This window comes from Macaca nemestrina, chromosome 15, assembly GCF_043159975.1.
Source record: "Macaca nemestrina isolate mMacNem1 chromosome 15, mMacNem.hap1, whole genome shotgun sequence".
Lineage (NCBI taxonomy): Eukaryota > Metazoa > Chordata > Mammalia > Primates > Cercopithecidae > Macaca > Macaca nemestrina.
Window position 1 is genome coordinate 84,265,427 of NC_092139.1, and position 142,437 is coordinate 84,407,863.

Genomic DNA, 142,437 nt, shown 5'->3' on the forward strand with positions numbered 1-142,437 from the left:
CTGAGCCCGCCCCCACGCGCGCACTGCGGAGAGGTAGAGGCAGGAATGTAAGACACGATACAAAATAACTACTCCAGAGAGGGCCGGATGACTAAATCAGCAAATACTTAGGAAACACAACTGTGTCCGCTGCGCGGATCCCGCAGTAGACACAAGGGTGAATGAGCAAAGAATGGACTTCGGTCACTGAGAGAGGAAGCCGACTCCGTCCATGGAGGCCCCTAGCAGAGCTGGATCTGGTAGTCCCCGGTCATGAGGGGAGATTCTGCTGGAGAAAGAGAAGTCTCCATTCCCACCCTTTGAAATGTGTAGGATGCCCTCAGATTCTTTGGCCCGTGCATAGGTATAGCTACACTAAAAACGCGGGAGCCTACAATGTATTTAGGACTAGCAGAGAGGCAGGGAGTTGAGGGTATGGACAGAGACTGCACTACCCCACAAGTTAGCAGGCCAGGGTGCCGTGGCTCACCCCTGTAATCCCAGCACTTTGGAAGGTCAAGGTGGGAGGAACGCTTGAATCCAGGAGTTCCAGATCACCCCTGGGCAACATAGGGAGACCCCTTCTCTATTTTAAAAATAATAAAATAGGGCCAGGCACGGTGGCTCACACCTGTAATCCCAGCACTTTGGGAGGCTGAGGCGGGTGGATCATGATGTCAGGAGTTCAAGACCAGCCTGGCCAACATAGTGAAACCCCGTCTCTACTAAAAATACAAAAAATTGGCCAGGCATGGTGGCTCACGCCTGTAATCCCAGCACTTTGGGAGGCCGGGGCAGGCAGCTCACCTGAGGTCAGGCGTTCGAGACCAGCCTGATCAACGTGGAGAAACCTTGTCTCTACTAAAACTACAAAATTAACCGGGCGTGGTGGCACATGCCTGTAATCCCAGCTATTTGGGAGGCTGAGGCAGGAGAATCGCTGGAGCCCAGGAGGTGAAGATTGCGGTGAGCCGAGATCGCGCTACTGCATGCCAGCATGCCAGCCTGGGTGACAGAGCGGGACTCCGTCTCAAAAAAAAAAAAAAAAAAAATACAGCCGGGCGCAGTGGCTCAAGCCTGTAATCCCAGCACTTTGGGAGGCCCAGGCGGGCGGATCACGAGGTCAGGAGAGCGAGACCATCCTGGCTAACACGGTGAAACCCCGTCTCTACTAAAAATACAAAAAAAATAGCAGGGCGTGGCGGCGGGCGCCCGTAGTCCCAGCTACTCGGGGAGGCTGAGGCAGGAGAACGGCGTGAAGCCGGGAGGCGGAGCTTGCAGTGAGCCGAGCTCGCGCCACTGCACTCCAGCCTGGGCGACAGAGCAAGACTCCGTCTCAAAAAAAAAAAAAAAAAAAAATACAAAAAACTAGCCGGGCGAGGTGGTGGGCGCCTGTAGTCCCAGCTACTCGGGAGGCTGAGGCAGGAGAATGGCGTAAACCCGGGAGGCGGAGCTTGCAGTGAGCTGAGATCCTGCCACTTCACTCACTCCAGCCTGGGCGACAGCGAGACTCCGTCTCAAAAACAAAACAAAACAAAACAAAAAAACAAAAAACTAGCCAAGCGCGGTGGCAGGCACCTTAAATCCCAGCTACTCAGGAGGTTGAAGCAGGAGAATCGCTTGAACCCGGGCAGCAGAAGTTGCAGTGAGCCGAGATGGCGCCAGTGCACTCCAGCCTGGATGACGGAGTGAGACTCCACCTCGAAAAAATAATAATAATAATATAAGAATAAGTTAGTGGTGTCCTTTAGTCCTCAGCTTTGAAGGGCAAGATCTTAATTCAGTTCAACTACAGTTGATCAGAATTTAGAAGACTAACTTAAGTCAGTCAAACTCACAATAGCCCAACCCTTAAATCCTGCCAGGGGACATAGCCCTCTAGGATTGCAATGTTCCTAATCCCTTCCTTCTATTAAACTACCTAGAAACTGATTTAGTCATTAGAAATTTCTTGGTATGATGTCTTTTAAATATGCCCACAGTTTTTTTGACAATCGGCTCCTTAAAAGTTTAGCCAAGCGCGGTGGCTCACACCTGCAATCCCAGCACTTTGGGAGGCCAAGGTAGGTGGATCACCTGAGGTCAGGAGTTCAAGACCAGCCTGGCCAACATGGTGAAACCCTGTCTCTACTAAAAATACAAAAATTAGCTGGTCATGTGCCTGTAATCCCAGCTACTCGGGAGGCTGGGCCGGAGGATTGCTTGAACTTGGGAGGTGAAGGTTGCAGTGAGCTGAGATCGCACCACTGTACTCCAGCCTGGGCAACAGAGTAAGACTCGATCTCAAAAAGAAAGAAAGAAAGAAAAAAAGGCCAGGCACAGTGGCTCATGCCTGTAATGCCGGCACTTTGGGGGGCCAAGGTGGGTGGATCATCTGAGGTCAGGAGTTTGAGACCAGCCTGGCCAACATGGTGAAACTGTTTCTACTAAAAATACAAAAATTAGCCAGGCATGGTGGTGTGTGCCTGTAATCCCAGCTACTCGGGAGGCTAAGGAAGGAGAATCACTTGAACATAGGAGGCAGAGGTTGCAGTGAGCTGAGATTGAGCCACTGCACTGTAGCCTGAGCGACAGAGTGGACTCTGTCTCCAAAAAAAAAAGCTGGAGTTGGGTGGGTGTGGTGGTTCATGCCTGTAATCCCAACAATTGGGAGGCCAACGCAGGTGGATCACTTGAGCCCAGGAATTCCAGACCAGCCTGGGCAACAGGGCAAAACCCTGTCTCCACAAAAAGTATATAGAAAAAAAAAAAAAAAATTAGCCAGTCATGGTGACACACACCTGTAGTCCCAGCTACTCTAGGAGGCTAAGGTGGGAGGATCGCTTGAACTCAGGAGGCAGAGGTTGCAGTGAGCCAAGATTGTGTGCCACTATACTCCAGCCTGAGCAACAGAGTGAGACTCTGTCTCAAAAAAAAAAAAAAAAAAAAAGCTGGAGTCTCATTCTAATTCCCCTCCCATTGAGTGTGGGCTGGGCTTCACTGACTTCTTAATAAATAACATGGGACAGAAGTGAGTGTAGTTGATTTCCAAGGCTAGATCATAAAAGATACGGTGACCTCCACCTTGCCCTCATTTGGATTACTCATTCTAGGAAAGCTAGACGCATGGCAGAGATGTCATGTGGTGAGGCCATTCAAGCAGCCCTGTAGAAAGGCCCACATGGTGAGGATCTGAGGCATCCTACCAGTAGTCAGGAGAGATAAGCTTGGAGGTGGAACCTCCATTCCTGGCAGACCCCTTGACCAAAACCTCATGAACCACCCTGAGGCAAAACCACCCAGCTAAGTCACTCCTGAATTCCTAACCCTCAGAAACAGGGAGATAATGAAGGTTTGTTGTTTTAAGTCATTACACTTTGGGGTAATTCATTACACAGCAAAAGACAACTAATATCTTGGTGATCAGGACTGTGTCATACTTAGCGTTATTAATCTTTAGGAGTTCTCAGCCTAATTCAACAGTGTTCCCCACATGGGCCTGCCTTGCTTTCATCCTTCCTCAGCCTAATTCAACAGTGTTCCCCACATGGGCCTGCCTTGCTTTCATCCTTCCTCCATTGTGGACTGAATGCCATAAGACCATTGCAGCCCATCCAAGGCAAGAACCAGAAATGGGCTGGGTTTTGCTGTTGTTTTAGTTGGTTTGGTTGGTTTGTCTGTTTGTTTCAGAGAAAGATGACAAAAGGTGCACTTCGGGAGATTCCAACATGATTATTGAATCAAAGACTGTGTGTGGATGTGGTAAGTCTATTAGATTCTCTGGGTTCATAAGCCAGAAAAAGGTAAGAACCATCCTCTAAGGAGAAATCTCACAGCTAAGGCTTGCCATGTTAAAGAGTTTGCACTTCCAGAAACAAGGGCACTCATGTCTACCCTGTACTGTTCTAGATGTCTTCCCATCCTGCCAGATGCACGGAGCACATATTCTGCAACCCCAGCTCTATCTTTGGGCAATGCTGAATAAACACTAACAAACTCGGGCTCTGTGGCTTACATTGTAAGCAGACCCCTTGCCCTGCTGTTACTTAACACATCTTTATTTTGTTTCCCAGTCGTGTTACGACACACTCACATTAAGATGTTCTTTCACATTCAAGTTCAGAATATTTGCTCCGTTCACTTGATTGAATTTGGAGACTTCCCAAGTCTTTACATCAGCACGTCTTCTGAGTTTATCCAGATTATGTTTTGTACCCTCTGTACAAATGGACCATGGATGTTAATTAGAAGGGCCTCGCCAGTTTTCAATCACATGTTACTCGTGGAGTTTGTTAAATTAGCTTTTGTCTCAGAGGGAGCTTCGATGCTTGGATTACACTATATTTGGAATTTGTAGCCTTCTGTGCACTGACTTGCCCCGCCTTCCTACCTGGCTTCAGAAGTCCAGGATTCTCTACCTTGAGCATCCATCAGAATCACCTGGAGGTCTCCTAAAAACACAGATTGATGGCGCACCCCTTGGAGTTTGGACGTGCATATCTGATCAGCTCCCCAGGATGCTCATGCTGCTGACCCACTTTAGGAAGTTCTGCATTAGGAGTTAGTATGTCTCTGAGCAGATGCTGGACCAGTATGTTCTGGAGACCATGCACTTCCCATCCCAGAACAGATGCTACTCCCTGTTCTCCATCCCCAGCCCCCAGCCACACCTATATGACCACAATTCTGTTCAACTGGTGCCCCAGCACTCATATCTGTGGGCCCTGCTCATCTCAAACGATCCATATTTTTCTCTCAGGCCTGCTTTGCTTTCAGTCATCCTCTGTTGTGGCCCGAACACCATAAAACAGCAGCCATTCCTGGCAGGAATACGAGGTGAGCCAGTTATTTTCAGGAAAGGTGACAGAACAGAAGATACACTGTGGGAAGTTCCAACCTCATGCATGTACAAGCTCGATGCCCTGGACTCTAAGCTGCTTGAGGGCAGTGTCTCTCTGATTCACCTCTGTCTCCTTCACAGGTCCCGTTATGCATGGTGCCTTGCACATGATGGGTGCTCAGTTAACATTAATAGGCAGGTGAGGCCAGGCGTGGTGGCTCACACCTGTAATCCTAGCACTTTGGGAGGTGGAGGTGGGCAGATCACCTGAGGTCAGGAGTTCAAGACCAGCCGGGCCAACATGGTGAAACCACGTCTCTACTAAAAATACAAAAATTAGCTGGGCATGTTGGCACGCATCTGTAATCCCAGCTACTCAGGAGGCCGAGGCTGGGGAATCACTTGAACCCGGGAGGTGGAGGTTGCAGTGAGCCGAGACTACACCATTGCACTCCAGCCTGGGTGACAGAGTGAGACTCCATCTCAAAAAAAAAAAAAAAAGCAACAGGTAAATGACTGTTCATACTCCTACTTTCTCCACAAACTTGCAAACATGTGTCTGCATCTAGACATCTGTAAACCTGCTATCACCCACACACATTTTCTATTAGTTAGGATTAGGTTTGGCTGCAAGTCACAGAAACCTCCAAAGAGCAGTGGCTTAAATAAGAAAGAAATGTGTTTCTCTCACATAAACGAAGTAGTTGGGAGAGAACAACACAGTCTTGGTATTGTGGTTCCACAAACTTGTTAGGTACCCAGGCTCCTATTTTGCTCCTTCACGGCCTTCACTGCACAGCTGCTACTTCGTGGTCTAAGATAGCTGCTCAGGCTCCAGCCCTTATGTTCACATGCCAGCCACCAGGAAAGAGACAAAAAGGGGTGTGCCATTTCCCTACAGGTGCAGTTCCAGGGGGTCTCTTACACCACTTCTGCTTACACCTCATTGGCCAAAACTTAACCACATGGCCATGCCTAGCAGCAAAGAAGACTAGAAAATATAGCCTTATGCTGGCTAAAAGTCATGGTTGCTTTTCCACATGAGAAGGAATAAAGGATAAAAGGAGGGAAATTGGCATATCCTACCTCACACCAGTAGGAGGCAGACAAAAGAAAAGAGAAGTCGGTTCCCAGCACAGGAATGGCAGGGAAGCTGTGGCTGGAAGAACAGGGGTGGAGGATGGGTAACAGGCCACAGAGAGATGGGCGGGTCCCCCTGGCTGGGGGTCAGGAAGGGCTTGCAGAAGGGTTTACTGCTCACTGTCTCTCTCTCTCTCTCTTTCTGTCTCTCTCTGTCTTTCTGTCTCTCTATCTCTCTCCATCTCTCTGTCTCTCTCTCTCTCTCTCACACACACACACACACACACACACACACACTCTCAGTCTTGCTAAAAGAGAATTCTGAGAAGGTGGAGTTCTCTGTAGGGAAGGAATATGTATTTCCTACTCGTCATGTTTCCCTGAAAATGGGACTTCTATTAATAATACTCCTGGCGGCCGGGCACGGTGGCTCAAGCCTGTAATCCCAGCACTTTGGGAGGCCGAGACGGGCGGATCACGAGGTCAGGAGATCAAGACTATCCTGGCTAATATGGTGAAACCCCGTCTCTACTAAAAAATACAAAAAAACTAGCCGGGAGAGGTGGCAGGCACCTGTAGTCCCAGCTACTCGGGAGGCTGAGGCAGGAGAATGGCGTAAACCCGGGAGGCGGAGCTTGCAGTGAGCTGAGATCCGGCCACTGCACTCCAGCCAGGGCGACAGAGCGAGACTCCGTCTCAAAAAAAAAAAAAATAATAATAATAATAATAATAATACTCCTGGCCTCTCTCTACCTGGGGAAGAGGAAACGTGACTTACCTGAGAGAAGCTGGGAAGGAAGAACCAAGCATATGTGGGTTGGTCCCCTCTCCTCTTTAGAAGCCAGCTGGTCCACCGGAAGTGTGTGTTCTGCCTGTCCCTGCAGTGCTGAGGGCTGGGCTTTATACCTGTGCCAAGGACAGGTAGATACCTGTAATCAAGGGTAGCATCAGCAAGCCCGTGTTGTCTCCCAAATAAGTGGTGTTCTCCAACAAGCTTTTAGCAGTAACAAAGCTGATATTTTTATTTTCATCTGTCCCTTGTCTATTTTTCAATGATTTAGATTTAAGCAGAAAAGCCTGGGTTCCTTTTGTGTGTGTGTGACAGGTTATCTGTCGCTCAGGATGGAGTTCAGTGGCGCGATCAAAGTTCACTGCAGCCTTGACCTCAACCAATCCTCCCACCTCAGCCTCCGAGTAGCTGGGATCACAGGCATGCATCACCATGCCCAGCTAATTTTTTTTTCTAGGCACGGTCTCACTATGTCGCTCAGGCTGGTCTAGAACTCCTGGCCAGTAATTCTCCTGCCTCCACCTCCCAAAGTGCTGGGATTACAGGTGTGAGCCACCATACCTTGTCTTTTTTTTTTTGAGACCGAGTCTGACTCTGTCGCCCAGGCTGGAGTGCAGTGGCACGATCTCGGCTCACTGCAACCTCCACCTTGCCACTGGAGCCCTCCAGCTTGTCACTGGAGCCCTCGGGCCTGTCTCTGCCTGTCGCTTCACCTTGTCATTCTCATAGTGCCTCTTGCTCTTGCCCTCCTTACCACGTGCAGAGTTTACATTCAGGATAGGACCAAGTGTCAGGTATTGATGCCACAGAGGCAATGAGCTCAACCTTTGGCATTCTCTGTTCTCCCTGTGCTTCCTGTCTTCAGAAGGGACCTGGGGAGTTGGGGAGGAATGGTCCCGAGATCGCGTGGGCACCTGAACTCACTACAACAGAGGTGGCCAGTTATTCTGCTTATCTGCGGGGGATGGGAAGGTGCAGTAGGGGTCTCTAGTCTGGGGCTGGTGGGGAAAGAGGCTGTAGGAGTTTTAGGAATAAATCACTTTTGGAGCCTGAGGCGGGAGGATTCTTTAAGGCCAGGAGTTGAGACCAGCCTGGGCAACACAGGGAGACCCCAATTCCAAAAAAAAACTGGCCTGGCACAGTGGCATGTGCCTATAGTCCCAGCTACTCAGGAAACTAATGTGGGAGGACTGCACCACTGCACTCCAGCCTAGGCGACAGAGACCTTGTCTCTTAAAAAAAACAAAAAAAAGGCCAGGTGCAGTGACTCACACCTGTAATCCCAGCACTTTGGGAGGCCAAGGTGGGCGGATCACGAGGTCAGGAGATCGAGACCATCCTGGCTAACATGGTGAAACCCCGTCTCTGCTAAAAATACAAAAAATTAGCCGGGCGAGGTGGCGGGCGCCACCTGTAGTCCCAGCTACTCAGGAGGCTGAGGCAGGAGAATGGCGTGAACCCGGGAGGCGGAGCTTGCAGTGAGCCGAGATAGCGCCACTGCACTCCAGCCTGGGCGAGAGAGCGAGACTCTGTCTCAAAAAAAAATAAAAAGAAAGAAAGAAAGTAACTCAGGGAGCTTCCTAGCCCAACGGACAGCTCTCCTCCGCCCAGTGCTCTTGATGGGGTGCTCCCATCCCAGCCCTGCCCAGCTTCTGCCTTTGCCATGTCCCCCTGTTCCCTTCCTATGTCCGTACTGTCCTCTCCCCACCCATCGTCACTTGCTCCAGGAAACTCTGGCCCAAAGTGCCTGAAATGCTGGCAAGGAACAGAGCCCTTGGCACGATCCCTGTGGAGGGTCAGGCTGGGTCATGGCTCCAAGTGCAGGCAGAGGAGAGAGCCCTAGAGATTCAGGCTCCCAGCTGCCCCTGGGCCAGGTGCGCCAGCCTGACTCCTTCTGCTCAGTCCAGTGTACCACGTTGAAGACAGGCTGGTTTCTTGTGGGAAAGGGACAATAAAAAGAAAAGGAGAGGAGGGAATGGAAGAAAGGAGAAGCTAGAGAGAAAGAGAGAGAAAAGGAAGGGCAAGAGAAGCTTGATCAAGGAAATTTTAAAACCTAACAGAGATGAAGAGGAGGGAGGAAGGAAACACTAGTAGACAGAGTTCTTTTTTTCTTTTCTTTTCTTTTCTTTTTTTTTTTTTTAGAGGCAGGGTCTCCCTCCATTGCCCAGGCTGGAGTGCAGTGACTGAGTCTCGACTCACTGTAGCCTCAACCTCCTGGGCTCAAGCAATACTCCTACCTCAGCCTCCCCACCACACTCAGCTAAATTTTGTATTTTTTGGCAGATACGGGGTTTCGACATGTTGCCCAAGCTGGTCTCAAACTCCTGAGCTCAAGCGATCCACCTGCCTTGGCCTCCCAAAGTGCTGGGATTACAAGCATATGAACCTCTGCCTGATTCTTTGGTTCTGATCACAGTCAGAACCAAAGAACTGACAGAGTTCTTTTTTTGTTTGTTTGTTTGTTTTTTTTTTGAGATGGAGTCTCACTCTGTTGCCCAGGCTGGAGTACAATGGCACGATCTCGCCTCAGTGCAAGCTCCGCCTCCCGGTTCAAGCGATTCTCGCCCCTCAGCCTCCGGAGTAGCTGGGATTACAGTCTCCCACCATCATGCCTGGCTAATTTTTGTAGAGATGGGGTTTCACCAAGTTGTCCAGGCTGGTCTTGAACTCCTGACCTCAAGTGATCTGCCTGCCTTGGCCTCCCAAAGTGCCAGGATTACAGCCCTGAGTCACTGCGCCCCACCTGGATCTCAAGTCTTGATAAGATTTAGGATTGATTCTTTCAGCAGGACTATTTAACAGGTGGTGTCCCTTCCAATTTGCATTCTAACGGTATTAGGGTTCTCCAGAGATACAGAGCCTGTAGCATGCAGATAGATAGATATATAGATAGACAGACAGACAGACAGACAGACAGATAGATAGATAGATAGATAGATAGATAGATAGATAGATAGATAGATAGAGATAGGAGACAGACAGATACATGAGGAGGGATTTATTAGGTGAATTGGCTCACATGATTATGGAGGCCTGAGAAGTCCTACGACAGGCCGCCTGGAGACCTGGGGCTGCTGGGAGCATGGCTCAGTTCAAGTCTGAAAGCCTCTGAACCAGGGAAGCTAAAGGCGTGACTCAGTCTGAGGCTGAAGGCCTGAGAACCTGGGGGGCTGCTGGTGCAAGTCCCAGCTCTAAAGGTCAAGACCCTTAGACTTCTGATGTCCCAGCTCCAGAAGAGAGACAGCAAATTTCCTCTTCCTCTGCCTTTTTGTCCTATCGGGGCTCCCAGCTGATTGGATGGTACCCTCCCATATTGACAGGGTGCCTTCCCCACTCAGCCCACCACCAACTCATACGCCAGTCTTCTCTGGAAGCAGCCTCACAAGACGCTGCTTTACCAGCTATCTAGGTGTCCCTTGATGCAGTTAAGTTGACACCGAAAATTAACCATCACCCCAATGAAGTACAGCCAGTCAAAGGCTGGGACCCATCCATGGCTGGAGCCACAGGGGCAGCAGTCAGTGGGGTCACTTGGAGTCAGGGCATGGGGAAACAGCACTGGGCAGTAGCTCCATCTGCTCAACCCACCCGTAAGCCTGGGCTCTGGAGGGCAACTGACTCCCCAGGAGCCTTCCCTCTGCCTGTCCCTGGAATCCCCTCCCCTCCTATGGGAGTCTGGGGGCCTTCAGGAGCTGAGCCCCTTGCCTGCATGCCAGTCTCCCTAGGAAGGACTTTGCAGGATGAGCCCAGGTTCAGCTCAGAGACTCTCTGGTGCCAGCTGCCCCTTCTCAGGGTCAGTGGCAGGAGAGTGTGAGGGCTGAGCTAAGTGCATCAACGCCCCGTTTGCCCCTGGGATTTGGGAGAGGCCGTGGCAGGAGCTGTATTTGGAGGGTCCAGGCACTGCCCTGACTGGGAAGTGCAGTGCAGCCTAGGGATGGGCCAGGGAGCTCACAATGCCAAGAGGGCAGATAGCTGGGAGTCTATCTGCCCTCCTGGGGAACAGCCACCAGGTACCCAGCAGGGAGGCTAGCAGCCTAGCCCAGGGACTTGCGTGGACTTCGCATGCTTCCTACATGCTTAGAACTCTGTCGGGCCAGGCGTGGTGGCTCCAGCCTGTAATCCCAGCAGTTTGGAAGGCCAAAGCGGGCGGATCAGCTGAGGTCAGGAGTTCCAAGTACTAAAATACAAAAATTTGCTGGGCACGTTGGCTCACACCTGTAATCCCAGCACTTTGGGAGGTGGCTGGATCACCTGAGGTCAGGAATTCGAGACCAGCCTGGCCTACTAAAAATACAAAAATTAGCCAGGCGTGGTGGTGTGCATTTGTAATCCCAGTTACTCAAGAGGCTAAGGCAAGAGAATTGCCTGAACCTGGGAGGTGGAGATTGCAGTGAGCCGAGATGGTGCCATTGCACGCCAGCCTGGGAGACAAGAGCAAAGACTTCATTTCAAAAAAAATAAAAATAAAAATAAAAATACAAAAACTAGGCGGGGTGTGGTGGCTCATGCCTGTAATCCCAGTACTTTGGGAGGCTGAGGTGGGCAGATCATGAGGTCAGGAGTTCAAGACCAGCCTAGTCAACATGGTGAAACCCCATCTCTACTAAAAATACAAAAATTAGCCAGGTGTGGTGGCGCACCCCTGTAATCCCAGCTACTCAGGAGGCTGAGGCAGGAGAATTGCTTGAACCTGGGAGGTCGAGGTTGCAGTGAGCCGAGATCGTGCCATTGCACTCCAGCTGTGGGCAACCGAGCAAGCCTCCATCTTGAAAAAAATAATAATACAAAATTAGCCGGGCATGGTGGTGTGTGCCTGTGGTCCAGATGAAGCAGGAGAATCGCCTGAAACCAGGAGGTGGAGGCTACAGTGAGTTGAGATTGTGCCACTGCACTCCCGTATGGGCAGCAGAGTGAAACCCTGTCTCAAAAAAAAAAAAAAAAAAAAAAAAAAGAGTTCAGAACAGTGTGGATACCGTGCTGCCTTTTGCATCGGAGTGGGAAAAACAATATATATTTGCTTTTGTTTATTTTGCATAAAGAAACACAAGAAACTAAGCCTGGTGGGAGAATGGGTGGGATGGGAAAGAGGACGGTGGAAAAGAGAGGTGGACACAAGCCTTTCGAATGTGTTCCTTTTCACACTTTTTGAATTTTTGAAATGTGATTCTATATAGATTCACATTTTAATTTTAAATGCAATTAAAATGTAAAATTCATTAAGGCGCTACTCTATCATCCTGTACTATGGGCTCTACTCTTTTTTTGTTTTTGTATTGCTTTGTTTTGAAGAGACAGAGTCTCGCTGTGTTCCCCAGGTTGGTCTAGAACTCCTGGGCTCGAGCGCCCCTCCTGGGCCTCCCAGAATGCTGGCCTACAGGCGCCGCCACCACCCGGCCTCTACTCTAAAAGCATAGAGGCCAGGATGACCCAAGGTCACCAGCGGCCCATGCTGCCTGGCAGCGGGTTGAGGCCGGGAGGGGACCCTGCGAACAGGCAAGGCCGTGTGTGATCTGTGGGAAGCAACTAAACCAGCGTATTCGCGGCGGGGGAGCTCTGTGCCGTCCCGCGGCCCCACCCCACTCCGCCAAAGGAAGCCATAGCTTGGCGCTGCCCACAGTGACGCGAGGGACCCCGAGGGCACCCGGGCCGGGGTGGACACGGGGGTGGGACCCGGTGCGGCCGGCAGGGGGCAGCAGCGCCGCGCCGCCCGCGCAGTTCCACAGGTGCGCGGAGCCTGGGGCCATCGCCTCCCGCCGGCCGCCGGCCCCAGCGAATCGCCGCCTGCGTTCTGCCGTTTCCCCGCCACCGCAGCCACCCGGAGCTCGGGCGGCCGCAGCCATCCGCAAGCTGCGGGGCGGCGGGGCAGGGCGCGCCGCTAGGGACGCCGGACAAAGGGAGCTCGCGGGCGGGGCCTGGGCGCCTACATCTTTGCTCCCGGGCAGGGAAGGGACAGGAAACTGAGGCTGTTTCCGGGGCTGACCCCTGGCCAGAGAGAGCAGGGCTCGGGAGGGTCGGCGCGGCCCGGAGGCGGCGCCCCCTGGAGGCCGGTGCGCTCTGGCTCTGCAGCTGGGGAGAACAGGGATGGAGGCCGACCGACCCCAGTCAGCTAGGAGTGAGGGGCGCCGAGAGCTCACTGGGATGCAGGTGCCGACCCCCGAAATCCACTCCAGACCAGCGAAGAAAACAGCTCTGTGTCCCAGGACGAGCACATACCTGCTGTCACCCACTGTGCGACCTGGAGGAGTTACTGACCCTCTCTGGGCCTTAATCAGTCATCAGAAACACAAACGCGTGGATAAGATGGTCTTTAGGCCTCTCCCAGCTCTGCTATTCTGTGAATCTAAGAAACTCTAGTCCCTCCATCAGTCCCCACCCCGGGCTGGCTTAGCCTCAGGGAGGCCTGGCTGAGCTGGGGCCCTCATCCAAGGTGCATGGTTCCTCAGCAAAGGCGTTTTGGAAGGCTGGGTCCCACCCTGGAAGGTGGCGGAGGAAGAGGCTATTGGCTAAAAAGTCTGGACAAATTCAAAACCAGCAGCTCCGCCCTGTTTTTTTCAGAGCACAGCCAAACCCAAATCACACCTCTGCACCCACCTTGCTCCAGAGATCTCGGCAGCATTTACAGCCCCCAAATGTTATTTTTACACCCTTTCCACGAAGGGAAGGACAGAGGAGGGTAAGCTATTTTTAGGATGACTGCTATTTAAAGTAACATACTGGGCTGGCAAGGTGGCTCAGGCCTGTAATCCCAGAGCCTTGGGAGGTCCAGGCAGGAGAATCACTTGATGCCGGGAGTTCCATACCAGCCTGGGCAACAAAAGGAGACCCCATCTCTATTAAATAAACAGCCGGGGTGGTGGTGCGCGCCTGTCGTCCCAACAACTTGAGAGGCTGAGGCAGGAGGTCAAGATCATAGTGAGCTATGATCACACCACTGCACTCCAGGCTGGGCAGTGAGACCCTGTCTCAAAACAATAAATTAGGTAACCTAGATTATGTATGTAAAAATAATATTTCCAACCCTGAGCTTACAGATGCATTTTCATACCGTCCTCCCGAAGAGATCAATTCCTGTGAGAACCAAGGATGGCACCAGTCATTGAAATCCTGACCATGGGAAACAGCCATTTGGGATTCGGGGATGGGTGGCTGAGACAGTTTACAGAATCTCATTCTGGTGAGCTTTAAGAATGGAACAGGCAGGCCGGGCGCGGTGGCTCAAGCCTGTAATCCCAGTACTTTGGGAGGCCGAGGCGGGTGGATCACGAAGTCAGGAGATCGAGACCATCCTGGCTAACATGGTGAAACCCCGTCTCTACTAAAAATACAAAAAACTAGCCGGGCGTGGTGGCGGGCGCCTGTAGTCCCAGCTACTCGGAGGCTGAGGCAGGAGAATGGCGTAAACCCGGGAGGCGGAGCTTGCAGTGAGCCGAGATTGCGCCACTGCACTCCAGCCTGGGTGACACAGCGAGACTCCGTCTCAAAAAAAAAAAAAAAAAAAAAAAGAATGGAACAGGCACCGGGTGCGGTGACTCACGCCTGTAATCCCAGCACTTTGGGAGGCTGAGGCAGCCAGATCACTTGAGGTCAGGAGGTCGAGATCAGCCTGGCCAACATGGTGAAGCCCCAACTCCACTAAAAATACAAAAATTAGCCGGGTGTGGTGGCGTGCGCCTGTAGTCCCAGCTACTCGGGAGGCTGAGACAGGAGAATCACTTGAACTCGGATGGCGAGGTTGCAGTGAGCTGAGATTGCACCACTGCACTCCAGCCTGGGTGACAGAGCGAGACTCCGTCTCAAAAAAAAAGAAAAAGAAACAGGGACATCTTCCTGAGGAAGGCTTGGGCTGCTCTCCTTGAAGGTGAGGCTGGTTGCAGTCTTTCAGGGCCCCTCGCAGGCTGAGGCTCCTGTAAGTTTTCTCTTTTCAGCTAGTCTTTTTTTTTTTTTTTTTTTTTTTTTTTTTTGTGACGGAGTCTGGGTCTGTCACCCAGGCTGGAGCGCAGTGGTGCGATCTCGGCTCACTGCAAGCTCCGCCTTCCGGGTTCACGCCATTCTCCTGCCTCAGCCTCCCGAGTAGCTGGGACTACAGACGCCTGCCACCTCGCGCAGCTAGTTTTTTGTATTTTTAGTAGAGACGGGGTTTCACCGTGTAAGCCAGGATGGTCTGGATCTCCTGACCTCGTGATCCGCCCTTCTTGGCCTCCCAAAGTGCTGGGATTACAGGTGTGAGCCACCACGCCCGGCCTCAGCTAGTCTTTTCAAACGAACACACCTCCACCTCGCTTTCCTCCTTCCAAATGAAGAGCTGATCTAGAGCAGGCACAGATCCAGATTTTGGGGCAGTCCTGAGGTTTATACATATTTGAAGGGTCTTCTTAAGGAAAAAAGAATAAAATCTGACTAACACACATTTCCTCTGAAATGGCAGCTTCAGTAGTGCTGCTAAGGTAGCCTAGCCCTCCATTCCAGAGGTCACTTCCAGTCTAACAATTCCATCGTTTTCTCTTCTTTTTTCAACTCTTTCCCTCTTCCTGCCCATTTTTTTGTTTTGTTTTGTTTTGGATTTTTGTTTGTTTGTTTGTTTTTGAGACGGAGTCTCCCCCAGGCTGGAGTGCGGTGGCATGATCTTGGCTCACTGCAACCTCCCCCTCCTGTGTTCAAGCGATTCTCCTGCCTCAGCCTCTCGAGTAGCTGGGATTACAGGTGCCCACCAACATGCCTGGCTAATTTTTTTGTATTTTTAGTAGGAATGGGGTTTTACCATGTTGGCCAGGCTGGTTTCAAACTCCTGACCTCAAGTGATCCACCCACCTCAGTCTCCCAAAGTGATAGGATTACAGGGATGAGCTACCACACCTGGCCATATATTTCCATTTTAATATGCATAACTTGTATTTATGTGTCTATACACACACACAAACATACTCCAGTACCAATGAGCACATCTGGTGCCTAGATCAGGGCTGCTAAATATTATTCTCTACTGAAAGGAACAGAGCTCCCTGAGAAATGGCTGAGCTCAGGCATGACACAGGGAAAGTACAAAATGAACCTACAACATTTTATTGCGTAAGAAAATAAGGAAGTCTGGCCAGACACAGTGGTCCACACCCATAATCGCAGCACTTTGGGAGGCTGAAGTGGGCAAATTGCTTGAGCCCAGGAGTTTCAGACCAGACTGGACAATATGGCAAGACCCTGTCTCTACAAAAAATACAAAAATTAGCCAGACGTGATGGTATGTGCTTGTCGTCCCAACTTCTAGGGAGGGTGAGGTAGGAGGATCGCTTGAGCCTATGGGGTCAAGGCTGCAATAAGCTGTAATGGCACCACTGTACTCCAGCCTGGGGGATGGAGCAAGACCCTATCACAAAAAAAAAAAAAAAAAAAAAAAAAGAGAAGAAAAAGTAAGAAAGTTCTCAAAAAATTATAGAACTTTATCATCAGCCAACTTAACAGGACTCCCATGGCCAGATGTGGAATAGTATAGGCATCACAATAAATAATGCTAGTAATGGATTATAGCCCATTGAACACAACCTGAATCCCTGAGTCGTACTGGTAGAAGGAAAAAAGGGGCCGGGCATAGTGGTTCATGCCTGTAATCCCAGCACTTTGGGAGGCCCAGGCGTGCGGATTGCCTGAGGTCAGCAGTTCGAGACCAGCCTGGCCAACATGGTGAAACCCTGTCTCTACTAAAAATACAAAAATTAGCCAGGCGTGGTGGCAGGCGCCTGAAGTCTCAGCTACTTGGGAGGCTGAGGCAGGAGAATTGCTTGAAGCCAGGAGGTGGAGGTTGCAGTGAGCCGAGACTGCACCATTGCACTCCAGCTTGGGCAACAAGAGTGAAACTCTGTCTCAAACAAAAAAAAAAAAAAAAAAAAAAGGAAAAAAGGAAAAAAGGAAGGCGAGAGGGAAGGAATTGTTCTTCCTTGCAGCAAAATGGCAACTAACAAATATGGAAGAAATGGTAGAATTAGAAAATCACCATTTTGGCCAGGCACAGTGGATTACACCTGTAATCCCAGAGCTTGGGAGGCTGGTGAGAGGATTGCTTGAACCCAGGAGTTTGAGCCATATTGGGCAACATAGTGAGACTTTGTTTGTACCAAAAAGTTGTTTTAATTAGCTGGCTGCAGTGATGCACACCTGTAGTCCCAGCTACTTAAGAGGCTGAGGCTGGAGGGTTACCTGAACCCAAAAAGTCAAAATGCAGTGAGTCATGCTCATACCACTGCACTCCAACCTGGGTGACAGAGGGAGACCCAGAAAAAGAAAAAAGAAAAAAGAAAAGAAGGAACGAAGGAAGGAGGGAGGGAAGGAAGGAAGGAAGGAAGGAGGGAGGGAGGGAGGGAGGGAAGGAAGGAAGGAAGGAAGGAAGGAAGGAAGGAAGGAAGGAAAGAAGGAAGGAAGGAAGGAAGGAAAAAAATCACCATTTGATGGTTGTATTTTCTGAAATATTTTCCAACAACTTCTGTTATCCTATATATTCTTTTTTATAATGTGACTTTGACAATCTTCTATCAAAAGTTGGGATCTCTGTCTCCTCCTCTTAAAACCAGGAGGTGTTTTTTGTTACTGTTGGGAAATGATGCCATGTGACTTCCAGAATCTTCCATTTATTCCCTGGAATGCTTACCCCAGAAGTTGAGGCCAATGGGAAGAAGCCCAAGCTAGCCATAGGAAAGCAGCAGCTGAGCCCTGGGGCTGTATAGAGAGGTGACTCCGGCGGCCCGTCAGCTCCAGCTCTGCCTCCACTGTGACAAGGACCTCATGAGAGACCCCGAGCAGAACTTCCCAGCTGGGGTCTGCCCAAACCCCTGACCCACAGACACTGGGAGAGCTCATAAATATTTTTGTTTGTTTGTTTGTTTGTTTTTGGTTTGGTTTTGAAACGGAGTTTCGCTCTTGTTGCCCAGGCTGGAGTGCAGTGGTGCCATGTCGGCTCACCGCAACCTCTGCCTCCTGGGTTCAAGCTATTCTCCTGCCTCAGCCTTCCAAGTAGCTAGGATTAGAGGCATGTGCCACCACGCCTGGCTAATTTTGTGTTTTTAGTAGAGATGGGGTTTCCCCATTTTGGTCAGGCTGGTCTTGAACTTCTGACCTCAGGTGATCCACCCGCCTTGGCCTCCCAAAGTGCTGGGATTACAAGCATGAACCACCATGCCTGGCCCCACAAATTTTTATTTTTGTTTCAAGCCACTATATTTTGGGATAATTTTCTGCACAGCAATAAATGGAACAGCAACCATGATAGTAATAGCAGATTTAGACAAAAGTCCTCAGTGGATGCAAGCAGTAATGGGTAAAGTTTTAAGGAGGAGTGAAGACTTTTACATAAAGTGTCTTCTCTCCAAATATTTAATTACTGAGGGAAAAATGGTAACTTCACAGTGGCAGATTCTGGCAGAAATCAATTTAAGTGATCAAAGTCGGCATCATATTGAAACAAATTAACATTGTACGCATCAGTATGCTGGCAAATGTGTAACAGCTGGCTGGTGGGGACATGGATTTGTAACATTTGCTGATTTTTGTGGCACAAAACCTCCCACAAGCCTGGTGGCATGGCTCATGCCTGTAATCCTAGCACTTTGGGAAGCCAAGGCGGGAGGATGGCTTGAGGCCAGGAGTTTGAGACAGGCTAGACAGTATAGCCTGATCCCATCTCTACAAAAAGTAAAAAGATAAAGAAAACTTAGCCGAGGTGGCGGTGCACCCCTGTAGTCCCAAGTACTTTGGATGCTGGGCAGGAGGATTGCTTGAGCCCAGGAGGTAGTGGCTGCAGTGAGCAGCGATCCTGCCACTGCACTCTAGCCTAGGCAACGGAGTGAGACCCCTGTCTCAAAAAATATACATATATATATCCCATCAAGACCAATTTCAGACTCCTAAAAGTTTAACAACAAGCTGGAAGTGTAACACTTGGCCCCATTCATGTGCCCCTGGTGTGTACACTGAGAAGGACAAAACCTTGTTGCTAAGGTGCTCCTCTCAAAAGTGTATCCCCTGAGCCTCTTCCCAGGGAAACGTTAGAGGAACCTGAAATGAGGGATAGTCTGTGAAATAACTGGCCTGTACTCTTCAAAAATGAGGTTCCAAAACACAAAGGAAGACTAAGAAACTGTTTCAGACTGAAAGAGACAAGAGATTTGACAACTAAATGTAGCTTGTGATCCTGGATTGGGTTCTGGACCAAAACCAAAACAGAACAAAACAAAGCTCAGCGGGGCCAGAGCCAGATACTAGCATTTTTTCAATGTTAATAATTTTCTGATTGGGATGGATGTGCTGTGGCTCCGTAGGAGAATATCATTGTCTTTAGGAAAGGCACACTGGAGAATCTAGGGATAAAAGGCATAATACCTGCTACTTAGTAGTTAGAAAAAAATAGGATATATATAGAGAGAGCAATTAGATAGAGACAGAGAAAGAATGATATATCGAATCAAATGTTGTAAATGTTAATAACTGGGGGGACCTGGGCAAAGAGAATGTTAGAGGTTTGTGTTGTTGTTGTTATTTTTGTTTGTTTTTTGAGACAGGGTCTCCCTTCATTGGCCAGACTGGAGTGGAGTGGTGCAATCTCAGTTCACTACAACCTCCGCTTCCTGCGCTCAAGTGATCCTCCCACCTCAGCCTTCTGAGTAGCTAGGACCACAGGCACACCCCACCATGCCCAGCTAATTTTTGTATTTTTAGTAGAGATGAAATCTGGCCATGTTGCCCAAGCTGGTCTCAAACTCCTGGCTCAAGCAATCCACTCGCCTCGGCCTCCCAAAGTGCTGGGATTACAGACGTGACCCCCTGTGCTTGGCCTGGTAAGAGTTTTTTGTACTATTCTTGCAACTTGTTTGAAATTATTTCAAAATGATCAGATAAATGCTCCGTGGACATTTAGTTCAATAGGATTGGCCTATGCAATGAGGAATAAAGTCAAGAAGAAAGAACTGGGGCCGGGGATGGTGGCTCACGCCTGTAATCCCAGCACTTTGGGAGGCCAAGGTGGGCAGATCATGAGGTCAAGACCAGCCTCGCCAACATGGTGAAACCCCATCTCTACTAAAAATACAAAAATTAGCCAGGTGTGATGGCATGCGCCTGTAAACCCAGCTACTCGAGAGACTGAGACAGGAGAATCACTTGAACCCGGGAGGCAGAGGTTGCAGTGAGCCAAGTCCAGGCCAGAGGCTGTCTGTGTCTGCCTGTGCTGGAGGTCCCCTGCAGCCATGGCAACTTGCTACAGAAGTCCATTCTGCTAAAGTCCATCTTTACTAACTATTAAATGTAAGTTAGTGGAGTTGGGACCTAAAAGAGATCTTCAGGGATTGGGTAAGGCACTGAATCACCTGCAGAGTTAGACAGGACTCTAGAGGTTGTCTTCTTCCACCCAGGCACAGCTTGTGGTTGCTGACTCCTGGTCGCAAGGCTTTTACCAGTTCCCGGAACCAAATGGTGATAAACTAGGAATGGAGAGAGGGCTCGCCGCTGCCTGAGAGCTCCATACAGGTCATGGAAGATGGCTGAGAAGACATTCGCATCCACCTGGGGCTTTTTTTTTTTTCTTTTTTTTTGAGACGGAGTCTGGCTCTGTCACCCAGGCTGGAGTGCAGTGGCCGGATCTCAGCTCACTGCAAGCTCCGCCTCCCGGGTTTACACCATTCTCCTGCCTCAGCCTCCCGAGTAGCTGGGACTACAGGCGCCCGCCACCTCGCCCGGCTAGTTTTTTGTATTTTTTTAGTAGAGAGGGGGTTTCACCATGTTAGCGAGGATGGTCTCGATCTCCTGACCTCGTGATCTGCCCGTCTCGGCCTCCCAAAGTGCTGGGATTACAGGCTTGAGCCACCGTGCCCGGCTGCCGCCTGGGGCTTTTAAGGAATTCTTTGATTCCCTGCCATCCTTGAGTTGGGTGAGGACAGGGCTGGTTTCTTGCATCCTTCTTCCAAGGCCAGGTGAGGAGCTGGACTCTGATCTCTGATCACACCAGGTCTTTTATTTGGGGCGGCTCTGCTCTACTCCCCACTGCCTCGGCTGCTGGCTGAACAGACACAGTGACAGCCACTCATTCAATGCATTGTTTATTGAGCCCTAACTAGCTTTGGGCCCAGGCTCTGGGTTCGCAGCAGGCGTGAAACAATCAGAAACAATCATGAGTGCCTGCCCACATGGGGCTTACAGTCTCGCAGGGCGAGACTGTAGACACAGAAATAAATATCTGATTATAAATTGTGATTCGAGGCATGACAGAAAAGAGCAAGGCTCCCTGAGAGAAACAGGACGGGCATAGGAAAACTTCTCTGAGACAGTGACATGAACCTGAAACTTGAAGGGTAAAGAGGAGTGGGCAAGACAAAAGGGGAAAGAAGGAATGTTCCAGGCAGAGAGAAGGAGAAGAGACCCAGGCACAGTATAGAGCCGAGGACATTTGAGGAAGAACGGGCCGCCGGGGTCAGGGCCCTCAAGGTGACTGGGAGAGGAAGGCGCTGGAATGGATCCAGATTAAATCAGATGCTGTATGCCCTGTGGAGACATGGGGTGTTCCTCTAAATGCACTGGGTTGTAAGCAAAGGAGTGACCTGATTTAATTTGATATTTTAAGTCATTCTAGGCCAGGCGGGTGGCTCACGCCTGTAATCCCAGCACTTTGCGAGGCCAAGGCAGGCGAATCACGAGGTCAGGTGTTCGAGACCAGCCTGGCCAACATGGTGAAACCCTGTCTCCACTAAAAATACAAAAATTAGCCAGACATGGTGGCGCATGCCTGTAATCCCAGCTACTTGGGAGGCTGAGGCAGGAGAATGGCGTGAGCCCAGGAGGCGGAGCTCGCAGTGAGCCGAGATGGTGCCGCTGCACTCCAGCCTGGGCGACACAGTGAGACTCCGTCTCAAACAAAACAAAACAAACAAACAAAATGCCATTCTACTCTGTGAAAAATGAGCTGGAGGAGGCAAAGGGAAGAAAGGGGAGATCAGTGAGGAGGTGTTGTCATAGCTCGGGCAGGAGCATGGTGGCTTGGACTCGGCAGCAGCGTGCAGGTAGAGTGCCACTATTGGAGTCCGGATGCGGGATGCGTTCTAATGTAGGGAGTGGGGGACAGAGCAGCATCAAGACTTGCACTGAAAATTTCTGCTTTGAGTAACTGGGTGGAACAGATGGAGGTGTCCTTCACCAGCTATGGGAAAGGCCAGGGAAAGGTTTAAAGGGCTGAGTGTGGTGGCTCATGTCAGTAATCCAGCACTTCAGGAGACTGCGGCAGGAGGATCACTTGAGGCCAGGAGATGGAGACCAGCCTGGGCAACGTAGCAAGACACTCTTTAGAAAAATTAAGATAGAGAAAAAGAAAGGTTTAAAGGGAAGAGACCTGGCCGGGCACGGTGGCTCAAGCCTGTAATCCCAGCACTTTGGGAGGCCGAGACGGGCAGATCACGAGGTCAGGAGATCGAGACCATCCTGGCTAACACGGTGAAACCCTGTCTCTACTAAAAAATACAAAAAACTAGCTGGGCGAGGTGGCGGGCGCCTGTAGTCCCAGCTACTCAAGAGGCTGAGGCAGGAGAATGGCGTAAACCCGGGAGGTGGAGCTTGGAGTGAGTTGAGATCCGGCCACTGCACTCCAGCCTGGGCGACAGAGTGAGACTCCGTCTCAAAAATTAAAAAATAAATTTAAAAAAAAAAGGGAAGAGACTGAGGGTCCAGAATTGTACCTTGTCAGTTTCTGAGATTCCTGTGAGCTCTCCAAGTGCATAAATCAATGTGGGAATCATTAACAAATAAATGGTATGAGAAAGCAAAGGAATGGATGAGACCACCCAGGAAAAGAGTACAGAGAGAGAAGAGAAATAAAGAGGAGAGAGTTAAAGAGACCAGAAGAGGCCAGGCATGGTGGCTCAGCCTGTAATTCCAGCACTTTGGGAGGCAGAGGTGGGCAGATCACGAATTCAAGAGATCGAGATCATCCTGACCAACATGGTGAAAACCTGTCTCTACTAAAAATGCAAAAATCAGCTGGGTGTGGTGGCACATGCCTGTAATCCCAGCTACTCAGGAGGCTGAGGCAGGAGAATTGCCTGAACCCGGGAGGCGGAGGTTGCACTGAGCCGAGATCGTGCCACTGCACTCCAGCCTGGGCAACAAGAGCAAAACTCCATCTCAAAAAAATTTAAAAAATAAAAAAGTAAAGAGACCAGAATAGAAGAGAGCCCAGGACTGAGTCCTGAGGAAACAGCACAGAGATCAGAGAGAGGAGGAGACTCTGAAATAGGGAAACTGGAAGAAATGGCCAGAGAGAGGAGAAAACCAAGAGGGTCAATGTCACTGTGATTGAGAGAGAATATTTCCAGAGGATGACTTTGGTCAGCCAGCCAAGTGCTTCTGACAGCGTCGCTCCACACAGAGGCCGTTGATTTGGTGGGGACATGGAGCTGATTCAAGAACGAGTGAGAGGCAGTGACAGCTGGTGTGAGAAGACAGCTTGTGGAGGGCTGGCTAGCTTCTCCTCACTTTGTAGCCACATCCGCTATGAACTTATCCCATCTCTTCTTCCAGATTTCCATGAAAGTATTTTTCTCCGTCTCCAACAGGGTGCTGTACCTGCAGGAAGAGGAGAGGCCCAGGTCAGCCTCAGGGCAGGGGCTGGAGACCCGGGCAGGGAGCCTGAGGGGACATTAGAGCCTTGCAGAGCACCCTCCCCAGGCCAGCAGCAAGGACTAAACAGCCATGATGATAAGGAACCCACAGGAACCATCAAGGCATCTGTCTCAAGCCTCCAGAGAGGCAAACACAAGCCTCAGGCTACAAGGAGGTGGGCCTGGGAGGACACGGGACACTCACCTGATAGAGTTCATGGCCAGCTGTTTGAGGGTCCTCAGGTCAGCCTTCATCCCCCCAATGCCCATGAAGGCTTCATAGAAATCGTACGACAAGCCTTTGGCACCAAACATGGCTGGATCATCAGAGCTGATTACCATGGGGTGCCCAATGGCCATCAGAGCGGCTACAGGGTGGTTCCTCAAGTCAGACACCAGTTTTAGCACCTGCCCAATAGAAGGCAAGGGAGAAAGATGAGCTCTGATCCCTGAAAGGAGTAGTCACAAGTGAGGTGAGACCTTGAGCCCCATCAGCTCCCTCTGTCTTCCCATCACTATCTCCCCAGTATGGGGATGACTTCTGGGCAGAGTCACAAGGAGACACAAGGAACACAGCCAGTCCTCATGCTCCTCCTCTGGTCCTGCTCAGAGAAGCGCTAACTGAACGCAGACACAGAGGACCCCAAGAAACCGTGGGGAGCAGCATCCCATGGCCCATCCCACTTCACTGGCCTCCCCCCATGTCCTTTTGCTTTGTCTACAGTTTTGCCCAAAATCCCACCCCACTGGGAACCCTCCCTGCTGTCTCATTCTTATTGGTGGCTTAGGCAAAAGGCCCCAATAACTTTACCAACAGGGGTGGGAGAGTGGAGGGATGTAGGTAACAAGAGACTTAAGGAGAGAGAAGTTATACAGGGAAAAGTTTGAGACAGCAGAGGTAGTGGTTAGGGGAGATCATATGGGATTAGCCGCATGGGTCACACGTACCTGGTTAGAGATGGGACAGACTTCTATGGGGATGTCCTTTTCCCAGGAGTAAGCCCTGGCTGCGGGGTGTTTACTCAAAGCAAATCCATGGCCGATTCTGGTAGTGTTCAGCATCAGAGCATCCAGAATGTTCTTGTCTATGGAAGTGCCCTGCCAATCTGAAGACAGGTGAATGGTCTTCCATGGGCGATGGATGGGTCTGACCCACCCGCCCCCACCGACCGTCCTCAAGTAAACAGCCCCCCATGCACAAAAATGAAGAAAAATTAACATTAACACAAATACACACACCGTTTCCTTTTAACAATGCTAAAGAGAGGTATGATATGGCTTTATTAAATTAATCATCTAATTTATTAATTTATCATTCTAATGAGAAAGTTGAAACTTAATAGCTTTTATAAATTGACCAAAGAAGTTCACATAGTAAATAGCAAACCCGGGGGTTTTTTTTGGTTTTTTTTGAGACGGAGTCTCACTTTGTCGCCCAGGCTGGAGTGCAGTGGCACGATCTCGGCTCACTGCAAGCTCTGCCTCCCGGGTTCATGCCATTCTCCTGCCTCAGCCTCCCGAGTAGCTGGGACTACGGGCACCTGCCACCATGCCCAGCTAAGTTTTTGTATTTTTAGTAGAGATGGGGTTTCACCATGTTAACCAGGATGGTCTTGATCTCCTGACCTCATGATCCGCCCACCTCGGCCTCCCAGAGTGCTGGGATTACAGGCATGAGCCACCGCACCCGATCACAAAACTGAGTTTTAAACCTCGGTCTCTCTGACCCCACAGTCCGCTTTCCTTCTTCCTCTTTTGTGGGACTTTTTTTTTTTTTTTCCAAGATGGAGTCTTGCTCTGTTGCCCAGGCTAGAGTGCAATGGTGTGATCTCGGCTCACTGCAACCTCCGCCTCTGGGATTCAAGCGGATTCTCCTGCCTCAGCCTCCTGAGTAGCTGGGATTACAGGTGCCCACCACCACACCCGGCTATTTTTTGTATTTTTAGTAAAGACAGGGTTTCACCATGTTGGCCAGGCTGGTCTCAAACTCCTGACCTCAGGTAATCCACCCGCCTGGGCCGCCCAAAGTGCTGTGATTACAGGCGTGAGCCACCGCACCCGGCTCTGGGACTCTTACGCTTATAATCTTTACAACAATGAGTCACAGGTTCTCTTATTTACAACATCAGTATAACTACCTGTATGTGCTCACTTTAATTTATATATGTAATAGTACTGTCAAGATGTTATCACTTGCCAGGTGACTGCAAACATTCTTGTGGCCTCCCTTCTCCCCTGCCATCCCCATCACACCTTTCTTGCAGCTAGGGCCCTCGGTAGAGGATGAAAGGTCAGATGTGCCTTTCTCAGTCTCCCTTACAGCTAAAATAGCCTTAACGCTGGCCTGGGAGGGGAGCTGTGGGGAATTCCTCCCTGATAAAAGGAGATCCACTGGGAGGCTGTCTCCTATTTTGCTTCACTAGATGTGGTCACCCCAAAAGTGATTTACCATCTGACAGCCAAGTGGGGCAGAGTCACCCACACAATGGGCATAGCAGAGATTGCTTCTCATATGAGATAACAAATGTCCTTATTGTAAAATCTGTGGGATGCATGTACTCTATTCTTGCAGCCATAAGCATTCTAATGGATCTACATATAAAATATGAACATCCGGCTGGGTGTGGTGGCTCACACCTGTAATCCCAGCACTTTGGGAGGCTGAGGCAGGAGGATCGCTTGAGCCCAGGAGTTTAAGGCCAGCCCTGGGCAACATAGAGACACCCTGTCTCTACAAAAAAATACAAAAATTAGCCAGGCATGGTGGCATATACCTGCAGTCCCAGCTACTTGGGAGGCTGAGGTGGAAGGATAACCTGAACCCAGGAGGTGGAGGCTGTAGTGAGCTGTGATCATGCCACTGCACTCTAGCTTGGGTGACAGAGTGAGAGTCCGTGTCAAAAATATGTATATATATGAAAACTCCACTTTTCTGATAGAAATAAAACTCAAGAATTTTCATTCGTACCTAGCACATGTATTTTGGTGGATTGTCACTGGTTTTTAAAGATTTCTTCTTCTTTTTAAAAATAAGGACACTACTTTTAAGTATTAGATACCCAAGTCCTGGCAAAATCATCTCCAAGGAACATACATCTTGGAATTGTTAGGTCCTGTGCTGCAATGTTTTGTACTGCCAGAATTATTTCACACATAAGTACGATTTTCCCCAACCAGACCACACACTCTTCAAGGTTAACAACACCCTCACCCAACCCCCTCCCCCTCAAACAATTCTTCTGCTCTCCTAGAGCAGACTTTGATCTAAATTGGATCTAAATTGACTCGAAATGTCAGGAAAAAGAGATTAATGCACAAGGTCCCTTCCTCTGAGAGATGGTGTGATAAAGCAGAGCTTAAGCCTGGGCGGGAAATAAAGCTGCCCACCAGTCTCTCCACCCCTCCTTGGTCTTCTGAGGGTGACAGGTGGGATGCTGCAGAGAGCTGCCCTCCTGGTTCCGGCCTCCATGGGAACAGCCTCCTCCCAAATCTTCCTTTGGATCTGAAATTGCAGCCATGATCTTGCTTAGTTAGGGTTTCCACATTTTAAGGACTGGAATACGGGAGGGGCTGAGATGACTGAGCGAGCCCAAGGATGGAGTTCTGGGGAAGAAAGATGTGGCTGGGCTAATGGCATTTCAGGAGGAACAGCAGCCAGGGCCTGCATGCGGCAGGGCAGGGTTTCCTCTCCTACGATAATGAGGGACAGAACATCCTAAAGACAGGGAGCAGACCTGGTTCTCCTCCCTCTTCCGCCAATTTCCGGCTGCGTGGCTTTAGGCAGATCAGTGAACCTCTCTCAAGCACAATTCACTTGGAGGATGGAGAGCGTCAGAAAAGGTTCCAATTCATACACATTATATACATGCATCAAAATATCACATGAGGCCGGGTAATCCCAGCACTTTGGGAGGCTGAGGCAGGCAGATTGTTTGAGGTCGGGAGTTCAAGACCAGCCTGGTCAACATGGTGAAACCCCATCTCTACTAAAAATACAAAAATTAGCCAGGTGTGGTGGCAGGTGACTGTACTCCCAGCTACTCCGGAGGCTGAGGCACAAGAATCACTCGAACCCGGCAGCCAGAGGTTGCAGTAAGCCAAGATCGCACCACTGCACTCCAGCCTGGGCGATACAGCGAGACTCAGTCTCAAAAGAATTTTTTTCCATGGCTCACGCCTGTAATCCCAGCACTTTGGGAGGCCGAGGTGGGTGGATCACTTGAGGTCAGGAGTTCAAGACCAGCCTGACCAACATGTTGAAACCCCATCTCTACCCATCTCTACTAACAATAAAAAAGTTAGCCAGGCATGGTGGTGCCTAAAACACATTTTTATAGCCAAAATAGGATGATGTGAGTTTGCAGGATTATGCCTGCACCATGAAAAATTAAAAAAAAAAAAAAAAGAGAAGAAGGATGCAAATTCAGACTCCACCGCATACCAGCTCTTTAACCCTGGACCACTAACACTGTGTTTGGAGCCTTGCGCTCTTCATCTATCATATGGAGATTAAAACATGAGCAGGACTGGGGAAACAATTAGAAATAAATTAGAAAAAGCCGGGCGTGGTGGCTCACACTTGTAAACTCCAGCACTTTGGGAGGCCGAGGCATGCAGACCACTAAGTTAGGAGATCGAGGCCATCGAGGCTAACACGGTGAAACCCCACCTCTACTGAAAATACAAAAAATTAGCCAGGCATGGTGGTGGGCGCCTGTAGTCCCAGCTACTCCGGAGGCTGAGGCATGAGAATCTTTTATTTTTTATTTTTTATTTGAGACGGAGTCTTGCTCTGTTGCCCAGGCTGGAGTGCAGTGGCGAGATCTTGGCTCACTGCCAGCTCCACCTCCCACGTTCAGGCCATTCTCCTGCCTCAGCCTCCCGAGTAGCTGGGACTACAGGCGCCCGGACCATGCCTGACTAATTTTTTTGTATTGTTAGTAGAGATGGGGTTTCACCATGTTAGCCTGGATGGTCTAGATCTCCTGACCTCGTGATCCGCCTGCCTCAGCCTGCCAAACTGCTGGGATTACAGGCGTGAACCACCGCGCCCAGCCAGAGAATCCCTTGAACCTGGGAGGGAGAGGTTGCAGTGAGCTGAGATGGTGCCACTGCACTCCAGCCTGGACGACAGAGCGAGACTCCATCAAAAAAAGGAAGGAAGGAAGGAAGGAAGGAAGGAAGGAAGGAAGGAAGGAAGGAAGGAAGGAAGGAAGGAAGGAAGGAAGGAAGGAAGGAAGGAAGGAAGGAAGGAAGGAAGGAAGGAAGGAAGGAAGGAAGGAAGGAAGGAAGGAAGGAAGGAAGGAAGGAAGGAAGGAAGGAAGGAAGGAAGGAAGGAAGGAAGGAAGGAAGGAAGGAAGGAAGGAAGGAAGGAAGGAAGGAAGGAAGGAAGGAAGGAAGGAAGGAAGGAAGGAAGGAAGGAAGGAAGGAAGGAAGGAAGGAGACATGTAAAGTGGCTGATTCTATTATCCTGTTATTCCTTCTCCATGGGGCTGTTGTCAGTATTAAATGAGATAGAGCACAGAAAAGGGCTCTGGAAACACCTATAGGCTCTAACCCTGAGGCATGGGCACTGCTGTCCTGTCTCCTGGCAGCAGGCTGGAGTCCTGCCCAGGGCCACTCCCACTGACCACCTCCACTGCCCCTGCGCTCGCATCCCGCAGGCTCACCTGTCTCGCCGGCGTGGAAGAAGTAAGGCAGCTTACTGCCATCCCTGGCGGGGATCATCAGAGCTTCCTTGTAGTAGTGCAAGGAGTGGCCAGTGTCCTCATGCCCCACCTGCAGGACAGAGAAGGACAGGGAGGAGTCTGCAGGGCGCGTGCCTCACTTGCTGATGGCGCGCCCTGCAGCCTGTGCACACCCTTCCTTGTACCCTGCCGCCACTGCCGAGACCTTTGTCTCGCGGCCTTTTAAGTATGACCAGGAGCAGGCTGGGCGCGGTGGCTCACGCCTGTAATCCCAGCACTTTCGGAAGCCGAGGCAGGCGGATCACGAGGTCAGGAGATCGAGACCATCCTGGCTAACACGGTGAAACCCCATCTCTACTAAAAATACAAAAAATTAGCCGGGCGTGGTGGCGGGCGCCTGTAGTCCCAGTTACTCGGGAGGCTGAGGCAGGAGAATGGCGTGAACCCGGGAGGCGGAGCTTGCAGTGAGCCCAGATCCAGCCACTTCTCTCCAGCCTGGGCGACAGAGCGAGACTCCGTCTCAGAAAAAAAAAAAAAAAAAAAAAAAAAAAAAGACCAGGAGCAGAGTTGAGAAAGAAAAGAGAGCTCATTTGTTCCCTGAAATAGTTCCCCTCATTTTCAGAGGCTGTGTCTTATATCCCCCAAGCCCCTTCCACCCTGGCTCCTCACAGCACCTCCCAGGTCCAGGTGCTTCAGCCCTGAGCTCCTGAGGTGGGCCGGGAAGAAGAACTACCGGTGTACCACCATGCTTGGCTTATTTCCTTTTAATATTTTGTAGAGGTCGGGCACAGTGGCTCACATCTGTAATCCCAGCACTTTGGGAGGCCAAGGTGAGTGGATCACCTGAGGTCAGGAGTTTAAGACCAGCCGGCCAGCATGGTGAAACGCTATGTCTACTAAAAATACAAAAAATTAGCCGGGCATGGTGGCAGGTGCCTGTAGTCCCAGCTACTCGGGAGGCTTAGGCAGGAGAATCGCTTGAACCGGGAGGTGGAGGTTGCAGTGAGCTGAGATCACACCAATGCACTACAGCCTGGGTAACAAGAGCAAGAAAAAAAAAAAAAAAAAAAAATATATATATATATATATATGTATATATATTTGTAGAGACAGGGTCTCACTGATTTGCTCAGGCTGGTCTAGAACTCCTGGGCTCAGGCAACCCTCCCACCTTGGCCCCACAAGGTGCAAGGGTTACAGGCCTGAGCCACTGCCCTGGCCTAATCTAGATTCTTTTTTTTTTTTTTTTAGATGGAGTCTCGCTCTGTCACCCAGGCTGGAGTGCAGTGGCGCAATCTTGGCTCACTGCAGCCTCTGTCTGCTGAGTTCAAGCAATTCTGTCTCAGCCTCCCAAGTAGCTGGGATTACAAGTACGGGCCACCATGCCTGGCTAATTTTTGTATTTTTAGTAAAGGTGGGGTTTCTCCATGTTGGCCAGGCTGGTCTTGAACCCCAAACCTCTGGTGATCCACCTGTCTCGCCCTCCCAAACTGCTGGGATTACAGGCATGAGCCACGGCCCCTGGCCTAGATTCTTAATGAGATTGCTGAGCTGTCACCTAAGAAATGTCCTGGTTGTGCTTTGATTTGGTGGGGGGTGTGGGACGATGACAACGCCTATGAATGCGCAGCTTCAAAAACCGGTGTGGCCAGGCATGATGGCTCACGCCTGGAATCCCAGCACTTTGGGAGGCTGAGGCGGGTGGATCATGAGGTCAGGAGTTGGAGACCAGCCTGACCAACACGGTGAAACCCCATCTATACTAAAAATACAAAAATCAGCTGGGCGTGGTGGTGGGCACCTGTAATCCCAGCTACTCAGGAGGCTGAGGCAGGAGAATTACTTGAACCCAGGAGGTGGAGGTTGCAGTGAGCCAAGATTGCACCACTGCACTCCAGCCTGGGTGACAGAGTGAGACTCTGTCTCAAAAAAAAAACAAGCGGGGAAGAAAATGGGATAGAGGAGAGGGAGGGACAAATATCACTACCTTGAGGATTTGCAAAGGGCTGGCTCCGTCCTGGACTCTTTTTCCAGACATTACCCCCCAACCCCCATCCCGCATGCTACAGGGGTTGGTGAGGGTTTTAAGAGCCACATCTAGGTGAGCAGTGTGGGACAGAAAAAAGGGCACGAGCAGGGCCATGGGGAATGAGCCCATAACTGTGGTCCAAATGCCCTGAATGCCATCCTTATTCTGGAACTTTCCTTGTTAGCCAACTGGCTGTCTGCTCTCCCTTCTCCAGTGATGACCGTCCCCTTCAGGCCTCTGAGAGGGTCAGCGCTGAGCAGCCCTGCTGGGTCAGCAGCCTGAGCCTGGCCCTGGGATTTCAGGGGTACCACAGGCACACTGCGCTCCCTTCACAGGGAAATGCTGCTCTGCCCACACAGGCATCCTTGCGTGCCCCCTTAACAGGCAGCCCTTCTGTTCACAGCATGGGTTACCAGATCAAACCCTGCCACCACCGTGGGGAACTTGGTTCGGAGCCCCATGGCCGTTCGGATGGATTCTGCGATGACAGTCACGTCTTTGGATCTGTGAGAGACAGAGAAGCCGGGAGACAGTGCCCAAAACCAACAGAGCACAAACCCCAGAGCACTCCCTCCGTGCAGGGCTGGGCCGGCCCCGAGTGTGCAGGAGCCGTTTCCCAAACCTGAGGCACCCCTGCCCTCCTAACCCCACCCGGACCAAGCCATTGTGACCCTTGAGAGATATTTAGCCCAAATCCATTCTTATTCAGAGATCCTTTCTGGCTCTGGGGGCACCTGTAGTCTCTGAAAAATAGGTGGGGTCAGAGGACCCACAGGAACAGTTTCATTTGTCTGCATTTAGAGGAGGCCAAGTGGCCTCGTTCCCGACTCTCCCCGCATCTCTGTCGGGGACTCAGACATGGATGCAGTTCAGGGGCAGCTGTCTGTCCACTGGACGCCTGCAAAGGGCCACAGGCCACCCAAGTCCCTGATGGGTCGGCTGGACCCAGTAACCATCTGGCCTCTTGCTGATTAAGTCAGCAAGACTCTGGGCACTGCAGAACCCTACAGGGGCAAGGCAGGCAGCATGACAACAAAAGCCCCAGAACACAGGCTCTGGCGCAAGCCCACAACGGGCTCAAGGTCTTTGCCCTGCCACTAGCTGGCTGTCCCGCTCCAATCCTCCACTCTGTGGGGACAAAGCCTTCCTGGCCCGCCCCTCCATGGCCTCTCCCCAGAGTCTAGGTGAACCTGGGGACATTGATACACTCAGCTCAGCCCTCACACCCTCCTGCCACTGGCCCTGGGAAGGGACACCTGGCACCAGGGAGCCTCTGAGCAGAACGTGGGCCCATCCTGCAAGCTCCCTCCTAGGGGGACGGGCACAATCCCTCCTAGGGGGACCGGCGCAAAGCCAGAGCTCAGCTCCTCCAGGCCCCAGGCCCCACGGAAGGGGGGGGCACTCAGGAAGACTGGGCACAGGAGGAGGCTCCTGGGGAGTCAATGCCCTCCAGAGCCCAGGCTCGTGGTGGGCTAGGCAGATGGAGCCGCTGCCGGATCCCTCCGGTGCCCACCCCATGCCTGACTCCGAGTGATCCCACTGGCTGCTGCCCTTGCGGCTGAGACCATGGACAGGTCCCAGCCTTAGACTGGCTGCTCTTGAAATTGAGGGGAGGGGTCTTGTCTGGTAAAGTCGGAAGGACAATTAAGCTGCAAAGCTTTCTGTGCTTCCCTGGGAAAAAGAGTGGGTCTTTCACCCACGTGCCAGGCCACGCACACGGCACTACTGGAGGTCCCCACATGCAGACCTGAGCCAGTGCCCTCAGGGCATCTCCCTGATCAAGGATTCACATGCAACCACACACAGAACCCAGAGGCGAATTGAAACCAAAAAATGGGCCGATTATCCAAACATTCATGCGAAACCATTATGCTCATAACTGAGTCACCAGGCCAATGTGGGGTCACAGCCGAGAATCATCTGGGAAATTCACACATTCTTCATTTCAGTTTGGGGGTGAAGACCCGAACTAGAAGTGGCTTCAGGGAGCAATTCATTGCTGGGTCACCGCACTTCCCTACTACTGTGCTCACACACAGAGGTACAGCGCAGCTCCTTGGCACCAGCGCTGGGCCTCTCCTGGCCTCCCAGCCCCGCTTCTCACCCCTCCCCTCCCAGTCCAGCAGCTCTGCCTGCATCCCAGTCTCCCAACCCGAGCTCTTCGGCAATATTCTCTCTTACCTGTCATCTGAATAAATGATTTTGATTCCAATAAACTCAGGGTGAGTTTCCACAAACTTCTGAGCTACTTCCTGGTAAGTCTTCACTGACCACTCTTCGTCGTGGTGCTCTCCACTGAGCTCATACACCTGGGAAGAAAGCACAACCAGGAGCCGTCAGGTGAGCAGAGAGAGACACCCTTCCCAGCCACCTCCTTCCCAGCCACCCCTGCCCAGCCACCCCCTTCCCAGCCACCCCTGCCCAGCCACCCCCTTCCCAGCCACCCCTGCCCAGCCACCTCCTTCCTAACCACTGTCAGCTACCTCCTTCCCAACCAACTCCTTCCCAGCCGTCAGCAAGCTCTGGGAAAAGTAGATGGGGTCAGGGGACTCACAAAACAGTTTTATTTGTGTTTGGATGAGACCAAGTGGCCTTGTTCCCAAAAGTCCAGCCAGGCTGGACTTGTGCTTCCCTTGTTCAGGTCCTCCACGGCCTCGGACATTATCTCTGCTGCTGCATGGGGAATTCCTAGCTGGCTCTGGGATAACCCTGATGCCCGCCTGTCTCCTTCACTGCTGGGTCACTGCACTTGAAACGGCGCCTAGCACCTGCGAGGGTAGGTGGCCATTAAGCATCTGCATAATGGTTGAAGAACAGGTCACGGAGGGACAGGATGAAAGCCAGAAAGAGTGATCTGAGAATGACGTCATTCCCCACTACCTGCTCACCTCCGCACTGCTTCCCTAACTCCAGGTGCAGCAGCTGCAAGGCGGCCAGTGCCACCAGGGACAGCAAGGGGACACAGTGAGAGCAGAGTGGGGACAGCTGGGAGTGGGCAGGTGACAAGGAAGCTAAGGGAAGGGAGGTGTGTAATGGGGAAAGGACATCAACGATATCCCTCGAGGCCCGGTGTGGTGGCTCACACCTGTAATCCTAGCACTTTGGGAGGCCGAGGCAGGCGGATCACTTGAGGTCAGGAGTTCAAGACCAGCCTGGCCAACATGGTGAAACCCCCATCTCTACTAAAAATACAAGATTAGCTGGGCATGGTGACATGCGCCTGTTAATCCCAGCTACTGGGGAGGCTGAGGCAGGAGAATCGCTTGAACCCGGGAGGCAGAGGTTGCAGTGAGCCAAGATCACGCCACTATACTCCAGCCTGGGTGACAAAGCAAGACTCTGTCTCAAAAAAAAAAAAAAAGGGCCCTCTCTCTTCCTTGGCGCTGCCTATAGAGGTGGCAGCCATCTCCTCCTCAGCATCATGGCCGCCCCCAGACCCCTTGTGAAGCCTGATGGTCAAAAAGACAACCAAAAAGTTCATCTGGCACCAGTCTGACTGATACGTCAAAAATTAAGCGTAACTGGCGGAAACCCACAGGTACTGACAACGGGGTTCGTAGAAGGTTCAAGGGCCACATCTTGACAACCAACATTGGTTATGGGAGCAACAAAAAAACAAAGCACATGCTGCCTGGTGGCTTCCGGAAGTTGCTGGTCCACAACATCAAGGAGCTGGAAGTGCTGCTGATGTGCAACAAATCTCCCTGTGCCGACATTGCCCACGTTTCCTCCAAGAACCGCAAAGCCATCACGGGAAGAGCTACCCAGCTGGCCATCAGAGTCACCAACCCCAACGCCAGGCTGCGCAGCAAAGAAAATGAGTAGACAGCTCATGTGCACGTTTTGTGTTTAAATAAAACTGTAAAAACTGAAGGGAAAAAAAAAAAAAGGGGCCGGGCATGGTGGCTCACACCTGTAATCCCAGCACTTTGGGAGGCTGAGGCAGGTGGATCACGAGGTCAGGAGTTCGAGACCAACCTGGCCAATATGGTGAAACCCCGTCTCTACTAAAAATACAAAAATTAGCCGGGTGTGGTGGTGCATGCCTGTAGTCCCAGCTACTCGGAGGCTGAGGCAGGAGAATGGCATAAACCCGGGAGGCAGAGGTTGCAGTGAGTCGAGATCACGCCATTGCATTCCAGCCTGGGCGACACAGCAAGACTCCACCTCAAAAAAAGAAAAAAGAAAAAAAAGATGTGGGAATTTCTGCAGAGACTGTGGGGTGAAGGAGATAGAGAGCAATAATATGGAGGTGTCGATTACTTCCATGGCCATCAATGAAGCCCTTATGATGTAAAAGGAACAGGGCTAGGCACTGGAAGGGATGAAAAGTGCTAATAGACAAGATAGCTGCCCTCACGAGGGACAACATAGTCAGAGAGATAGATTTGACCCACTGAAAAGAACTCACGCCTGTAATCCCAGCACTTGGGAGGCCGAGGCAGGAGGATCACTTGAGTCCAGGAGGTCAAGACCAGCCTGGGTAATGAGTGAGTTCCTGTCTGTAAAAAGGAATGAAAAAAATAATAGAATACGTGCTAAAGAGAAGCACATGGACTCCCAGAAGAAGAAGAAGTTTGTTGTGACTGGATGGGTCAGAGAAGGTTGCTAGTCCTGACCAAGGGAACGGTGGCTCCACACAGAGCCAAGAGCTGCCTGGGGGGTGGGGGGTTCAAGGAGCCGAGGTTGAGACCTGCAGTGGGAGCCAGGAGCTGTCCCCTCACTAAGGAATAAACACCCTTCCTCCTCCTGGGACTCGGCTCCTGCCTCTGTGGCATCTCAGGAACTGGGTCCTTGGGAGTCCACCTCCTCTGCTCATTCCCACCAGCCCCTTGCTTCACTCCTGTCTCCCAGCCTAGGGGCCTCCCACACCCCTCCAGGCTGCGGCCACTATGTGTCCTTTGCCTCTGGGCAGTCCCTCAGATCCCCGCTTTCCCCCAGGCCCACAGAGCAGCACTACTGCTCTCTGATCGCCAGGGTGCCGCCCTGCTGCCTAGGCAGGGGCAGTGGGAGAGCAGGCAGCAAGGCGCTCTGCTGGTCTTTGCTCTTCTGTTTCCTCTGCTGCCCCCATGAAGCGCGGCACATCACACAGCCCCCCATACCCTCCACCTGGCCAGGCCACACATTCTGCTCAGGCAGTTTCCCTGACTGCCTGACCCAGCACAGACACTAAAGTTCAGGGCTACTGAACTTTAAGGCTGCCAGAGTGTGCCAGAGGGGAGAACCTTAGGTACTGTTCATTCAGGATCTGGTATTGTCCATTATTATTATTATTATTATTATTATTATTATTATTTACTGAAGGGGGTCAGAATACATCACCCCAAATAGGCCACTTTAGCAGAAGAAATATTTTTAGCTGAAGGCAATTAAGAAGCAGTAAATGGGTCGGGCGCAGTGGCTCAAGCCTGTAATCCCAGCACTTTGGGAGGCCGAGGCGGGCGGATCACGAGGTCGGGAGGTCGAGACCATCCTGGTTAACACGGTGAAACCCCATCTCTACTAAATAATACAAAAAACTAGCCGGGCGAGGTGGTGGGCACCTGTAGTCCCAGCTACTTGGGAGGCTGAGGCAGGAGAATGGCATAAACCCGGGAGGCGGAGCTTGCAGTGAGCTGAGATCCGGCCACTGCACTCCAGCCTGGGCGACAGAGCGAGACTCCGTCTCAAAAAATAAATAAATAAATAAATAGAAGCAGTAAATGAAGAAAGAGCTCTTTGCCCACCTCATCCGCCTAAATTTCCCTTTGTGAAGGTGTCGCCCTCCCCTCTCCCGTACCAGAACAATCACCCTTACCACTGGAAACAGAAATTTGCTACCAAGATGGGTCTGCACAAACCAGCCTTATAAAATTGACCTTATCTTCCATTAGTTTTCTCCATATGTTTACCTGCCCACAAAGTACTGTCCCTAGAAGCCCAAACCCCTTTTCCTTCATCTTGTCACTTCTTCACAATTTACTACCAGTTGTTAAAATGGAATATAAGCCCCCAGTCTAACTTCTTTGGTGCTTCACATCTTTTTAAGGAAGGCCTCCATCTATCTGTGCACATAGCAAATTTTTAGGCTGGACGCAGTGGCTCACGCCTGTAATCCCAGCACTTTGGGAGGCAGAGGCAGATCACCTCAGGCAAATCACCTGAGGACAGGAGTTGGAGACTATCCCGGCCAACATGGTGAAACCCCATCTCTATTAAAAATACAAAAAAAAAAAATTTTTTTTAACTTTTTTTTTTGCAACCGTCTTGCTGTATTGTCCAGGCTGGAGTGCAGTGGCACCAATGTTGGCTTACTGTCCGTTTCACTCTTATTCTGTCATGGATATACAGTAGAATTTTCCTGAAGTTGCATCATGTGTGATATCATTGTGACCGGTAATGCCAATAATGGATTATGTGCTTGTATTTAGAATTTTTTTTTTTTTTTTTTTTTTTTTTTGAGACAGAGTCTTGCTCTGTCGCCCAGGCTGGAGTGCAGTGGAGCGATCTTGGCTCACTGTGACCTCCGCCTCCTGGATTCAAGTAAGTCTCCTGCCTCAGACTCCTGAGTAGCTGGGATTACAGGCACATGCCACCACACTTGGCTATTTTTTGGTATTTTTGATAGAGACGGGGTTTCACCATGTTGGTCAGGCTGGTCTTGAACTCCTGACCTCATGATCTGCTTGCCTTGGCCTCCCAAAGTGCTGGGATGACAGATGTGAGCCACTGCGCCCGGCTAGAAAATTTCTTAATTTTGGCCGGGCATGGTGGCTTACACCTGTCATCCCAGTATGTTGGGGGGCCAAGGCAAGTGGATCACTTGAGGTCAAGAATTCAAGACCAGCCTGGCCAACACGGTGAAACCCCCCTCTACTAAAAATACAAAAACTTGCTGTAATCCCAGCTACTTGGGAGGCTGATGCAGGAGAATCACTTGAACCCAGGAGGTGGAGGTTGCAGGGAGCCAAGATCTCATGCCATTGTACTCCAGCCTGGGCGACAAAAGCAAAACTCCATCTCAAAAAAAAAAAAAAAAATTTCTTAATTTTAACAGCGAATACAGGATAGATCAATAGACATAATCCACATAAATAAAAGGTGCTCGAAATTATCAAAACTTTTTTAAAATATAAAGAGGTTCTGGGACCAGAAAGTTGGAGAACCATTGTATAAACCCAACCCAGCATTGTTACCTGCAGTTGTCTTGGACTCCTCTGGCTGGTTCACAGCAGGGAAGAACAGGGTTCTGTCCTGGCCTTGACCACCCTGTCATTACTGAGCCTCCTGCCCACACCCCACCTAGACTGGAGGCCCCTCCAGGGTAGAATCCTTACAGTTCCACTCTCCTCACCTCCTCTCCTACGGCACCAGAGCAGGAGCTCCATAAATAAATATGAATTCAAGGAGAGTGCTGTCCACAGGAGTTTTAAAAGTACTAAGGACCAGGCAGCAAGGGCAAATAGATGTTGGAGGAGTGGTGGGTGGAGCCATGCTACCAGAATAGAAGGGAGACAAAAGAAATAAACTTTAAAAAAAATTTTTTTTTTTTTTTTTTTGAGACAGAGTCTCGCTCTGTTGCCCAGGCTGGAGTACGGTGGCCGGATCTCAGCTCACTGCAAGCTCTGACTCCCGGGTTTACGCCATTCTCCTGCCTCAGCCTCCCGAGTAGCTGGGACTACAGGTGCCCGCCACCTCGCCCGGCTAGCTTTTTGTATTTTTTAGTAGAGACGGGGTTTCACCATATTAGCCAGGATGGTCTCCATTTCCTGACCTCGTGATCCACCCGTCTCAGCCTCCCAAAGTGCGGGGATTACAGGCTTGATCCACCGCGCCCGGCCAACTTTAAAAAATATTAACGAGCCGGGTGCGGTGGCTCACGCCTGTCATCCCAGCACTTTGGGAGGCCGAGGCGGGCGGATCACGAGGTCAGGAGATCGAGACCATCCTGGATAACACGGTGAAACCCCATCTCTACTAAAAATACAAAAAATTAGCCAGGTGTGGTGGCAGGCGCCTGTAGTCCCAGCTACTCGGGAGGCTGAGGCAGGAGAATGGTGTGAACCCAGGAGGCGGAGCTTGCAGTGAGCCAAGATTGTGTCACTGCACTCCAGCCTGGGCAATAGTGCAAGACTCTGTCTCAAAAAAAAAAAAAAAAAAAGGCCGGGCGCGGTGGCTCAAGCCTGTAATCCCAGCACTTTGGGAGGCCGAGACGGGCGGATCACTAGGTCAGGAGATCGAGACTATCCTGGCGAACACGGTGAAACCCCGTCTCTACTAAAAAATACAAAAAACTAGCCGGGCGAGGCGGCAGGCGCCTGTAGTCCCAGCTACTCGGGAGGCTGAGGCAGGAGAATGGCGTAAACCCGGGGGCGGAGCTTGCAGTGAGCTGAGATCCGGCCACTGCACTCCAGCCCGGGCAACAGAGCCAGACTCCGTCTCAAAAAAAAAAAAAAAAAAAAAAAAATTAACAAATGACAACTCTGCTTAAAAGAGGATCTTTGAGGCCTGGCACAGTGGCTCACGCCTGTAATCTCAGCACTTTAGCAGGCCGAGGCAGGTGAATCACCTGAGGTCAGGAGTTCAAGACCAGTCTGGCCAACACGGCGAAATCCTGTCTCTACTAAAAATACAAAAATTGGGCCGAGCGCGACGGCTCATGCCTGTAATCCCAGCACTTTGGGAGGCCAAGGCAGGTGGATCACGAGGTCAAGAGATGGAGACCATCCTGGCTAACACGATGAAATCCCGTCTCTAATAAAAATACAGGCCAGGCGAGGTGGCTCAAGCCTGTAATCCCAGCACTTTGGGAGGCCGAGACGGGCGGATCACGAGGTCAGGAGATCGAGACCATCCTGGCTAACACAGTGAAACCCCGTGTCTACTAAAAATACAAAAACTTAGCCGGGCGAGGTGGCAGGCGCCTGTAGTCCCAGCTACTCGGGAGGCTGAGGCAGGAGAATGGCGTGAACCCGGGAGGCGGAGCTTGCAGTGAGCTGAGATCCGGCCACTGCACTCCAGCCTGGGTGACAGAGGCGAGACTCCGTCTCAAAAAAAAAAAAAAAAAAAAAAATACAATAAAATTAGCGGGGCATGGTGGCAGGTACCTGTAGTCCCGGCTACTCAGGAGGTTGAGGCAGGAGAATGGCATGAACCCAGGAGGCAGAGCTTGCAGTGAGCCAAGATCACACCACTGTACTCCAGCCTGTGCAACAGAGCGACACTCTGTCTCAAAAATAAATAAATAAATAAATAAATAAACAAACAAAAATTAGCCGGGCGTGGAGGTGGGCACCTGTAATCCCTACTACTCAGGAGGCTGAGGCAGGAGAATCACTTGAACCCGGGAGGCAGAGGTTGCATTGAGCTGACATCGCACCACTGCACTCCAGCCTGGACAACAGAGTGAGACTCTGTCTCAAAAAAATCCAAACAAACAAAAAAGAGAAGATCTCTGGCAGATTAATCAAGTATGCAGAGATACACAAGTGATGCAACCAGAGCAGAGGGCGGTGGTTCAACACCCTCAATCTCAGAGTCCTGTGCTTATCACTGGAGAAGCCGGGAGCTTTGCCTTCCAAGGTCGCACCCACACTGCTGATGTCATAGCATGGAACACCTGGAGAACAGGATCTGGCTCCCAGGACTGCCAACACCAAAGCCCATTCAGAGCACCTTCCTAATCTCCTGGTGCCCTGTAAACCACCACCGAGGCTGCCCATGAAGGAAGGGTGCAGGATGGGATCTGATCATCAACAGCACTCCAATTCAAAGAGAGGGAGGCCCTCTCAGGGTGAGGGAGACCTGCAGCTCCTCAGGGCCTCACAGCTAGTGTGGGCAGACACTCCTAAGGAAGTCAAGCTCCCTAGTGAGGGCTCAGCTGGCTTGGGGGTTCTGGTCAGCCTTCCAGATTCAGGCTCCCAGTGGAGACATAGTCTGTCCCAAATCAGTCATCCCTCAGAAGATTATTGCAAGGATCAAATGAATTAATATTTGTAATACATTCAGAAATGATAACCACTAATAATAATGTTATTATTACAAATCTATCACCAGATCTAGAAAAACAACTCAAAACCTGCAGTTGCCTCAGGAACATTGAATTAATGTCTAAGAATCTAACAATTTGTAAGTATAAGTAACTTGGTGCTAGCCATTCATCTAAGACTAAGTGATATAAAAAGTTGCTATACACTGAACTCGCTTTAGATTAGCTTAATTATTAACTATAGTTTAATAAAGAACTATACATTTTTAAGGAAGTTATTTAAAATACATGTGATTTACATAAAGCGATATAAAATTTTACTGTCTATAATATCATAGACATGTAAAATTTTGAAGCTGGGAGGAACCATAGGGAAATTTGGGAGCAGAGTGCTGTAAAGGTCATACAACTGGTTGTTTTTTTCTGTTTTTTTTTTTTTTTTTTTTGAGACGGAGTCTCACTCTGTCACCCAGGCTGGAGTGCAGTGGCACCATCTCGGCTCACTGCAAGCTCCGCCTCCCGGGTTCACGCCATTCTCCTGCCTCAACCTCCTGAGTAACTGGGACTACAGGTGCCTGATATCACGCCTGGCTAATTTTTTGTATTTTTAGTAGAGACAGGGTTTCACCGTGTTATCCAGGATGGTCTTGATCTCTTGACCTCATGATCCGCTCGCCTCAGCCTCCCAAAATGCTGGGATTACAGGTGTGAGCCACCGCACCCAGCCTCATACAACTGGTTTCTATCAGAACATAAACGAGGACTCAGAATTTCTTTTTTTCTTTTTTTTTTGGGGGGGGGGACAGGGTCTCACTCTGCCGCCCAAGTGGCAGTGCAGTGGCATGATCTTGAACAGCCTTGAACTCCCAGTCTCAGATTATCCTCCCACCTCAGCCTCCTGAGTAGCTGGGACCACAGGTGCATACCACCATACCCGGCTAATTACTTTGTTTTGTCTTGTTTTGTAGAGACAAGGGTTTTGCCATGTTGCCTAGGCTGGTCTTGAACTCCTGAGCTCAAGGGATTCACCTGCCACCATCTCCCAAAGTGCTGGGACTACAGGCATGAGCCACTGCACTTGGCCAGTACTAGCAGTTTTACTCAACTTTCACTACCAGATTATCATTCACTTAAGAAGTGTTGAGCTTCTACTATATGCCAGGCATATGCAGGGGGCTTTATGCCATAATCTCATTTAACCCTCAAAACTACACTGTGAGGTAGGTCTCATTTTACAGATAAGGATTTTGAGGCTTTAAAAGTTTGATAAAGCTAAGCACAGTGGCTCATGCCTGTAATCCCAGCACTTTGGAAGGCTGAGGCAGGCGGTTCACCTGAGCTCATGAGTTCGAGACCAGCCGGACCAACACGGAGAAGCCCCGTCTCTACTAAAAATACAAAATTAGCTGGGTGTGGTGGCACATGCCTGTATGCCCAGCTACTTGGGAGACAGAGGCAGGAGAATCGCTTGAACCCGGAAGGTGGGGCTTGTGGTGAGCCGAGATTGTGCCACTGCACTCCAGTCTAGGCAACAAGAGCGAAACTCCGTCTCAAAAAAAAAAAATTTTTTTTTGAGAAACTCAGCCCCCCTGCATAATTAGTGGGGCTGGAGGCCGGCCACATTTCAGAATTTTGCTTGCCCTGAGGTGTCTCCTGTCATCAGGAGGCCCCTGCCCCCTCCTGTAGAAAGGTGACAGTCACTAGAGTGACATCTCAGCCTCGGCTGCACATTGGCATCACTCAAGGAGAGGAAAAATGCCTGTGTCCCACCCCAGAGCAACCAAATCAGAATCTGTGGGGTAGAAGCTTGGTGTTTGTAACCTCCCAGGTGGTTGCAGGGCTGGGGTGAAGATCTGCCACTGTTCCAATGTGACAGGCAAGTAAATAGCACAATGACAGCAGAGTCAGACGAGTCCTGTCAAAAAGGGAGCAGTTAAGAGGGTGCGTGTTCTCGTAAAGCGACACCAGCAACATGACACAGGGGACGCTTCATTCAGCAAGGAACCAAATGGAATTTTGAATGAAGGGTCTGCTAAGAATCCAGGCAAACGCATGCGGGCTGGGGAGCACGGGTACGGGGAGCACTAGAAATGCTTATTATATGAATGACAACGTCTTAGAAAACGTCTGGGAATGACTGTCACAGGTTCTCTGCCACCGACGTGTCTCCCGTAAGCTCTCCCCTCCACAAGCGCCAGCAGGGCCATCCCCTGCGGATAACCCTCTGGGGTCTTGGAAGAGCCCCATGCTAAAGACTCAGGGGACCCAGTCTGGGCCTCAGACTCTGCCGTGGGGGAAGGGGCCAGAGCCCAGGAGATAAGACCCGCCTAGCGACTGTTGCTACCGGAGAGCAGCCTTTGTTACTGAGTATTAGGAACACAATGGGAGGCTCAGCGGCCAGGATAGTCAGTCCACAGCAGCCCCCGCCGGAATTAGCCTGCCACCAGGCAGGCGGAGGCGAGGCGGCTCAGCAAAAGGATTCCAGTGAAGACTGTTTTTAGTTGTTAATGTGTTGATGGGCCCCCACTCTGGCTAATGGGGGGCATTAAGACCTAGACTCTCCGTGGCAAAAGCCTTTGTTCCAGGGCCAGACCCGAACAAATGGTCACATCCCCTCCCCCTCCCCCTCCCCCTCCACCAGAATCCCAAATCCTAGCAGCCCTGCACCTTCTCCAAAGGCTGGCTGGGGGACGACAGAGGCGGGCAGAGTGAGGACAGAGGACTGGAGCTGGACAGGCTCCCAAGTCTCTCCACCTCGGGCTCTGGAAGGAGAAAATGGCCACCTGCAGAACAAGGGGGAAGATGGAACAGGAAGCCAGTGCTCTGGCCCTTCTCTTCCTCCCTCCGATCCAACCGCTCAGCAACTTCTCCCACATGCCTCCCCACCAGGCTCCAGATGAAAGTCTCTGCTCAGCGTCTCCTCCCTCCCCTCCTCTATCCTCTTCCCCTCCACCCACGGAAGATCCCAGGGTTCTGCAAGGGTCGGGGTTCCCTATGTACTCCCACACCAAGACAGTTGTCAGGATTTGCCCAACAGGAAGTTCTCCCCTACCAGGGCCTAGTTCCATTCCAGGGAATCCATCTCCCCTCCGCAAAAAGGAAAATTGAAGCCAGATGCCCTCTGGGATCTCCATTTGAGGCGGGCGTGGCTATTAAGACGCTCAGAGAGCCCAGCGTGGTGGGGAAAGCGACGAATTTAGGAGCCCTGGTCTGGGTCCAGTCACCCCTTACTACTTGTGTGACCTTCATCAAGCTCTTTGACCTTTCCAAGCTTTAGTTTCGACATCAATAAGATGAATTAATAGCTGGGCATGGCTCACATCTGTAATCCGAGCACTTTGGGAGGCCGACCTGGGTGTATTTCCTGAGCTCAGGAGTTCAGACCAGCCTGGGCAATATGGTAAAACCCCATTTCTCCAGGCGTGGTGGCTCACGCCTGTAATCCCAGCACTTTGGGAGGCTGAGGCAGGCAGATCATCTGAGGTCGGGAGTTCGAGACTAGCCTGACCAACATGGAGAAACCCTGTCTCTACTAAAAATACAAGATTGGCCAGGCATGGTGGTGCATGCCTGTAATCCCAGCTACTCGGAAGGCTGACGCAGGAGAATTGTTTGAACCCAGGAGGCAGAGGTTGCAGTGAGCCGAGATCACGCCATTGCACTCCAGCCTGGACAACAAGAGTGAAACTCTGTCTCAAAAAAAAAAAAAAAAAAAAATGTCGCCGAGCGCGGTGGCTCATGCCTGTAATCCCAGCACTTTGGGAAGCCAAGGCGGGCAGATCACGAGGTCAGGAGATCGAGACCATCCTGGCTAACATGGTGAAACCCCGTCTCTACTAAAAATACAAAAAATTTTATTTGTATTGGCGTGGTGGTGGGCGCCTGTAGTCCCAGTTACTCGGGAGGCTGAGGCAGGAGAATGGCGTGAACCTGGGAGGCGGAGCTTGCAGTGAGCTGAGATAGAGCCACTGCACTCCAGCCTGGGCGACCAAGTGAGACTCCGTCTCAAAAAAAAAAAAAAAAAAGTCAAGGTGAAGCAGGAATCCTCAAAGCGTGGTCTGGGTCAGGCCAACTGCATTAGAATCCATAGGAAGGGGGCTGGGAGAGGGGTGCTAGTTATTTTTACAGCTTTCTGACCCTACCAGACAGCACAGAATTCGAACCTGGGAGGTCAGCATCCAATACCTGATTTTATTTATTTATTTATTTTTTTGAGACGGAGTTTCACTCTTGTTGCCCAGGCTGGAGTGCAATGGCACGATCTCAGCTCACAGCAACCTCCGCTTCCTCAGCTCAAGCGATTCTCCTGCCTCAGCCTCCCAAGTAGCTGGGATTACAGGCATGCACCACCATGCCCGGCTAATTTTGTATTTTTTTAGTAGAGACAGGGTTTCTCCATGTTGGTCAGGCTGGTCTCGAACTCCTGACCTCAGGTGATCCACCCGCCTCGGCCTCCCAAAGTGCTGGGATTACAGGCATGAGCCACCACGCCCGGCGGCCAATACCTGATTTTAAACGGCACCTCCAAATTCTTCATATGCACCCCAATATTTGAGAACCCCCATCCACATGCCTGATGACCACTACTGGGGCCTACTGGGATACCAGGCTATGTAAGATCTGGGTTGGTCTGAAGTCACAATTTAGCTGGAAAATCAAGGCTTATACATTATGGCATAAATAACACAAAGCAATGCATTCAGGCTACCGAAAAGAAACATTATAGGGAACAAAGGAAGGAGGGAACTGGAAAGCCATGGTCCCAGAAAGCACGAAGGAAGGGGCTGCTGGGCAGGGCTGAAACTGCTCAGGAAAGAAGGGTGAGCCTCGGTGGACTGGAGTCCAGCCCTGGAGAGAGGCTTCCAAATAGAAATTAGCCAGGCACAGTGGCTCACGCCTGTAATCCCAGCACTTTGGGAGGCCAAGGCGGGTGGATCCCTTGAGGTCGGGAGTTCGAAACCAGCCTGGCCAACATGGTGAAATCCCATCTCTACTAAAAATAGAAAAATTAGCTGGGTGTGGTGGTGTACACCTGTAATCCCAGCTACTCGGGAGGCTGAGGCAGGAGAATCACTTGAACCTGGGAGGCAGAGGTTACAGTGAGCTAAGATCACGTCACTTCACTCCAGCCTGGGCAACAGAGAATCCCTCTCAAAAACAAACAAACAAACAAACACAAGAATCGCCTGCTCTGGGAAGTGCAGTTTCTTTCAGCCTACCTAGGCCAGGAGCAAAGTTAGGTCATCAATTTTTGCCAGCGCCTCCCTTTTCAGAAGTTCTTTTCTCAATAAAAGATGAGATCCTCTCTTTTCTTTTAAAAGGATGATTTGTGTACTGTGTCTTATCTGTCTGCTCTGTCCACAAAACTGATGAAAGCTCCGCTGAGAGGGAAAGGTAATGTTCCCCTCCCACTTCTAAAGAACTCAGAAATGGAAATATAACTGCACTCAGTTAAAATAGAAAACAGGCAACAGATCCTAGTGGAGACATGCAGACCACACAAGAGATCAGACTCTCTCCAGGATAGAGCCCTGCCGCTAAACTCACCAAGGGTATTAACATACCTAAGGAAAAGGCCAGGAATGGTGGCTCACGCCTGTCATTTTTGGGAGGCCGAGGTGGGTGGATCGCCTGAGGTCAGGTGTGCAGGACCAGCCTGGCCAACATGGTAAAACCCCATCTCTACTAACAATACAAAAATTAGCTGCGCATGGTGGCGCATGCCTGTAATCCCAGCTACTCCAGAGGCTGAGGCAGGAGAATCCCTTGAACCCAGGAGCCAGAAGTTGCAGTGAGCCAAGATGGTGCCATTGCACTCCAGCCTGGGCAACAAGAGCAAAACTCTACCTCAAAAAAATAAATAAATAAATAAAAATCTAAGGAAAAAGGTGGGTCAGTCCAGGATGCCAAGCAAAGGGAGAGTTGAGACACACAAACTGGAATAACTGGAATAACAAGTGGATCAGCTGAGGTCAGGAGCTCAAGACCAACCTGGCCAACATGGTGAAACCCCGTCTATTAAAAATACAAACAATTAGCCAGGCATAAAGGCTGGGCACAGTGGCTCACGCCTGTAATCCCAGCACTTTGGGAGGCCGAGGCGGGCGGATCACAAGGTCAGGAGATCGATACCATCCTGACTAACACAGTAAAACCCCGTCTCTACTAAAAATACGAAAAAAATTAGCCAGGCGTGGTAGCGGGCGCCTGTAGTCCCAGCTACACAGGAGGCTGAGGCAGGTGAATGGGGTGAACCTGGGAGGAGGAGCTTGCAGTGAGCTGAGACCACACCACTGCACTCCAGCCTGGGCAACAGAGCGAGACTCTGTCTCAAAAAAAAAAAAAAAATTATCCAGGCATGGTGGTGCACACCTGTAGTCCCAGCTACACGGGAGGCTGAGGCATGAGAATCGCTTGAACCTGGGAAGTGGAGGTTGCAGTGAGCCAAGATCATGCCACTGCACTCCAGTCTGGGCAACAGAGAGAAACTCTGTCAAAAAAATAGAGGAAGAAAGAAAAGAAAAGAGGAGAATTTCCTGATGAAGCATAAGTGTCTGGTCCGAATGATAACAGCATTCTGACTTTCTTGTTTACACATCTATCCCTTATGAATTTGTTCAGTGTGTGTTGATCCTGCGGTGCCCTATCACGTCTGGGTCTACAAACGATAAACTTTGGAGCCTATAAATGACTACAGAATATGCTAACAAAACTAAAATACTGCCACTGAGTGGATCTTTCCACAAGCTTAACAGCCAGTCCCAAAGGCATTCATGTACCCGATCAATATGTAAACGAACGAGCAGACTATCTTGGATACAATGTGGAGAAGACTCCACCAGAGGTCACTTTCTCCAAGCCACCGAAAACCTTTAACCAGTTCAAACCCTTATAAGCTCACCACATAGAACACCCAGGGATCCTGCCCACTCCCACAAAACCCCATCTCCCTCAGCCCAGCAAAAACATCCTCAGGAAAGTTCTCTCCAGGAAACTCACTGAAATAAATCTCTAGCAGTATTTGAGCACCTAGGACTGCTGTCCTCGAAACGTCCCTCCCCACCAACATGGAACCTGGGGTCAGTCCATCTCAGAGTACCTGACCTCAGTTATCGTTTGCTTCTGGCCAAAATGCAAGACCCAAAAATCAGATATTTTTTGATGATGCTCCTTTCTTTTGGACTCTTTCTACTCCTTTCCATTTCGCTCTCTCCAAACTTCCTTCCCTAAAATAAAAATATTTTTCCATTTCTTTTCTCTTTTTCTTTTTCTGAGACGGTGTCTCGTTCTGTCATCCAGGCTGAAGAGCAATGGCAGGATCTCTGCTCACTGCAAGCTCCTCCCCTGTTCAGGTGATTCTCCCGCCTCAGTCTCCCGAGTAGCTGGTATTACAGGCGCACACCACCGTGCCAGGTAATTTTTTTTTTTTTTTTTTTTTTTGAGACGGAGTCTCGCTCTGTCGCCCGGGCTGGAGTGCAGTGGCCGGACCTCAGCTCACTGCAAGCTCCGCCTCCCGGGTTCCCGCCATTCTCCTGCCTCAGCCTCCCGAGTAGCTGGGACTACAGGCGCCCGCCACCTCGCCCGGCTAGTTTTTTGTATTTTTAGTAGAGACGGGGTTTCACCATATTAGCCAGGATGGTCTCGATCTCCTGACCTCGTGATCCGCCCGTCTCGGCCTCCCAAAGTGCTGGGATTACAGGCTTGAGCCACCGCGCCCGGCCTTTTTTTTTTTTTTTTTTTTTGAGGCAGAGTCTCAATCTGTCGACCAGGCTGGAGTGCAATGGCGTGATCTCGGCTCACTGCAACCTCCACCTCCCAGGTTCAAGTGATTCTTCTGCCTCAGCCTCCCAAGTAGCTAGAACTAAAGGCACCCGCCACCACGCCCAGCTAATTTTTGTATTTTCAGTAGAGACAAGGTTTCACCATGTTGGCCAGGATGGTCTCGATCTCTTGACCTCGTGATCCACTTGCCTCAGCCTCCCAAAGTGCTGAGATTACAGGTGTGAGCCACCTTGCCCAGCCACCAGTTAATTTTTGTATTTTTAGTAGAGATGGAATTTCACCATGTCGGCCAGGCTGGTTTCAAACTCCTGGCCTCAAGTGATCCACCAGCCTTAGCCTCCCAAAGTGCTGGGATTACAGGCGTGAGCCAGTGCGCCTGGCCTCCCCTCTCTTTTTAACCTCTCCACACTTCCTTCTGTGTGCAAAACAAGTCTCTCCATCCTAAAAAGAAACCTGTGGCCCCTGTGGTTCCTTCCAGTTATCTCAATGTTCTTTCTCTCAAATCACTGTCAGAGCCTTTAATCAGCCAAACCTGGCTCCAATTCATCACCTGTATTTCATTTTTTTTTTCTTTTCTTTTCTTTTTTTTTTTTTTTGAGACAGAGTCTCACTCTGTTACCCAGGCTGGAGTGCAGTGGCGCGATTTTGGCTCACTGCAACCTCTGCTTCCCAGGTTCAAGCGATTCTCCTGCCTCAGCCTCCTGAGTACCTGGGACTACAGGTTCCTGCTACCACACCCAGCTAATTTTTTGTATTTTTAGTAGAGATGGGGTTTCACCATGTTGGCCAGGCTGGTCTCAAACTCCTAACCTTGTGATCTGCCCACCTCGGCCTCCCAAAGTGCTAGATTACAGGTGTGAGCCACCACGCCCAGCCATGTATTTCATTTTTCTACTCCCAGAAATGGGGTTTCTCTTCTCAGCATATTACTGAGACTGCTCAAAGGTGACCTTGTAATTTTCAAATCTCATGGGTGATTATCCATCTGCATGTTTCTTGCCCTCACCCTGCCATGTGGCTCCCTTTATTTTTGAAACCCCTTCTTTTGGCCCCTAAGATGGCTCTATCCCAGTTCTCCTCCTTCTCAGCTCGTGTCACAAGGCCCTGGGTATCACGGCAGAGGGGAGAATGGGGAACCATGAGAAACAGGGGGCAAAGGGCAACACGGGATGTGTTCCCGGTGTTACTGGAGGCTGCCTAGTCCATTTCAGGTCTCCTTGCTCATGGTGGCCCCTGGAAAGGCACATGACCCCTTGCACCAGAGACCTGGGTGGTCAATTCATGAGCATTCAGTCTTCTACCAGCTAAGATCTGAGTCAGGCCAGAGCAAAGGAGGTGGGAGGAGCGGAGCGGAGAGCTGGGCTCACCGGCAGCAGCCTGGCTCTGATCTCCATGTAGAGCACGTTGTCCTCGTAGAACTCCTGCATGCTCCGGAAGACATAGTCTCTGAACACTGGTGCATAACGGATGAGACCAGAGATGGTGAAGAAGATGGTTTGAAATTTCGACCAGACAACATTTTGGTTTGTGTAAATCACCTCCGGGTGCTGGGTCACCAGAGTGAAATTCCTCAGCAAGCTGTCCAAGACACAAAGTGGGGAGTGGTGGAGGCATGATCCAGGGCACTGCCCCCAGGCACCCATAGGACTGCTACCCACCTTGCATATGCCAGCTAGCAGCACACCAGGATGCACCCTAGAGTGGAGATAAGGAAGGGGCAGGCCGGGCGCGGTGGCTCAAGCCTGTAATCCCAGCACTTTGGGAGGCCGAGATGGGCGGATCACGAGGTCAGGAGATCGAGACCATCCTGGCTAACACGGTGAAACCCCGTCTCTACTAAAAAATACAAAAAGTTAGCCGGGCGCGGTGGTGGGCGCCTGTAGTCCCAGCTACTCGGGAGGCTGAGGCAGGAGAATGGCGTAAACCCGGGAGGCGGAGCTTGCAGTGAGCTGAGATCCGGCCACTGCACTCCAGCCTGGGCTACAGAGCAAGACTCCGTCTCAAAAAAAAAAAAAAAAAAAAAAGGAAGGGGTAAAGGGGAGTATTCCCAGGCTCTCCCATATAAGTGTGGGTCCTGTGGCCAGGCAGCCCACTGCCTGCTTAAACCCTAACCCCAGCCCCAGGAGACTGCTCGAGAGGAGAGCTCTCCAGCTAGGCTCTCCTGGCTCCTGTCCTCCCTCTGTATGCTTGGCCAATCTGATCCCACTGTACTTTCTAGACCAAAAAGCTCTCTCTCTCTCTTTTTTTTTTCCTATACCCACTGACAGGAAAATAGACCAAACTCTTTTTGGGGGATGTTATGGACTAAATTGTATCCCCAAGTCCCCAAATTAAAATGTTGAAGCCCTAGCCCTCATTTGGAGAAGGGAATTTTAAAGAGATGATTAAGATTAAATGAGGTTGGCCGGGCGCGGTGGCTCAAGCCTGTAATCCCAGCACTTTGGGAGGCTGAGACGGGTGGATCACGAGGTCAGGAGATCGAGACTTTCCTGGCTAACACGGTGAAACCCCGTCTCTATTAAAAAATACAAAAAACTAGCCGGGCGAGGTGGCGGGCGCCTGTAGTCCCAGCTACTCGGGAGGCTGAGGCAGGAGAATGGCGTGAACCCGGGAGGCGGAGCTTGCAGTGAGCTGAGATCCGGCCACTGCACTCCAGCCTGGGCGACAGAGCGAGACTCCGTCTCAAAAAAAAAAAAAAAAAAAAAAAAAAGATTAAATGAGGTTATGTCCGGGCTTGGTGGCTCTCGCCTGTAATCCCAGCACTTTGGGAGGCTGAGGCGGATGGGTCATTTGAGGTTAAGAGTTCAAGACTAGCCTGGCGAACATGGTGAAACTCCGTCTCTACTAAAAATACAAAAAATTAGCCAGGCATGGGCGGGGCACAGTGGCTCATGCCTGTAATCCCAGCACTTTGGGAGGCCGAGACGGGCGGATCACGAGGTCAGGAGATCGAGACCATCCTGGCTAACACGGTGAAACCCTGTCTCTACTGAAAACACAAAAAATTAGCTGGGCGTGGTGGCATGCACCTGTAGTCCCAGCTACTCAGGAGGCTGAGGCAGGAGAATGACCAGAACCCGGGAGGCAGAGCTTACAGTGAGCCGAGATGGTGCCTGGGCAACAGAGTGAGGGTGACGGGTGTCCTTGTAAGAAGAGGAGGCCAGGCGCGGTGGCTCACGCCTGTAATCCCAGCACTTTGGGAGGCCGAGATGGGTGGATCATTTCAGGTCAGGAGTTCGAGATCAGCCTGGCCAACATAGTGAAAACCCGTCTCTACTAAAATACAAAAATTAGCCAGGCGTGGTGGTTCGTGCCTGTAATCCCAGTTACCAGGGAGGCAAGAGAATCGCTTGAACCCTGGAAATGGAGGTTGCAGTGAGCTGAGATCGCACCACTGCACTCCAGCCTGGACGACACAGTGAGACTCATCTCAAGGTAAAAAAGAAGAAGAAGAGACAGCAGGAGTGCACACACAGAGGAAAGGCCATGTGAGGACACAGCCAGAGGCAGCCTTCTGCACGCCAAGGAGAGAGGTCTCAGGAGGAATCCACCCTGCCCTGGCACCTTGATGTTGGACTTCCAGCCTCCAGAACCATGAGAAAATCAATTCCTTTTTTTTTTTTTTTTTTTTTTTGGAAACAGGGTCTCAGGCTGGAGTGTAGGCTGGAGTGCAGTGTCACAATCACAGCTCACTGCAGCCTCAATCTCCCAGGCTCAAGCAGCCTCAATCTCCCAGGCTCAAGCAATCCTCTTATGTCAGCCTTATGGGGTAGCTGAGACTATAGGTGTGCACCACCACATCTGGTGGATTTTTTATTTTTTGTTGAGATGAGGGTCTCACTGTGTTGCCCAGACTGGTCTGTCTGTCTGCCTTCCTTCCTTCCTTCCTTCTTTCCTTCCTTCCTTCCTTTCTTGTCTTGCTCTGTCACCCAGGCTGGAGTGCAGTGGCACAATCTTGGCTCGCTGCAACCTCCACCTCCCAGGTTCAAGTGATCCTCCTGCCTCGGCCTCCCAAGTAGCTGGGATTACAGGTGCCTGCCGGCACCCATGGCTAATTTTTTTTTTTGTATTTTTAGTAGAGACAGGGTTTCACCATGTTGGCCAGGCTGGTTTTGAACTCCTGAACCACCCACCTCGGTCTCCCAAAGTGTTAGGATTACAAGCGTGAGCCATCGCACCTGGCCACCAGGCTGGTCTTGAACCCCTGGGTACAAGTGATCCTCCCACCTCAGCCTCCCGAAGTGCTAGGATTACAGGCATGACCCAGTGTGCCCAGCTTGAGACAATCAATTCCTGTTGTTTAAGCCCCCCAGCCTGGGGTGTTCTGTTATGGCAGCTCAAGCAGGTTAATGAAGGGAGTGGAATGGAAATAACTCCAATCAGCACCCAGGTGTGTATCCCAGATTGGCCATTTACCAGCTGTGTGTCCTTGCATAAGCTAGTTAACCTTGCTGAGCTTCATGTTTTTCATTTCATAAAGGGAAATAACCTCAGGGGAGCACTCTCTAGACATCTGTGTGACCAAACTAATTGTCACTTATAATATTACTATACAAGGCCAGGCACAACGGCTCGTGCCTGTAGTCCTAGCACTTTGGGAGGCCAAGGCGACAGGATGGCTTGAGCCCCAGAGTTCAAGACCAGCCTGGGCAACATGGCAACACCCCATCTCTACAAAAAATACAAAAATTAGCTGGGCGTGATGGTGCGTACCTCTAGCGTGCTGACACACAGGAGGATTGCTTCAGCCTGGGAGGTTGAGTCTGCAGTGAGCCGAGATTGTGCCACTGCACTCCAGCCTAGATGGTAGAATGAGACCCTGTCTTAAATAGTAATAATAATAATAATAATACTATACAAGTCTGTTAGGAAGTTGCTCCAACAGGTTTTCAAGAAGATTTATCTTCCAGCTAGATTGTCATCACTTCAGAGCTAGGAACTTTTATTCTCTCTGGTTTTATTGAGCATCAGACAAATCTCATTTGCTACAGCAACAGTGTTGCTGGCGAGGCGCGGTCACTCACGCCTGTAATCCCAGCACTTTCGGAGGCCGAGATGCACAGATCACCTGAGGTCAGGAGTTCAAGACCAGCCTGGCCAACATGGTGAAACCCTGTTTCTACTAAAAATACAAAGGCGTGGTGGCACATGTCTGTAACCCCAGCTACTCAGAAGGCTGAGGCAGGAAAATCGCTTGAACCCAGCAGACAGAGGCTGCCGTGAGCCAAGATTGCGCTACTGCACTCCAGCCTGGGTGATAGAGCAAAACCATGTCTCAAATAATAATAATAATGGCTGGGCGTGGTGGCTCACGCCTGTAATCCCAGCACTTTGGGAGGCCAAGATGGGCAGATCACAAGGTCAGGAGATCAAGACCATCCTGGCTAACACGGTGAAACCCCGTCTCTACTAAAAATACAAAAATTAGCCGGGCGTGGTGGTGGGTACCTGTAGTCCCAGCTACTCGGGAGGCTGAGGCAGGAGAATGGTGTGAACCTGGGAGGCGGAGCTTGCAGTGAGTGGAGATCGCATCACTGCACTCCAGCCTGGGTGACAGAGTGAGACCATCTCAAACAAACAAACAAACAAACAATAATAATAATAACAACAAACAAAAATAGTGTTGCTGATAATGCTTTTTGTAGATTTTAAATGCACCAGAAAACTACTATGGATAGAAAAGGTGTTGAATGCTTTTGTGGGGCAGAGTATCCGGTAAGGTTAAAAGAAAAAGGTGCTCATGGTTTTTTCTTTCTTTTTTTCTTTTTGAGATAGGGTTTTATTTTGTCACTCAGGCTGGAGTGCAGTGGCTCCATCTCAGTTCACTGCGGCCTCAACCTCCTGGGTTCAAGTGATCCTCCTGCCCCAGCCTCCCAAGTAACTAGGACCACAGGCACAGCACCACGCCCGGCTAATTTTTTGTATTTTTGGTAGAGATGGGGTTTCACCATGTTGCCCAGACTGGCAACTCCTGGGCTCAAGTGATCCACTCGCCTTGGCCTCACAAGGTGCTGGGATTACAGATGTGAGCCACCATGTTCAGCCTTGCCTCGTTCTTTTTTAAAGCCAGATTTTTATCTATAGGTTTGTACCAAGGGAGACACCTACCCACTGCCACCCCATGACAGACCTGGGACATGTGCTTGCTGAACTAATACTCACCTGTCGTCAAACTCAGTGACGTTCTGCACCCGCTTCCGATAATCCTCCAGCAGGATCCACTTGGAACATTTTTCTGATGTACGGGGAGTTGGGTGAGCAAATCTAAACTGCATGATCCCCTTCGAGGTGAAACAGATGTGGCAGTGAGGCCTGTAGGTGACATTCCTCACCAGCCAGTCCATAGTCACGATGCCAGTGTCATGGAGGTGTAAGGCAGCCCCTGGAAAGGGAAGAAGAATGGTGGAGACAAAGGGGTGAAGTCCCATGTCAGGGCTCCGGGGCTTGGGGACAAAGGGGTGAAGTCCCATCCCAGGACTCTGGGGCTTGGGGACAAAGGGGTGAAGTCCCATCCCAGGACTCTGGGGCTTGGGGACAGTGTGGATCACAAGAAGACGTGCGAGCAGAAGGATTTCTGTCCAGACATGTTTCTCAGAACTTGTCTAAGGCTCTAGTTTAAGGATGGGGCTTCCATGTCTCACTAATCAGGAGCCAGGGGTGATCTTGTCCAAGAGGGGCAGCAGAGGAGAGTGAGAGGGCATCAGGTTTGGAACCACAGAACTGAAGTTCAACTCGGGGCTCCACTGGCTTCTAGTTCTCCATTGGGAGCCCAAGCCTTTCAATGAGGCCACCCAACACTTCATGACGGGATACACTGGGATGAGCCCCAGGGCCGCAGTCCTGTTCACACACTTGTCCTCCATCCTCTCATCCTGCCCCTCAACTCCTCTCCCACTGGTTTTTCATCCCCTGGGCTGAGCCCGTGTCTGTACAGCTTCTGCTGTTGAGTCCCCATGCTTGTCCTCCCGACCAGACACCAGCTGTGTCCCTTGCTCCCCCAGGCACAGTGCATGCTGTCCCTCTGCCCTTCTTGTGCCCATCCAGCCCCTGGCCCTGACACGAGCCCCTAGACAGCTGTCCCGGCTGCATGAGCTATAGTGTGTCACCCTCTTATGCCTCCCAGCAACTGGGGATGCTACTTTACTGACCTCATGATTATTATTATTTTTTAATCTCTATTTATAACATGAAAAGAAAGAAAACAGCCAGGCATGGTGGCTCGCTCCTGTAACCCCAGCACTTTGGGAGACCGAGGCAGGCAGATCACGAGGTCAGGAGTTCGAGACCAGCCTGGCTTACATGGTGAAACCCCATCTCTACTAAAAATACAAAAATTAGCCGGGCGTGGTGGCAGGCGCCTGTAACCCCAGCTACTCGGGAGGCTGAGGTGGGAGAATCGCTTGAATCTGGAAAGAGGATGTTGCAGTGAACTGAGATCACGCCACTGCACTCCAGCCTGGGCGACAGAACAAGACTCCATCTCAAAAAAAAAACAAAAACAAAAACAAAAAAAACAGGTGTTGAAAAGTCTTTGTAAACTGCAAGTTGCTATTATTTTTATATTTTAAATTAACATTTTTGGCCGGGCGCAGTGGCTCACACCTGTAATCCCAGCACTTTGGGAAGCCGAGGCGGGTGGATTGCCTGAGCTCAGGAGTTTGAGACCAGCCTGGCCAACATGGTGGAACCCCATCTCTACTAAAAGTACAAAAATCACCTAGGTGTGATGGTGCATGCCTGTAATCCCAGCTACTCAGGAGACTGAGGCAGGAGAATCACTTGAACCCAAGAGGCAGAGGTTGCAGTGAGCCGAGATAGCACCAGTGCACTCCAGCCTGGGCGACAGAGTGAGACTCTGTCTCAAAAAAAATGTTTTTTAATTAAAAAAAAAAAAACAACATTTTCTGGGGGACAGGGTCTTGCTCTGTCATCCAGACTGGAATGCAGTGGTGCCATCATAGGTCCCTGCAAACTCCACCTGGGCTCAAGCAATACTCTCCACTCAGCCTCCAGAGTAGCTTGGATTACAGGTGCACCACCGCTCCTGGCTATTTATATGTGCAGGATGCTGATTATTTCATGTTTCATGGAGGTGTGTTTATACTACTCCAGGATGCTATATCGTATTGTATCCTATGCGGTAGCTTAGCCCCTGGGAAAACTATGAAGGGAATAGCAAAGTCTCAGGGTTGGATGCTTTTCCAACTTTTCCAGGGAAGACCAGGAATATTCAGGCCAATCATGACTGTCTGCGAGTCCCCCAGGAAGCAGGGGTTCTGGTTTCCAACACCCTTTTCCTAGTCTACCTAAAAGGACAGAGGAGCAGAGCAGCCGAGTGAGACTTTCTCTGCTCCACCTAGAATAGCAACAGCCGCAAGCACAGTAGTAGCCCCAAGATGAGTCCCTCTACCTTCCCAGCACCCCAAGCCACCCCTTTCCAAACCTTACCTTTTGGCATCATCCTTAGAATATTAAACACTTGACTCCTCTCAATGAGATGCTTAGCCTGGAAAAAGTGCATGCTGGGTGGGAATATCAGGGTCTTCATGGCCTCCTTCATCTCAGCGATTTTGAGCGTCATGAGCCTCTTGTTGGCCTGCTCCTCCTTGGTGGTCAGCACCAGCGGCCCCCCGAGTCGCATCATTTTTTCTTTCAACAACAGATGCGCCTCATCTATGGATACAGCTGAGCGGAAGAAAGACATTGCTACAGCCAACAGCAAGAAGCGCAGGGCTGGCCACTCAGATGGGCCATCCACCAACATCGGGATGCCTGGACGACAAAATGGCTCCAATGGAGACTCCACGGGACTGCAAAGGAGGGGAGGGGAGTGAAAACCTACAGATTTAAGGGTCGAACTCTGATCTTCCTTTTCTCGCCCAGCTCTCAGATTACCAGAAGGTAGGATATTGAAGGATTCTTCTTCCAGACCCCAGAGAAAAGACCTACTGGTAGAGACAGGTAGGGGTTTCTCAATTTTTTTTTTTTTTTTTTTGAGATGGAGTTTCACTCTGCTGCCCAGGCTGGAGTGCGGTGGTGTGATCTTGGCTCACTGCAAGCTGCGCCTCCCGGGTTCACGCCATTCTCCTGCCTCAGCCTCCTGAGAAGCTAGGACTATAGGCGCCCGCCACCATGCCAGGCTAATTTTTTGCATTTTTAGTAGAGATGGGGTTTCACCATATTCACCAGGATGGTCACAATCTCCTGACCTCGTGATCCACCTGCCTCGGCCTCCCAAAGTGCTGGGATTACAGGCATTAGCCACTGCACCTGGCCATTTTTTGTTCTTTGAGATGGAGTTTCACTCTTGTTGCCCAGGCTGGAGTGCAATGGCATGATCTTGGCTCACTGCAACCTCTGCCTCCCAGGTTCAAGTGCTTCTCCTGCCTCAGCCTCCCAAATAGCTGGGATTACAGGCATGCACCACCATGCCTGGCTAATTTTGTATTTTTAGTAGGGATGGGGTTTCTCCATGTTGGTCAGGCTGGTCTCGAACTCCTGACCTCAGGTGATCTGCCAGCCTCAGTCTCCCAAAGTGCTGGGATTACAGGCATGAGCCACCGTGCCTGGCAAGTTTTCCCAAATTAAAGGTCACCATGAGGCCTTCTGATACTGGAGCTTTAAGGTCCAACAAGCCCTGGCTCATGCATAAAGACACCGCAATCTGATTTTTAGTGGTTCACTTTTATTTCATTTTATTGTAGTTATTTAAAAAAAATTTTCTTTTTTAAAACAGAGTCTCGCTCTGTTGCCCAGGCTGGACTGCAGTGACGTGATCTTGGCTTTCTGCAACCTCCGCCTCCAGGGTTTAAGCGATTCTCGTACCTCAGCCTCCCAAGTGACTGGGACTACAGGCATGTGCCACCACGCCCAGCTAATTTTTGTATTTTTAGTAGAGCCTATATTGGCCAGGCTGGTCTTGCACTCCTAGCCTCAACTGATCTGCTCATCTCAGCCTCCCAAAGTGCTAGGACTACAGGCATGAGCCACCGTGCCCGGCCAGTGTTTCACTTTTAAATATAACCAGCATGCCTGTGGTCCTAGCTATTCAGGAGGCTGAAGCGGGAGCATCGCTTGAGCTCAGTACTTTGAGGCTGCAGCGAGCTTCGATCTCACCACTGCACTCCAGCCTTGGCAACAGATCAAGACATTGTCTTTAAAAAAAAATTTTTTTTATTAAAAAATAAAAATACTGCTGGGTGCGGTGGCTTATGCCTGTAATCCCAGCAGTTTGGGAGGCTGAGGCGGGTGGATCACAAGGTCAGGAGTTTGAGACCAGCCTGGCCAATATGGTGAAAACCCGTCTCTACTAAAAATACAAAAATTAGCTGGGCATGGTGATGCGTGCCTGTAGTCTCAGCTGCTTGGGAGGCTGAGGCAGGAGAATCGCTTGAATTGCTTGGGAGGCAGAGGTTAGAGTAAGCTGAGATCACCCCACTGCACTCCAGCCTGGGTGACAGAACAAGACTCAATGTCAAAAAAATAAATTAATTAATTAATTAAAAATAAGACCAGGTGCTGGCACAGCAGGTGGATTGCTTAAGCCCAGGGGTTCAAGACCATTCTCAGCAACATGTTGAAACTCCATCTCTACAAAAGATACAAAAATTAGCTGGGCATGGTGGTGCGCACCTGTAGTCCCAGCTACTGGGGAGGCTGATGTGGGAAGTTCACCTGAGCCTGGGAGATCGAGGATGCAATGAGCCAAGATTGCGCCACTGCAATCCAACCTGGGTAACGTAGTGATATCCTCTGCAATAAATAAATGAATTGGCCAGGCGCGGTGGCTCACTCCTGTAATCCCAGCACTTTGAGAGGCCAAGGCGAGTGGATCACGAGGTCAAGAGATCGAGACCATCCTGGCCAACATGGTGAAACCCCGTCTCTACTGAAAATACAAAAATTAGCCGGGCATGGTGGCGGGTGCCTGTAGTCCCAGCTACTTGGGAGGCTGAGGCAGGAGAAGTGCTTGAATCCGGGTCGCAGAGCTTGCAGTGAGCTGAGATCGCGCCACTGTACTCCAGCCTGCCAACAGAGTGAGACTCTGTCTCAAAAAAAAGAAAATTAATTAATTAATTAATTAAATAGCAAAGAAACAATTAACAGAATGAAGAGACAACCTATCTTTTTCTTTTCTTTTCTTTTCTTTTCCTTTTTTGTGGGGGGACAGAGTTTCACACTTGTCACCCAGGCTGGAGTACAGTGGTGTGATCTCGGCTCACCATAACCTCCCCCTCCCAGGTTCAAGTGATTCTCCTGCCTCAGCCTCCTGAGTAGCCTCAGACTCCTAAAGTACTGTCATTACTGACGTGAGCCACCGTGCCCAGCCTTTTCTTGGCTCACTGCAACCTCCGTCTCCTGGGTCCAAGCAATTCGTCTGCCTGAGCCTCCCAAGTAGCTGGGACTACAGGCATGTGCCACCAGGCCCAGCTAATTTTTTTGTATTTTTAGTAGAGACGGAGTTTCACCATGTTGGGCAGGCTGGTCTTGAACTCCTGACCGCAGGTGATCCACCTGCCTCGGCCTCCCAAAGTGCTGGGATTACAGGCGTGAGCCACCATGCCCAGCCAATCTCTTGAATAGGAGAAAATATTTAAAAATTAGTTATCTGATGGGGAGCTAATATCCAGACTATATAAGGAAATCAAACAACTCAACAAGAAAAGAACAAATTATCTCACTTAAAAAATGGCCAAAGACATACAAAATGGCCAATAGGTCTATGCATAAATGCCCCCACTTTTTTCTCTGCTTTGCTTTCTTTTTTTTTTTTTTCCCTGGAGACAGGTTCTTACTCTGTTGCCCAGGCTGGAGTGCAGTAGCGTGAGTCCACCTGGTTGGCGTTCACAGCTCACAGCAGCCACGACCCCCCGGTTTCAAGGAATCCTCCTACCCTGGCCTCCTAAGTGTGGTACCGCTACACCCAGCTAATTTTTTTTTCTTTTCTGTAGAGACAGGCTCTCACTATGCTGCTGGAGCTGGTCTCAAACTCCTGGGTTCAAGCGATCCTCCTGCCTCCACGTCCTGATATTAAGGGATTACAGGTCTGAGCCACCAGGCCCAGCCAACATTTTTTCTAATCATTGGGGAAATGCAAATCAAAACTACAATGAGATAATCTCAACCCATCTCGAAAAATGACTATTACTTAAAAGACAAAAAATAACAGATGCTGGTGAGGATGTAGAGAAAAGGAGGTCCTATACACCTCTGGTGGGAGCGTAAACTAGTACAGCCACTATGGAAGACAGTATGGATATTTCTCGAAAAACTAAAAATAGAACTACCACACGATCAGCCGGGCATGGTGGCTCACACCTGTAATCCCAGCACTTTGGAAGGCTGAGGTGGGTGGATCACCCAAGGTCGGGAGTTCGAGACCAGCCTGACCAACAAGGTGAAACCCCGTCTCTACTAAAAATACAAAAAAATTAGCCATGCATGGTGGCCGGCACCTGTAGTCCCAGCTACTTGGGAGGCTGAGGCAGGAGAATTGCTTGAACCTGGGAGGCAGAGGTTGCAGTAAGCTGAAATCGCGCCACTGTACTCTAGCCTGGGCTGGACAGAGCAAGACTCTGTCTCAAAAAAAAAAGAAAAAAAGAACTACCATAACATCCAGCAATCCCATTACTGGGTATCTATCCAAAGGAAAGGAAATCAGTATGTCAAAGGGATACCTGTACTCGGAGGTTTATTGCAGCACTATTCACAATAGCAAAGATATGGAAATAACTCAAGTGTCCACCAAGACAATGGATAAAGAAAACGTGGCAAGTCCATCTGCCAAAGCACCGGGGAGTGTCATGGAGGCCTACGAGCTGGTCCAAAAAGGACTCCTAAAGCCAAAAGGCGTTGCAGAGCTCAGAGTGACCAAGCGGAAGAAGAAAAAGCAGGACAAAGACAAAGCAAAACTCCTGGAAGCAATGGGAATGAGCACAAAGAACGAGGAGGAGAAGCGGCACGGCCTGGACAAGCGGACCCTGGCCTGGGTGGCCTTTGAGAAAATGCAGGAGAAGCGGCAACAGAAAGGATCCTCAAGAAAGCATCCAGGCCAAGCGCGGTTGCTCACATCTGTAATCCCAGCACTTCAGGAGGCCAAGGCAGGCAGATCACCTGGGGTCAGGAGTTCAAGACCAGTCTGGCCAACATGGTGAAACCCCGTCTCTACTAAAAATGCAAAAATTTAGCTGGGCGTGGTGGCGTGTGCCTGTAATTCCAGCTACTCAGGAGGCTGAGGCAGGAGAATCACTTGAATCCAGGAGGCAGAGATTGCAGTGAGCCAAGATTGTTCCATTGCACTCCAGCCTGAGCAACAAGAGCGAAACTCCGTCTCAAAAAAAGAAGGAAGGGAGGAAGGAAGGAAGGAAGGAAGGAAAGAAGAGAGAAAGAGAGAAAGAGAGGGAGAAAGAAAAGAAAGAAAAGAAAGAAAGACGGCCGGGCGCGGTGGCTCAAGCCTGTAATCCCAGCACTTTGGGAGGCCGAGACGGGCGGATCACGAGGCCAGGAGATCGAGAGACGATCCCAGCTAACACGGTGAAACCCCATCTCTACTAAAAAATACAAAAAAAAAACTAGCCGGGCGAGGTGGCGGGCGCCTGTAGTCCCAGCTACTCGGGAGGCTGAGGCAGGAGAACGGCATAAACCCGGGAGGCGGAGCTTGCAGTGAGCTGAGATCCGGCCACTGCACTCCAGCCTGGGTGACAGAGCAAGACTCCGTCTCAAAAAAAGAAAAAAGAAAAGAAAGAAAGAAAGGAAAGAAAGAAAGAAAAGAAAGAAAGAAAGAAAGAAAGAAAGAAAGAAAGAAAGAAAGAAAGAAAGAAAGAAAGAAAGAAAGAAAGAAAGAAAGAAAGAAAGAAAGAAAGAAAGAAAGAAGAAAGAAAAGAGAAAGAATCCAAAACGCCAACAGACACCTGGACACACTCACCGAGCATTACATTCCTGAGTCAGCTGGACGAAGTAGCCGCCTGCCCCCAGTAGAGAGCAGCATCGAGGGCTGGCAAAAGGCCACGCAGGGGTTGTGTGTGTTTTCCTTTGGTATATTCTAGAAACATGGCTTCACACACACCCTCGCATCTTCTGCTACAAACTACTTTTCGAAGCTGAGTACCCTCATTCTGGAACTTGATTAAAGTAAAATTGTCCTTGTACTCAGTTTAGGTTTCTTGGCAACATATAGAAGATACACCCTTTTAGTTCGGATGGAAAGTTTCTAAGTTTATCTGGAGGTAAAGCCCATTTCTGTGTCCGTACCATGTAAAAATGTTTTTCTCCCTGAGTTGCCTCTAACGCTCTGAGGCCAGCCAGCTGTCTTCTCCTGGATGAGATGGACTCCAGAGGATAAGGAGCTAATGCCATGATGGCCCGCAGTATGCAGAGCCCCACAGGACCCATTGTGGGTGCCCCTCCAAGCTTCCTCTAGCTTGGGGCCTATGCTGTTCCTGCAGGCCCCAGGGAAGCCACTTGCAACTCTGTGGCCTTCAGACTTCCTCCTCAGCCACCTGGCCACTGAGACAGCACAGCCTGGGTGGCAGAACAGCCACCTAAGGCAAGAATGGAACGGACACACCTTGTTCCTTTCTGAGCCCATTCCTCAAAACCCTCCTTCCAGGTACTTCTAATGGGTATTCCCATGGCAGACATTGCTAATGGATCACAGCATTCTTTGAAACGGAGCCCAGATACAGCCTGTCTCTCAATCCTCAGCTGGGGGCTCCTAGCGGCCTCTTGTATTTATTCAGAGCTGACACATCACACGGAGCCTGTTTGGCATTCGTACCCTAAGGACGCCTCAGGGGTGACAGGACCAGGGCAGAGCCCCCGTACAAACAGACATGGGTGCGGTCAAATGGGAGGGCCCAGGCATCCGTCTTGGAGGGTTGGAATTTTGTAGGGCCTGTGTGTCCTGGTTGAGGATCAAACTGCATATGCTATTGGGAGAAACGATCTCTGTTGACATACATATTGAAAGAATAACGAAGGCAGAAGAGAAAAACCAAGTGTGGAACTTGGGATTCTCCCCTGTAAATTACACAATAAAGCAAAAGCCAGTTTTTTTAAAAAAGAAAGAAAATGTGGCATATATACACAATGGAATACTACTCAGCCGTTAAAAATGAAATCACGTCATTTCCACCAACATGCACGGAACTAGAAGACATAATGTTAAATGAAATAAGCCAGACACAGAAGGACAAACACCATATGTTCCCACTCATATGTGAGAGCTAAGAAAGTTGATCCCATAGACATAGAGAATAGAAAGATAGACACCGGAGACTATGAAGGGTTGAGGTAGATGCAGGGGATGAAGAGAAGTTGGTTATGGGTACAAATAGACAGGAACTTCAAGAGGCCGAGGCAGGAGGATCACTTGAGCCTAGAAGTTGAAGACTGGCCTGGGCAATGAAGCAAGACCCCATCTCTACAAAAACTTTAAATATTATCGGCCAGTCGCAGTGGCTCACACCTGTAATCCCAGCACTTTGGGAGGCCGAGGCAGGCAGATCACGAGGTCAGGAGTTTAAGACCAGCCTGACCAACATGATGAAACCCCGTCTCTACTAAAAATACAAAAATTAGCCAGGCATAGTGGCGTGAACCTGTAATCCCAGCAACTCAGGAGGCTGAGGCAGGAGAATCGCTTGAACTCGGGAGGCAGAGGTTGCAGTGAGCTGAGATCACACCACTGCACTCCAACCTGGGTGAAAAGGCGAGACTTCATCTCAAAATAAATAAATAAATAAATAAAATAATAATAATAAAAATTACCCATGTGTGGTGGTGCACACCTGTACTCCCAGCTACTCAGCAGGCTGAGGTGGGAGGATCGCTTGAGTCTGGGAGGTCAAGGCTACAGTAAGCGGTGGTGGTGCCATTGCACTCCTGCCTGGGTGACAGAGTGAGACCTATCTGCCCCACTCCCAGGAAAAAAAAAACAAAAACCTACAGTTAGATAGAAGAAATGACTTCGAATGTTTTGTAGTAGACTAGGGTGACTATACTTAGTGACAATATTATGTATATTTCAAAGTAACTAAGACCGGGCATGGTGGCTCATGCCTGCAATCCCAGCACTTTGGGAGGCCGAGGCAGGTGGATCACGAGGTCAGGAGTTCAAGACCAGCCTGGCCAACATGGAGAAACCCTGTCTCTACTAAAAACACAAAAACTAGCCAGGCATAGTGGCGTGTGCCTGTAATCCCAGCTACTCGGGAGGCTGAGGCAGGAGACTTGCTTGAACCCAGGAGGCAGAGGTTGCAGTGAGCCAGGATTACGCCACTGTGCTCCAGCCTGGCAACAGAGTGAGACTCCATCTCAAAACAAAACAAAACAAAACAAAACAAAATATATATATAGAGAGAGAGAGACAGAGAGAGAGAGACTCATATAAAATGGATTAAAGTTAAAATAAATAAATAAATAAATAACAAATATAACCAGAGAGCACAAGAGCATAAGACATTTGAAGAAAGGCTTCAACCTGAGAAAGAAACCAAAAGAAAACGCACAGAGATAAGGAACCGAGAGGAAATAAAGCAACACGGGAACTAAAAGAAAAATCTGAAAGAACTGTAATTAACATCCTTAAACACATAAAACATTGTGTGTGTAAAACAGGAATAGGAGGTGATAAAAAAATAGAGAATTAGAAAGAACTTTCAGAAATTAAAAATAGGAAAGCCGAATGTTTAAAAATTTACTAGCAACATTAAAAATGAAGTTAAAGAAAATATTTTTAAAAATAAAGCAAAATAGGAGAAAAGAAAATGAGATGATTATTGGTTGAGGAAATCCAACACCCAAATAACAGACATTTCAGAAGGAAAAAAATAATAATAATAACAGGTGAAGGAAATAAGCAAATAAAGAATACAAGAAATTGCCCCAGAACCGACAGTCTCTATTGAGTACCTTGCACACACAGTCAGTCATTCAGTGGCCACACCAAGGTACAGCATCTTGGTATTTCAGAGCATTAGCATTAGAAAGGATTATCAGGGCCGGGTGTGGTGGCTCAAGCCTGTAATCCCAGCACTTTGGGAGGCCGAGACGGGTGGATCACGAGGTCAGGAGATCAAGACCATCCTGGCTAACAGGGTGAAACCCCGTCTCTACTAAAAAATACAAAAAACTAGCCGGGCAAGGTGGCGGGCGCCTGTAGTCCCAGCTACTCGGGAGGCTGAGGCAGGAGAATGGCGTAAACCCAGGAGGTGGAGCTTGCAGTGAGCTGAGATCCGGCCACTGCACTCCAGCCTGGGCGACAGAGCGAGACCCCGTCTCAAAAAAAAAAAAAAAAAAAAAAAAAAAAAAAAAAAAAAAAAAAAAGAAAGGATTATCAAAACTTCCAGAGAGCAGCCAGTGCAGGGCGGCAAAGAGCAGGGACTGAAGGAAGGAAACGTATTCAGCGTCTCCCTACAAAAGGCTCTATGCTGCTCCTTTACCTGGGTTATCTATTTGAATTACATTTAAGAAGGGGCAGTGGCTTACACCTATAATCACAGCACTATGGGAGGCTGAAGTGGGCAGATCACTGGTGCCCAGGAGTTCGATACCAGCCTGGGCAACATAGCAAAACCAAAATACAAAAATCAGTTAGGCGTGGTAGATTGAACCTGTAGTCCCAGCTACTCATGAGGCTGAGGCATGAGAAGGTCCTGAACCTGGGAGGTGGAGGTTTCAGTGAGCCTAGACTGCACCATTGCACTCCAGCCTGGGCAACAGAGCAAGACTGTCTCGAAAATAAATACTTAAATAAAATTTTTAAAATGAAAATAAAAGAATTGTTTCTATAAGGAGTAAGGAAAGGATCCAGTTTCGGCTTTCTACTTATGGCTAGCCAATTTTCCCAGCACCATTTATTAAATAGGGAATCCTTTCCCCATTTCTTGTTTCTCTCAGGTTTGTCGAAGATCAGATGGCTGTAGATGTGTGGTATTATTTCTGAGGATTCTGTTCTGTTCCATTGGTCTATATCTCTGTTTTGGTACCAGTACCATGCTGTTTTGGTTACTGTAGCCTTGTAGTATAGTTTGAAGTCAGGTAGCGTGATGCCTCCAGCTTTGTTCTTTTGACTTAGGATTGTCTTGGAGATACGGGCTCTTTTTTTCCTTACTCCTTATACGAAAATTAATTCAAGATGGATTAGAGACTTAAATGTTAGACCTAATACCATAAAAACCCTAGAAGAAAACCTAGGTAGTACCATTCAGGACATAGGCATGGGCAAAGACTTCATGTCTAAAACACCAAAAGCAATGGCAGCAAAAGCCAAAATTGACAAATGGGATCTAATTAAACTCAAGAGCTTCTGCACAGCAAAAGAAACTACCATCAGAGTGAACAGGCAACCTACAGAATGGGAGAAAATTTTTGCAATCTACTCATCTGACAAAGGGCTAATATCCAGAACCTACAAAGAACTCAAACAAATTTACAAGAAAAAAACAAACAACCCCATCAAAAAGTGGGCAAAGGATATGAACAGACATTTCTCAAAAGAAGACATTCATACAGCCAACAGACACATGAAAAAATGCTCATCATCACTGGCCATCAGAGAAATGCAAATCAAAACCACAATGAGATACCATCTCACACCAGTTAAAATGGCGATCATTAAAAAGTCAGGAAACAACAGGTGCTGGAGAGGATGTGGAGAAATAGGAACACTTTTACACTGTTGGTGGGATTGTAAACTAGTTCAACCATTATGGAAAACAGTATGGCGATTCCTCAAGGATCTAGAACTAGATGTACCATATGACCCAGCCATCCCATTACTGGGTATATACCCAAAGGATTATAAATCATGCTGCTATAAAGACACATGCACACGTATGTTTATTGCGGCACTATTCACAATAGCAAAGACTTGGAATCAACCCAAATGTCCATCAGTGACAGACTGGATTAAGAAAATGTGGCACATATACACCATGGAATACTATGCAGCCATAAAAAAGGATGAGTTTGTGTCCTTTGTAGGGACATGGATGCAGCTGGAAATCATCATTCTTTTTTTTTTTTTTTTTTTTGAGACGGAGTCTCGCTCTGTCGCCCAGGCTGGAGTGCAGTGGCCAGATCTCAGCTCACTGCAAGCTCCGCCTCCCGGGTTTACGCCATTCTCCTGCCTCAGCCTCCCGAGTAGCTGGACTACAGACGCCCGCCACCTTGCCCGGCTAGTTTTTTGTATTTTTTAGTAGAGACGGGGTTTCACCCTGTTAGCCAGGATGGTCTCGATCTCCTGACCTCGTGATCCGCCCGTCTTGGCCTCCCAAAGTGCTGGGATTACAGGCTTGAGCCACCGCGCCCGGCGGAAACCATCATTCTTTGCAAACTATCACAAGAACAGAAAACCAAACACCGCATGTTCTCACTCATAGGTGGGAGCTGAACAATGAGATCACTTGGTCTCGGGAAGGGGAACATCACACACCGGAGCCTATCATGGGGAGCGGGGCTGGGGGAGGGATTGCATTGGGAGTTATACCTGATGTAAATGACGAGTTGATGGGTGCTGACAAGTTGATGGGTGCAGCACACCAACATGGCACAAGTATACATATGTAACAAACCTGCACGTTATGCACATGTGCCCTATAACTTAAAGTATAATAATAATAATAAATAAATAAATAAATAAACGTAAAAAAAAAAAAAGAATTGTTTCTATACACTTGAAAGTATGATACAGCATACTGGAACATGTCAAGACTATAAATTAGGAGACCTCAGGAACAGCCTCAAATTAGTGTCAGTCTAACTGTGCAACCTTGGGCAAATCACTAATGTCTCCGGATCTCAGTGTCCTCGCCTACAAAAAAGGTAACTTGGACAAGATCAGTAGTTTTCAAAGTGCAATGTGCATATTATCAGTGGCACAAGATACAATCTTAGGTGGCTCACAAATGGATAGGGGTTATTTTGACAGATATGCAATTTTAAAACATTTATTAGCACATGAAACCCATGATATCATAAGTGTTATTGTTTTTGTTGAAAATTTTTTAAGTTAAAGAAAAATACGGCCAGGCGTGGTGGCTCACGCCTGTAATCCCAGCACTTTGGGAGGCTGAGATGGGCGGATCACAAGGTCAGGAGATCAAGACCATCCTGGCTAACACGGTGAAACCCCGTCTCTACTAAAAATGCAAAAAATTAGCCGGGCGTGGTGGTGGGCACCTGTAGTCCCAGCTACTCGGGAGGCTGAGGCAGAAGAATGGCGTGCACCCGGGAGGCGGAGCTTGTAGTGAGCCGAGATCGCGCCACTGCACTCCAGCCTGGGTGACAGAGCAAAGACTCCATCTCAAAAAAAAAAAAAAAAAAAAATTAAGTAAATAGAGGTGCTGAAAGGATATGACAAAAATGGAAAGTTTGCTGCTCATTAAATCGTTTTAATATCCAAGACTCTTTCCAGCTCAGTTATTCTTTTTTTTTTTTTTTTTTTTTTTTTTTTGAGACGGAGTCTCACTCTGTCGCCCAGGCTGGAGTGCAGTGGCCGGATCTCAGCTCACTGCAAGCTCCGCCTCCCGGGTTCACGCCATTCTCCTGCCTCAGCCTCCCGAGTAGCTGGGACTACAGGCGCCCGCCGCCTCGCCCGGCTAATTTTTTGTATTTTTTAGTAGAGACGGGGTTTCACCGTGTTAGCCAGGATGGTCTCGATCTCCTGACCTCGTGATCCGCCCGTCTCGGCCTCCCAAAGTGCTGGGATTACAGGCTTGAGCCACCGCGCCCGGCCTCCAGCTCAGTTATTCTATAGTATATCAGATAGCAAAGAAAATTTTAAGAATGAACTAGGATCAGCAATATGCAGTTATGGTAGAAGCTGTACCCCCAAAATCAGAGTGCTGGACTTCAGAAGAATACCTTTAACTTCATTAAGTCCTTGACTCTCTTTTTTGACCACAGCGTTTGCCTGCTACTGAAATCTCTAGGGCAGGAGCATGGTGACTTCTACGTCACCATCCAACCTACCCCATGCAGCATTCTCCATCGACAGCCCTGCCCCTTGTCCCTGTCTCCCTGGTGACACATAACAAAGGCCATCAAGCTCCCAAATCTTCAACTCCATCCTCTCCAAGAAGGACCCCAAAAGCATTTGTGTCCCAGCAACTGTGAACTTTTCCAGGTTGCCAGACAGAAATTTATCTAATGCTGGTCAAGACCCACCTGGTTGAATACTAGAAAAAACAATCCCTGTTCACAATTTATTGCTATATCTACTTCATCTATCTTCTCTCCTCCACAAATTTCTCCTTTTTCTTTCTTTTTTTTTTTTTTTTTTTGGAGATGGAGTCTTGCTCTGTTGCCCAGGCTGGAGTGCAATGGCAGGATCTCAGCTCACTGCAACCTCTGCCTTGTGGGTTCAAACGATTCTCCTGCTTCAGCCTCCTGAGTAGCTAGGATTACAGGCGCCCGCCACCACACCTGGCTAATTTTTGTATTTTTGGTAGAGACGGGGTTTCACCATGCTGGCCAGCCTTTCTTTTACTTTTAAAAGAGGAGGCATGAAAACTTCACAAAGTAGTTTGCTTCCAGACTAAGAAGAAGGGAGGCTGGGCGTGGTGGCTTATGCCTATAATCCCAACACTTTGGGAGGCTGAGGCGGGCAGATCACCTGAGGTCAGTAGTTCAAGACCAGCCTGGCCAACATGGTGAAACCCCGTCTCTACTAAAAATACAAGAATTAGCCGGGCGTGGTGGCACACGCCTATAATCACAGCTATTAGGGAGGCTGAGGCACAAGGATCGCTTGAACTCAAGAGGCAGAAGTTGCAGTGAACCGAGACCGTGTCCCTGCACTCTAGCCTGGGTGACAGAGTGGAGGCCACATGCATCTGTGGTCCTGAGAAAACGCCCTTGGGCCCATTTTCAAAAGCCTGCTGGGGAGAAAGCCTGTTACTCCTCCACTGAGAGTCTCAGACCCATCTCAGATGGGGACAGGGAAAGGCGCAGGTGAACCAAGCCCAAATCCCAGACTTCCCAGCTACCTCCTGAACCTCATCAGCCCAGAGCTCCCAAAGGACCCCAGTTACCTCAGAACAGCTCCAGAAACTGACGGCTGTTTGCTTAGTGCCCCAGCATCTGTGCAGAGCACCAGAAAAGCTCACCAACTGCTTCACTTCCTGTCTGGGTAGGTTTTACTTCCCTCCAGTGTGCACCCGGGATCCGAGGACAGGCAGGGGAGAGGGGCTCTGCAGCGCTGAGGCAGCCAGAGTGGCAAGTGTGTGGTTTACATGCATGCTTGCTGTGTGCATTTGAGTTTGATGTGGGGGACTTGTGTGCATGCTCATGCGGGTGTTTGTGTGTTCGTGTGTGTTTCAGTTTATGTGCATGTGGTTTTTTTTTTTTTTTGTAGACAGAGTTTCACTCTTGTTGCCCAAGCTGGAGTGCAATGGCGCAATCTCAGTTTACTGCAACCTCCGCCTCCCGGATTCAAGCAATTCTCCTGCCTCAGCATCCTGAGTAGCTGGGATTGCAGGTGTGTGCCACCATGCCCCACTGATTTTTTTGTATTTTTTTTTTTTTTTTTTTTTTTTTTGAGACGGAGTCTCGCTCTGTCGCCCAGGCTGGAGTGCAGTGGCGCGATCTCAGCTCACTGCAAGCTCCGCCTCCCGGGTTCCCGCCATTCTCCTGCCTCAGCCTCCCGAGTAGCTGGGACCACAGGCGCCGCCACCTCGCCCGGCTAATTTTTTGTGTTTTTAGTAGAGACGGGGTTTCGCCGTGTTAGCCAGGATGGTCTCGATCTCCTGACCTTGTGATCCGCCCGTCTCGGCCTCCCAAAGTGCTGGGATTACAGGCTTGAGCCACCGCGCCCGGCCGATTTTTTTGTATTTTTAATAGAAATAGGGTTTCACCATGTTGGCCAGGCTGGTCTCGAACTCCTGACCTCAGGTGATCCGCCCACCTCGGCCTCCCAAAGTGCTGGGATTACAGGCGTGAGCCACCATGCCCAGTGCCATGTGGGTTTGTGTTAGAAGGAGGGTGTGTGTGTGTGTTTGTGTGTGCTGTGTCTTTGAAAGGTCCACAACATATTAGTTTTAGAAACAAGCACTGCAAGAGGCACTCGAAAATCTGTTCCTGAACTCTGGGAAGTTCTCCTTCTTCAAAATGTGATTGTGGACTGTCGGGCAACCCACTAGACAGAGGATAAAAAGTAGCTATCATAAAATACATGTTTTAGTGGGGGAATCAGGGATGTGACAGGACAGTAGAGGGGGTAGTACGTGGGAGACAAGAGCTGGGTCGTGAAAAGGACCAGCAAGAGCAACGCTCCGAGGGACAAGTGGAGCAGACAAGGCTCCTGTGCCCAGGACGGTCAGAATCAGACCTTGCTTTGTACCTAGCCTTAGCACTCTAGCAGTGGGGCCTTGACCAAGTTGTTTCAACTCTCTATACTTCAGTTTCCTCATCTGAAAATGTGGATAATATCGTCAGAGGGTCCATTGTGAGAATTAAAGGAAGAACACATGCAAAGTACCTGCCACATAGTAAGCTCTTGATAAATATTAGCCGTGACTATTCTTAGAAGTAACTATTGGGATGCGTCATCCAGGCCAATTAGAAATGCAGACGTGGGAGGCTACACCAGGGACTTCCGTGATACACGCATGGTCTAAAGACTCGATTGCACCCTACTCCTCCCCAGTCCCACTCAGATCTACCCCCAGACCCCAAATCTACCCTCCAAAGCCCACAGCACTTTCAGTTCTGCAGCTCCCATACATCTGGAGCCTTGGTGCTCCTTTTTGTCATTTTCTCCAAAAAGTACCAGGGTCATTCATCTAATAAACAGGAAGAAATCCGAAAGTAAAAACACAGAGGGGTCAAGGATTCCCTCATCAAGAGTTCAAGACTAGGCCGGGCTCAGTGGTGCATGCCTGTAATCCCAGCACTTTGGGAGGCTGAGGCGGGTGGATCACAACATAAGGAGTTCGAGACCAGCCTCTACTAAAATACAAAAATTAGGTGTGGTGGCGTGCACCTGTAATCCCAGCTACTCAGGAGGCCGAGGCAGGAGAATTGCTTGAACCCGGGAGGCGGAGGTTGCAGTGAGCTGAGATTGCACCACTGCACTCCAGCCTGGATGACAGAGTGAGACTTTGTCTCAAAAAAAGTTTAACACTAATTTTTTGAAAGTCAGAGGAAGTAGAATGTACCACAAGTAATAAGGAGAAACAAGATTGATTTCAGTGCTGCACAAAGGGCAAACCACCAATTCTGAAAGCAAATCACGTGAAGGGTTTTTTTGGGGTTTTTTTTAATACTTTAAGTTCTAGGGTACCTGTGCACAACATGCAGGTTTGATACCTAGGTATACATGTGCCATGTTGGTTTGCTGCACCCATGAACTCATCATTTACATTAGGTATTTCTCCTAATGCTTACCCTCCCCCAACCCCCCAGCCCCCAACAGGCCCCAGTGTGTGATGTTCCTCTTGAAGGGTTTTTTTAAATACCAGGTCAAAGCTAAAGATCAAGCTTTTCTTTCAAAACGCTTTGGCTAAAAGTAGGAGCTAATTTTCACATCTGCGAAGGTGGCTGAAGGACTCCAAGTCACGCCTTGGCAAGGGTGTGGCAGCTGGCTGAGGACTGCAGGTCCTTGTCAGGTGGAACCCGCTGGGTTCTGGGGAGTGGAGACTCAGATCTTGAGGTGGAAGCACAGACACGAGCTGGGCACACTTACCTGGATGTGGGGTTGGGAACGGTGAATCAGAGCCCAGTTAGATCCCGGAGGCCGGCAGCAGGCTCTGCAGAGGTGCAACGGCACCTCATTCAGAACTCATTTCTTGGCCCTCTGTGACTAAAACCAGCTCCAAGCAGGACTTTTTATGGCTGGAGTTGCCTCCAAAGGGGCGTTGGCCTCCACTCAGGTGTGACTCTGAGCGTTGCCTAGCTGAAAAGGTGTGACGACAGGGAGCACACGTGAGGCCATTCGGGAAGAATATTTTGCCAAGTGCAGAGGCCGTAAAAATGTGGAACAGGGCTCTGTTTTTTACGCTGTATTGAAAATGATCATCAGGGCCGGGCGTGGTGGCTCAAGCCTGTAATCGCAGCACTTTGGGAGGCCGAGACTGGCGGATCACGAGGTCAGGAGATCGAGACCATCCTGGCTAACACGGTGAAACCCCGTCTCTACTAAAAAATACCAAAAAAAAAAACAACTAGCCGGGCGCGGTAGCAGGCGCCTGTAGTCCCAGCTACTCGGGAGGCTGAGGCAGGAGAATGGCGTAAATCCGGGAGACGGAGCTTGCAGTGAGCTGAGATCCGACCACTGCACTCCAGCCTGGGCAACAGAGCAGGACTCCGTCTCAAAAAAGAAAAAAAGAAAATGATCATCAGAAGCAGAAACTGGGCTTGTGTTCAGAACCTGAAAATCTGCAGGGCGGAAAAAGAGGACAAAGGCATCTTTTAGGGACTACAAAACTAAACCTCAACAGAAAGATGCCTGAAGAGACAGGTGGATTATGACCTCAGAATTGGAGATAGGAGACGTTTTCAGAATTAAAGATCATCTACGGGCCGGGCGCGGTGGCTCAAGCCTGTAATCCCAGCACTTTGGGAGGCCGAGACGGGCGGATCACGAGGTCGGGAGATCGAGACCATCCTGGCTAACACGGTGAAACCCCGTCTCTACTAAAAAGTACAAAAAACTAGCCGGGCGAGGTGGTGGGCGCCTGTAGTCCCAGCTACTCGGGAGGCTGAGCCAGGAGAATGGCGTAAACCCGGGAGGCGGAGCTTGCAGTGAGCAGAGATCCCCGGCCACCGCACCCCAGCCTGGGTGACAGAGCGAGACTCCGTCTCAAAAAAAAAAAAAAAAAAAGATCATCTACGGCTACACAAACATTTGAGAGGTATTTTCATTTAAACATCCCTTTCTTCCCACCAATATCACGAATTACATGCTATGCACAACCTATAACAGAGTATAGCAGAGTTGCCAATGGTTTAAAGTGCTGCATATATGATTGTTATATAAGGTAAATAAGATTCTTTGACCCCCAGAGTTAAGAAAATGGAAATAATAATTGCTAAGGCATATTAAGAATTATATATGTGGCCGGGCGTGGTGGCTCACTCCTGTAATCCCAGCACTTTGGGAGGCCGAGGCAGGTGGATCACCTGAGGTCAGGAGTTTGCGACCAGCCTGACCCACATGGAGAAACCCCGCCCCTACTAAAAATACAAAATAAGCCAGGCATGGGGGTGCATGCCTGTAATCCCAGCTACTTGGGAGGCTGAGGCAGGAGAACCGCTTCAACCCGGGAGGCGGAGGTTGTGGTGAGCCGAGATCGTGCCATTGCACTCCAGCGTGGGCAACAGAGCGAAACTCTGTCTCAAAATAAATAAATAAATAATTATATATGTATGTGTGTCTATATATATATGCACACACACAAACATTTAATCCTTATAGCAATACATACCTATAAATGAGTGTGTATATATATATATATGGGTGTGTGTGCATATATATATATATATATGCATTTAATCCTTACAGCAATCTTATCAGGTAGGGACTATTACAGTCCCCCCTTGAGAGAGGAGTACCCTGAAGCACCTGGCAGTTAGGTAACTTGCCCAAGGTCACACAGCTAGTAACAAGCATAGCATGGCCTTGCAGGCCCAGGTGGGTTCCACCACACTGCTTTCCCTGGCAGCAAGGAAACGGAAGGTTTTTGAAGTAGTAGGGGAGCCACTGGGCACAAGGAAGCAGATCCCTGGAGGAAGGCACAATTAGCAAAGGTGGAGCCCAGGAATAGACGTTACCAGGCATAAGTGATTTTTCCAGACGCTGGGAGCTTGTGTTTTGAATCACCAAAGTATTTTTAGGAAGCAGAAAAGTTAGCTCTTTCATTGAACTGCTATGTGGTTTTGAAGAAAATGTCTTAATATCCATGAAACTCAAAGCTTTAATCTGCAAGAAGGAAGAAATGCCATGTGTCTCCTACTAAGTTTCTTTTCCAAGTTAAGTTTTTTTGTGTGTGTATGTATGAAATAATATATGTGAAAAATTTTTTTGAGACAGAGTTCACTCTGTTGCCCAGGCTGGCGTGCAGTGGTGCAGTCTTGGCTCACTGCAGCCTCTGCCTCCCAGGTTCAAGCAATTCTCTGCCTCAGCCTCCCTAGTATCTGGGATTACAGGCACCTGCCACCACACCTGGCTAATTTTTTTGTATTTTTAGTAGAGACGGGGTTTCACCATCTTGGCCAGGCTGGTCTTGAACTCCTGACCTCATGATCCACCTGCCTCAGGCTTCCAAGTGCTGGGATTACAGGTGTGAGCCACTGTGCATGGCTGAAAATATTTTTAAAACTATAAAGAAACCGTACAATCACACAGCATAAATAATTTTCTTTTTTCTTTCATTCTTTTTTTTTTTTTTTTTTTTTCTGAGAAGGAGTTTCACTCTTATTGCCCAGGCTGGAGCGCAGTGGCATGATCTCGGCTCACCACAACCTCCACCTCCTGGGTTCAAGGGATTTCCTGCCTCAGCCTCCTGAGTAGCTGGGATTACAGGCATGCGCCACCACACCTAGCTAATTTTTTTTTTTTTTTTAGTAGAGATGGGGTTTCTCCATATTGGTCAGGCTGGTCTCGAACTCCTGACCTCAGGTGATCTGCCCGCCTCAGCCTCCCAAAGTGCTGGGATTACAGGCATAAGCCACCGTAGCCAGCCCAGCATAAGTAATTTTCCTTGCATAAATCTTTCTAGTATTTTTTCTGGTTTCTTAGGGTGCGGTAAACATAATTTGATCTTTTTTGAGGACTTGGGATCATTATTATGAGCATTTATTATAATAGTTTCTAATGCAATTGCATTATCACTCTATTTACAATGCCAGTGAGGTGTGGAGCTTTGTTTGCCCATGTCCTAAATGGCTTTAGACTGCTCTGCTTGTATGTATTTTTTATGTAATTTTTCTGTCCCTTCCTATGCAGTTCACTTGCCATTCTAGGTAGGTCTAAATTCCAGCAATCCTCTTCCTCTAATGCGTTACTTCTTGTGGTCTAGGGACTGAGGAACAAGATACTCAAACAGTACCAGTGAGAGCCCCTTAATTGCTCTATGAGTCAGGGCATATTCACAAGTGCATGGATGGATTTTCAGTTAGAGATTGCAGACTGAACACATGAATTAACCTTAGTTCCTCTCCAAAACCTGCACTAAAATGACAATGGGAAAAAAAAATTAAGCATATATTCACAAGGTTGAAGAAAACAAGAAAGGAGAAAATAGCAAAAAAAAAAAAAAAAAAAAAATCGGAAGATGGAAGATACATAAACAAGTGCTAATAATTTAGAAGACAAAAAAAAAAAAGAAAAAACAAACAAACAAACAAAATCACGAATCTAAAACCAGCAATGAGGAAAGAAACCTTGGATGCCTGTGAAAGTGAAGCTGAAGGTAAGTCCAAAGCAGGAGAAATGGAGGAATGGTTGGAAATCCAGCCTTTTTAACAAAAACCTAGAGCTGCAGACATTCCTCCCACTCCCTCCTTGGCAGAGCAGTGAAGATTTGCTTTCAGGGAAAGGTAAAACAGAGTTTCTGGCCTAGTTAAGGATGGGGGAATCATATTAAAAATGAAGACTTTTTAAAAATTTTGCATATTGAACGCTGAGTCTTCCAAACCTTTCTCCCCTATTAGTCTCCCAAACATCAGCTACCTAAATCCACAGTCAAGAAGAGGGACAAGCCTTCTCTAGGGCTTTATCCAGACTCACTGGAAAGACCTAATGATATTTAGAGGGATGTACCAGTACCAGTTCACCATCTAGTAAAACTCATGGCAACATAGCTTCCTCCCTCCCTGCTCTACCCACATACCAAGAGTTTACAACATCCTTTAGTACCCTACTCTTTTTTTTTTTTTTTTTTTTTTTTTGAGACGGTGTTTCACTCGGTCGCCCACGCTGGAGTGCAGTGGCCGGATCTCAGCTCACTGCAAGCTCCGCCTCCCGGGTTTAGGCCATTCTCCTGCCTCAGCCTCCTGAGTAGCTGGGACTACAGGCGCCCACCACCTTGCCCGGCTAGTTTTTTTTTTTTTTTTTTTTTTTTTTTTTTTTTTTTTAAGTAGAGACGGGGTTTCACTGGGTTAGCCAGGATGGTCTCGATCTCCTGACCTCGTGATCCGCCCGTCTCGGCCTCCCAAAGTGCTGGGATTACAGGCTTGAGCCACCGCACCCGGCCCCCTACTCTTAAATATAAGCAGAGCCAAGAGTTACTACATTTGAGAAATACTATTTTATGACAGAGAAAGAGCATCTTAGAAGAAAAACAGTAAGAGGGAGCAGAAAACTTTATCTAAGATTATTAGCCTTAGAAATACAAGAGAAGATATTATACCCACAAAACAACAACAGGATGCTATAGAAAAAGAATAGGCAAAGAATGAAAAACATGTTCTGGGGCCAGGCGAGGTGGCTCATGCCTGTAATCCCAGCACTTTGGGAGACCGAGGCAGGCGGATCACGAGGTCAGGAGATCGAGACCATCCTGGCTAACATGGTGAAACCCCGTCTCTACTAAAAATGCAAAAAAATTAGCCAGGCGAGGTGGCGGGTGCTTGTAGTCCCAATTACTGGGAGGCTGAGGCAGGAGAATGGCGTGAACCCGGGAGGCGGAGCTTGCAGTGAGCCAAGATCTTGCCACTGCACTCCAGCCTGGGCGACAGAGCAAGACTCCATCTCAAAAAAAAAAAAAAAGAAAAAAAAAGAAAAGAAAAGAAAAAAAAGAATGGCCGGGCGCGGTGGCTCAAGCCTGTAATCCCAGCACTTTGGGAGGCCGAGGCGGGCGGATCACGAGGTCAGGAGATCGAGACCATCCTGGCTAACCGGATGAAACCCCGTCTCTACTAAAAATACAAAAACCTAGCCGGGCGAGGTGGCGGGTGCTTGTAGTCCCAGCTACTCGGGAGGCTGAGGCAGGAGAATGGCGTGAACCCGGGAGGCGGAGCTTGCAGTGAGCCGAGATCGCGCCACTGCACTCCAGCCTGGGCGACAGAGCGAGACTCCGTCTCAAAAAAAAAAAAAAAAAAAAAAAAAAAAGACTTGAAAATCACTGCCTCTAAAAGGCTAAGAATGTTTGGCGTTGGGGTCGACCCTTGGGAACCTGACTCTTTAAACCATGGACGTGAGGGCACAGCCTCAGTTAGGGGCCTTCCTCCTGTGTTTTGGCTGTTGAGCTGCTGCTAAGGTGACGTTGGAGCAGAATGGAGAAATGAACGATGCCATACACAAACCACAGATGCTACACCGGAGCAGAGTCCAACAGACCATCACTAACCCAGGAGGGGAGAACTCCTGACTTCACGACTCTAAGGGGCAAACTGAAAAGTAAGACTGAGACCTGCAGCAACTCATAACCCTTGAAGCTATTTGCTCCCTGTCCGGCTTCCCATTAGATTGCAGCGCTCATTAAATATTTGCTCAAAAGTTGCACACAGTTAGTGAGCACTTACCACGTGCTGGACACTGGACTAAAGTGCGTGGTCTACACCATCTCATGCGGTCCTCAGGACAACTCTGTGAGGGAGGTGATCTGCCCATTTTACAGATGCGGAAGTCCAGTACCCACTAAGTAAAATATTGGAAGCGGGGAGGCAGTCTTGGGGCCATGCTGTCCATGGCTCTGTTCCACTGTCTTCCTTGTTGCTTCTCCCTGCTGAACTCCCAGAAACTGCCCAATAAATATTTGTTTTGATTGTCCTTTTTATTTAGATGCAAATGCTCAAACATATACTCAGTGAGAGAGGAGCTGGTGAGTTTATGTCTCTCTCCTCATATGGTGACAGTGAATAGGCCAACACTGAGATCTCAAACTCAACTTGGCCCATATTGAGTTTTCCACTTTCCCTCCCCACAAAAGCTGTTCTGCTTCCAACTTTCCCCTTCCCAGTGAGTGGCACCTCCATCCACCTAGTTGCTTCTGCCAGAAACCTGATTTCCACTCTAGAAAATGAGGAGTTAGCTGATATCTTCCACATCTCCCACCCCAAACCTCCACCAGGCCCTGCCTGTCGTCCCCCATGTTTACCCTTCAACCTGCCCACTCCTTCCATCTCCACAATTGAAACCAATGCAAGGCCCCATCATCCCTCAGCTGCCCATTTCAGCAGCTTCTACTTTTGTCCCCTTTCCATTAATTTTCCACTCTGTAGATCTAAAAACACAAATTTCAGCATGCCCTTCATGTTCCTTCCTGCTGAAAACCTTTCAAAGTCTACCCACTACACAGTGAGTAAAATGCAAGTTCTTTTTCTTGGCCTGCTGGGCCAGCCTCATCTGGCCTGGGGACCATGTCTCCACCCTCTCCCCCATTCCCGACCCGCTGGCCGGCCTTCCTGTGCCCTCAAAAGTGAGGGGGTCCTTCGCTTCCAAGGCATTGCCATGCAATCCCCTTTACGGGGCAGCTCCTTCCCCTCCTTGACCATGTGTCTTCCTGGGGAGGGCTTCAGGGAACACCCCTATAGGAAGTTAGCCCCGGTTCCACTCTTCACAATACCCTTTTATCTTCTCCCACCACATGTATCACAGTGTGTGATTTTGTATTCATAGATTTCTATGACTGTTCGTCTCATATCTATTCCCATAGCAGATGGAAAGCTGTTGTTTACCTTAGGGTCTTCATAGTGCCAGGTTCAGAGGAAGGACCCAAATGTCTGCTGTGGGAAGGCACGCATGATTGAAAGTATGGAGGAAAAGAGTGGGTGTTTGGGTGTGTGGGTGTTTGTTAGACATTTAGGTCTCCTCAACCTGGTATAAGAGAGAAGAGGCGGGGCCGGGCGCGGTGGCTCACGCCTGTAATCCCAGCACTTTGGGAGGCCGAGGCGGGCGGATCACAAGGTCAGGAGATCGAGACCACGGTGAAACCCCGTCTCTACTAAAAATACAAAAAATTAGCCGGGCGCGGTTGTGGGCGCCTGTAGTCCCAGCTACTCGGGAGGCTGAGGCAGGAGAATGGCGTGAACCCGGGAGGCGGAGCTTGCAGTGAGCCGAGATCGCGCCACTGCACTCCAGCCTGGGCGACAGAGCAAGACTCCGTCTCAAAAAAAAAAAAAAAAAAAAAAAAAAAAAAAAGAGAAGAGGCAAATATACACGGTGCCTTGCAAGGAGTGGCCAGTCAGCCCAGCCATTCACTGTGTGGCTTCTTGTGTGCCATTGGCCAAAACTTGTCATAAATAGATGAGCCTACAATGCCAGCAGTGTACACGGTGCCTCCTGGAATCGGGCAGCATTCCACTTGTGCAATCACACCACAATCTTGGAGAGCATGATAAATGCCAACAGCACGTGGATAAGCCTGGGCAAGGTTTTCTTGTTTGTTTGCATTCAACTCTTCACTTTCCTTTTTTTCCTTTTTTCTTTCTTTCTTTTTTTTTTTTTTGAGACAAAGTTTCGCTCTTGTTGCCCAGGCTGGAGTGTAATGGCACGATCTCGGCTCACTGCAACCTCCGCCTCCCAAGTTCAAAGCAATTATCCTGCCTCAGCCTCCCAAGTAGCTGGGATTACAGGCAGGCACCACCCCACCCGGCTAATTTTGTATTTTTAGTAGAGATGAGGTTTCTCCATGCTGGTCAGGCTGGTCTCGAAGTCCTGACCTCAGGTGATCTGCCCGCCTTGGCCTCCCAAAGTGCTGGGATGACAGGCATGAGCCACTGCGCTCGGCCTTTTTTTTTTTTAGATGGAGTCTTGCTCCGTTGCTCAGGCTGGAGTACAATGGCACAATCTCGGCTCACTGCAACCTCTGCCTTCCAGGTTCAAGCAATTCTCTGACTCAGCCTCCCAAGTAGCTGGAATTACAGGTGCCTGCCACCACATCGGGCTAATTTTTCTATTTTTAGTAGAGATGGTGTTTCACCATCCTGGCCAGGCTGATCTTGAACTCCTGACCTTGTGATCCACCCACCTTGACCTCCCAAAGTGCTGGGATTACAGGCATGAGCCACCGCGCCCGGCCTAGCTCTTCATTTTCTTTTTTTTTCTTTTTTTTTTTTTGAGACGGAGTCTCGCTCTGCGCCCAGGCTGGAGTGCAGTGGCCGGATCTCAGCTCACTGCAAACTCTGCCTCCCAGGTTCTCGCCATTCTCCTGCCTCAGCCTCCCGAGTAGTTGGGACTACAGGCGCCCGCCACTGCGCCCGGCTAGTTTTTTGTATTTTTTAGTAGAGACGGGGTTTCACCGTGTTAGCCAGGATGGTCTCGATCTCCTGACCTCGTGATCCGCCCGTCTCGGCCTCCCAAAGTGCTGGGATTACAGGCTTGAGCCACCGCGCCCGGCCTAGCTCTTCATTTTCAGTGCAACACTGAAACATCCCTGGGGATCAAGCGTGAGCCACTTGCCTCCCATCTTTCTGTTTCTCATCTCCCACACACTCTTTTTTTGGTTTTTTGAGACAGGAGTCTCACTCTGTCACCCAGGCTGGAGTGCAGTGGTGCCATCTCTACTCACCACAGCCTGCACCTCCCAGGTTCAAGTGATTCTCATGCCTCAGCCTCCTGAGTAGCTGAGATTACAGGCACCCGCCACTAATTTAAAAATTAAATATAAAAATTAGCCTGTTGGCTAATTTTTGTATTTTTAGTAGAGAGAAGGTTTCACCATGTTGGCCAGGCTGGTCTCAAACTTCTGATCCCAACTGATCCGCCCACCTCGGCCTCTAAAAGTGCTGGGATTACAGGCGTGAGCCACCACACCCAGACTCCCATACTTTGCAAGCACTGACATTTATCTTTACAACTCTCTGTAATTTTCTTTCTTCCATTCCTATTTTTTATTTTCTTTTTTGCGGTGAAAAGGGAGTGGCTTTTTCTTTATCACTGCTGTCATGCCTGGTGAGACTGTCTGTATTTTGGTCCTTTCCTCAGGCTGCCCCAGGAATCATCATCAATTATGCAAACATCTGTGACTTGCCACCTTCAAGGTGGGCTCTGAATCCAAAGACAAAAGATGGCCCTCTGGGCCAGACCTGGTGGCTCATACCTGTAATCCTAGCACTTTGGGAGGCTGAAGTGGAAGAATTGCTTGAGCCCAGAAGTTTGAGGCTGCAGTGAGCCATAATCACATCACTGCACTCCAGTCCAGGCAACAGAGCAAGACCATATCTCTAAAAAATAATAATAGGCCGGGCGCGGTGGCTCAAGCCTGTAATCCCAGCACTTTGGGAGGCCGAGACGGGCGGATCACGAGGTCAGGAGATCGAGACCATCCTGGCGAACACGGTGAAACCCCGTCTCTACTAAAGAAATACAAAAAACTAGCCGGGCGAGGTGGCGGGCGCCTGTAGTCCCAGCTACTCTGGAGGCTGAGGCCGGAGAATGGCGTGAACCCGGGAGGCGGAGCTTGCAGTGAGCTGAGATCCGGCCACTGCACTCCAGCCTGGGCTACAGAGCGAGACTCCGTCTCAAAAAAAAAAAAATAATAATAATAATAATAATAAAAACTTTAAAAAAAAAAAAAGTAGGAAAAAAATGCCTCTCACGTGATTGTGCATGTTTTGGCCAGCCTTTTCTACACGTCTGACATGGGGTCCGTGGCCTTGTTGGGGTGAAGGACTTTTATTTCTACCTGTTGACAGGACAGCAGGAGGACTGCCTGCCCTTCCTAGTCTGATGCTTGCTGTGTTGTTCTCAAGAGCCTTCCTCCAGCAGCAGGGAGCCTGGAGGGCTGGCTGTCTCGGAATCTTTTAAAAGCCCTGCTGCCTGAGGACCTGCATTACCCAGGATTCCATTTCATTTCTCCAGCCACAATCCCTGCCAGTGTTTTCTGCGCTCTGGACGAGACTTTAGGAAAGCAAATCAGATCGTATCACTTCCCTTCTGAAAACACCAAAACATGCCCCCCGCACTGGCCTCGCTTTATTGCCCCCTGCACAGCCTCCAGCTCCTGGTACTGACCTCTTTGCAGTTCTCCAAACCAGCCAGGCTGGTGCTTTGCGCAGGCCTTTGCACAGGCGCACACACCTGCTGGGCCTGGAAGTGCTTTCCCTTCCCGCTTCACGAAGGTCACGTGGCCTCCCTGGGCTGAGCCCCTGTCTCAGCACGTGGCGCACTGTGTTGAAATGCTCCAGAACCCGAGTGCCTCTATCACTGGGATACACCTCCCAATGGCAGAGGCGGTCTCGCCACCAAACGCTGTGGGTGCCACTCTCTGTATAACTGCTCAGTCAATGTTTGCCCAGTGGTTGAATGAATGGATGGGAGAAGCTGCTTAGTTCCCTTCTCTCCCTGGGGCTCCAGTCCTGCCACTGAGCGAAGGAGCGTTAGGAACAGGCACTCGGAACTGTTCTTTGACAGGTCTTTGTGACTGATTTAAGCAGGTCCTTTATCTCTAAAGTGCATTTCCTTATCGCTGTTCTACAACTCTTGGCCTCCTCTTTAAACCAAAAGCTCCATCCAGAGCCTCCAAATGGATGACTATTCAGCAGGGCCGTGAGAGGAGCGCTGTTGAGGGGAAAGAGTGGTGTTGGGGATGGCGCTGAGATAGAGGAAGGGCAGAGGAACCCAGCTTCTCAGCTGCCTCTTTGGGGCTCTGCCCTTTCCCTTCTAACTCCCTCCCACGCTGTGCACCACCTGTTACTGTCCCTATTGTAGAAGATGTGGAAACGCGGGCCTCACGGGTTCAACAGCCAACAGACACTCATTTCCTCAGCCATCGAGAGGGAGACCAGGTAAAAACAACAGCCACAGCTGAGCTCCACAGACGACCTGGCGCAAGCCTCAGTCGCCTTATGAGGTGGGCAAGCACTTTCCCCCCATTCGACTGATGAAAAGCCTGACTTCAGAGAAGCTAATACCCAGGATCCAGGTTCCAGCAAGTGGCTGAGCCAGGCCCACTACACTAAACCTGTCCTTCGCTTGCAGCCTCCTAGGGGAGGGGAGAGAAAACAGAAGCGGAAAAAGGCCAACTGAGAGGGCAAAGGTTCTGGAGCAGGACTGCAAGGCGACCTCGGCTTCCTGGCCCCCGGTGCCTGTACTTGCAGGTGCATCACACACCCTTCTCAGCCTCTGCTCCCTGCACTGAATATGCTGGAACTCCAACCACACCTCACCTGCCACCTTCCTACCGGACACTTCTATTTGCCCTTCTCCCACTACTGCCCAGGGGCCAGTTTCAGCTGCTCACTTTCCAAGGGATCACTTGAGCAGCACCTCCATCTACACAGACTTCAGAAGGCTCAACTGAACGCAGGCTGGATGCAGCCTGGGCTGTGCCTTAGAATCACCGAGGAGCTTTTACAAGCCACAGCTGTCTAGGCCCCGCCCCAGGCCCCTTAAGTCACATTCCTTGGACTTGGGCTCTGGTATATTTGGGGGTGCAGGGGAGTGGTCTGGTATTTTTTAAAAGCTTCCCTAGTGATTCTTCTGCACAGAGGACTGAAAGCCACCATATTTCCGGAGACGGGTTCACATGAAAAAGTTAAATAGCAACATTCGGCATCATCTACACACATTAAGATTCAGATTCTTCGGCCAGGCGCGGTGGCTCACGCCTGTAATCCCAGCACTTTGGGAGGCCGAGGCGGGCGGATCACGAGGTCGGGAGATCGAGACCACCCTGGCTAACACAGTGAAACCCCGTCTCTACTAAAAATGCAAAAAATTAACTGGGCGTGGTGGTGGGCACCTGTAGTCCCAGCTACTCGGGAGGCTGAGGCAGGAGAATGGCGTGAACCTGGGAGGCGGAGCTTGCAGTGAGCCGAGATCGCGCCACCACACTCCAGCCTGGGTGACAGAGAGAGACTGCGTCTCAAAAAAAAAAAAAAAAAGAAAAGAAAAGAAAAGAAAAGATTCAGATTCCTGTGAGTCACACATGGGCGCTGGCAACTTCCTCCTGAAGGCCACCCCAAGGGAGTCGAGGAGAAAGAGGAAGGAGACTCAGGAGGAGGAGAGGATGGGAAGGATGGAGAGCAGCCCCTCCCACCTCTTCCCGGTGGCTCCACCCCTCCTCCTCAAACAGCATGTTCCCTGCCCACCTCCAAGAAGCCCCTGCTTTCACCACCACCACCACAAGAAATCCCTCCCTCCGTCTAGCGCATCCAACTGGGAACCGCACTGCGGAGGACAGTGCTTGGCTCCCCTTGGCATGGGTATTGTGCCTGTGCCCCTGGGCCAGCCTTGATGCACAGTGAACCTCTGTCCTGGGAGACCCACACCCTCTTTCCTCCCCTCTCCTTGTGATGATGAAAGCGTGCCTTCAGGACAACGGTGGCTCAAGCCTGTAATCCCAGCACTTTGAGAGGTAGAGGCAAGAAGATCCTTTGAGCCCCGGAGTCCAAGACCAGCGTGGCCAACATAGCGAGACCCCACCTCTACAAAAAAATTAAAAGTGTGCCTTCACCTCCTCCCGTGTGAAGAGCAGGTAAAGGTAGACTTTATGGCCCCATTTTATAGAGAGAAACTGAGGCTCACAAGGAAAAACAATCTGTGGACAGGGATACACCGGGAAGTTCCAAGCTGAGGGTAGAGATCTGCAAAAGTTCAAGTGATGGCTGCCATAGAGGAAGTGGGTCTAAATGGGGAACAGGGCCATCTCTGCCTTCAAAACAGCCCCAAAGAGGGCTTGGAATAAGATCGACCATAGGCCAGGCGCGGTGGCTCACGCCTGTAATCTTAGCACTTTGGAAGGCCGAGGCAGGTGGATCACAGGTGGCCACGCTGGTCTTGGACTCCGGGGCACAAACGATCCTCTTGCCTCTACCTCTCAAAGTGCTGGGATTACAGGCTTGAGCCACCGTTGGCCTGAAGGCATGCTTTCATCATCACAAGGAGAGAGAGGAAAGAGGGCGTGGGTCTCCCACAAGGTCAGGAGTTCAAGACCAACTTGGCCAACATGGTGAAACCCCTTCCCTAAAAAAAAAAAAAAAAAATTGACCAAAGACCCCCTGATATTTCCCCAGCTTCTTGGCCAGGCAGGGGACAAGGTCAGGGTCTGTCTCTGTGGTATGGCCCTTGCCACCCCCATTCAACCAAGAACATCAATTTGCATCTGAAACTGTTCTATAGGTATGCCAGAGCAACCTCCTAGGCAGCATTTCTTCACCCCCAGCGCAAATGGTGAGATTTAGGGTGACTCCATCCCCCAGACACGGAACCTGGCGAGGTCTGTGTTAAAATGTAAATTTAGGAGTCATAAATATTTTTAAAGTTGTAACACAAGCAACAGATTGTCCGCGGGCCAAAAGGATGACCTTTTACATGCAAATGAAAATAATGGATCTTTAAATGCAGTTATTGTCAGGATGATGAGCTGACTAAGACTGGAGGAAAGGAGGCCTCCTGGGTGGGCTCCAGCAGTAAAGGAAAGGCAACCAGAGCAGAGATGAAAAAGACCGAAAGGGGATGCAAGAACCCAGAGAGTAGACTGAGAAGTTCTAGGGGCAGGCCGGCGTGCAGAAAGAGGACCAGATTCCTGGGGTCATTAACTAAGGATGACAATGGAGGACCCCAAGGGTCCCTCTGGGACAAAAATAGGACCGGCACGCACTATCTCAGAAACTGGATGCAGGAGCTCAAGGAAAACACCTTAGCACCAGGCTTCCACGTCCCCAGCACTTCTCACGCTCAGTGTTTTAACTCTCATTTCCAGGAACATGCTCCACTGCAGATTCCCTGACGGCAGGAACTACACGGAACCTGTGCTGACCTCCCCCACGCCGGACATTTACGGAAGACTTGCCGATGAAGGGACGGTTGATTCTTTGCTTCTCACTTATTCACCAAACATGTATTGATATCCTGCTGTCAGGTACTGGGGGTATGGTCCCTGTCCTCAGGACATTTACAAACAGAACATGCATAAGTGATGGATTAATTAATTACATGATATAGTTACATTTAGAACACGGAAGGAAAGGAACAACACAGGAGGGAGACCCCACCCAGGGCCGGGGAGGGGGGCAGGATTGTTTCCCGCTGGAAATGACGCTCAATGAGATGCAGGATGGATAGGAGTTGGTCAGCAGGAGAAGCAGCCTTTCAGGCCCAGGGGAAAGTGTGTGCAAAGGTCCTGAGGTGAAAAGCGTAAGGAACTGAAAGAGGGATGGGGGGTAGCAAAGAAAAGTGATATGTTGGGCATGGTAGCCCACACCTATAATCCCAGCACTTGGGAGGCCCAGGCAGGAGGATCACATGAAGACTGGAGTTGAAGACCAGCCTGGGCACCACAGGGAGACCACATCTCTACAAACAAATTAAAAAATTAGCCAGGTGTGGTGGCACGTGTCTGTAGTCTCAGCTACTCAGGAGGCTGAGGTGGGAGGATCCCTTGAGCCCAGGAGTTCAAGGCTGTGGGGAGCCATGATCGCACACTGCTCTATAGGAGTACCTGGGTGACTGAGTGAGACCCCATCTCAAAAAAAATAAACAAATAAGGAAAGTGAATAAAGAATATGCGATGCCAAGTGAGAAGTGACAGCTCATACTAACCCCCATCTGGAAGCTAGGCTCCATCTGATGCAGAGAGAACAGAAAGAAATCCATCCTAGTGGGTTGAAATAGTTTTTTTTTTTTTTTTTTTTTTTTTTTTTTTGAGACAGAGTTTCACTCTTTGCCCAGGCTGGAGTGCAATGGCGTGATCTCCACTCACCACAACCTCCACAACCTCCGCCTCCCAGGTTCAAGCGATTCTCTTGCCTCAGCCTCTTGAGTAGCAGGGATTACAGGATGCTCCACCATACCCGGCTAATTTTGTGTTTTTAGTAGAGACAGGGTTTCTCCATGTTGGTCAGGCTGGTCTCAAACTCCCGACCTCAGACATCCGCTCCCCACTCGGCCTCCCAAAGTGCTGGAATTTCAGGCGGGAGCCACCACGCCCGGCCCGAAATAGCTCTTAAATCCATTGTATTGTTTATTAAAGCCATGGTTTGTGCTTTCCTGATCTCAGGGTTCTAGGCTCTGCCTTGGCTTCTCAGTCTGCTTCTCCCCAGCCCCTGAACCCAGCCTGGGGGACAGCCCCGGTTCTCTGGATGGATGTCTGTGTGAAGATGAACGTGCAGACACTGCCCACTGCTGTGAGTTTTTTGCAGCAGTGATAGAAGGGCTTGCAGGGGTGGGTACTTATCTCCAGTCAGTCATCAGAGAGCCCTTCAGGAGACGTCACTCATTTCTGTCTCATAATGAAACTGAAAATTGAGACCTCTATGGAATAAAGTAGGAAGGACAGAAAACTGGTCCTGGGGCTGAGGTTGGGTGGCAGGGGAGGGAGCAGGAAATTGGCTTCAGCCAAGACCCTGATTGTGCGTGCCTTGAGAGGCCAAGCCCTGCAGTCAGCTGAGCTTGCTATTTTAGGTGAGGAGATCAGCCTTAAGAATCAGCTTATGAATCTTCAGACACCTGACAACAACGCAGAAAACAGGAGAGGAGGAGGGACTGGCCAGAGAGCCGGAGGCCTCCAAAGGGCCAAAGGAAAGGGCCCTTGTGACCAAGAGCATAACCACCACCCAGAAGACGAGCGGGGACAGCAGTTCAGGCCCTGCAAGAGGAATGTCCTCTGGTCGGAGTGTCAAGGCGGGTGGGTGCAGGGGCTTGGGGTCGAGCGGCAGCTTGCCCATCTGGTGGCTGCACCTGAGAGGCACCATTCACATGGACTGGGTTGGTGGCACCCCTGGGGTGTGCACTGGGGCTGACCAGTGTCCTACAGAAAAGCTGAGAATGCTTTGGCAGCATTGAGACAACATTTAGGTTCGGCAATGACTCAGATTCCCAGATTTAAGCACAAGCCTCCATTTTCTGGGCCATCAAACTGCCCACGGACAAGTCATGTATCCACAAGAGACTGTCACCACCCCAACTTGCCTCTAGCCTTAGAGACGTTAGAGTAGAAAACAAAAATCAGAGGCCGGGCGCGGTGGCTCACGCCTGTAATCCCAGCACTTTGGAAGGCCGAGGCGGGCGGATCACAAGGTCAGGAGATCAAGACCATCCTGGCTAACATGGTGAAACCCGTCTCTACTAAAAATACAAAAAATTGAGCCAGGAGAATGGCGTGAACCCGGGAGGCAGAGTTTGCAGTGAGCTGAGATCCGGCCACTGCACTCCAGCCTGGGCGATAGAGCGAGACTCCGTCTCAAAAAAAAAAAAAAAAAAAGAAAACAAAAATCAGGCTCACATGTAAGGAATGATGTGTGTGTGTGAATTCAGCTACAGAGTGTATGGCAGAATATCGGGAATAGACCAGCAGTCTGTGAATAAGAGGTCGGTTAAGTAAATTATGGTACCCATAATTGTTTCATAATGTTTTATAAAGATAGATTAAGAACTTTTTCTATGCACTATAAAAAAATCTTCGCTGGGCACAGTGGCTCACGCCTGTAATCCCAGCACTTCGGGAGGCCAAGGCGGGCGGATCACGAGGTCAGGAGATCGAGACCAGCCTGGCCAACAGTGAAACCTCGTCTCTACTAAAAATATAAAAATTAGCCGGGCGTGGTGGTGAGCGCCTGTAGTCCCAGCTACTCGGGAGGCCAAGGCAAGAGAATTGCTTGAACCCAGGAGGCGGAGATTGCAGTGAGCTGAAATTGCACCACTGCACTCCAGCCTAGGCCACAGAGCGAGACTCCATCTCAAAAGAAAAAATATATATATCTATCTATCTATATTTAGATATAGATACAGATATTCAAACTACATTTAAGTTAAAAAAAAAAAAAAAAAAAAAGCAGCCGTGCGTGGTGGCTCACACCTGTAATCCCAGCACTTTGGGGGGCCGAGACGGGCAGATCACGAGGTCAGGAGATCAAGACCATCCTGGCTAACACAGTGAAACCCCATCTCTACTAAAAATACAAAAATATATTAGCCGCGTGTGGTAGTGGGCGCCTGTAGTCCCAGCTACTTGGGAGGCTGAGGCAGGAGAATGACGTGAACTCGGGAGGCAGAGCTTGCGGTGAGCCGAGATCACGCCACTGCACTCCAGCCTGGGCGACAGAGCGAGACTCCGTCTCAGAAAAAAAAAAAAGCGAAGTGCAGAAGTGTATATAGTATACCACCTTCAATATGAAAAAGAGGGAAGAAGGAATAATATATATTCACTTTTTTTTGGTTTCTTTTTGAGACAGAGTTTCACTCTTGTCACCCAGGCTGGAGTGCAATGGCACGATCTCGGCTCACCGCAACCTCCGCCTCCCGGGTTCAAGCAGTTCTCCTGCCTCACCCTCCAGAGTAGCTGGGACTACAGGCGTGCACTACCACACTCGGCTAGTTTTTTGTATTTTTAGTAGGGACGGGGCTAGGCGCCGTGGGTCGCACCTGTAATCTCAGCACTTTGGGAGGCTGAGGCGGATGGATCACCTGAGGTCTGGAGTTCGAGACCAGCCTGACCAACACGGTAAAACCCCATCTCTACCAAAAACACAAAAAATTAGCCAGGCATGGTGGCAGACACCTGTAACCCCAGCTACTTGGGAGGCTGAGGCAGGAGAATAACTTGAACGCAGGGGGTGGAGGTTGCAGTGATCAGAGATCATGCCATTGCACTCCAGCCTGGGCAACAAGAGTGAAACTCCCTCTCAAAAAAAAAAAAAAAAAAAAAGAGGCCGGGCGCGGTGGCTCAAGCCTGTATCCCAGCACTTTGGGAGGCCGAGATGGGCGGATCACGAGGTCAGGAGATCGAGACCATCCTGACTAACACGGTGAAACCCCGTCTACTAAAAAATACAAAAAAAAACTAGCCGGGCGAAGTGGCGGGTGCCTGTAGTCCCAGCTACTCGGGAGGCTGAGGCAGGAGAATGGCGTGAACCCAGGAGGCGGAGCTTGCAGTGAGCTGAGATCCGGCCACTGCACTCCAGCCTGGGTGACAGAGCGAGACTCCATCTCAAAAAAAAAAAAAAAAAAAGAATAGTAGAGACGGGGTTTCAACACGTTGGCCAGGCTGGTCTCCAACCCCTGACTTCAGGTGATCCACTCGCCTCAGCTTCCCAAAGTACTGAATTACAGGCGTGAGCCACCATGCCTGGCCTTAATTTTGTTTATTCATTTATGTGTTGTTTTTTGTAGAAGTGGGATTTCATCATATTGCCCTGGCTGGTCTTGAACTCCTGGGCTCAAGCAATCCACCTGCCTCCACCTCCCAAACTGCTGGGATTACAGGCATGAGCCACCGCATCTAGGCTATTCATGGCTATGTTTTCAAAGAAGAAACTCTGGAAGGATACACAAGAGACTGATACAAGTGGCAAGTTGTTCAGATGGGTGAAGAATCAGGCAGAAAGGACAGGGAGTTGGAATAAGACTTCACTGTCATCAGTCAGATGTTATTCTCATTTGTTTTTCAACCGTGTTACCTATTTGTGATAGGCAGAACTTCTTCCTAAAGATCTCCGTGCCCTAATCCTGAAAATATGTTGTATTATATACAGCACAGAGAACGTTGTAGATCTAATTAAGGTCATGGGCCTTTAAATGAGGAGATTAGCTGGAATTATCCAGGTGGACCCAATCTAATCCCATGATCCCTTAAAAGCAGAGAGCTGTCTATGGCTGGAGCCAGAAAGATTCAACATAAAAAACCAGAGATTTGAAGGGTGGGAGGGACTCAAGGCCAACAGAAAGCAGGACAGGGAGAGTAGGCACCCTCCAGGAGCAGATTCTTTTCCCCAGCTGACAGCCAGCAAGGAAAGAGGGGTCCCAGTCCCACAACCTCCAGGAGCTGACGCTAGCCTCCAACCTGCAGGAGTGTAGAAGACTCCTCCAGAGCCTCCAGTCAGGAATGCAGCCCTGCCAGCACCTTGATCTCAGCCTGCAAGATCTTAAACAGAGAACTCCACTGAGCCTCCCTGGACTTCTTATTTTTTAATTTAGAGACAGGGCCTTGCTCTGCCCCGCTAGGCTGGAGCGCAATGGTGCAAACATTCATAGCTCACTGGAGCCTGGACCTCTCAGGCTGAAGGGATCCTCCCACCTCAGCCTCCCTCCTGAGTAGCTGGGACCACAGGCACATGCCACCATGCCTGGCTAATTTTTGAAAATCTTTTTTGTAGAAATGAGGTCTCACTATGTTGCCTAGGCTGGTCTTGTACTCCTGGGTTCACGCGATCCTCCTGCCTTGGCCTCTCAAAGTGCTGGGATTACAGGCATGAGCCGCTGCACCTGCTTTATTGTGATTTGTTCTCTCAATTCCATACACTCAGAGTTGGATCTCTTAAACAAACAGGCAATTGCCCAGATGGCCCGACCAGGCCTCCACTCATTACTTTCCTTTTGGTCCTCTGACTGTTTTGTCTCGCCTGTCTTTCTCCCAGACATTGTTGGAATTCCCACCTCCACATGCCCACCCCTAGATCCAGCTTCCTGGCTGATGCCTGAGAGCGTGGCTTCTGCCTGTCCACTGGCCTGGCTTCAGGGGTCTGCCCTACCCTGATGCTAGCAACTGCTCAAACTAGGCAGCCCGTGGATGGAACTGCCTGATACCGTCCACCCATGCAAAGAGAAGGGAGCCCTGAAAGAAGGCTCTCTGGAGTCACCCCAACACAACATCGTGTGAGCCTTGCACTTCTTTGCAGGGTGGCAGGGCACGTCTCACATGGTGCTTGCAGGGATGTGGAGGTGGGAGTGTGAGAGGCTGGGGAGGGGTGTGGAGTGGCCAGGATCCAGGGGAGAATGCCCCCACAGAGACAGAGACCCTTGGCTTGGTATGCAGGGAGCCATAAGAAGGAGTAAATCCAGGACACGGCTAAGCTGTGGCACCCCTTTGAGAGCGCCCGCACGTAGGGACACGTGACCTTGGGGAATTCTGGACAGCTTAGAAATAAGATACTTCGCTTCTGGAGGCCTCACCTCTCTGTGTTAGTGGCTGGGGCTGCCATCACAAAATATCACAATCTTGGTGACTCAAAAAACAGAAACGTATTTTCTCACAGCTCCATAGGCTGGAAGTCCAACATCAAAGTGCTGACAAGCTTGGTTTCTTCTGAGGCCTCTCCTCAGTGTGCCAGCAAGCACCCTTGCTGTCTCTTCCCACTCCGAATGTCCTGTTCCCATAAAGATGCCAGTCAGATTAGATTAGGCCCACCCTAAGGGCCTCCTTTTAATTCAATCACCTCTTTAAAGCTCCTATCTCCAAGTACAGTCACCGTTTGAGGCACTGAGCATTAGGGCTTTAACACATGAGTTTTGGGCCAGGTGTGGTGGCTCACACCTACAACCCCAACACACTGGGAGGCTGAGATGGGAGGATCCCTTGAGCCCAGGAGGTCGAGGCTCAGTGAGCTATGATCGTGCCACTGCACTCCAACCTGGGCAACAGAGCAAGACCCCGTCTCAAAATAAATAAATAAATAAATAAATAAATAAATAAATAAATAAATAAAACCATGAATTTTGGGGGAGACACCATTCAGCCAGCAACCCTGTAAGTAAGGAATACTAATACCAACCTATTTCACTAGTTGAAGGAAGTGATTTCAGAAGAGAGGGCAGAGATTTGACACAATCAGCAGACCAAGTTTAGATTTAAGTACCGCTTGCAAAATTTCAGAAAGGTCTGTTTTGTCCTTTGTTAATAGAAAAAAATCACTCCTTCATGCAAGCATTTATTGAGTGCCTCTCTGTGCCAAGCATTGTGAAAGTAAAGCTATAAAAGCTGAGAACTCTGGCTCACCACAATGCAGATATTGTCTGATCTAATCAAGAGGTATTGAGTGGTGCTGGAGAGGTTAAAGGAGTATCAGACAAACTTGATCCCAGTCCCGAAGGAGCTTGTAATTCTTGCTGGAAAGGCAAGACCAACTCGTAGGAAACAACGGGAACAACAGCAGGTGATATATAACTGAGTCCTAAATTGCGTGGCGCAGACTTCAATTGCTGCTGGAATTGGGAATGAGGAAGATCAATGAGGGAGCGGGTCGGCACCAGGTAAATCACTTCGACTGAAGCATTCATGAGCCTGAGCCATTGTTCACGCTGCAGACTTTCTGTTCAAAATGGTAGAAGCCAGTCCGAGGCCAGGCGCGGTGGCTCACGCCTGTAATCCCAGTACTTTGGGAGGCTGAGGCGGGCAGATCACATGAGGTCAGGAGTTCCAGACCAGCCTGACCAACATGGAGAAACCCTGTCTCTACTAAAAATACAAAATTAGCTGGACATGGTGGCAGGTGCCTGTAATCCCAGCTACTCGGGAAGGCTGAGGAAGGAGAATCGCTTGAACACAGGAGGCAGAGGTTGCAATGAGCTGAGATCGCGCCATTGCACTCCAGCCTGGGTAACAAGAGCTAAACTCCATCTCAAAAAAAAAAAAAAAAAGCCAGTCCAAAAGCCTCAATCACAGGGATGACTCAAGACCTCGAGTTTCATTTCATGTTTCTAATGTCATGAGACAACCGTGGGCCTTGCCCTGCTCAGCTGAGTCCTACCCCCCACTTTCTCCATTCAGCTTCCCCTACTCAGGGTACATGAAAAACGCTATGGTCACACCTCAGGGGGCAAGTTCAACCAACGGGCCAGGCAAATGAGCCCCATCTGTGCCCCATTCCCACCTGATTGGACCCCGCACCCCTTTGGGGGTGCTCAGATACTGGTCAGAATGCCCCTGTTTGCTTGGGGGGCCCATGGCTACTTGTTGACTGCACAGGGCATCTGTTGAGAAGATGCAGGCAAGGAGGGAAGGAAAGAAAGACAAGAGGAGCCTGTGGAATTGGCGAGAGACACAGAGGACAGAGAACATGGGGAACTGAGGACTAGAACGGATTTCTGGCCTGACCCACTCTGGGGGATCCCATTTAGACCAGGGGTCTGCATTGGCCCGTGAGTGCAGCTGGGCTGTCTCCACCTCTCTTCAGCCTCCTCTGCCACTCTGAAAGGCCCCAGGTTTTATTCTCCATTCACATTGCTGCACCCATAACCCGTGGAATGTGGCAGCTCCTGCTGGGGTTTCACAGGTGTGCAAAGGGAGCCTCTGGGTGGGGCTTCATTCCTCTATGGGAGGGAGTCCCTGGGCAGTGACCACGCCCTAGTGACAGCCAGAGTGCCTTCGTTCCAAGTGCTTTATTAGCAGTATCTTAAAAACCTATCTGAGCCAGGCACGGTGACTCACACCTGTAATTCCAGCACTTTGGGAGGCTGAGGCAGGCGGATCACAAGGTCAGGAGATCGAGACCAGCCTGGTTAACACAGTGAAACCCTGTCTCTACTAAAAATACAAAAAAATTAGCCGGGCGTGGCAGCAGGCACCTGTAGTCCCAGCTACTCGGGAGGCTGAGGCAGGAGAATGGTGTGAACCTGGGAGGCGAAGCAAGACTCCGTCTCAGGAAAAAAAACTATCTGAAACAAGTACGTGAGAGTTCACTTCTTTTTTTTTTTTTTTTGAGACGGAGTTTCACTCTTGTCACCCAGGCTGCAGTGCAATGGCGCGATCTCGGCTCACCACAACCTCAGCCACCCAGGTTCAAGTGATTCTCCTGCCTCAGCCTCCCGACTAGCTGGGATTACAGGCGCCCGCCACCACGCCTGGCTAATTTTGTACTTTTAGTAGAGATGGGATTTCTCCCTGTTAGTCAGGCTGTCCTTGAACTCCTGACCTCAGATGATCCACCCGCCTCGGCCTCCCGAAGTGCTGGGAATACAAGCATAAGCCACCGCGCCCGGCCGAAAATTTTCTCACTTTTGCTGAGAAAGTAATGAAGGTCCCACGGCCATTTTAGGAGCAACATTTGTTGGGGCGGAGTGGAGATCGGTAGTACAAAATTGACCCTCCTAGATTACCCAAGAAAAATAAGCCCAAATCTGAACTTCCGAAGACACAACTTGAATTCACCATCTTTTTTTTTTTATCTTTATCCTTTTTTTGATTTGTTTTTTTGAAAAGGAGTCTAGCTCTGTTGCCCAGGCTGGCGTGCAGTGGCGCCATCTCAGCTCATTGCAAGCTCCGCCTCATTTGGTTCAAAATGGGTACGAAATGGGTCACTGGGCTTCATGGCAAGAGTTCCTAATAAGAAATATTACTTGAGGACTTACGTTGTGCCAGATGCTTTACATGCGTGGCATCATTTAATCTTCTGGATATTATAACCATTGTCGTTGTAGAGATGAGAAAATTGAGTCCTGAAAAGCTGACTAGTCTGGGGCATCGCTTGTTCAAGGTCACACAGTTAGTCACTGGGGAAAGCAGAATTGAACTCCGGTGACTCCATGGCCCATATATTAACCACTCGGCCACACTCCCTCACTTAGACGCTGATGTCAATTCTCACTACCAGCAGGGTTGGTGCCTCAACAAAACCACAATCAGGAAGGGAGAAAGGCCTTAGGAATAATATTCTAGGCCTTAGACCACAAAGTACAGGCTGCAGGACAATTTTTTTTCAACATTATTGAGGCTTTTTTTTTTTGAGACAGAGTCTCACTCTGGCTAGAGTGCAGTGGCACGATCTCGGCTCACTGCAAGCTCCGCCTCCCAGGTTCAAGCGATTCTCCTGTCTCAGACTCCCGAGTAGCTGGGACTAAATGCGCCCACCACCAGGCCCGACTAATTTTTGTATTTTTGGTAGAGACGGGGTTTCACTATGTTGGTCAGGCTGGTCTCCAACTCCTGACCTCGTGATCCACCTGCCTCGGCCTCCCAAAGTGCTGGGATTACAGGCGTGAGCCACCGTGCCCAGCCGAGGCATATTTTACATATATAATTCATCCCTTTCAAGTGTACAATTCAATAATTTTAGTCAATTTACCAAACTGCACAGTCATTACCTTAATACATTTTAGAACATTACCATTAAGACCATACTTTCAGGGATATCACTTCTAGAGTTTATTATACAACACCGTCAGTATCCCAAAAGGATCCCTCATGCACACTTACCTGGAGGTCAAAATAGAACCTTCAGATGTTGTGTTTGGTTCACCACATTTAGAATATTCTTTTGACAGCTGGGAGGAGTGGCTCAAATTTGTAATCCCAGCACTTTGGGAGGCCGAAGCGGGTGGATCACATGAGGTTGGGAGTTCGAGACCAGCCTGACCAACATGGTGAAACCCCGTCTCTACTAAAAATTCAAAAATTAGCCAGGCGTGGTGGCTCATGCCTGCAATCCCAGCTACTCTTGAGGCTGAGGCAGGAGAATCACTTGAACCCGGGAGGCTGAGGTTGCAGTGAGCCGAGATCATGCCACTGCACTCCAGCCTGGGTGACGGAGCAAGACTCCATCTCAAAATAAAATAAAATATCATTTTGAATTTTTTGCTAGCTTTTAAAAAAGGAGACAGTGTCACACAGTATTCAAATTTTTAACTTCTAGAAAAAAAATCAGAATATTGGGCAAAAGGGGACTCTTCTTCATACAAGGCAAAACCAGTAGCTGCCCCATTTAGACAGAGCTGGTGCTCTCATGTCCATTCCATAAAATCAGTAAGAGGGTGCAAGTGGGGTCCCCAGAACCATGGCCTTCCACTCTCCAGCCCAGACTCCTGGTTCCATGGCTCTTGGCAGACGGCAGAGCAGTCATGGCGCTTTGTTATTAGAAAAAGCAAGTGCTGCCGGGCGTGGTGGCTCACGCCTGAAATCCCAGCACTTTGGGAGGCTGAGGCGGGCAGATCACGAGGTCAGGAGATCGAGACCATCTTGGCTAACATGGTGAAACCCCGTCTCTACTAAAAATACAAAAAAATTATCTGGGTGAGGTGGCGGGCTCCTGTAGTCCCAGCTACTTGGGAGGCTGAGGCAGGAGAATGGCGTGAACCCAGGAGTTGGAGCTTGCAGTGAGCTGAGATCGCGCCACTGCACTCCAGCCTGAGTGACAGAGCTAGACTCTGTCTCAAAAAAAAAAAAAAAAAAGAAAAGGAAAAGCAAGTGATAGGCCAGGTGTGGTGCCTCATGCCTGTAATCCCAGCACTTTGGGAGGCTGAGGCACATGGATCACCTGAGGTCAGGAGTTCGAGACCAGCCTGACCAATATGGTGAAACCCTGTCTCTACTAAAAACACAAAAATTAGCCAGGCATGGTGGCGTGCACCTGTAGTCCCAGCTACTCAGGAAGCTGAGACAGAATTGCTTGAACTCAGGTGGTGGAGGTTGCAGTGAGCTGAGATCGCACCATTGCACTCCAGCCTGAAAGACAGAGTAAGACTGTCTCAAAAAAAAAAAAAAAAAAAAAAAAAAAGCAAGTGCTTCATCCTTCATCCTCACCAAAAAGGAGCTATTCTTTTTTCTCTTTTTTTTTTTTTTTTGAGATGGAGTCTCGCTTTGTCGCCCAGGCTGGAGTGCAGTGGCACCATCTCGGCTCACTGCAAGCTCCACCTCCTGGGTTCACGCCATTCTCCTGCCTCAGCCTCCGAGTAGCTGGGACTACAGGCACGCACCACCATGCCCGGCTAATTTTTTGTATTTTTAGTAGAGATGGGGTTTCACTGCGTTAGCCAGGATGGTCTCAATCTCCCGACCTCGTGATCTGCCCGCCTCGGCCTCCCAAAGTGCTGGGATTACAGGCGTGAGCCACGGCGCCCGGCAGGAGCTATTCTTTTTTTTTTTTTTTTTTTGAGACGGAGTCTCGCTCTGTCGCCCAGGCTGGAGTGCAGTGGCCGGATCTCAGCTCACTGCAAGCTCCGCCTCCCCGGTTTACGCCATTCTCCTGCCTCAGCCTCCCGAGTAGCTGGGACTACAGGCACCTGCCACCTCGCCCAGCTAGTTTTTTGTATATTTTTTTTAGTAGAGACGGAGTTTCACAGTGTTAGCCAGGATGGTCTCGATCTCCTGACCTTGTGATCCGCCCGTCTCGGCCTCCCAAAGTGCTGGGATTACAGGCTTGAGCCACTGCGCCCGGCCTGGAGCTATTCTTTTTGCTTGGGCAACCTTCTCTGAAAGCAAAGTCACATGTCTTGTAATGAAGCTTTGCAATTAGGGTTTACACACGATGTGGCAAAGGAACACTCACAGTTTGCTGCCTCTTTGGCATCAACCTCTCCCTGAACATAAAGAGGGCATTTCTTGAGCCTGGCTTTTTGGCTTTCCTTTGCTGGGCTCCATGCAGACACACTGCTCTTTGGGGAGCGGTTGACAGGGCTGATCAGAGAATGACTGTCTTTGGTTACTATGGGAGACACTACTGGTTGTCCACCCAGTTCCTCTTTTGTTCCTTATTATTTTGTTCACGGTGGCAATATTTTCAGGGAAGGTGAACTCAGCCCTCAGGAGTGAACTATGATTGGATAGCTCACTCCACGAATCACAGGCTTCCTTGACAGTAACTGGCTTAGGAGTAGGCATATGGCCCATTCTACTCAAAGAAGCATAAGCAGACACTAACATTCGCTGGCAGGGGATGAGGAGCTTGGAAAAGATTCTCCTCCCTTTTTGCCATCTTTGTTTCTTGCCACAATAGGATGTAACCATTGGCGCTGCAGCAGCCACCGTGCGACCATGAGTGGAGAGCCAAGAGAATGGCAGAGGCTAAAACACAGCTTTCCCCTGTTTTGTTTTGTTTTGTTTTGAGACAGAGTCTCAAACCATGAGCCGAATAAAACCTCTTTTCTTTTTTTTTCTTTTTTTTTTTTTTGACATGGAGTCTCACTCTGTCACCCAGGCTGGAGCGCAGTGGCGCGATCTTGGCTTACTGCAAGCTCTGCCTCCTGGGTTCACACCATTCCCCTGCCTCAGCCTCCCAAGTAGCTGGGACCACAGGCACCTGCCACCACGCCTGGCTAATTTTTGTATTTTTAGTAGAGACAAGGTTTCACCGTGTTAGCCAGGATGGTCTCGATCTCCTGACCTCGTGATCCACCCACCTCGGCCTCCCAAAGTGCTGGGATTACAGGCGTGAGCCACTGCACCCGGCCAGAACCTCTTTTCTTTATAAATTACCTGGGTATTCCACTATAGCAGTACAAACACATTGCTCATCACTAATACAACCCTGTGCCTTTCTTTTTCCTTTTGAGACAGAGTCTCCCTCTGTCACCCAGGCTGGAGTGCAGTGGCACAATCTCAGCTCACCGCAACTTCCGCCTCCCGAGTTCAAGTAATTCTCGTGCCTCAGCCTCCTGAGTAGCTGGGACTACAGTCGTGCGCCACCACGTCTGGCTAATTTTTGTATTTTTAGCAGAGACAGGGTTTCACCATGTTGCCCAGGCTGGTCTTGAACTCCTGACCTCAAGTGATCCACCTGCCTTGGCCTCCCAAAGGACTGGGATTCCAAGTGTGAACCATGGCACCCAGCCAAGCCTGTGCCATTTTAAAGGTAGGGAAACCAAGGTTCAGGGTCTTAAGTGACTTGTCCAAGATCAAAAAGCTGAAAAATTCTCTGGATGTGGTAGCTCACCCTATAATCCAGTACTTTGGGATGCTGAGGTGGGAGGATCACTTGAGACCAGGAGTTCCAGACAAGCCTGGACAACATAAGGAGACCCCATCTCCACAAATTTTTTTTTTAAAAAAGCTGAGCATGACGGCAAATCCCTGTAGTCCCAGCTACTAAGGAGGCTGAGGCAGGAGGATGGCTTGAGCCCAGCAGTTTGAGGCTGCAGTGAGCCGTGATTGCATGACTGCACTCCAACCTGGGTGATAGAGCAAGACCCTGTTTCTAAATAGATAAATACTTAATAAATAAAATGGCCGGGCGCAGTGGCTCAAGCCTGTAATCCCAGCACTTTAGGAGGCCGAGACGGGCGGATCACGAGGTCAGGAGATCGAGACCATCCTGGCTAACACGGTGAAATCCCATCTCTACTAAAAAATACAAAAAACTAGCCGGGCGAGGTGGCAGGCGCCTGTAGTCCCAGCTACTCAGGAGGCTGAGGCAGGAGAATGGATAAACCCGGGAGGCAGAGCTTGCAGTGAGCTGAGATCCGGCCACTGCACTCCAGCCTGGGTGACAGAGTGAGACTCCGTCTCAAAAAAAATAAAATAAAATAAAATAAATAAAATGAAATGTTTTAAAAGCTGAAAAATTAGGCTGGGCACAGTGGCTCACGCCTGTAATCCCAGCACTTTGGGAGACCAAGGCAAGTGGATCTCTTGAGGTAAGGAGTTCAAGACCAGCCTGGCCAACATGGTAAAATCCCATCTCTACTGAAAATACAAAAATTAGCCGGGCATGGTGGTGGGTGCATGTAATCCCAGCTACTCGGGAGGCTGAGGCAGGAGAATAGCTTGAACCCAGGAGGCAGAGGTTGCAGCGAGCCGAGATGGCACCACTGCACTCCAGCCTGGGCGACAATGCGAGACTCCATCTCAAAAAATAAAATAAAATAAAATAAAGCTGAGGCCGAACGCAGTGGCTCACGCCTGTAATCCCAACACTTTGGGAGGTCAAGGAGGGTGATTACCTGAGGTCAGGAGTAGGAGACCAGCTTGGCCAACATAGCGAAACACCGTCTCTACTAAAAATACAAAAAATTAGCTGGGCATGGTGGCAGAAGCCTGTAATCCCAGCTACTCAGGAGGCTGAGGCAGGAGAATTGATTGAACCCGGGAGATGGAGGTTGCAGTGAGCTGAGACTGCACCATTGCACTCCAGCCTGGGTGACAGAGTGAGACTCTTTCTGAAATGAAATGAAATGAAATGAAATAGCTGAAAAACTGCAGGGCTTAGTCTGTCTCCAAAGTCTACTGTTTCCTTATGTGATGCCACATCACTGCCACTTAGTTCCAGGACAAGGAGACCAGAGCTGTTGTCAAGTTGCAGCCCATGCTCTCTGGGTGACTGCATTCTGGCTGTGGGTTCTTGCCCCAGAATCTGAGCCTGAGCTGGTCTCCTGAGCCTGGTGGTGAAGTGGGACTCCCTGCTTTGGTGCACATCCAGAGATTAGCGATAGGAGCTTGTGGAGGGAAGTCTCCAGGCTCCACCTACCCCCACTTCTGTCTCTCTCTTGCCTGTTCTCCACCTGGGAGCTGAAGCCTGACCCAAGCCTCCACCCTGGAAATGGCCTGCCAGTGACGGCCTCCAGTAGCATGGCAGAACCGCAGGCAACATCCAGGATGTGTTCTTGCCAAAAATGCTTAATCAGCATCCCATCAAGCACCTTAGATCTACATTTCAGTTTGTAGGAAATATGCTGATAAAGAAACAAGTTAAATAACATGACAGGGAAATAATTAGACATATTCACAATATGGATCATTAAAACATCTCTTTCTTCAAAAGTCTATAGGTGAAGGGATTGTTCCAGATTAAAATAGATTTAAGAAAAATAACAATAAAATGCAACGTGTGATCCTTGACTAGGTCCTGGCTTAAGTAAACCAGCTACAAGAGATATTTGGGGGTAAATGGGGAAACTTGAATATGGCCATGTTATTCGATTGAATTAAATAATTATTTCGGGCCCGGCCATGCCTGTAATCCCAACACTTTGGGAGGCTGAGGCAGGCAGATCACTTGAGCCCAAGAGTTTGAGAAGAGCCTGGGCAACACGGCAAAACCCCATCTCTACGAAAAAAAAAAAATCAAAAATTAGTGGGCTGTGGTGGAACATGCACCAGCCTGAGCAACATAGCAAGACCCTATTTCTAAACATATAAACATTAAAATATAGGCCAGGCACAGTGGCTCGCGCCTGTAATCCCAGCACTTTGGGAGGCCAAGGCAGGTGGATCACAAGGTCAGGAGTTTGAGACCAGCCTGACCAACATAGTGAAACCCTGTCTCTGCTAAAAATACAAAAATTAGCCAGGCATGGTGGCACGTGCCTGTAATCCCAGCTACTCGGGAGGCTGGGGCAGACGAATCGCTTGAACCCAGGAGGTGGAGGTTGCAGTGAGCTGAGATCAGGCCACTGCACTCCATCCTCGGTGACAGAGCAAGACTCTGTCTCAAAAAAAAAAAAAAAGAAAAAGAAAGAAAGAAAAAATTAAAAAAATTAAAATATAAAAATAAAAAAATCAACCAGATGTGGTGGCACATACCCATAGTCCTAGGTATTTGGGAGGCTGAGGCGGAAGGATCTCTTTAACCTAGGGGTTCAGAGCTGCAGTGAGCTATGATCACACCACTGCACTCCATCCTGGGCAACAAAACAAGACCCTATCTCTAAAAAAATGTAAAAATAGGCCGGGCACGGTGGCTCACACCTGTAATCCCAGCACTTTGGGAGGCCAAGGCGGGTGGATCACCTGAGGTTGGGAGTTTGAGACCAGCCTGACCAACATGGAGAAACCCCATCTCTACTAAAAATACAAAATTAGCCAGGCATGGTGGTGTGTGCCTGTAATCCCAGCTACTCGGGAGGCTGAGGCAAGAGAATCGCTTGAACCTGGGAGGCAGAGGCAGAGATTGCAGTGAGCCTGGACAACAAGAGTGAAACTCCGTGGTCGGGCGCGGTGGCTCAAGCCTGTAATCCCAGCACTTTGGGAGGCCGAGACGGGCAGATCACAAGGTCAGGAGATCAAGACCATCCTGGCTAACCCGGTGAAACCCCGTCTCTACTAAAAAATACAAAAAACTAGCCGGGCGAGGTGGCAGGCGCCTGTAGTCCCAGCTACTCGGGAGGCTGAGGCAGGAGAATGGCGTGAACCCAAAAGGCAGAGCTTGCAGTGAGCTGAGATCCAGCCACTGCACTCCAGTTTGGGCGACAGAGCGAGACTCCGTCTCAAAAAAAAAAAAAAAAAAAAAGAGTGAAACTCCGTCTCAAAATAAATAAATAAATAAAATTAAAAATAAAATAAAATAAAATAAAATAAAATAAAATAAAATAAAATGAGTAATATGGTCAATTTTTTTACAAAAATAAATATTTTGGCCAGGCGCGGTGGCTCACGCCTATAATCCCAGCACTTTGGGAAGCCAAGGCAGGCAAATCACATGAGGTCAGGAGTTCAAGACCACCCTGGCCAACATGGTGAAGCCCAGTCTCTATTAACAATACAAAAATTAGCCAGACATGGTGGCACGCCTCTATAGTCCCAGCTACTCAGGAGGCTGAGGCAGGAGAATTGCTTGAACCTGGGAGGTGGAGGTTGCAGTGAGCCAAGTTCCTGCTACTGCACTCCAGCCTGGGTGCCAGAGTGAGACTCTGTGTCAAAAAGTAAAATAAAATAACAGAGAGAAAGACAGAAGCCAAATAGGAAAATACGCTAAAAAGTTTATCTTTGTTGAATCTAGGTGGTCAATGATGTGCATATTCTTTCTAACTTTCTCTATGTTTGAAATTTTCCATAATAATAAGTTTGAAAACTAGATGGAGATGTAAAGACAGGGCCTCTCAGCTGATGGTGTTTGCCCACTTGGTTCCCTCTCTTGGTCTTCTGCCCAGATATTGGCCCCGCTGCTATTCCAGCCTGGATCCCCTGAGGCTTGAATGAGCTTAGGGACTGGCTCGGCACCTAGAATCGCACCAGGAAACACTGGATCTGGGGCTGGACAACTAAGGCAGGATTCTTAATTGGTATATTAGAGATGAAGACAAACATCTCTCCCATAAGGGCAGCCTTTGGGAGACACAGCCCCTACACAGAAAAGCAAGAGTCCCTCCTCGGCATTTCTCCCAGTGTGAAGAGGAACACAGTAAAAGGATTAACAGCAAGCATGGACCCAGAATTTAGAGCCATTTACAAGGGTACAAAATCATTCCTGGCTACAAAGGGTAAAAATGAGAAAAAAGGGTAAAATGAGAAAATAGTGTGGTGGCTCACACCTGTGATCCCAGCACTTTGGGAGGCCAAGGTGGGTGGATCACTTGAGGCCAGGAGTTCAAGACCAGCCTGGCCAACATAGTGAAACCCCGTCTCTACTAAAAATACAAAATTTAGCTGGGTGTGGTGGCGAACGCCTATAATCCCAGCTACTAGGGAGGCTGAAGCAGGAGAATCGCTTGAACAAAGGAGGCAGAGGTTGCAGTGAGCCGAGATTGTACCACTGCACTCCAGCCTGGGGACACAGTGAGACTCCATCTCAAAAAAAAAAAAAAGAAAGAAAGAAAGAGAGAGAGAGATAAAAGAATAAAAGGTTAGCCGGGAGTGGTGGCTCACGTCTGTAATCCCAGAACTTTGGGAGGCCGATGCGGGCTGATCACCTGAGGTCCAGAGTTCCAGACCACCCTGACCAACACGGCAAAACCCCGTCTCTACTAAAAATACAAAAATTAGCCAGGCATAGTGGTGGGCGCCTGTGATCCCAATTACTCAGGAGGCTGAGGCAGGAGCACCACTTGAACCCGGGAGTCGGAGGTTGCAGTAAGCCAAGATTGTGACATTGCACTCCAGTCTGGGTGACAAGAGCAAAACTCCATCTCAAGAAAAAAAAAAATCAGAAGATAAAAAGGTTAAAAATGAGGCCAATGTTCTCCAAGTCAATTAATAGACTTAGCACAATTTCCATAAAACATCAATGAACAGTTTTATAGAACTTGACAATATTATTGTGTAACTCATATGGAAAAGGAAGTAGAGGCTGGGCAACATAGTGAGACCCCATCTCTACAAAAAATAAAAAATTAGCTGGGTTTGGTGACACACACCTGTTGTCTCAGTTACTTGGGAGGCTGAAGTCAAGGGGAATCCCTTGAGGCCAGGATGTCAAGCCTGCTGTGAGCTATGATTATGCCATTGCACTCCAGCATGGGTAACGCAGTGAGACCCTGTCCGAAAAAAAAATGACAAAAATAGACTTAAAGAATTTTTTTTTTTTTTTTTTTTTTTTAGACAGAGTCTCTCTCTGTTGCCCAGGCTAGAGTGCAGTGGCGCAATCCAGGCTCACTGTAACCTCCGCCTCCTGGGTTCAAACCGTTCTCCTGCCTCATTCTCCCAAGTAGCTGGGATTATAGGTGCCCGCCACCACACCTGGCTAATATTTGTATTTTTTAGTAGAGACAGGGTTTCACCATATTGGCCAGGCTGGTTTCGAACTCCTGACCTGTGATCCACCCACCTCAGCCTCCCAAAGTGCTGGAATTACAGGCGTGAGCCACTGTGCCCAGCCAAGAACATTTTTTGAGGATTGTAAGCTCCTTTAGGAGGAGAGCCACGCCTGGTTTGCTATTTCCCCACCAGAACCCCCACCTCTATCACAGAGTCTTACACAAAACAGGTACTCAAAAAAAGAAAACTTAAAAAATTCGTCAGTTCTTTTTTTTTTTTTTTTTTTTGTTTTTTTGTTTTTTTTTGAGACGGAGTCTCGCTCTGTCGCCCAGGCTGGAGTGCAGTGGCCGGATCTCAGCTCACTGCAAGCTCCGCCTCCTGGGTTCACGCCATTCTCCTGCCTCAGCCTCCCGAGTAGCTGGGACTACAGGCGCCCGCCACCTCGCCCGGCTAGTTTTTTGTATTTTTTTTAGTAGAGACGGGGTTTCACCGTGTTAGCCAGGATGGTCTCGATCTCCTGACCTCGTGATCCGCCCATCTCGGCCTCCCAAAGTGCTGGGATTACAGGCTTGAGCCACCGCGCCCGGCCAAATTCGTCAGTTCTTGATTCCTTCATCTAAGCTGGTGCAAATGGCTGAAGGAGAGACGGGTGAGATCTAGGCCTTTGGACATTTGACTGCATCACAGATGCTGAGACAAAACCCACCCACCAGGAGACTGCTTGAATTTTCACTAGAACGCCAGCCCTAGCCTTGGAGTATGGCTTGAGGCTACGAGTTCAAGCCTCGCCTGGGCAACATAGAGAGACCCCTTCTCTAGAAAAAATAAAAATAAAAAATTAATCAGGTGTGGTGGTGCACATCTGTAGTCCCAGGCAGTCAGGAGGCTTGCCTAAGCCCAGGAGTTTAAGACTGCAATGAGCTATGATTGTGCTATTACACTCTAGCCTGGGAAAAAGAGCCAGATCCTGTCTTTAAAAAAAAAAAAAAAAAAAATGGTTAAAGCCAAGTCGGGTGGCTCACGCCTGTAATCCCAGCACTTTGGGAGGCTAAGGCAGGTGGATGACCTGAGGTCAGGAGTTCAAGACCAGCCTGGCCAACATGGTGAAACCCCATCTCTACCAAAAATACAAAAATTAGCCAGGCGTGGTGGCCCTTGCCTGTAGTCCCAGCTACTCGGGAGGCTGAGGCAGGAGAATCGCTTGAACTCAGGAGGCGGAGATTGCAGTGAGCCGAGATCACGCCACTATACTCCAGCCTGGGCGACAGAGTAAGACTTTGTCTCAAAAAAAAAAAAAAAAAGGGCCGGGCGCGGTGGCTCACGCCTGTAATCTGAGCACTTGGTGGGAGGCCAAGGTAGGCGGATCACGAGGTCAGGAGATCGAGACCATCCTCGCTAACACGGTTAAACTCCGTCTCTACTAAAAATACAAAAAAAAAAAATTAGCTGAGCACGGTGGCGGGTGCCTGTGGTCCCAGCTACTTGGGAGGCTGAGGCAGGAGAATCGCTTGAACCCAAGAGGCGGAGCTTGCAGTGAGCCAAGATCATGCCACTGCACTCCAGCCTGGGTGACAGAGTGAGACTCCATCTGAAAAAAAGAAAAGAAAAAGAAAAAGAAAAGTTTAAAACAATAATAAAAATGGAGATTTTAATAGCGCCTCCCTCATTAAATAATCCCATAGGATAAAGCATGTAAAACATCTGCCAAAATGCATGATACATATATAGCAGGCACTCAAGAAAGAATAGCTGGTATTATTCTTGTTATTATTGCAACTATAGTTGACAAAGCCTTTGTAAGTACAATCTACCAGAATAAATTTCTTAAGGCTAACTTTCTCAAATATAACAAATAAATTCCACTATCACCTTTGAAATCCATTTATCAGTCCACTTGGTTCATTTTCCCATGTTCTTTAGGTTGAAGGGAAAAATGGGAGATGTTTTACAGAATTTTGTTTTTTATGGAGTCTTGCACTGTAGCCAGGTTGGAGTGCAGTGGCACCATCTCAGTCCACTGCAACCTCTGCCTCCCGGGTTCAAGCGATTCACCTGCCTCAACCTCCCAAGTAGCTGGGACTACTGGTGTGCACTACCACGACGGGCTAATTTTTGTATTTTTAGTAGAGATGGGGTTTCACCATGTTGGCGAGGATGGTCTCGATCTCTTGACCCCATGATCCACCCGCCTTGACCTCCCAAAGTGCTGGGATTATAGGTGTGAGTCACCGCGCCAGCCTAGACAGAATTGTTGTCGGAGAGTTCTATTAAGTTTGGCCTCACCAATAGGTGGCTCTATTCGGATAAGGACTAAGTCATCCATTATCTCTGTATTCCTTTGGGTCCAGCAATGTCAGTCACAGAGTAAGTGCTCAAAGAAACGTTTAAATGGAATCCACCTGAAGCCCAAGAGCACTTACCTTATATAAAGCAGAGCTCAGGAAGCCTCCCTGGGAGGTACAAGGTGGAGGAACCATTAATCCCACAGAAATCTGAACAGGAAATGCTCAAGAAGATGGTATGCTGGAGCCTCTGCCCTTTGCAACCCCTGACCTGCAAGAGGCAACTCCCAGAGCTTCCCTAAGATAAGTTTTAAATGGTGTCTCAGCCCGGGCATCTGGGTTTGGGAAAAAGACAGCAATTCAAGTTGGCTGTCTGACCAACCACCATTAAGGGGTAGTTTTTTTTTTTTTTTCATACAGAGTCTCGCTCTGTTGCCCAGGCTGGAGTGTGGTGGCACGATCTCAGCTCATTGCAACCTCTGCCTCCCAGGTTCAAGCAATTCTCCTGTCTCAGCCTCCCGAGCAGCTGGGACTACAGGCACCTGCCACCACGCCTGGCTAATTTTTCTATTTGTAGTAGACACAGGGTTTCACCTTGTTGGTCAGGTTGGTCTCAAACTCCTGACCTCAGATAATCCACCCGCCTCAGCCTCCCAAAATGCTGGGATTACAGGCTACAGCGTGAGCCAACACATCCCACCTAGGAGAGATTTTATTGGGTTACCTAGTCCCTGGAGAAGGAAATGGGCTATAGTCAATGAAATTAGCATTCTAAAAGCAAGAGAATCTGTAAAGTAGAAAAGGACCTTGAGATGGGAGCCTGCGGTTTACACGGGAAGGCCCAGACTTGGTCCAGTCTGGCCCAAGACCACCTAACTTGTCAGTGGCAAAGCTGGGATGAATAAAAGCTCAGCTTCCTGACTCCCTGTCCCCAGTTCTTTCCACCACTCCAGTCAGCCGCTCCCAATTCTTCTGCTAAGCCGACCCACCTACAGACAGTGTCGCTGTCCCTCATTCCCTGAATCTCTTACTCAATCCCCTACAGCCTTTTCCATCTTTCCTGCCTCCCTAGCGCTATAGCGTTGGCAGGGCAGAGTGCTCAGAGACCAGCAAGCTGGGATGTGGGGTCTTCCTGAGGTGGTGCAGAATTTTTTGGCTGCTTAGAGGAGGAGCAGGGCAGGCATCTGCAAAAGGCATCTGCATTTCTTACACAGTCCCTAACCGCCAGGCCCAGTGCCAGATCGCAGACCCTTTGTCAACAGAGATGCCCTGGCTTTGTAAACCAAGAGGGAGGCAGAAAAAGTCCTCTAGCAACACAGACTGGCCTCTGGGGCAGGCGGGAGAGGGAATTGTCTGTGAAAGTTCTCATTTAAACAAACAAACAACAAGATGAAAATAATAAGCTAGACAAAGAGCCAAGGGGGAACAGCAAGCAAACTCCTGAAATGGCACTGTAATTAAATAAAGTGCTGGGATGGGCTGGGGGGGAGATGGGTTTATTAACCTGGTCAAAAGACATCAGGGCAAATTAAGCTACATCCCAGCCTTGCCTCCAAACAATTTAGCATGCAAATGAGACATGCTAAATTTGCATCTGGGGCATGAAGGGGACCAATAAGTAACCTGCACAAGTCTTGGGCGTTTGGAGAGAAGAATCCAAACTGGCCACCGCGAAGCGAGGCACTGGGGAACGCAGAGCAGGGGGTGGGGTTGCTATCCTGTTTCACCAGAGACGATTTTTTTTTTTTGGTTTGGTCCAGGCTGATCTCGAGGCTAGGAGCTAGCTGACTGGCCCTCCAGGACCATGCCAGTTCACATATGAGAGTACACCAGACTTAGGCCCAGGAAGATTTACATGAGTTTGTGCCAGTATTAACCCCGGGAGATGCCTACCCAATCAGAGCCACTGCGCCAAGGCAAGGAGGGCATTGCCAGGGCGTTTGCATGACAGAAACTAGCATATGGGCTCAAGAGAAACCTTTCTGGGTGGGGGAGGGAGGGCCATACCCACATGAATCACTCTCTGGTGGTTTTGCTTTGGTTTCAGAACCTGTGGCTAAGGCAGAAGGACCAGGAGGGCCCCTGGCCGCGTTGCTTTTTCTCCTCCCAGCTGCTTCTGTCTCTCTCTCAGGCTCCTGGAAACAAAACAGCTGAGCAGATAAACAAGTCACCACCTGCTCCCTCCTCCCCCGTGACACCGCCCCTGTCCCCAAGTCCCACCCCTTCTTCTTGCACTCTCTCCCTCCATTCCTCCCTGAAGCCAAACTTCCGGCAGCAGCTGCAGCTGCTCTCCCCCTCCCGTGCCTGCCTCCCAGCACAGCCCAGCACAGTCCCCTGCAGCAGCCCCTGCCCCACCAATGGCAAATGAGGAACATGTGTACAGAGCCCTGGGCTCTCCCTCCTCCTGAGGCCATTGCCAACAAAACACTTGTGCTTTCTGAAAGTAAGATGTGGAGCTCTGGAGTCCCCAAGGAAAATGGGTTTATGGCATCCGCCAGCCCTGGAGCCAGTGAGTGTCTGGCCCCTTGGCCCAGAGCCCCACTGCCAGGCACAGGCAAACGGGGAGGAAGGGGTTAATCTGAGCAGAGGAGGCCAGGGGGGGCCCAGCTCCATTCCCGACTGCAGGGGACGGTCATCCCCGGGATGGAGGTCAGCAGGAAGCAGCTCAGAGAGGCCAGGAGGCCAAGGCCCAGTTTAAACCCTGAATGAAGGCCACCTTTTCAGTAGCATGCACACGTGTGCGTGCACACACAGATACACACTCGTACACACACGTTACCATGCACATGGTATCCTCTTATTAACAACGCTAAGGTTGCCGCAACAGACTCTGGGTTTGGTGTCAGAAGCCCTGCATCAGCGCTGTTTAATAAGTCCCCAGTGTCCATGGTAGGCACTATGGAGGCCCAAACTGTTGGGGAGGGGAACCGCAGAGTGCCTCCTCCCAGGGAGAGGTGTGTGTGCCAGGAGCTGGGCGGTGGAGCTCCCCCAGGGGTTTTCGTGGCAGTTTAGAGTTTAGCTCTGGGTTAGTAGGGCTCATCTTAGTTCTGAGGCATGTAAGTAAAGATACTGCAGTTAGGAAGGGGATGGGGCAGGAGACCAGCCTGTCTTCACCCCCAAGCTTCCGTATGTCTTTCTTACTTTTTTTTTTTTTTTTTTTTTTGAGATGGAGTCTAGCTCTGTCACCCAGGCTGGAGTGCAGTGTTACGATCTCAGCTCACTGCAGCCTCCACCTCCCAGTTCAAGTGATTCTCCTGCCTCAGCTTCCCAAGTAGCTGGGATTACAGGTGCCCACCACCACGCACAGCTAATTTTTGTATTTTTAGTAGAGACGGGGTTTCACCATGTTGGCCAGTCTGATCTTGAACTCCTGACCTCAAGTGATCCGCCTGCCTCAGCCTCCCAAAGTGCTGGGATTACAGGCATGAGCCACCGCGCATGCCTGGCCCTTTCCTTTCCTTTCCCTTCCCTTTCCCTTTCCTTTCCTTTTCTGAAACAGAGTCGGCCAGGCACAGTGGCTCACACCTATAATCCCAGTACTCTGGGAGGCCGCGGTGGGTGGATCATGAGGTCAGGAGTTCAAGACCAGCCTGGCCAACATAGTGAAACCCTGTCTCTACTAAAATACAAAAAATTAGCCAGGCATGGTGGTGTGCACCTGTAGTCCCAGCTACTTGGGAGGCTAAGGCAGGGGAATCACTTGAACCTAGGAGGTGGAGGTTGCAGTGAGCCAAGATCATGCCACTGCACTCCAGCCTGGTGACAGAGCGAGACTCCATCTTAAAAATAAAATAAAAATAAAAATAAAATAAAAAACGAAACAGAGTCTTGGCCGAGCACGATGACTCATACTTGTAATCCCAGCACTTTGGGAGGCAGAGCAGGAGGATCACTTGAACCCAGGAGGCGGAGGCTGCAGTGAGCCAAGATCACACCACTGCACTCCAGCCTGGGCGACAGACAGAGTGGGACTCCATTTCAAACACAAAAACAAAAAAAGAAAAAGAAGAAAGAAAGAAAGAAAAAGAAACAGTCTCGCTCTGTCTCCCAGGCTGGAGTGCAGTTGTGTGACCTTGCCTCACTGCAGCCTTGAACTCCTGGGCTCAAGGAATCCTCCCGCTTCAGCCTCCTGAGTCTATAGGTGCACACCACCACACCCAGCTAATTTTTAAGTGTTTTGTAGAGACGGGGGTCACTCTATGTTGCCCAAGCTGGTCTCAAACTCCTGGCCTCAAGCGATCCTCCTGCCTTGGCCTCCCAAAATGCTGAGATTACAGTTGTGAGCCACGACGCCCAGACCACATTTCTCCAGAACTCTATCTTTCCTGCTTGTGGACAAGGCAGGGGATGGATTTGGTGTTTGAGAAAGACAAATACACCTTTAATTTGCTGACTGTCTCATACCTGTCTGCACAGCCCGCCGCTGTTTTGTGTGGAAAGTAGCAGGAACACTGGCCTGGATAGCTCACAGCTGGGTTTGAAACAGTTAATGGCTGAATGACCTTGAACAAGTTACTTGACCTCCCGGGACCGGTCTTCTCACTGGCAAAATGTTAACAATGTTAACAAACTACTCCTTTGTTTTTCAGGTGAAATTAAGTGACAAGGCAAACCTAATGTAAGATACATAAAACACCGAAAACGCTGAGCATTCTGCCGGGAACCCATTTGGTGCTCCATAAAATCGTTGCCCTTGTTTTGGTATTTTGTTGGAGACGAAATGGAAACACCAAATAGCTGGTGGAAGTGACAGGAGAAAACAAGACCAAAAACCCAATGGCTCTGAAGAGGTACCTGCAGACCCACTGGGCAGGGTAGAGAGGAGCCCAGTGGGAACTGTTCTGCCAGGAGGAAACGGTGGGCAGAGCTCTTCTTCCCACTTGTCTAGCAGGGTTTCTCATCCTCGGCACCACTGACATTTACGCCAGATATTTCTTTGCTTTGGAGGCTGTCCTGTGCACTGTAGGATGTTTAGCAGAATTCCCAGTCTCTACTCTCCAGATGGAGTAGCAAGTTGTCTGCCTCCCCCAGTTACGACAATCAGAATGTCCCGATGGAGGGGTGTGCAGAATCACCCTGTGAGCTCCCGCTATAGAGCTAGGAGCCCCACCTCCTTTAGGAGTCTGAGCCAAGGCTGTGTCCACAGCAGGGAGTCATTGAAGGTTGGAGAACTGATACTCACCAATACGTTTCTTACAAACAAGAGATGCCTGAGAAGGAAGACCTGGTCACACAGGAGGTGATGAGTGGCCACGGGAAGAAATATGGTGGCTGGGGGAGGGGTGAGGGAGCAGCACCTGCGGTAGAGCAGGCTGGCTGGAGAGCAAGGCCACTGCCCACTAGCGGCTCCCCCGAGGGTGCTGCCTTGGTGGGCTTCCCCACTCTGGCCTTTTGTCACCTTGTTTGCTGAATCCAGGTAAATGTTTTCGTCAAATTGGAAAGCAATTCCGGGTAGTGGGAGTCAGATGTGTCCCTGCCCTTGCTGTTGCTAATGAGCCGTATGACCTTAGCTGAGCCATTTGATCTCTCCGCAACTGTCCCTCGGGCTGTGAAACGTGAGGGTTGGAGTCTCTGAGTTCTAAGGTCCTTTTCGGCTGTAAGTTCTAAGGCCGGTGAATACCACAGTGTGATTAAGCCAGCTGGGTGGTGGTGAGGGCCTTGTAAGTTTGGGTCTCACTGCACTGCAAGCCAGCGGTAGAATGTCTTTGTTAAGAACTCTTGGGGCCGGGCGCGGTGGCTCACGCCTGTAATCCCAGCACTTTGGGAGGCCGAGACGGGCGGATCACGAGGTCAGGAGATCGAGACCATCCTGGCGAACACGGTGAAACCCTGTCTCTACTAAAAAAAAAAATACAAAACCTAGCCGGGCATGGTGGCGGGTACCTGTAGTCCCAGCTACCTGGGAGACTGAGGCAGGAGAATGGCGTAAACCCGGGAGGCGGAGCTTGCAGTGAGCTGAGATCTGGCCACTGCACTCCAGCCTGGGTGACACAGCGAGACTCCATCTCAAAAAAAAAAAAAAAAAGAACTCTTGACCGGGCGCAGTGGCTCACGCCTGTCATCCCAGCATTTTGGGAGGCCAAGGCGGGTGGATCACCTGAGGTCAGGAGTTTGAGACCAGCCTGGCCAACATGGTGAAACCCCATCTCTACTAAAAATACAAAAAAAAAAAAAAATTAGCCAGGCGTGGTGGCAGGCGCCTGTAGTCCCAGCTACTTGGGAGGCTGAGGCAGGAGAATCTCCTGAACCCAGGAGATGGACGTTGCAGTGAGCCAAAATCGCACCACTACACTCTAACCTAGGCAGTAAGAGCAAGACTTCATCAAAAAAGAAAAGAACTCTTCCGGGCACAGTGGCTCACACCTGTAATCCCAGCACTTTGGGAGGCTGAGGAGGGCAGATCACGAGGTCAGGAGATTGAGACCATCCTGGCTAACACGGTGAAACCTCGTCTCTACTAAAAATACACACACACACACACACACACACACACACACAAAATTAGCCGGGCGTGGTGGTGGGCGCCTGTAGTCCCAGCTACTCAGGAGGCTGAGGCAGGAGAATGGCGTGAACCCGGGAGGCGGAGCTTGCAGTGAGCTGAGATCCGGCCACTGCACTCCAGTCTGGGCGAGAGAGCGAGACTCCGTCTCAAAAAAAAAAAAAAAAAAAAAAGAACACATCAGGACGGACCCCTGGAACCACTGGCTGACTGTACCCCACATTCAGGTTCTTGATTGGACTTCTTCGTGTATCGTTCACTAATCCTTGTGGCTGAAAGTCTTTTTTTTTTTGAGACGGAGTCTCGCTCTGTCGCCCAGGCTGGAGTGCAGTGGCCGGATCTCAGCTCACTGCAAGCTCCGCCTCCCAGGTTTACACCATTCTCCTGCCTCAGCCTCTGGAGTAGCTGGGACTACAGGCGCCCGCCACCTCGCCCGGCTAGTTTTTTGTATTTTTTAGTAGAGACGGGGTTTCACCGTGTTCGCCAGGATGGTCTCGATCTCCTGACCTCGTGATCCGCCCGTCTCGGCCTCCCAAAGTGCTGGGATTACAGGCTTGAGCCACTGCGCCCGGCCGGCTGAAAGTCTTGTTGCTCCAGTGGGATAGCAAAGGACGACACTTTGTCATACATGCCTGTGTTCGAGCTGCACCAGCACAGAGCTGGTCACAAAGTGGCCTCCCCAAATTTCTGTGGCTTTAGCCTAACAATTCCTTATAGCTGCAATTCCTTATAGCTGAACAAAGACGAACGACCCTAACCCATTCAAGGTAGTCAGTGGACTACCTCCCACTCTGATCATGCATTTGGTTTTATTTTTTATTTTTTTAAATTTATTTTTATTTTTGCTTTTTTTTTGAGACGGAGGCTCACTCTGTCGCCCAGGCTGGAGTGCAGTGATGCGATCTCGGCTCATGCAAGCTCTGCCTCCCGGGTTCACGCCATTCTCCTGCCTCAGCCTCCCGAGTAGCTGGGACTACAGGCGCCCACCACCACGCCCGGCTAGTTTTTTGTACTTTTAGTAGAGACGGGGTTTCACCGTGTTAGCCAGGATGGTCTTGATCTCCTGACCTCGTGATCCGCCCACCTCGGCCTCCCAAAGTGATGGGATTACAGGCGTGAGCCACCGCGCCTGGCCATGCATTTGGTTTTATAGAGCACTGAGAGAGAGGAAGAAAGAACAGCCTCTTACTGGCCCGAGTTGAAGGTCTTTGAGCACATTTTTCTCAACAGCATAATCTGGCTCCCTGACACAAAGGGCAGGGGAGAGAGGGACAGCAGCTCCTAATGAACAGAGATGGATGGTGGCCCAGCCTCCACGATCACTGCTGTGTCCACTGGGCAGACCAGCCATGTCTCCTGGCTCCTACCAAGAGTCAGCTCAGGCCAAAGACTAGGGGAGATGACACATGGGGTACTCACAAGAGAGCTGTGCTCAGGACTTCCTGCTGGCCCCAGAACCTTCCAGAATGGCCTCTCACACACTCCCCTCCCTCCCTCCTTCTCTCTCTCTCTCTCTGTCTCTTTCTCTCTCTCTCTCAGTGAAAGGACTGCCTTAGCAAGAGTATCAGGTTTCAGTTGTCTGTGTCCTGGGAAATTACAAGATCTTTCCCCTTTCTCTTTTTAGCTGGGATTACACATGCAGAGCCATTTGGCTCCCCTGTCCTGCCCGGCTGCTGCCGGCTGGGGCTGGGGGATCGTGCCAGGCGGCCCAGCCAGAGGTGGGCAGGGTCACAGGGGTGAGCTGCCAGGCCTGCTCACCCCTCTTCTTGGTGTGATCCCCTCAAATCCAATCCCCAGGGACCTTCCCCAGGCATGTGGAGAGCACCAGCTGTCCCGGCCACATCAGGCATCTGGCCACCAGGTCTCCTTCCACTCCAGGAGCAACCACCGCCAGAGGGAAAAACGGAAACACCAGGTTATTTGTGATCTGACTACTCACTCTTCGTTGAGAGAGAGAAGCAGGAGGCCAGGGGAATAGATGGGACTGTGGGAACAGCAGAGGGCAGAGGGTGAAGGGTGGCGATCAGAAAGAAAGACAGAATCCCCACATTCCCTGCCCCTCTGGGCTCCGGCCATGGAGGAAGTGGGGCTCAGAGGACATTGCACCAGACAGGTCTTGTTTAGAAAATTGGAAAAGAACAAATATTGATTGCAGGGGTGCAGGAGAATGAGCCCTTCCATCATCAACTATATGTATTCAGCCAGGCGAAGTGGCTCACGCTTGTAATCCCAGCACTCTGGGAAGCTGAGGTAGGAGGATCACTTGGGCCTGGGAGTTTGAGACCAGCCTGGGCAACATGGCAAAACCCAGTCTCTACAAAACATTTCAAAAATATTTTTGTGGTGACGTGTCTGTGGTCCCAGCCACTCGGGAGGCTGAGGTGGGAGGATTGCTTGGGCTGAGGAGGTCGAACCGTGTTCACACCACGGCATTCCAGCCTGGATGACAGAATGAGGCCCTGTTTCTAATAATAAGAGTAATAATAATCATAAAATACATACTCACTAGCTACGATTCTGCTTTACGGGATAACTGGGGCAAAAATATTCCCGGGTGAAACTGGCTAACCTAATTTGAAAGGTCTGGGAAACATGGCCCAATTTCAGCCTCGCTCGCCACTCACAGGCCAAGCGGAGGTTGCGCTTCACAACATACTGGACACTAGACATCACCAACGCCTTCACTCTACAAATGGGAAAACCACGGCTGAGAGGTCACCTGGTCTCCCCAGTTCACCCAGAGACTTGGGGATGGGCCGAGCTCCAGAGCCCAGACCTTGCCCTGCTCCACCCCACACAGCACGAAGTTCCCTGGCCAACTAAGGAAAGAGTGCAAGGTGACCGGAAGAAAACAAAGCAAACAAAACTGACGCAAAAAACAAACAAACAAAACTGAGTGCAAAAGAAGGAGAATTTGGGGGCCGAGGCTGTGGCTGCAGAGTGGGAGTGGCGATAATCAACGCTGGGCTCCTGAGTGTCTCCGGAAGGGCGGGCCCTGGTGTCCCGAGCACCTGGTGCCCACCTTCCCCTTTCCCCCAGGGCCCCAGTCTGAGAGCTCTTCTACCCACTCCTGGCTGCTGGGGCGCCTGATATTTTCCAAAACACAATTTTCACACCCTTAAAAGTGGGCCGGGGAGGAGTCAGGATCAGAGCCTCTAGCTCAGATTTCCTTCCCTGAGAGGATACGGTCTTAGAAACTGCATGCTGTGCCGAGTTCCGTCATTCAGAAGAAACAGAAAACCCAAGCCCTGGGGAGTCACATGGCCACCATGGACATCCCGGCCTCAGTCTAAGCTAAGGGCATTAGCCCGGGTGGCCTGTAGCTGCTCTGCAGCTCTAATCAGTCCTACAGACGCACGGCACCCCCAACCTGTCACCTTTAGGACCTTCCAGTCAGGTCCCCTTAAGACGCAGTGTTCCCTGTGCTCACCTTTGGGGCTTACTCTCGTGCTAAGGAAACAGCATGCAACTTCCCAGGGTTATGAGAAATAACTTTCCTAGGAATGTCACCAGCTGCAGACGCCCCTGTCATAAACTGTCCCAGCTCTAAGCCGCCTAGGGCTTTTATCCCCTCCTCTTAGCTACTCATTACCCAGCTTAATTAGGCCAGGAAATGCTGGCGCTGAGGACACTCTCGGCAGGAGGCAGGGCTGGAGGAGAGATTCTCAGCAGCGCCACTTCCTGAGGCTTGATCTGGGGGCTGGGGAAGGCCGTGGAGGAGGACGGCTGGGGATGGCAGGCTGCGTCCTCCAGTGAACAGCTGCTGGGAACGAAGCAGGGATGCACGCATTTGCTCCCCAGGCCCTCCAGGGAGCTGAGGGTTGCACTTGTTTACGGTAACAGCACCGGATCTGAAGGCCTGGAAGGCTCTGCCTGCCCCCACGCCAACCCTCCCATCTCAATTAACCAGTTTCACCACCCCGCCCCCACTCTTTCCTCGGGAAGAGGTTGCAACCTCAGTTACCACTCACAATATTTCAGCCCCAACCCTGACATAATCACAGTCAAAGACCCAGCCTGAGATGCCTTCCATTTTCAGCCAGCCCCTGACCTTCACCCCGAACCACCTTGGTCATGCACAACCTCCTGGTCCTTCACTAGGTGGAACACAGGAATGGGGTTGCCTGCTGTAAAGCTGCATGTGCTTCACCCAGTTTGGGAGCTTTCTGCTACGGTGGTGTTGGAGCGGGAGTAGCAATGTTGGAGGGTTTATAGAATGGGGTTTATATCAGACAGATGGGAGTCTAGACTCTAGCTCTGCCCCCGGTCATTCTGTGACCTTGAATATGCTATTTCATTTTTCTGCACCTCAGTTTCTTTAGCTGCAAAAATGGGGGGCGGTAATATCGGCTTTTTGGGAGGTTGAGATGATCTTATATCCTTATAGTAGACACAGGCAAACGTTCAGTAAGAAGTGGCCGGTATCTCCAATGTGGGGCACTAGTTCAGAGGCCTACAGTTATCAACTTTTCTTTGCTGGGAGGTATAGAAAGGGGAAACTGGTATTAATGAGATCCCGCTGTCTCTTGAAGGTATTCATACTTACATGATTTTCCTTTCATTTCCCAATTATCTGTGGAGGCTTTGAGATTTAAATGAGTAAACTGAGGCTCAGAGAGGGTAGGAAGGTGGGTCATGCCTCGTGAGTGGCAGAGCAGATCATACAACAGGGCTATGGCAGACGCCCAGGGCTGCGGAGTCTGGGACTGCTTCATGGCTGTGTCAGAAATGTCAGAATAACACCAGCCTAGGCCAGGCGCAGTGACTCACACCTGTGGAGGCCGAGGCGGGCTGATCACTTGAGGTCAGGAGTTTGAAACCAGCCTGGCCAATATGGTGAAACCCTGTCTCTACTACAGATTCAAAAATTACCCAGTTGTATTGTTGGGCGCCTGTAGTCCCAGCTACTCAGGAGCCTGAGGCACAAGAATCCCTTGGACCTGGAAGACAGAGGCTGCAGCGAGCTGAGATCAAACCATTGCACTCCAGCCTGGGCGTCAGAGCGTCAGAGCCAGACTTATCTCAAACAAACAAACGAACAAACAAACAAAAGAATCACACCAGCCTAGAGCGAGCAGGGCGACTAGAATCTCAGCAGCCACAGCGCTGGGTGGATCATCGCCCTGGAGAGGGGATTGTGAGGGCTTAGAGTCACAATGGCATCCAAGAAGGACTCGTCAGCCCCTGCAGAGGCTCTCTCACCTGCGGAATATACGTGCCCTCTGTGCTTTAAGTCCTGGAGCGATTTGGTTCAGCCTCCTCCGGTGTGTGGTTTTGTGCTGGGCTTTTCCATTGTGTCCACGTTTTCTCAGAAAATGCAAGTTTCTTGAGAAGTGACCTCATTTCCCTCACCTGCAGCAAGACAAAGGTGATTCTTGGCCCTCGGATATCCGATAGTGCTGTGATTTTACATTTTCTATGTAACTTTGAAAAGTGCCCTCCCATTCCACCAAACAAACAAACAAGCCCCAGGGCAGGGGTGGAAGGATTGGGGCGTAAGGGGAACCTCCAATTCCATCCAGAAGAGGGCACTAGTCCGTCTACTCAGGCCCTCCCCACATCGAGGTGCTCCCAGGTCCACAAGAAAATCTCTTGATCCACCCAAAGAATCCCAAACTACTGACCATTGGTTTCCAAGGTCCATGAGTCGCGACACTCTTAGACTTACTTAGCCAGTAAGATGCTTCTCATTTGAAAAACATAAAATCAAGAAAGCCCCTGGCTGAGCAGCCGGAGGCATAAGAAACCTTGGAATCCTAAACCATCGGGGTCTCTGGCTTTGTGAGTCTCTGCTTGGGATCCAAGATAAGTGAAGTCAGGGGTAAAGAAAATAAATCAGCAGCTTCCCAGGGTGCTGGAAAGGCTGTCAGGCAGAACTTCCTTCCGTGTGGCTCCAGGGAGCAGAACTTGGGTAAAGCTTCAGAAAGGCCGCCGTGGATTGCACAGGCAGCTCTTCCTGAGCCCTGGGGCTGTCAGAACTCTGTCTTGCTAAGGAAGGCAGGCCAGGCAGTGCAGGTGCAGGTGGGGGTTCTGGGGAGGTGGGTGCTGGGGGGCTGTACACCGAGGAAGATGTGGGGCCTTCAGGATCACACTTCCCACCCCCAGAATTCTACAGACGAAGATGCTGTGATGTATAACTGGGAAGGGTGAAGGTGGGGGGACAGCCACTGAAACGGAGCCAGGACAGTGAGCTCTAACCCAAGGGTTTTCCTCTCAACACCGTCTGGGGCATGCTTTTAGAGCATCTCCCCTCTCCATTCACTCTACACCCTCCTTTCCACCCACTGGGAGGCTTCGTCTTCCTCGGTCGACTCCCACACAGAGGCAGAAGAGGGAGAAGCCGCCTCCACCCCGAGGAGCTTGGGGGCAAACATCTGCTCCCTGCCATTGTTTCCCCTTATTTAGTGGGTGGGAGGGATCACACACCCAGGCGACAGTTTGGTGAACCCTCCTCCAGGGTAACTGGGGAAAGCTGAAAACGCCTTTTGGCCTGCGAGGGGTTTTCAGAGTGTCACTCCCATGCTGCGTGGGTGGGGCGGAGAGGTGACATTCACCCTCCTTGGCAGCACCCCTTGTGTCACTCCTGTGTTCTCCGGCTGCGGAGCCCTGCGAGGCTGTGGTGACGGATACAGTCACTTGTGCCTCTCCCTCCCCTCGGGACCCCCCCCCCCCCTGTGCCACTTCCACCCACCCAGTCTTGCAGGAGAGCACCTGGAGTCTTGGGTGTGGGCGGGTGTTTATCTCATCAGACAACTAAAGTTGTGCCGGGGCTGGGCTGCGGGTTCACGCATTCACCTGCTGATCTGCTTAGGAAACACAGGGCAGGGTTTTGTTCCAGTGCCTTCCTGGCAGCTGCACCCACTTAACACCAAGTTCCAAATGCCAGGTCTGAGACAGAGGGGATCGCCGTGGAGACCGCACTCGCTTCAGCAGTTACCAGCTCTGGTCATATCTGTTGAGCAACCGCTCCGTGGCGGGGCTGGGGATGCCACCCGTGAACAAACTGGCCGGTGCAGGTCCCTGCTCGGACCTGGGGTGCTTGCAGTCACAGTCTGGGGAGGGGCTGCAAACTCACACAGACAGCACGACAGACGGTGCACCAGGAGGAGACGGTCCGGCTTCCACGAGCATGCGCCACAGCGGGAGCAAAGTAAATGAGATTGGAGGGGTCAGGAGGAAATGACATTGAAGTTGAGAGGAAGAGAATTTAACTAGGACTAGACTGTCTTCCGGCGGCGATCAGAGCAAAGGCGCTAAGATGACAGGACCCACTATGCTTCTGAAGAAGCCAGGCGGGTGCTGACTCACAGTTCTTATTTCTGGTCTTTCTCATGACTTACCTGTGGCCTGACCCGCAGCCCTTCATTTCTCCCTGGACGACGTGGCCATCCAGAGAAGAGGAGGCTGGGCATCCACAGTGCTGCCAGCCCCTGCATTGTTGTTACCGATTACAACGTGTTATTTTCAGCTTCTACCCTCTCCACGAATAAAAGAGCCTTCTGGGAGAGGACACCTGCCCAGACATAGCCCGGACTCCGCAGGGGTTCCCACAAGCACATCCAGGCTCTGTCATTCCCTCCTTGTAGATGATCTGGCAAATTTGGAGTTTGACTCCTAATTCTGCTGCCTCAGTCCCTGCCCCTCCCCCCCATTACCACTGTGGACGGTCGCATATGCGCGTCCCCTGCTGAACTCAGACACGCGTGCATGTCAAGGGGAATCATACATTTCTTCTAGAACTTCTTCTTCTTTTTTTTTTTTTAAGACAGAGTCTCTCGGCCGGGCGCGGTGGCTCAAGCCTATAATCTCAGCACTTTGGGAGGCCGAGGCGGGCGGATCACGAGGTCAGGAGATCGAGACCATCCTGGCTAACACGGTGAAAACCCGTCTCTACTAAAAAAATACAAAAAACTAGCCGGGCGAGGTGGCGGGCGCCTGTAGTCCCAGCTACTCGGGAGGCTGAGGCAGGAGAATGGCGTAAACCCGGGAGGCGGAGCGTGCAGTGAGCTGAGATCCGGTCACTGTACTCCAGCCTGGGCGACAGAGCGAGACTCTGTCTCAAAAAAAAAAAAAAAAAAAAACGACAGAGTCTCTCTCTGTTGCCAGTGCAGTGGCGCGATCTCGGCTCATTGCAGCCTCTGCCTCCTGGGTTCAAGCAATTCTCTTCCTCAGCCTGCCGAGTAGCTGGGCTTACAGGCGCCCGCCACCATGCCCAGCTAATTTTTGTATTTTTTGTAGAGACGGGATTTCACCATCTTGGCCAGGTTGGTCTTGAACTCCTGACCTCGTGATCCACTCACCTCAGCCTCCCAAAGTGCTAGGATTACAGGCATGAGCCACTGTGCATGGCCTAGAATTTATTTTAACCGAATAATTTATCTTCCATTAGTATATGTGCTTCTCTCTTTTTTTATTTTATTTTTATTATTTTTTATTATTTTTATTAATTAATTTATTTTCGATACGGAGTTTTGCTCTTGTTGCCCAAGCTGGAGTGCCATGGCATGATCTCAGCTCACTGCAACCTCTGCCTGTCGCATTCAAACTATTCTCCTGCCTTAGCCTCCAGAGCAGCTGGGATTACAGGCATGTGCCACCATGTCCGGCTAATTTTGTAGTTTTAGTAGAGATGGGGTTTCTCCATGTTGGTCAGGCTGGTCTCGAACTCTCAATCTCAGGTGATCCGTCTGCCTCTGTCTGCCAAAGTGCTGGGTTACAGGCATGGACCATCGTGCCTGGCCTCTCTCTTTGTTTTTAACTGCTTCATGGTTTTACTTAGTCTGGATGTCATAATTCATTTATTTGTTTATATTTTTAGAGTCAGGGTCTTGCTCTGTTGTCCAAGCTGGAGTGCAGTGGTGTGATCATGGCTCACTGCAGCCTTGACCTCCCAGGCTCAAGAAATCCTCCTGCCTCAGCCTCCTAAGTGGCTGGGACTATAGGCATGCACCACCATGGTACCAAATTTTATGTTTTTGGTAGAGATGGGGCCTTGTTGCTTTGCCCAGGCTGGTCTCAAACCCTCAGCCTCCAGCTATTCTCCGACCTTGACCTCCCGAAGTTGCAATTACAGTTCTTATCCACCAAGATGTGATGATTTATTTAATGATTTCCTTATTGATTGATTTTTTTTTTTTTTTTATTGATATTTTGGGTCCTCCTCACCATTTTTTTGTTTTTTTTTTTGAGACGGAGTCTTGCTCTGTTGCCCAGTTTGGAGTGCAGTGGCCAGACCTCAGCTCACTGCAAGCTCTGCCTCCCGGGTTTACGCCATCCTCCTGCCTCAGCCTCCCAGGTAGCTGGGACTACAGGCACCCACCACCCTGCCCGGCTAGTTTTTTGTATTTTTTTTTTTTTTTTAGTAGAGACGGGGTTTCACTGTGTTAGCCAGGATGGTCTTGATCTCCTGACCTTGTGATCCACCCGTCTCGGCCTCCCAAAGTGCAGTGATTACAGGCTTGAGCCACCGTGCCCGACCCCTCCTCACCTTTTATTTATGTCTTTTTGTGTGTGTGTGTGCTATTTTACCTTGGGTGACTTTTTAATAAGGTGAACTTAAGGTGGGCTGGATTTCAGATTTTTTTTTTTTTTTTTTTTGAGACGGAGTCTCGCTCTGTTGCCCAGGCTGGAGTGCATTGGCCGATCTCAGCTCACTGCAAGCTCCGCCTCCCGGGTTCACGCCATTCTCCTGCCTCAGCCTCCCGAGTAGCTGGGACTACAGGCGCCTGCCACCTCGCCCGGCTAAGTTTTTGTATTTTTAGTAGAGACGGGGTTTCACTGTGTTAGCCAGGATGGTCTCGATCTCCTGACCTCGTGATCCGCCCATCTCGGCCTCCCAAAGTGCTGGGATTACAGGCTTGAGCCACCACGCCCGGCCAGGGATTTCAGATTTTTTTTTTTTTTTTTTTGGAAAACTTTCAACAGATAAAGATGAGGAACCCGCCACTGATAATGTTGAATTTGTTTTTGTTTTTCTTGTAATAAGTCCTATTTGGAAACTTGGCCCATTTGCCACTGGGCCAGCGCCCTCCTGCTAGGATGACCTTACCCCCCTGGGCCAGCCCTGCTTCCCCAGTCACCACCCCCTGGTGCAGTGGTGATGAGACACCTCCCTCTGCTTCCTCTGAGCCCTCCTTCGACACTGATAGGCCAGGCTCACCCTTGCAGGGCTGGAAATCGCCAAGCTTGCCTCCCTCCCTCTGGGGATGAGCACTCTCCACCCCTCCCCCTCTTCATTTTCTCTGGAGCTCTTGGAACAAACAACTGTCTAGGATGGAGCTACCTCCTAAGGGAGGCCCCGCCGGCCTCTTCCCTGGCATCTGTGACCACCTGCGCCTGCCACAGCTTCTCTGGTCCAGCCTGTCCTGATGCGTCTATTTGTACTTCCTCATTGTCTTCTTTGAACCTTGATTTTTGAGGAAGTTTCCAATCCCACCCCCAGCCAGAGTCCCTCCTGTTCTCGCTCTCTCCTGACGTTTCTCCCCAGCTCAGGGCCTTTTGTTTTCCACCCCAACCCTCCCTGCAGGTTTGTCCCCCTTTGCCAGGAGCTCTCCAGCCCAGCGGCCTCTCCTCTTACTAATCTCCTTTCCAAACGCTGTCTTCTGTAGCCAGGTCTACCCAACAGAAAATGAAGAAGGTTGGCAATTATCTAATGAGTTCACACAATGTAGACAGCCAATTAAAATATCCTTGACACAGCCAATCCCCTCCGCTTTGTTGAAAGCTGAACTCCAATGAGGCCTGTCCCTGACAAAATCTGTCACACCATCTAGATGATTGGGGTGACAAGAACCGATGTTTATCTAACTAGCAAGTGAGAATTTCAGCCTTGCATAGGTCTGGCTACCATCTCTCCAAATAAAGGATAGTCAAATGTACCCACAAACAAATTAACAAAAGAGAAAACACACACCACAAAAACTACTTTCTTAGAGTTGGTGTCTAATTGTCAACTGAAATCCACCCTCAAAATAGGGATTTCTGTGGAAGGTACTGTTTTTGTGGTGACTCGAATCCCATTGTTCTATCTGTAGGTGCACCCTGGTGCAAAACACTGCACAATGGAGTGCTGTAGCTTTCGCATCTCCAGGGACCTTGACGTCCCTCCCTCTTGCCTTGTTGAAAAATTCAAACTAGAAAAATCCTATGAAATAAAATGCAATTAATAAGCACTCTTTAGGTGTTTAGGACTGGTTAAAGACAGAAACTAGGGCTGGGCACGGTGGCTCACGCCTGTAATCCCAGCACTTTGGGAGGCCGAGGCAGGCAGATCACCTGAGGTCAGGAGTTTGAGACCAGCCTGATCAACATGGAGAAACCCTGTCTCTACTAAAAACAGAAAATTAGCTGGGTGTGGTGGTGCATGCCTGTAATCCCAGATACTCGGGAGGCTAAGGCAGGAGAATCGCTTGAACCTGGGAGGCAGAGGTTGCAGTGAGCCGAGATTGCACCATTGCACTCCAGCCTGGTAAACAAGAGCAAAACTCTGTCTCAAAAAAAAAAAAAGATAGCCGGGCGTGGTGGCGGGTGCCTGTAGTCCCAGCTACTTGGGAGGCTGAGGCAGGAGAATGGCGTGAACCCGGGAGGTGGAGCTTGCAGTGAGCCGAGGTTGCGCCACTGCACTCCAGCCTGGGTGACAGTGTGAGACTCCGTCTCAAAAAAAAAAAAAAGACAGAAGTTACTTCTCTGACCACACAGTTATCTTCTATTTGACAATTTGAGTCAGAACATTTAATATTCCACTTCAATTATTTACACAACACTTAAATTACTTTAGTTATTTTCTTTTCTTTTCTTTTTTTTTTTTTTTTTGAGACAGTCTTGCTCTGTCGCCCAGGCCGGAGTGCAGTGGCGCGATCTTGATTCACGGCAAGCTCTGCCTCTCGGGTTCACAGCGGTCTCCTGCCCTCAGCCTCCCAAGTAGCTGGGACTACAGGCGCCCGCCACCAAGCGCAGCTAATTTTTTCTATTCTTCATAGAAACAGGGTTTCACCGTGTTAGCCAGGATGGTCTCAATCTTCTGACTTCGTGATCCGCCCACCTTAGCCTCCCAAAGTGCTGGGATTACAGGAATGAGCCACTGTACCTGACCTCATTATTATTATTATTTCCTTAAAAAAATTTTTTTTTAATTGTTGAGATAGAGTATTGCCCAGGCTCGAGTGCAGTGGCACAACCTCAGCTCACTGCAACCTTCATCTCCAAGGTTCAAGTGATTCTTCTGCCTCAGCCTACCAAGTAGCTGGAATTACAGGCATGTGCCACCACACCAAGCTAATTTTTGTATTTTTAATAGAGACGGGGTTTCACCATGTTGGCCAGACTAGTCTCAAACTCCTGCCTCAAGTGATCCATCTGCCTTGGTCTCTCAAAGTGTTGGGATTACAGGCGTGAGCCACCGCACCAGCTTTTGTTTTGTTTGTTTTGTTTTGTTTTGTTTTGTTTGAGACGGAGTCTAGCTCTCTCACCCAGGCTGGAGTGCAGTGGCACCATCTCGGCTCACTGCAACCTCCGCCTCCAGGCTCAAGCCATTCTCCGGCCCCAGCCTCCTAAGTAGCTGGGATTACAGGCAACCACCACCATGCCCAATTAATTTTTGCATTTTTAGTAGAGACAGGGTTTCACTATGTTGGCCAGGATGGTCTCCATTTCTTGACCTCGTGATCCACCTGCCTCAGCCTCCCAAAGTGCTGGGATTACAGGCGTGAGCCACTCTGCCTGACCTTTCTTTCTTTTCTTTCTGATGGAGTCTCGCTCTGTCGCCCAGGCTGGAGTGCAATGGCCTATCTCAGCTCACTGTAACCGCCGCCCCCCGGGTTAAAGCGCTTCTCCACCTCAGCCTCCCAAGTAGCTCGGGTTACAGGCACCTGCCACCATGCCCAGCTAACTTTTTGTGTGTGTTTATTTATGTAGCAACGGGATTTCACCATGTTGGCCAGGCTGGTCTCAAGCTCCTGACCGCAGGTGATCCGCCTGCCTCGGCCCCCCAAAGTGCTGGGACTACAGGCCTCAGCCACCACACCCGGGCTTATTTTGTCTTGTTTTAGAAAATAAACCAATAGGCTGGGCGCGGTGGCTCACGCCTGTAATCCCAGCACTTTGGGAGGCCGAGGCTGGTAGATCACAAGGTCAGGAGCATGAGACCAGCCTGACCAACATGGTGAAACCCCGTATCTGCTAAAACTACAAAAATTAGCCGGGCATGGTGATGCATGCCTGTAATCCCAGCTACTCAGGAGGCTGAGGAAGGAGAATTGCTTGAACCTGGGAGGCAGAGGTTGCAGTGAGCCTGGGTGACAGAGTGAGACTCTGTCTAAAAGAAAGAAAGAGAGAGAGAGAGAGAGAGAGAGAGACAGAGAGAGAGAGAAAGGAGGGAGGGAGGGAAGAAAGAGAAAGAAGATAAAGCAATACAATAGCTGGGCGCAGTGGCTCACGCCTGTAATCCTAGCACTTTGGGAGGCCGAGATGGGTGGATCACTTGAGGTCAGGAGTTCGAGACCTGCCTGGCCAAATTGGTGAAACCTGGTCTCTACTAAAAACACAAAAATTGGCTGGGTATGGTGGCACGCGTATGCAGTCCTAGATACTCTGGAGGCTGAGACAGGAGGAAAAAAGGGGAGGGAAGGGGAGGGGAGGGGAGGGGAGAAAAGAAGAGAAGAGAAAAGAAAAGAAACCAGCAGACTACCAGGCACAGCAGCTCATGCCTCTAACCCCAACAGTTTGGGAGGCTGAGGTGGGCAGATCACAAGGTCAGGAGTTCGAGACCAGCCTGGCCAACATGATGAAACCTCATCTCTACTAAAAATACAAAAATTAGGCAGGCGTGGTGGCATGCACCTGTAATCCTTGCTACTTGGGAGGCTGAGGCAGGAGAATAACTTGAACCCAGGAGGTGGAGGTTGAAGTGAGCCGAGATGGTGCCACTGCACTCCAGCCTGGGACAGAGCGAGACTCCGTCAAAAAGAAAAGAAAAGAAAAGAAAAGAAAAGAAAAGAAAAGAAAAGAAAAACAAAAGAAAACCAATAGTCAAAACCTTCTGACAATTTTTTTTTTTTTTTTTTTGAGACGGAGTCTTGCTTTGTCACCCAGGCTGGAGTGCAGTGGTGCATCTCGGCTCACTGCAAGCTCTGCCTCCCGGGTTCACACCATTCTCCTGCCTCAGCCTCCAAGTAGCTGGGACTACAAGTGCGCACCACCACGCCCGGCTAATTTTTTGTACTTTTTAGTAAAGACAGGGTTTCACCGTGTTAGCCAGGATGGTCTCGATCTCCTGACCTCGTGATCCGCCCGTCTCGGCCTCCCAAAGTGCTGGGATTACAGGCTTGAGCCACCGCGCCCGGCCCTTCTGACAATTTTTAAAGATTAGGTCATTAATTTTTTTTTTTAATTTTTTAATTTTTATTTTTTATTTTTTTTGAGACAGAGTCTCACTCTGTTGCCCAGCCTGGAGTGCAGTGCCATGATCTCGGCTCACTGCAACCTCCACCTCCCTGGTTCAAGCGATTCTCCTGCCTTAGCCTCCAGAGTAGCTGGGATTACAGGTATGCACCATCACACTTGGCTAAGTTTTTTTTTTTTTGAGATGGAGTCTCACTCTGTCGCCAGGCTGGAGTGCAAGGGCGCGATCTCGGCTTACTGCAACCTCCGCTTCCCGGGTTCAAGCGATTCTCCTGCCTCAGTCTCCCCAGTAGCTGGGACTACAGGCACATGCCGCCACGCCCAGCTAATGTTTGCATTTTTACTAGAGACAGGGCTTCACTATGTTGGCCAGGCTTGTCTCAAACTCTTGGCCTCAGGTGATCTGCCCACTTTGGCTGCCCAACGTATTGGGATTACAGGCATGCGCCACTGTGCCCGACCGCTCAGCTAATTTTTATAGTTTTAGTAGAGACAGGGTTTCACCGTGTTGGCGGGGCTGGTCTCAAACTCCTGACCTCTGGTGATCTGCCCGCCTTGGCCTCCCAAATTGCTGGGATGACAGGCGTGAGCCACCATGCCTGGTCTTAATATTGAATTGGATTTAAAATACTTTTTGTGGCCAAGTGCGATGACTCACCCCATCTTATATATGATATATATGTAAGATATATATATACATATATATATATATATATCCTTTTAAAAACCACAATGCACTCTTTTTTTTTGAGATGGAGTCTCACTCTGTCACCCAGGCAGGAGTGCAATGGAGCAATATCAGCTCACTGCAATCTCTCCCTCCTGGGTTCAAGCGATTCTCCTGACTCAGCCTCCCAAGTAGCTGGAACTACAGGTGCCCACCACCACACCAGGCTGATTTTTTTTTTCTATTATTATTTTTCGTAGAGACATGGTTTCACTTTGTTGGCCAGGCTGGTCTGGAACTCCTAACCTCATGATCCACCTGCTCGGCCTCCCAAAGTGCTGGGATTACAGGTGTGAGCCACCGCACCCGGCCCTTTTTTGTTTTTTTCTGAGACAGAGTCTTGCTCTGTTGCCCAGGCTGGAGTGCAGTGGTGTGATCTTGGCTCGCTGCAACCTCCACCTCCCTGGTTCAAACAATTCTTCTGCCTCAGCCCCACCTAGTAGCCGGGATTACAGGCACCCGCCACCACATCCGGCTACTTGTTGCATTTTTAGTAGAGAAAGAGTTTCACCATGTTGACCAGGCTGGTCTCGAACTCCTGACCTTAGGTGATCCACCCACCTTGGCCTCCCAAAGTGCTGGGATTATAGGCATGAACCATCGCTCCTAGCCCACAATGCACTCTTTTTTTTTTTTTTTTTTTTTTGAGATGGAGTCTCGCTCCGTGGCTCAGGCTGGAGTGCTTTGGCACGATCTCGGCTCACTGCAAGCTCCACCTCCTGGGTTCATGCCATTCTCCTGCCTCAGCCTCCCGAGTAGCTGGGACTATAGGTGCCTGCCACCATGCCCGGCTAATTTTTTGTATTTTTAGTAGAGATGGGGTTTCACCATGTTAGCCAGGATGGTCTCCATCTCCTGACCTCATGATCCGCCCACCTCGGCCTCCCAAAGTGCTGGGATTACAGGTGTGAGCCACCACGCCCGGTTTTTTTTTTTTCCTTTTATGGGGAGTTTCGCTTTTGTTGCCCAGGCTGGAGTGCAATGGCGCAATCTCAGCTCACTGCAACCTCTGCCTCCTGGGTTCAAGCAATTCTCCTGCCTCAGCCTCCCTAGTAGCTGGGATTACAGGCGCGTGCCACCATGCCCTGCTAATTTTTGTATTTTTAGTAGAGGCAGGGTTTCACCATGTTGGCCAGGCTGGTCTCGAACTCCCGGTCTCAGGTGATCTGCTTACCTAAGCTTCCCAAATTGCTGGGATTACAGGTGGAGCCACCGTGCCCAGCCCACAGTGCACTCTTGTTCTGAATAATTAAAACAAATAAAAATACATTTGGGATTTCTCTGAAGAGCATTCTCTAAACAGTGCCTTCTTTCTTCCCGTCCCTAATACTTTCTTGCTCCCTAAGCCCCCTTTAAACCTCTCCACTGGGGCGCCTTTCTAAATGTGTGCCTTGATCTCATGGATTTAGAGAGGTAAGGTTGGTCCCAGGTACCAGCTCCACCTTCTTGTTAGCTATGTGTCTTTGGGCAAGTACCTTTCCCTACACAAGACTCAGTTTTCTCATCTACACAGTGGGGAATACAACTGCCTACCAGGGTTGTGATGATAACTAAGATTTTCCAAATGCGGTGACTCACGACAGAAATCCCAGCACTTTGGGAGGCTGAGGCAGGAGTATCACTTGAGGTCAGGAGATTGAGCCTGCAGTGAGCTATGTCACGCCACCGCACTCCAGCGTGGGAGACAGAGTGAGACCCTGTCTAAAAAAAAAAAATGCTGGGCACAGTGGCTCACATCTGTAATCCCAGCACTTTGGGAGGCTGAGGTGGGTGGACCACCTGAGATCAGGAGTTCAAGACCAGCCTGGCCAACATGGTGAAACCATGTCTCTACTGAAAATACAAAAATTAGCCAGGCTTGGTGGCAGGTGCCTGTAATCCCAGCTATTTAGGAGGCTGAGGCAGGAGAATCACTTGAACCCAGGAGGCGGAGGTTGTAGTGAGCTGAGATTACACCATTGCACTCCAGCCTGGACAACAAGAGAGAAACTCCCTCTAAAAAAAAAAAAAAAGAAAGAAAAAAGAAATAATTAAGATAACGTATTTGTAAAAATTGCTTTAAAATGAAAAACGACATGTCCCTGATGGTTCTATTTGTGTGCGTATGTGTGAATTTGAGACAGCATACTCATGGTTCTTTTTTTTTTTTTTTTTGAGACGGAGTCTTGCTCTGTTGCCCAGGCTGTAGTGCAGTGGTGCAATCTCGGCTCACTACAATCTCCACCTCCCTGGTTCAAGCACTTCCCCTGCCCCAGCCTCCTGAGTAGCTGGGATTACTGGTGCATGCCACTACACCCAGCTAATTTTTTTGTATTTTCAGTAGAGATGGGGTTTTGCCATGTTGACCAGATTGATCTTGAATTCCTGACCTCAGGCAACCCACCTGCCTCAGCCTCCCACAGTGCTGGGATTACAGGTGTGATCTACCACGCCAGCCACTGATGGTTCTAATGTGAATAAAATTACAAATACACCCGATTTGTTGAATTATGCAATAAATACTCATAAACATGGCTGGGAGGTGAATTTAAGCCCACAGGGCTTATGAAACCACTTAATAAAAATATCACAAAACATTAAATTTTCGACATGAAAGAAAGGCTTCAGTAAACTTTCTCGATGTCTTCATATTTCTCACTCGTAGAGTCTAGGATTTCTAGGTGTCACAGGTCTTCAGATCTAGCAGAAGTTTCCTTTCCCTCGTATTTCCCTCCAGGATCCTTCCTCTGGTTATTCATTCATTCTAGAGTGAGAAATCTCCAGGGGACAGTCTCCACGGGCTGGAGGCTCGCGAGTCGTGATGGACAGAACACAGACGCTGGACTGTCAGGAGCTAGGACATCTTGGATAAGTCCCCAAGCCTTTGAGCCCCCATTTCCTGAGCCATAAAACAAGCATAATAATGCCAACATTGGTAGGAAATGTGAAGATTAAGTAAAAATGTGTAACTGAAAACAGTCTGTTAATTCTACAGTGCTTTATTAAATAAGCCATTACGCTGGGCGCGGTGGCTCATGCCTTTAATCCCAGCACTTCGAGAGGCCAAGGCGGGTGGATCACCTGAGGTCAAGAGTTTGAGAGTAGCCTGGCCAACATGGTGAAACCTTGTCTCTACTAAAAATACAAAAAAAAAGTAGCTGGGCATGGTGGCGCATGCCTGTAGTCCCAGCTACTCAGGGAGGCTGAGGCAGGAGAATCGCTTGAAACCGGGAGGCAGAGGTTGCAGCGGGCCAAGATCATGCCACTGCATTCCAGCCTGGGTGACAGAGGGAGACTCCATCTCAAAAATAAATAAATAAATAAATAAATAAATAAACAAACAAACAAACCTAATAAATCTAAATAAATCTAATAAATTAGATTTTTTTTTCTTTGAGTCTACCTCTGTCACCCAGACACTCGAGTGGCACGATCTCAGCTCACTGCAACCTCTACCACCTGGGTTCAAAGGATTCTCTTGCCTCAGTCTCCCAAGTAGCTGGGGTTATAGGCGTGCGCCACTATGGCAGGCCAATTTTTGTATTGTTTAGTAGAGACTGGGTTTTACCGTCTTGGCCAGGCTGGTCTCGAACTCCTGACTCAGGTGTGGTCTGCCTGCCTCGACCTCCCAAACTGCTGAGAATACAGGCATGAGCCACGGCACCCAGCCTTATCCTGCCTATTTTTTAATTTTTTGGAGAGATGGGATCTTGCTATGTTGCCCAGCTGGTCTCAAACTCCTGGGCTCAAGTGATCCTCCTGCCTTAGCCTCCCAAAGTGTTGTGGCTATGGGTATGAGTCACCCTGCAGGCAGATCCTTTTTTGATGCATTCCTGCCTTATTCTGGCTCGTTCCTTCTGCTCTGAGGCAGTCACAGAGCACTCCCTTCTTGGGGATCATTAGTGTCTGGGATTAAGAGGCCTTCTCAGAAGCCAGGGGAACCCCTATTGGAGTCCAGGCTTCTCTGGAGTTTACCCTGCGTTCTTTTTCTTTTTCTTTTTGAAAGGGAGTCTCACTCTGTCACCAAGGCTGGAGTGCAGTGGCGCAATCTTGGCTCACTGTAGCTTCAACCCCCTGGGTTCAAACAATTCTCCTGCCTCATTAGGAGGCAGGAGATCCTGAGTAGCTGAGATTATAGGTATGCGCCACCGAGCCTGGCTGATTTCTGTATTTTTAGTAGAAATGGGGTTTCACCTTGTTGGCCAGGTTTTTCTCGAACCCGTGACCTCAGGTGATCTGCCTGCCTCGGCCTTCCAAAGTGGTGGGATTGCAGGCTTCAGCCACCAAGCCCAGTCTTACTCTGCTTTCTTTTCTTTTTTCTTTTTTTCTTTGTTTTTGAGATAGAGTTTTGTTCTTGTTGCCCAGGCTGCTGTGCAATGGCGGGATCTTGGCTTACTGCAAGCTCCGCCTCCTGGGTTCAAGCAATTCTTCTGCCTCAGCCTCCCGAGTAGCTAGGATTACAGGCATGTGCCACCACGCCTGGCTAATTTTGTATTTTTAGTAGAGTCAGGGTTTCTCTATGTCGGTCAGGCTGGTCTCGATCTCGAGACCTCAGGTGATCCGCCCTCCTCGGCCTCCCAGAGTGCTGGGATTACACCTGTAAGCCACCGCACATGGCTTACTCTGCTTTCTTTAGCTCCTTTCCCTTCCCTTGCTCTTTGCACTGGCCCTGAGCAAATTTTCTGGAATGGAAGCTGCTTATTCTGTAGCATTTTTCCTAACTGACTTCCTTTATGGTTTCCCTAGGCTGTCAGTTAAATCACCACTCCATCAGAAGCCAAACAGCCTCTTTTTCTGTTGACACTTCTCTCTGAGAACCCTTCTTTTTCTCCTTTTTTTTTCCTTCCTGCAGCTCCAGGCCTCTCCCTTTGACTTCCCTGTCCCTTTTTCTCCCCATCATCCTCCCTGAGGACATCAGCTCTAGGAACCTTCCCACAAGCGTAGTATTTGTAGTATTCCCATTTCTAACACTCACTTTACATCCCATGATTCCTTTCTGAGCACATGAAAGTAGCAATCCAAGGCAGTACAGTCTCATTCTGAGGGAAAGATGGGGATGGATTTCTCCAGCAGTCCTTGTCCTCATGGTTCCAAAAAGAATCAGCATTGTTTGAAAAAGAGCAGATTGCCAACCCCCCTCCTCCCCCTCTCACACCATCGGGCCACTTCTGGTCGGGCACGGTTACTCACGTCTGTAATCCCAGCACTTTGGGAGGCTGAAGTGGGAGGACCAATTCAGGCCAGGAGTTTGAGACCAGCCTTGGCAACATGGTGAAACCTTGTCTCTACTAAAAATACAAAAATCAGCTGGGCATGGTGGTTTTTGTCTGTGATCCCAGCTACTAGGGAGGCTGAGGTGGGAGGATATCTTGAGCCTGGGAAGTCGAGGCTGCAGTGAGCCATAATTGCACTCCACCCTGGGTGACAGAGTGAGACCCTGTATCAAACAAATAAACAAGCGAAAACCTCCACTTCCTTTTTTTTGAGACAGAGTCTTGCTCTGTCTCCCAGGCTGGAGTGCAGTGGCGTGGAGAAGGACCCAGGAAACGCAAGAAAGAAAAAAAGAAAAATTTTCTTTGTCTGGGCGTGGTGGCTCACGTCTAATCCCAGCACTTTGGGAGGCAGAGGCGGGTGGATCACCTGAGGTCAGGAGTTCGAGACCAGCCTGGCCAACACGATGAAATCCTGACACTACTAAAAATACAAAAAATTAGCTGGGCATACTGGCGGGTGCCTGTAATCCCAACTACTTGGCCTGAGGCAGGAGAATCACTTGAACCTGGGAGGCGGAGGTTGCAGTGAGCTGAGATCGTGCCGCTGCACTCCAGCCTGGGGGACAAGAGGGAAACTCCGTTTCAAAAACAAAACAAAACAAAAAAAATCTTCAATGAATTTTTTTTTTTTTTTTTTTTAAAGAAACTTGGTTTCAGCCGGGCACTGTGGCTCATGCCTGTAATCCCAGCACTTTGGGAGGCCGAGGTGGGCGGATCACCTGAAGTCAGGAGTTTGAGACCAGCCTGATCAACATGGGGAAACCCCGTCTCTACTAAAAAACACAAAATTAGCCGGGCATGGTGGCGCACACCTGTAATCCCAGCTACTCAGGAGGCTGAGGCAGGAGAATCGCTTGAACCTGGGAGGCAGAGGTTGCAGTGAGCTGAGATGGCACCACTGCACTCCAGCCTGGGCAACAAGAGTGAAACTCCATCTCAAAAAAAAAAAAAAGAAACTTGGTTTCATTTTCCATTACGGTGAAAGCTAACATCTGGGTTCAATTCAGTTCTTGGCCTACACATTCTTGCTTTCTTTCTGTTTTGTCTGCTATTTTGAGGTGTTTTAGACATTGCTAAGTTTAAGTGCAAGGTGCAATGGAGACACGTGTTGGCTAACTTTGGGTTGCTTATTACTAAAAAGATTTTCTTTTCATGTCTTCCAGTTTTGCTTCTTCTCTACCCTCACCGTTATTTTTACAGAATTTATTCTAGCTCCTAAGTAATCAAAACATGCAGTGCTTCGGAAAGGAGGGAAAGTCACGCGTGGTCTGAATCGCAACAGCAGAAGGAGAACTGGCATTTGTGCATCCTTCCCCGTGGTGCCAGTCAGAGCTGTTGGCTGAAAGCAATACCATCAACTGTGGGTAACTTGAGCAGAGAAGGAATGGACCAAAAGGTGATTTCCAGGAAGCCTGAAGAACCAGGCTTGGACAGAACCGGGCTTGGACAACAGGCCAAACACCAAGGCTGTCCAGGCACACAGGACACCAGCCAGGACCAGTGTCAGGAACAGCCTGGCCGATAAGCCCCTATGGGTACTGCCTCTATGGACACTTGCCTGTGTTTCTGTGTATCAGCTTTAACCATCTCTACCTTTGTGGGCCTCCCTCCAGATTTGAAGGCTTGGGAGGAGTTTCCAGTGGGTAAACTGGGCTATTTGTCCATGCGCATACTCCCCGGGGGAAGAGGGAATGCTGGTTTAGTCTTTTGTGGAGGAAGACGCGCCCGTTCCCGACACCTGGGTGTCCTCACTGAGGAAGACTCACAAATAGGATGAGGGGTTGGGGAGAGTGCAACCAAAGCAATGGCCCAAGTCTGCTCTAGCCCCCCCTTTCATTTCCCGGTACCCATGTGCAACCCTCTTCCAGGAGGAGCTCCCAGAAGCCATGCGCCTCCCTGCCCATATTGCCTGTCAGAACTTTCGGTAATTGGGATCAGTTAATGACCCCAGCCAACGCTTCAGCTCCTCTCTTTCTGTTTGCCCGATGGAACAAGGAGACAAAATACCAGGTGTCTCTATTCACTTCCCTTTCACCAAGTCTCCTTGTGCAAGCACTTCCCCCTTGGGTACTGAAGTCTCGAAACCAGCTGAGAACAGATTCATGAAGACAGGAAGCAAAAAACTCGAATGGATCATTCAGTATAACTTTACCCACTTCCACCTCCTGCTTCTTAGCTCTGTGTATTCTGGCTATAGGAGAGGTCAAACCATGTGTTGGTTGCTGATTCAGAGCGTATTTTACATCCTGCCACCTAACGCACCAATCTCTGAACGTGTTATGACTGTGTCTTTGGAAGCCAATGCCATGTCACTGTTCTATCACTTCTGGATAATGGGGTATGTGATGAGATGATTGAAACCCATGACAGTAAGTCCATTGCCTGGTTCTTTTTCTTTTTTTGATACAGAGTTTCAAAGGCTCTGCTGCCCAGGCTGGAGTGCAATGGTGCAATCTCAGCTCACTGCAACCTCCAACTCCCAGGTTCACGCCATTCTCCTGCCTCAGCCTTCTGAGTAGCTGGGACTACAGGCATGTGCCACCATGCCCGACTAATTTTTGTATTTTTAGTAGAGACAGAGTTTTGCCATCTAGGCCAGGTTGGTCTCGCACTCCTGACCTCAGGAGATCCGCCTGCCTTGGCCTCCCAAAGTGCTTGAATTCCAGACGTGAACCACTGCTCCCGGCCATTGCCTGCTTTTTCACTGTAAAATAATGTTTGTAAGACACATTGGTGATCTTTAAGGCACTCTTTTTTTTTTGATACAGGGTCAGCTCTGTCACCCAGAGTAGAGTGCGGTGGCACAATCACAGCTCAATGCGGCCTCCAACTCCTGGGCTCAAGTGATCCTCCCACCTCAGCCTCTTGAGTAGCTGGAACTACAAGCACACACCACAATGCCTGGCTAATTTTGAAATTTTTTTTTTTTTTTTTTTTTTTTGAGACGGAGTCTTGCTCTGTCGCCCAGGCTGGAGTGCAGTGGCCGGACCTCAGCTCACTGCAAGCTCCGCCTCCCGGGTTCACGCCATTCTCCTGCCTCAGCCTCCCGAGTAGCTGGGACTACAGGCGCCCGCCACCTCGCCTGGCTAGTTTTTTGTATTTTTTAGTAGAGACGGGGTTTCACCGTGTTAGCCAGGATAGTCTTGATCTTGTGACCTCGTGATCCGCCCGTCTCGGCCTCCCAAAGTGCTGGGATTACAGGCTTGAGCCACCGCACCCGGCCTTGAAATTTTTAATAAAGACAGGATCTCACTATGTTGTCCAGGCTAGTCTTGAATTCCTGGCCTGAAGCAATCCTCCTGCCTTGGCCTCTCAAAATGGTGGGATTACAGATTCACTTTGTTTGTTTGTTTGTTTGTTTGTTTGTTTGTTTTGAGACAGAGTTTCGTTCTTGTTACCCAGGCTGGACTGCAGTGGCATGATCTTGACTCACTGCAACCTCAGCCTCCCAGGTTCAAGCAATGCTCCTGCCTCATCCTCCTGAGTAGCTGGGATTACAGGAACCTACCACAATGCCTGGCTAATTTTTTTATTTTTAGTAGAGACGGGGTTTCACCATGTTGGCCAGACTGGTCTCAAACTCCTGACGTTAGGTGATCCACCCACCTCGGCCTCTCAAAGTGTTGGGAATACAGGTGTGAGCCACCGCACCCAGCACAGGTGTGGTTTTTCTTGTTGTTGTTTTGTTGTTTTTGTTTTTTGAGACAGAGTCTCACTCTGTAGCCCAGGCCGGAGTGCAGTGGCATGATTTCTGCTCACTGCAACCTCTGCCTCCTGGGTTCAAGCGATTCTTCTGTCTCAGCCTCCCGAGTAGCTGGGATTACAGGCACCCGCCACCATACCTGGCTAATTTTTGTATTTTTAGGAGAGACGAGGTTTCACCATGTTGGCCAGGCTGGTCTTGAACTCCTGACCTCAGGAGATCCACCCACCTCGGCATCCAAAGTGCTGGGATTACAGGTGTGAGCCACCGCACGCAGCCACAGGTGTGTTTTTAGTAGAAACGGTGTTTCGCCATGTTGGCCAGGCTGGTCTGAAACTCCTGACCTCAAGTGATCCACCTGCCTTGATCTCCCAAAGTGCTGGGATTACAGGTGTGAGTCACTGTGCCCAGCCCAAGGCACTCATTAATTTCACATTTCATGTGTAGCAGAATCAAAGAAAGCAAACACAAATCCAGGTTAAGTGTCTATTCCAATGAAAACACAGAGGCATCCCTTTCCTGGTGGGAGGGGTCTAATGTTTAATCTAAGGTCTAATGTAATAAACCTGCCACCAGGTAACTGACTGGTCTCCTCGATGACTGGAACCGTAACAGAGACTGAGAGCCGGCATGCTGCGAATTAGGCTCACAACAGCGGCGGTGGTCAGGTCCACTTTGATAAGAGAAGGTTTGTGTTGTTGACAAAGCACAAGATCTCCATTCCTGCCACTATGACCTTTTGCGCAAGGCCTGGGGTGATGGAGAAGGAGGCTCCCTGATATCTGTGGAGGAGATCTTCTCACCCACTTGCCTTTTATGAAGTGGTCTTTTGATAAGAATTCATATGGGACACAAACACACCCCCCCAGAAACATCTACCTCCCATGGTTATTGAGAAGAATCCGTGAGCCAGTATATTGGACATGTATGCCACACAATTTGTTTTCAATAAATAACAGTTACTTTTTTTTTTTTTTTTGAGACAGAGTCTTGCTCTGTTGCCCAGGCTGGAGTGCAGTGGCATGATCTCGGCTCACTTCAAGCTCCGCCTTCCAAGTTCGCGCCTTTCTCCTGCCTCAGCCTCCCAAGTAGCTGGGACTACAGGCACCCGCCACCACGCCCAGATAATTTTTTGTATTGTTAGTGGAGATGAGGTTTCACCGTGATAGCCAGGATGGTCTCCATCTCCTGACCTCATGATCCACCCACCTCAGCCTCCCAAAGTGCTGGGATTATAGGTGTGAGCCACCGCGATGGGCCGACAGTTACTATTACTAAATAACAGAATATGTGCAATGTAAAAATATATCCTAAAATTACATTAAAAAATACAATATAGGCCGGGCGCGGTGGCTCAAGCCTGTAATCCTAGCACTTTGGGAGGCCGAGACGGGCGGATCACGAGGTCAGGAGATCGAGACTATCCTGGCTAACATGGTGAAACTCCGTCTCTACTAAAAAATACAAAAAAAACTAGCCAGGCGCGGTGGCGGGCGCCTGTAGTCCCAGCTACTCGGGAGGCTGAGGCAGGAGAATGGCGTAAACCCGGGAGGCGGAGCTTGCAGTGAGCTGAGATCCGGCCACTGCACTCCAGCCTGGGCGACAGAGCGAGACTCCGTCTCAAAAAAAAAAAAAAAAAAAAAAAATACAATATAGAGAAAATATAAAGTATACATTTGTATGGTGCATAAAGCAACACTCAAAACAGGCCCTGGCACACAAATAAACCATGCCTATTTTCTAAGAAAGGCTTTATTGATTTTGGTCAAATTCAATACTAGTTACTCTAATCAGGAAAAAAAAAAGATGGTATTTTTATTTAAAATCAAAGTTACAATGTCAGGTTCAGTTGCTGTGGTTGCCTAGAACTTTACGGATACATGGTATTTATGGGTCTATGTACATTGGATTGAAGTGGATTCATGTGACGCAGAAAACCACAGAAAGGAAAGTGTTTACAGGTTTCTTTGTGAAGGGAAGTGTTTTGTAAGTTAATGCTTTACTTTTATGTGGCTTTCTCCACCTAATGATCTGAAACTGCATGGTAGGCAACTGTGGTCACCACTTCACAAAATAGGCAATAAACTTCTTTAATAATCCAATGGATATTATGCGGGTCCAGGGCAGGAAAAAAGGTTGCTCCAACTTTTGTGGAGCTACCATCCCATGTGGGTGAAACACAGTGTGTTGCTGACAGAGGCACATGTACAGAGCCACAGGATAAAACAGAGAGCTCCAAGACGCCCATGTTACATGATGTGCGAGCATCTGTGGTTTCCTTCCTCTTAGTCCCTGTGGAAAAAGCCTTGATCCAGAAGGAGAGGGCGTGCTCTTGGTGCATGGGTGGGTGAAGGCTGAACTCTGGGGAAGCAGCTGAGGCTTGAAGGAGAGGCTCTGCGACCAGGGCACGCGCAGGAAATGAAGGAACTCAGATAGGATGAAGGGTTTCAGGTGACTTTTCATGTTGAGCACAGACCTGGTCAAGAAAACTACAAATCAACACTCCTAGGCTCCTAACATTACTGGGAGATCCGCCTCCTTGATATCTCATGAATGGCAGAATTTCCCAGATAAATTAGCTCATTTAATTATCCTCTTTGCTACTATCACTAAACCGGTACATTTTCCCACAGTTTCCTAGTCTTATCACAGATAGTAGAGATGGAAAACCTAAATTACACTCTAATGGATAAAATGTCAGTTTGAAAATCCCAGATTTGCAGCACTTTTCTCTAGCATTACAGAACTTGCCTACAAAGCTTCACAGCCATCAGACTTTCATCCCAACTCTGGCTTGACACTTCCCTGCAGTTCCCTTTCTACCATTTCATGTGTGTGTGTGTGCACACTATTGCAAATGTCTTGGTTGTCCCAGATCTGTATGTTTCACCGCCCCCCCCCCCACCATGTATGTTATTATGGTAGCAGTCGCATAATTGGCTCCCAGTAAACATTTACTTGCAGTTTGAGAAAAATTTATGGGTGAAGATACCCAAGTGCTATTCCTTTGTTCTCTGCTTCTGGGTGACCTGCAGTGAAATCCCTTGGTCTCAATGTTAATGTTCCCAGTACTTTCTGTTCAATGTGAAAAGGATCCATGAATTGT

At 49.7% G+C, this 142,437-nt stretch overlaps 1 protein-coding gene, 1 long non-coding RNA gene and 1 pseudogene across 3 annotated transcripts; 1 reads left to right on the forward strand and 2 right to left on the reverse strand.

Annotated features, from left to right (window-relative positions):
• Positions 1-4,019: 4,019 nt before the first annotated feature.
• LOC139358659 (uncharacterized) lies at positions 4,020-13,372 on the reverse strand. Its single transcript, XR_011613864.1, has 3 exons — positions 13,260-13,372; positions 6,657-6,784; positions 4,020-4,176 (listed from the first exon to the last, which is right to left on the reverse strand). It is a non-coding gene; the product is annotated as an uncharacterized lncRNA (long non-coding RNA).
• A 7,354-nt stretch (positions 13,373-20,726) lies between these two features.
• ADA2 (adenosine deaminase 2) lies at positions 20,727-70,899 on the reverse strand. 2 transcript variants are annotated; one of them, XM_071079974.1, is made up of 10 exons: positions 70,790-70,899; positions 57,204-57,565; positions 54,918-55,137; positions 50,123-50,333; positions 33,188-33,315; positions 31,420-31,510; positions 28,960-29,068; positions 24,239-24,396; positions 23,496-23,698; positions 20,727-23,255 (listed from the first exon to the last, which is right to left on the reverse strand). In XM_071079974.1, the coding sequence occupies exons 2-10, from the start codon at positions 57,517-57,519 to the stop codon at positions 23,162-23,164; spliced, it is 1,530 nt and encodes a 509-aa protein (XP_070936075.1). In that variant the 5' UTR covers positions 57,520-57,565; positions 70,790-70,899; the 3' UTR covers positions 20,727-23,161. The 2 variants fall into 2 exon arrangements, with proteins under 2 accessions (XP_070936075.1, XP_070936076.1); XM_071079975.1 differs by lacking the exons at positions 57,204-57,565; positions 70,790-70,899 and adding an exon at positions 53,469-53,554 and having other exon boundaries at positions 54,918-55,042.
• Positions 34,428-34,858, forward strand: LOC139358660 (large ribosomal subunit protein eL32-like; annotated as a pseudogene).
• Positions 70,900-142,437: the final 71,538 nt, after the last annotated feature.

Excerpts from the sequence above, each read along its gene's own strand:
- ADA2 (XM_071079974.1), bottom strand. The coding sequence starts at position 57,519 with ATGTTGGTGGATGGCCCATCTGAGTGGCCAGCCCTGCGCTTCTTGCTG. Across the intron at positions 55,138-57,203 it reads TCTAAGGATGATGCCAAAAG|GGGCTGCCTTACACCTCCAT; the intron begins GTAAGGTTTGGA and ends TTCCCTTTCCAG. Across the intron at positions 23,699-24,238 it reads TCTGTCCCATCTCTAACCAG|GTGCTAAAACTGGTGTCTGA; the intron begins GTACGTGTGACC and ends TCTATTGGGCAG.